Source organism: Malaclemys terrapin, chromosome 1 (assembly GCF_027887155.1).
Source record: "Malaclemys terrapin pileata isolate rMalTer1 chromosome 1, rMalTer1.hap1, whole genome shotgun sequence".
NCBI classification, from domain to species: Eukaryota; Metazoa; Chordata; order Testudines; family Emydidae; genus Malaclemys; species Malaclemys terrapin.
The window spans coordinates 93161985-93303578 of NC_071505.1; the positions used below are offsets into that span (position 1 = coordinate 93161985).

General features: G+C 49.7%; 4 protein-coding genes across 6 annotated transcripts in view; all 4 read left to right on the forward strand.

Annotated features, from left to right (window-relative positions):
- The first annotated feature begins 16513 nt into the window (after positions 1-16513).
- On the forward strand, positions 16514-78720 carry NPTXR (neuronal pentraxin receptor). The gene is made up of 6 exons (XM_054008597.1): positions 16514-16667; positions 49415-50352; positions 70399-70621; positions 71259-71512; positions 72072-72251; positions 73084-78720. Exons 1-6 carry the CDS (start codon positions 16514-16516, stop codon positions 73306-73308), a joined length of 1974 nt encoding a protein of 657 aa, XP_053864572.1. The 3' UTR covers positions 73309-78720.
- A 10236-nt stretch (positions 78721-88956) lies between these two features.
- Positions 88957-95276, forward strand: DNAL4 (dynein axonemal light chain 4). 3 transcript variants are annotated; one of them, XM_054016237.1, is made up of 5 exons: positions 88957-89042; positions 90730-90955; positions 92588-92671; positions 94025-94091; positions 94709-95276. In XM_054016237.1, exons 2-5 carry the CDS (start codon positions 90884-90886, stop codon positions 94711-94713), a joined length of 228 nt encoding a protein of 75 aa, XP_053872212.1. In that variant the 5' UTR covers positions 88957-89042; positions 90730-90883; the 3' UTR covers positions 94714-95276. The 3 variants fall into 3 exon arrangements, with proteins under 3 accessions (XP_053872212.1, XP_053872209.1, XP_053872211.1); XM_054016234.1 differs by having other exon boundaries at positions 94025-95276; XM_054016236.1 differs by having other exon boundaries at positions 88962-89042; positions 90733-90955; positions 94025-95276.
- A 3973-nt stretch (positions 95277-99249) lies between these two features.
- Positions 99250-119216, forward strand: LOC128838917 (extracellular serine/threonine protein kinase FAM20C-like). The gene is made up of 10 exons (XM_054031417.1): positions 99250-100116; positions 103024-103199; positions 103349-103427; positions 105395-105487; positions 107639-107754; positions 108426-108606; positions 110453-110562; positions 117206-117287; positions 117535-117594; positions 117943-119216. Exons 1-10 carry the CDS (start codon positions 99620-99622, stop codon positions 118214-118216), a joined length of 1668 nt encoding a protein of 555 aa, XP_053887392.1. The 5' UTR covers positions 99250-99619; the 3' UTR covers positions 118217-119216.
- Positions 119217-126055: 6839 nt separating this feature from the next.
- Positions 126056-141594, forward strand: part of SUN2 (Sad1 and UNC84 domain containing 2) — a 25158-nt gene continuing 9619 nt past the window's right edge. Inside the window, exons 1-13 of the mRNA XM_054031412.1 lie at positions 126056-126285; positions 128121-128280; positions 129330-129520; positions 130154-130291; positions 130675-130770; positions 131678-131771; positions 132138-132208; positions 134055-134191; positions 134923-135132; positions 135580-135657; positions 136825-136868; positions 137569-137734; positions 138144-138371. Of these exons, the coding sequence (XP_053887387.1) occupies positions 128156-128280; positions 129330-129520; positions 130154-130291; positions 130675-130770; positions 131678-131771; positions 132138-132208; positions 134055-134191; positions 134923-135132; positions 135580-135657; positions 136825-136868; positions 137569-137734; positions 138144-138371 (1578 nt within the window). The 5' untranslated portion in view covers positions 126056-126285; positions 128121-128155. The remainder of the gene's footprint in view (positions 126286-128120; positions 128281-129329; positions 129521-130153; positions 130292-130674; positions 130771-131677; positions 131772-132137; positions 132209-134054; positions 134192-134922; positions 135133-135579; positions 135658-136824; positions 136869-137568; positions 137735-138143; positions 138372-141594) is intronic.

Here is a 141594-nt window from a genome sequence, read left to right on the forward strand (position 1 = left end):
TGTAGCTTTCTAAACAGTCTTGTGTTCTTAAAGATGTGTGCATCATGCACGTTCCCTGACCAGCCTTCAGTGATATCAGGAAAGCATCTCTGGTGATCCACCAGTGCTTGCATTACTATAGAAAAATAGCCCTCTCTGTCAATGTACTCTGTGGTTTGGTGCTAAACTAGGGATATGTGTGCCATCTATTGGCCCACCACAGTTCAGGAAGCCCATTGCTGCAAAACCATTCACTATGTCGTGTACATTTCCCAGAGTCACAGTCCTGTGTAGTAGGAGGCAATTAATTGCCCTGCACACTTGCATGATAACTGCCCCTGTGATGGATTTCCTGAGTGACCTATAGCAGTCCAATCACCACTCGCTTGTCAACTGACGGCACGGCTCTCAGTCTGGTGTCCCTGTGCTGGAAGATTGGGGTGAGCTTGGCACACAGATCTAGGAATGTGGCCTTGCACATCCAAAAGTTCTGCAACCACTGCTCCGTCATCCCAAACTTGCTTGACAATACGATCCCACCTGTCAATGCTTGTTTCTTGGGCCCAGAACCGTCGCTCCACCATCTGTAGCTGCTCTGTGAATGCTGCCAACAACCTTGAATGGTTTCTTTCTATGTCCCACAGCAATCTAGGCTCCAAGTAATGATCATGTTTCCTGCAGATCCTCTGGCAGCTCTGCAAATACTGCAGGATCAAGTGCCCCATGCTCACAACACTCATGACAATAGTGCAGAGCTGTGCAGGCTCCATGCTTCTGTCAGAGATGGCAGCCAGTGAGGAGGGGGACACAGGTGTGTGAGGATTTTGAAAAGAGGTGTGAAATATTACGGGATGGAGAACACTGCCTTATGGAAATTGAACCCATGCTCCCAGTCACCCCTGCATGATTCATTTTGGCCCCATGAGGCACTGCAAAACTTCCCAAAACACCCTGCATTGGATGGCGGTGAGTTGCACAGTAAGATACCTATCCATGGTGCACTGCACTCTGCATCCATACAAGGAGCACTGTGCACATGCACAAGCAATGTAATAGCTGTATGCCAATGTAATTTAGGTAGACATAATTTTGTAGTGCAGACATGGCCTTAGTCTGTGTCTTTTCAAAGATTACCTTGCACAACCAGATGTAAGAGGGTAGGTCCTGGTTTGGCAAATCATCCTGGATGACTAGATGCAAGATTTATGTCACAGAGCTGCTTGCCAGCCATCTAGATTTTGTAGCACCACTCAGGAGTGAGAATGCTGGGAGATGTCAGCTTGCATTGCAGGTGGTGGCTTTGGTGGTACTGATCATAATAGCATTGCCTCTTTCAGTTTCCCAGTTGTGAAGGCAGAGTTTGATCCATGTCCCAGGCTTCACCCTTGCTACTGGACATAGGTATCAATCTTGCTTGAAGTTACAAAACATAAAAACACTAGAGGGACTCAAGAGAGAGTAACACCCTCTGGCTGGTTGTTGCCTGGTGCCCCAGCCCACAGCTCAGCCAATCCTCTTCAAAGTGGACTTGCCCCATCCCCTTGGAGTGGTATTTCAATCAGTATTCCTGACCTGGGGGCTGGGCTCTCTGTGCCTTGGTGGTATTTAAGCAGTGATTGCTACCCCGGAGTAACACTACTTTGGGAATTAAAAGTGTTATGTAATCTAAGGCCATGTCTACACTACACCCTACTTTCAGCAGGCTGTACTGTACAGGCAACACCACAGTAAAAAGCACATTGTTCACACTGCACTATGTAGCCACAAGTGTCAGAAAGGCTTTAGCCGCTCTCTGCTGCCAGAGCCTTTCACTGCAGCAAGGAAAGGCTCTGGCAGGGGAAAACCTGAGCCTTTTCCTTCAGTGCCTCCTCTGCTAGAGCTTTCTCTGCTACTGGAACCTTTCCCTGTTGTCGGAGTCTCTTCTGGAGGAGGTGAAAGGCTCCAGTAGTAGAAGGCAGCAGGATACTATGCTGCTAAAAATAGCAGTGCAGATAGGAGGCACTGCTTGGCCAGTAGAGGAAGTGTAGAGCAGGAGTAGGCAATCTATGGCACACGTGCCGAAGGCAGCACGTGAGCTGATTTTCAGCGGCACTCTCACTGCCCAGGTCCTGGCCACTGGTCCGGGGGGCTCTGCATTTTAATTTTAAATGAAGCTTCTTAAACATTTTAAAAACCTTATTTACTTTACATACAAGAATAGTTTAGTTATATATTATAGACTTATAGGAAGAGACCTTCTAAAACATTAAAATGTATGACTGGCACGCGAAACCTTAAATCAGAGTGAATAAATGAAGACTCAGCACACCACTTCTGAAAGGTTGCCGACCCCTGGTGTAGAGTATGTACGCCGGCTATGTATCTACACCCTTCAGATATGTCTTTACTAGCTTAATCCATGCCTTACTGTCTATGCTGCTCGCGCTATGTATACCTGTGCTGGGGGGCTATGTGTGTATGTACACTATCTGCCACTAAAAGAATCTTGCAGTGTAGACATCCCCATTTGCTATAAGCAGTCAGGACTTTGGCTTTAAGTCTTAGCTGAAAGTTGTTGCTGTTCGACTGGTTTCTCATTCAAGCGCTGACCAGGCACAGCTCCGTTTAATTTGTGATGGCTCCTTCCACACCCCTACCACCATAGAAGATGAACAACTTGAGTTGCTTTAGTTAACCTCTTCCTTGTTAGATGGAAGTTCCATCCCACAATCATCACTGGTTTGTTTGCCCTCTCATCTTGCAAAAACTCCCCCTCCTCTTCCTTTCCAAAGTAGGTAATCTAGTTGGGAAGGTGCTTTCCTGAGTTATGGGGGTAAGAGAACAGAGCTCTACAGCTGGCCTTCCTTCAGCTAGCCAGGAAGCTGTAGAATCTACATTGGCAATATTACTTTAACATACCCTGGTACCAATTTTACAATCGGTGCTCATGAAATAAGTGCATAGGGAATATGTAAAGTATGTGCTATTCCACACAACCCCTAGCCGTATCCATTTATTTCAATGCTGTTCCATTTCAACATGACTGGGATATATGGCTCCCACTGGTCCTGCTTGTGTATCAGAGCAGGGTTCATTCCTCCTTTGGCTTATCTCTTTTTATGGGTGTGGATGGTTGCAGAGCTGCTACCTCCCCACCCCAGTGTTAAAAATCACAAGTCAGGCCCCTCCCTTTCAAAAAATCATGAGATTGGCTTAAAGCTAAAAAAAATTAAAGTGATTCTTTTTAGATGCCTGGTTTCTGAGCATTTAGGTTGCACTCAATTCATAGTTTCAGGCTTTTCTCTGTAACCATCTGTCATGGTGCCTAGAGCGGGTCACAGCTGAGAATGCCAAACTCAGGACAGACTGAGAAAATAGGGCAGATAAACCCACACTGGTGGTAGATTCTACAATTAGATTTAACAAAACCAGCAACAAATGAAATGAGGAGTACTTGTGGCACCTTAGAGACTAACAAATTTATTTGGGCATAAGCTTTCATGGGCTAAAACCCACTTCATCGGATGCATGCAGTGGAAAATCCAGTAGGAAGATATATATACACACAAGTATCAGGGGGTAGCCGTGTTAGTCTGTATCTACAAAAACAACAAAGAGTCTGGTGGCACCTTAAAGACTAACAGATTTATTTGGGCATAAGCTTTCGTGAGTAAAAACCTCACTTCTTCGGATGCATCAGAGAACATGAAAAAATGGGTGTTGCCATACCAACTGTAAGGAGACTAATCAATTAAGGTGGGCTATTATCAGCAGGAGAAAAAAACTTTTGTAATGATAATCAGGATGACCCATTTCAAACAGTTGACAAGAAGGTGTGAGTAACCCAGCCCCTGGTTTACCACCCAGACAAACTGGACTTCTGTGATAAATGATTACTAAAACCAGAAATCACATATAGTAGGTTCTTCCAACTCCCAGGAGCTGGCCACATACCTCAGGTCAAAATATACTCCAGCGTTGTATTTTGTGAGATCTGAAGCCAATTCTTTAATAATCTAAAATAAACATTTATTAATTAAGAAAAGGAATGAGAATTATTAAAAAGTTAAAGCAGGAAAGATTCATTACAGTTGAATCAGGCTATAGGAGTCCAGTTGTTAGCAGCATAGGCGCTGACGCCGTGAGTGCTCTGGAGCACCCATGGGGGAAAAATGGTGGGTGCTGAGCACCCACTGGCAGCCCCCCTATCAGCACTTCCCCCTCCCTCCCTGCTCCTCCTGCCCCCCACAATCAGCTGTTTCATGGCATGCAGGAGGCTGGGAGGGAAGAGGGGAGGAGTGATGATGAGGCACGCTCGGGGAAGGGGGCAGAATGGGGTGGGAAGAGGTGGGGTGGGGGCGAGGTGTGATGTGTCCTTAAGGGAAGAGGTGGAGTGGGGGTGGCGTATGGGGCAGAGCCGGGGGTCGAGCACCTCCCCGGCACAGTGGAAAGTCGGTGTCTGTGGTTAGCAGAGACATAATGTCTGCTAATTCTGCATAAGTCTTGTAGTGTTCTTTCATAAGTTCCTCAGGGTTTTTCCTAAATGGATTTGGGGAGTTCTGTCATGCTTCTGGAATAGCCCTCTGACAGCACCCAGAAAGATCAGAGCTGCAGGCGCATGCCCAAGGTTTCTCTTTTATAGTTGAAACAGGTTGACAAGCTGACAGTCATCCTCACCATATGGGCTTTGATGAAAAACAAATGCCCAGTCTGTGATCCTTATCCAATGAACCATTCAAAGATAATGCACTTAGTAATAGCCATTCCAGCTACCGCGATGGTTTGCAGGTGGTCCACAATGTAGAGTCACAAGTTTCAAAGAGAGATGAGGACAATAAAATTTGTACTTCACTAGTTTACTCTGAATGCCAACACATCCTTTTTGATCTAGAAACAATTGAGTACAGTAATGTAGTGTTACAAGACATGAAAAGGATTTAGCAACTACAAGCTAATTTGGTTACATTGATACACTTCTAACAAGATGTAGGTAAATACAGACAAATACAATTAGCATTTACTCCTGATTATCAACGCAAGTGAAAGGGCCTATGTTTACCAGCCCATTTGACACCCCTTTGTTACTTATACACAATGAGACAATTGGCCTGACTATATTGCAGTGTCTCCTGAGATGCTTTTAAGGTTCATACATAAGTTATTTGGTCTGCTGTTTTCAACCTGGCCTGGTTTGCCAGCGTCACACCCCCAACACAAAATTGATGCAGAAAGGGGTGTCCCAGACACTGCTGGGTGCATCTTCCCCATTCTTGACAATGCAGCTGCACTACATTTTTGTTCCCTTTAATATGAATTATATTCCAGCAAAGCAACCTGGAATTGGTTCCCTTAGCTCTATGCAGCCATATGAGAGGTGCAGGATCTTTTAATATGCTGAACCGTCTGTTGTACAAATATAAGGGTATAAATTGCTTAACAGCCCACACAATTGCATAGCATTCTTTCTCTATTGGTGCATAATTTTGCTCAGCTGATGTTAGCTTTTTGCTTAAGTATGCTGTAACGATGCTGGCTTTGGAGGGACACTTCTGAGAGTGCCAATTCAGGACAAATTGCTTAGAGCAGGGCAGTTACAGCTCAAAGCTGGGGTTCCTTCATTACTAAGGCACATTAAACCAGCCAAACAGAGAGGACTTCAGTTTCACCCCACTGACTAACTAGAAGTCATACAAGCGGATGAATGGTTATGAAAACTAATACCCCAGTAAAAGAAAAAAAGGTTCTCCCAATCCCAAAGGACCACGCCTCAGACCCAGGTCAATATACAAATCGGGTCTTACCTACAAATCACACGGTTGCCAATCCTTTAGAATCTAAAATCTAAAGGTTTATTCATAAAAGGAAAAAGATATAGATGAGAGCTAGAATTGGTTAAATGGAATCAATTACATACAGTAATGGCAAAGTTCTTGGTTCGGGCTTGTAGCAGGTAAGCTGCAGGTTCAAATCAGGACTCTGGAGTACATCCACAGCTGGGATGGGTCATTCAGTTCTTTGTTCAGAGCTTCAGTTTGTAGCAAAGTCCCTCCAGAGGCAAGAAGCGGGATTGAAGACAAGATGGAGATGAGGCAGCCAGAGGTGAAAGTAAGCCTGTACAGGCCGGGCAGGTATGGAGGACCAGTAAGAAAAATGGAGCATTCTCTCCCTCTCTGACTCCTCCTCCTGGCTCCAGCAATATCGAGGGTCCGGGGGCCCAGCTCCACGAATGTTCAGGGCCGGGTCTCCCCCCTGGCCCCACCTGCTGCCCCCCTGCGCCTCCCCTGAGTGTGCCCCAGCCCCCATTTGCTACCCCCATGCATCTGGCTGGAGCAGAGCTTCCCTGTGTCTCTGCCCTGAAGCTCCATGCTGCCTATCTGCATTAACTGCTGCCACAGGGTCCTAGTGCCCCCCCTCTACTGCCAGGGCAGGCTGCCCTTCCCCATCAGACCCTTTCATTTTCTGGTGGGACCCTCCACCAGTACAGCTGCCTGCCCTGCTCGCAGTCACTGCTCTTGCCCCATGCTGGGCAAGGGGCAGCCCCATCTCCCACCTCCAGTGAGGCTGCAATGAGGAGCAGCGGCAGGGGAGGAGGCGCACATGTGATAGCAGCCCCCTCCCCACCCCCAGCATGGCACCCACCAGAGGGCAGGCGAGGGGGATTCCTGGACCTGAGAGGGGCCCTAGGAGCACGTGCAGTGACAGTGGTGGGGGTAAATGTACTGCTGGGGGGGAGAAGGGGGGTCCCTACCCCAGAGCTCGCTGCTGCCAGCAGGGAGAAGGCTGGGGGGAGTACTCCTCTCTGGCTCCAGTCCCAGGGCAGCCTGCCTGCACCCCAAACTCATCCCCAGCCCTGCTCCACCCCAGAGCCCACACCCCCAGCCAGAGCCCTCATCCCCCAACCCTCTGTCCTAGCCCTGAGCCTCTCCAACACCCCTGCACCCCTCATCTCCAGTCCCAACCAGAGCCATCATCCCCATGCACCCTAACCCTCTGCCTCAGCCCTGAGTCCCCTCCCACACCTCAAACCCCTCATCCCCAGCCACACCCCAAATCCACCCCCAACCTCACCCCTGCACCCCCTCCCAGAACCTGCACCCTGCACCCCTCCTGCACCCCTGCCCCAGCCCAGGGCCTGCACCCCAGACCTCCTCTCCCACCCAAACTCCCTCCCAGAGCCTTGGGCAGGTGGGGGGTGGAGTTTTGGGGGGGCAGAGTTTGGCAGGGGCAGGTTCTGGGCACCACCAAAATTTCTACAAACCTGCCACCCCTGCTGGCAAGAGCTGGTGCGCCATAACGGGGTGGACCAGCTTCCTGAGGCAGCAATTTAAAAGGCTGGAGCCCAGGGCCCTTTAAATTGCCACCAGGCTCCTGCTGCCGCTACCGCCCCGGGCCCTTTAAATCGCTGCTGGAGCCCCACTGCTGCTACCCCAGGGCTCCGGGGACAATTTAAAGAGCCTGGGACGGTAGAGGCAGTGGGAGCCCCAGGCCCTTTAAATCGCCCCTGGAGCCATGGGGTAGCGGCGGCACGGCTCTGGTGGCTATTGAAAGAGTTCGGGGCTCCCGCTGCCTCTACCACCCTGGGCCCTTTAAATAGCCACCGGAGCCCTGCCGCTGCTACCCCAGGGCTCCAGCAGCAGGGCTCCGGAGACGATTTAAAGGGCCCTGGAGGGTAGCGGCAGCCAGAGCCCCGGGCCCTGCTGCTGGAGCCCCGGGGCTCCGTCGGCAATTTAAAGTCGCCCCCTTTAAATTGCCCCCGAACCTCAGGGCTCCCAGCCACCTCTGCAACTGGGAGCTCAGGGGGTGATTTAAAGGACTTGGGGCTCCCCGCTGCTGCTACCACAGCCCTAGAGGGCCTGGGGATTTAAAGGCTCCGCCTCTTCTGGTGGAGGCCACGCCTCTTCCGGTGGAGGTCATGCGCCTCCTCAGGACTCCAGAGTACCGGCAAGTCCTTTAAGTTACTTTCACCCCTGAAGGCAGCTGCCTTTTATATTCTCCTCCAGGTTTAAGAACATCTCTTTTTTCTTACTGTGGAAAATTACAGCAAAATGGAGTTTGGAGTCACATGGGCAAGTCACATGTCCATGCATGACTTAGTTCTTTACAGGCAGCAGCCATTGATGACATGCTATCTTGAACGTCCCCAGATAGACTTCTTATGTGGATTGGAGTCTTCCAAGGTCCATTGTCCGTTAACTGTTTCTTGATTGGGCACTTAACTTGCTAATTCCTTTCTCAAGAAGCTGACCAAATGCTTTACTAAGGCTTCTTGGAATCAAAACACATTGAGATACAAGTACATAGCCAATATTCATAACTTTCACTACAAAAATGGTATACACATACAGATAGCATAATCATAACCAGCAAATCATAACCTTTCCACAGACACCTTATATGACAAAATTTGTACAATATTTGCTGCAAATATATAACAGTGGTTGCCACAGCAATCTATACGGTTACAGATTCTGTCAATAACATCACATATGCAATGAGGTGTTTCTTACCATCCTCCCCTTCTTACATGAGCATTGCCCCAAATCCAGTACTGGAAGCATCCAAGCTCAGAAGGAATGGTTTCTCAAAATCAGGGCTGGCTAGGACAGATTCTCTAGATAAAGCTTCATTTATGCTCTGGAAGCCCTGTTCACAGTCCTCTGTCCACATCACCTTGTCTGGTTTTCCCTTCTTTGTAAGGTCTGTTGTGGGAGCCATAATGTCCCTGAACCCCTTTACAAACCTCCTGTAGTAGTTGGCCAGACCAATAAAGGATTGGACCTGCTTCTTTGTTTTAGGGGCAGGCCAGCTTTTAATGGCTTCTACTTTCAAGGGTTTGGGGTGAACCAGCCCACTGCCCACCCTGTGTCCCAGGTCTGATACCGCTGAGGTTCCCATTTTGCATTTAGAAACTTTAACAGTCAGGTTGGCTTCCCTGAGTTTTCGTAACAGTCCCCGCATGATTTATGTGATCTCGCCAAGAGCTGCTGAAGATGGCTAGATCATCTAGGTAAGCCCTTACAAAAGATTCCAGTCCCTGTAGGACTTCACTTATGAGCCAGGCCATCACAGGCCACGGGGCATATTTACCACTAATAGTCAAAGATCAATTAATTGCCAAAATTAGGCTATCCCATCATACCATCCCCTCCATAAACTTATCAACTTATCATGAATGTGCCTCCTGAATTCCGCAATCCAAACAGTAAAAACCTTGAATTCATATAGACCAGATTCCACTATGAAAGCAGATTTTTCTCGAGTATCAGCATCTAAGGCTAGGTCTACACTACCCGCCTGAATCGGCGGGTAGAAATCGACCTCTCGGGGATCTATTTATCGCGTCCCGTTGGGACGCGACAATCAATCCCCGAATCGGCGCTCTTACTCCACCAGCGGAGGTGGGAGTAAGCGCCGCCGACAGAAAGCCGCAGAAGTCGATTTTGCCGCCGTCCTCACAGCGGGGTAAGTCGGCTGCGATACGTCGAATTCAGCTACGCTATTCACGTAGCTGAATTTGCGTATCTTAAATCGACTCCCCCCTGTAGTATAGATGTACCCTAAGAGAATTTGCCAGTATCCTTGAGTTAAATCCAGTGTTCTTATGAATTTTGCTCCTCCAAGTATATCTAGCAGATCCTCTATTCTGGACATGGGGTAAGGATCAGGTTGAGTGATAGCATTCAGCTTCCTATAATCCACACAAAACCTCAAGGTTTTGTCCTTTTGGGGTACCATCACAATAGGAGATGCCCATGGCCTTTTGAACCTAGTAACTATTCTCATTGCTAATATGCTCTCCACCTCTTCCTGAATCTGTTTCTGCATTTCTTCCTTGGCTCTGTAAACCCTGCTAGGAGCTGGGTGGGAACCTGTGGTTTGAATGGAGTGCATCTTCTTGCTAGTTAACCATGGCCGATTTGAGAATGTCTGCTTATGATGTTTCAATACAGCTAATATTTCCTCCTTTTGAACTGTAGTTAAACCCTCCCCCAACTCAATGCTTTCAAGCTGTGTCTCCTCTTTGCTCTCTGTAACTATATCAATTAAAGAGACAGACAACGCAGACAAAAAAGGGCTGGTCTACACTGCAGGGGGGATTGATCTAAGATATGCAACTTCAGCTACAAGAATAGCGTAGCTGAAGTCGACGTATCTTAGTTTGACTTACCTTGCGTCCTCACAGCGCGGGATCGATGGCTGCGGCTCCCCTGTTGACTCCGCTTCCGCCTCTCACTCTGGTGGACTTCCGGAGTCAACGGGGAGCACATTCGGGCATCGATTTATCGCGTCTAGACGAGACGCGATAAATCGATCCCCGATAGATCGATTGCTACCCGCCGATCCAGCAGGTAGTGAAGACGTACCCAGAGTCTCTTCCTCAGCTCAGCAAATCGTATTCACAACTCTATTGACATGCACTGTTTGTGCAATTCCTCTGCCAATGGGGCTTCCTCACATTATAGGTAACCTCATTACCTCTTTCCACTACCTCCTAGGGTCCATTTCAAATATCTTGCATTTTATTCTTTCTCACAGGATCTAGCATAGGCATCATATCTCCAATTTCAAACACCCTTTCCTAAGTATGCCTATCATACCAAGCCTTTTGAACTTCCTGGCTTTTCTTAAGATTCTGCTGAACCAATCCATCCTGGCTTGTAAATTCTGTTTAAATTGAGACACATACTGCACCACTGGCTGCTCTGTCTCCTCAGTATTGCCTTCCCAAGAATCAGGAATCAGATCAAGGCATCCCCTGACCTGCCTTCCATGCAGTAACTCAAAGGGAGCAAACCCTTAGATTCTTGGGATACACTCCTGTACACATACAGGAAATATGGAAGCAAAATGTCCCAGTCATTCTGGAGCCTACTCACATACATTTTCAGCATAGCTTTCAGTGTTCCATTGACTCTTTCCACCAGACTATTGGTCTCTGGGTGATAAGGAGCCATAGGTGCTGACTCCGTGGGTCCTCCGGGGCTGGAGCACCCCTGGTGAAAAATTAGTGGGTGCTCTGCACCGACCAGCAGCCCAGCTCCCTCCTCCCCCGCCTCGCCTCCTCCCCCTTCCGACGGCACTGCGTCCCTGCTCCTCCCCCTTCCTCCCAGCACTTCCCGCCCCACCCCCTGCTGCCTAACAGCTATTTGGCTGCACTTAGGACTTTCCAGGAGGGAGAGGGAGGAGCTGGGATACGGCGTGCTCAGGAGAGGAGGCGGGGAAGAGATGGGGCAGGGGTGGAGACTTTGAGAAAGGGGTGGAATGGGGGTGGGGTGAGGGTGGGGAGGGGTCGAGCACCCACTGGGCAGAGGGGAGTCGACGCCTATGTAAGGAGCAGCTTTTCTGTGTTTAACTTCACACATCTCCCATAACTGCTTAAAAACAACAGACATAAATTTTGTCAGACTGTGGTGCAAATTTTATCTTGGAAAATGCACTCTGCTAAAAATAGTAAGCAGTGCTGTAGCCACTGTCTTTGCCTCAATATTAGACAATGCTGCAGCCTCGGGGATATCTGGTAGCAAAATCTACCAAGATAAGAATATATCTCTTTCCATTACTGGAAGGTTTAGAGAGTGGTTCCACAATGTCCACAGACACTTTTGCAAATGCTTCCCCGACAATGGGTAACGACTGCAGGGGTACCTTACTAGGTTCCTTTGCACTTCTGACACGAATCACAGCTTCTGCAATAATCCCTCACTGTTTCAAAAAGATGAAGCCAGTAGAAATTTTGCTTTAGCCTGTCACACATTCTTTCCACTCCCACGTGCCCTGCAAATGGACCCTCATGAGCTAACTTTTCTATCAGGTTTCAGAGTAGCAGCTGTGTTAGTCTATATCCGCAAAAAGAACAGGAGTACTTGTGGCACCTTAGAGACTAACAAATTTATTTGAGCATAAGCTTTCGTGGACTACAGCCTACTTCATCGGATGCAAGTAGTGGAAAATACAGTAGGAAGATATATATATATATATACACAGAGAACATGAAACAATGGGTGTTACTATACACACTATAAGGAGAGTGATCAGTTAAGGTGAGCTTTTATCAGCAGGAGACAAAAAGAACTGTTTGTAGTGGTAATGAAAATGGCCCATTTCCAGCAATTGACAAGGAGATATAAGGAACTGGGGGGCGGAGAGGGGGAGAATAAGCATGGGGAAATAGTTTTACTTTGTGTAATGGCCCATCCACTCCCAGTCTTTGTTCAAGCCTAATTTAATGGTGTCCAATTTGCAAATTAATTCCAATTCAGCAGTCTCTCATTGGAGTCTGTTTTTGAAGTTTTTGTGTTGTAATAGTGTGACTTTTAGGTCTGTAATCGAGTAGCCAGGGAGATTGAAGTGTTCTCCAACTGGTTTTTGAATGTTATAATTCTTGACGTTAGATTTGTGTCCATTTATTCTTTTGCGTAGAGACTGTCCAGTTTGGCCAATGTACATGGCAGAGGGGCATTGCTGGCACATGATGGCATATATCACATTGGTAGATGTGCAGGTGAACGAGCCTCTGATCATATGGCTGATGTGATTAGATCCTATGATGGTGTCCCCTGAATAGATATGTGGATAGAGTTGGCAACGGGCTTTGTTGCAAGGATAGGTTCCTGGGTTAGTGTTTTTGTTGTGTGGTGTGTGGTTGCTGGTAAGTATTTGCTTCAGGTTTGGGGGCTGTCTGTAAGCAAGGACTGGCCTGTCTCCCAAGATCTGTGAGAGTGATGGATCATCCTTCAGGATAGGTTGTAGATCCTTGATGGTGCGCTGGAGAGGTTTAGGTGGGGGCTGAAGGTGATGGCTAGTGGCGTTTTGTTACTGTCTTTGTTGGCCCTGTCCTGTAGTAGGTGACTTCTGGGTACTCTTCTGGCTCTGTCAATCTGTTTTTTCACCTCAGCAGATGGGTATTGTAGTTGTAAGAATGCTTGATAGAGATCTTGTAAGTGTTTGTCTCTGTCTGAGGGGTTGGAGCAAATGAGATTGTATCATAGAACTTGGCTGTAGACAATGGATCGTGTGGTGTGATCTGGATGAAAGCTGGAGGCATGTAGGTAAGTATAGCGGTCAGTAGGTTTCCGGTATAGGATGGTGTTTATGTGGTCATTGTTTATTAGTACTGTAGTGTCCAGGAAGTGGATCTCTTGTGTGGACTGGTCCAGGCTGAGGTTAATGGTGGGGTGGAAATTGTTGAAATCATGATGGAATTCCTCAAGGGCTTCTTTTCCATGGGTCCAGATGATGAAGATGTCATCAAAGTAGTGCAAGTAGAGTAGGGGCATTAGGGGACGAGAGCTGAGGAAGCATAGTTCTAAGTCAGCCATAAAAATGTTGGCATACTGTGGGGCCATGCGAGTACCCATAGCAATGCCGCTGGTTTGAAGGTACACATTGTCCCCAAATGTGAAATAGTTATGGGTGAGGACAAAGTTACAAAGTTCAGCCACCAGGTTTGTCGTGACATTATTGGGGATACTGTTCCTGACGGCTTGTAGTCCATCTTTGTGTGGAATGTTGGTGTAGAAGGCTGCTACATCCATGGTGGCTGGGATGGTGTTTTCAGGAAGATCACTAATGGATTGTAGTTTCCTCAGGAAGTCTCGAAGATAGCTAGGAGTGCTGGTAGCATAGGGCCTGAGGAGGGAGTCTACATAGCCAGACAATCCTGCTGTCAGGGTGCCAATGCCTGAGATGATGGGGCATCCAGGATTTCCAGGTTTATGGATCTTGGGTAGCAGATAGAACACCCCTGCTCGGGGTTCTAGGGGTGTGTCTGTGCGGATTTGCTCTTGTGCTTTTTCAGGCAGTTTCTTGAGTAGATGGTGTAGTCTCTTTTGGTAACCCTCAGTAGGATCAGAGGGTAATGGCTTGTAGAATGTGGTGTTGGAGAACTGCCTATCAGCCTCTTATTCATATTCCAACCTATTCATGATGACAACAGCACCTCCTTTGTCTGTGTGTATATATATCTTCCTACTGTATTTTCCACTACATGCATCCGATGAAGTGGGCTGTAGCCCACGAAAGGTTATGCTCAAATAAATGTTAGTCTCTAAGGTGCCACAAGTACTCCTGTTTTTAATTTTTCTGTATCTCTCTGGTATCACAAGCTGTTTGCAGATACTACCATGAGGATGCTTTTTCCCTATAGAGATTTGCTATAACAAACCATCTTGCATGAAAAATCTGCCTTTCCCTTTCCCAGCTGGGGCTTGATTCTGAGCATCAATTCTGGCCCTCTCTAATGAAACATCATTTTTCTGTACAATAATAAACTCCTTCTGTGTTCCATTCAAGTTCAGAGCCATCTCTGACACATCAGACAAATTCTCAGTCGGCACAAGCTGAGATACACTCTCTGCCTGTTCACAGTTTCCCTCACTGACATCATGCAGGGTATCTGCATCAGAGCCATACTTTCCCTGTGACCTGGTCACGATGTTAACCTGATTAAACGTAGCTGAAAGATCATTACCAATCAAGATATCAGCAGGTAACAAATCTCTAATACGAAACACCATATCACCTTCAAAACTTTCCCCAGATTCTGCCCAAAGGCACTTTTACAGAAACCTCAGAGAGAGACAATATGTTCACACTCTTATCTGGTAACAAAGCAGTTCCTCTCTGACCAATTCCCCTTTAACTAAAGTAATATCAGATGCAGTGTCTCACTGTCCTGTACACATAATTCCACTGACCTTTGCAGTCCTTATGAATTCCTCATTACCCCTCCACATCTCAGTCCTAATATAAATTGAGGCTATTTTCCTCTTCCACCACCTCATTTGGAATTAAAATGCTAGCATTAACACCTGCAAGGTTGGTGTTTGTACTCAAAGTGGCAGTGTTGGTGCTTATATGGTTAGCCTCTGTATTCAGAGTAACAGCATTGGAATTTATTATGGGTGCAGATAGTGGGGTGTTTTTAAGGTTTGGGCAATTCGGTTTTATATGACCAGGGGTCCCACATTGGTAGCAGATAACCTGTTTCCCCTTAGGGTGAGAGGTTTTATGTTCTGGACTCCCAGTAGTCTTTCTAATAAAGTTGGAGTTCTTCTTCGAGTGATTGCTCATGTGTATTCCACAATAGGTGTGCATGTTTGCCATGTGCACCGGTGCCGGAAGTTTTTCCCCTAGCAGTACCCATAGGGGAGTGCCCCAGCGACCCCTGGAGTGGTGCCTCCATGGCGCAGTAGAAGTGGCACACTCCCCCCCACCCTCAGTTCCTTCTTGCCACCAGTGAAGGTGCTTCGGAACTGCTCTGCTCCAGCTTTGCTGTAGCTTGTCTCCGAAACTGCTTGTTTGTTCAGCGTATGGTACCTGTAGTTAGTTAGTTTAGTTTAGTTTAGTTTAGCTAAAGCGCCTGGGCCGGAGCATGCCCCAAGCCCCGGGTTTTAAGTCGTGCGACACTTGTAGGCGATCTATGCCACTGAGTGATCTGCACGCAGACTGTCTGTGCTGTTTGGGGGAAATCCATCTCAGTGATCGCTGCAAGATTTGCAAGTCGTTTAAGCCTCGAACCAAGAGAGAAAGGGACATTAGGCTCCGGGCCATCCTGATGGAGTCAGCGCTGACCCCGGCTCCGGCGCACCGCTCCGAGTCGGCACTGGGCACCCTGTCGTAGGTGCACGGCGACCCTCCGGCACTATCAACTAGTCAGCACCGCTCCCCATCCATGGAGCATGCCAAGAAGGCTAGGAAGAGGCTTTCTTCACGGTGGCACCAGAGTAAACCTGGGACAGAGGCTAGACCCACGGCCTCTAGACCACCAACTCAAGTCAAGTGGAGTAGCCCGGCCCATTCGGGGCAGGCCTCCCCAGATGTCCAGGCAGCCCTCCCCAGATGTCCAGGCAGCCCAGGATGTTATGTCCATGCTGGTACCAGGAGCACCGCCGATGTTGGCCCTGCGCTCCAGAGGCAAGCCGCCGCTAGGATCTCCGCAGTCACCCCCGGCTTGATACTGGTCTCGGTCGAGGGAATGTTCCTGACGCCATTCGCCGCCTAGCGACTGTTCAGAGCAAAGTCCACATGGATCGCCCTCCACGCCCACCAGGCTGTCTAGTTGGGTTCCGTCTGACTGAGATTCTTGGCACCGCTCCACCTCGAGGAGCGAACACTGACAGGACCAAGGCAGACATTGCCAAAGGTCCTCGTCTTGGAGGGGCTATCGCAGCCGAACACGGCACGAACATCGACGTCGTTCCCATTCGGCATCCCGCTCCAGGACCCCGCCACAGGATCGCCTCTGCAGCCCCAGGCCTCGATCACCAGCGTCTCACCATCGCGGGTCCACCTGCCGGAGCCGATCACGGAACAGCTGTTACTGACGGTACCGGTCCTCCACGTCGGGATTGCAGTCCCGTGGTCGGCATTGCTCCCAGCACTGCCGATCCTCCTGGTCCAGGGACAGCAACAGGTCGTATGTCAGCCCAGCCTCCCTTCGTAGTTGTCCATCAATGGGTCAGGCCAGCCAGGCCAAACAGCCAGCTCCACCGGTGCCACAGCAGGTGCAGTGGCACCGGGCCCCATGGCCGGCCCAATGGTACCAGTGGGCACCATGGCCCCCGACTCAGCCCCCGGTGGGGGCTCGCTCGGTGGCCGGAGCCTCAGCAGGACCATCGGCTTCCCTCTCCAGACCTCCGAGGAAGGAGTCGGCGGGACATACATCCTGAGCACCATGCCCAGAGACCGACCAAGTGGTGGACCCTCCGGTGCCGGTGGACATCCAAAGTACCACGCCGGCCTCCTCACCCTCCCCAGATGAGCCGATTATGGCCCCTCCTCCCTCCGTCCCACAGGAGGACTTTAGGGCCCACCAAGAACTCTTAAAAAGGGTGGCATCAAGCCTCCACCTCCAAGCAGAGGAGATGGAGGAGCCCTCAGACTCCCTGTTTAATGTGCTGTCCTCCTCGGCACCGGGCAGGGTGGCCTTGCCTCTCCACGAAGGGGTGGCAAAAATTTCAAATGCCCTGTGGCAAACCCCAGCCTCACTGGCCCCCATCTCTAAGAGAGCGGAACGCAAGTATTTTGTACCCACCAAGAGGCATGAATACGTACACATCCACCCTGCTCCTAACTCCCTGGTAGTCGAGTCACTCAACCACAGGGAATGGCAGGGCCAGCCAGCCCCTACCCCGAAAAATAAAGATTCAAGGAGGTGGACTCATTGGAAGGAAAATGTATTCGTCCTTGAGCTTCCAGTTTCGGGTAGCAAACCACCAGGCCCTCCTGGGCTGGTATGAGTTCAGTCTGTGGGGCTCCCTGCCCAAGTTCGAAGACTCCCTCCAGGAGCACGATAGGAAGGAGTTCAAAGCGCTGGTGGAGGAGGAGACAGCAGCTGCCAGGGCAACCCCGCAGGCAGCTTCGGATACAACGGACACGGCCGCGCGGTCCATGGCCTCCGTGGTGTCCATGAGAAGGGCGTCATGGCTCCTGCCCTCTGGGCTGTCCAGACTCCCGCACGACTCTCCAGACTCTGGGTCTCTACATTCTGGCTCCAACTAAACCTAAGTTCAAGCCACAGCAGACTCCCGCTCAGGCCACCCACCCAAAATACGAGACCGCTTATAAGAAGTCACAGGACTATAAGAGGCACCCACAGAAGCAGTCTCGGCCTGCCCCCCAGCCTGGGTCCTCCAAGGGCAAGCAAGCGGGGAAAAGGCAGTTTTGACGGGATGCCTGGGGGCACCTTGCCAGTTCTCATTAGGGATCCACCCTGAATAAAGCTTCCCTTCTCCAACCGGTTGTGTGCTTTCCTCCCGGAGTGGTCACAGCTGACCTCAGATCGATCGGTCCTCAACACCATTTCCTGGGGGTACACCCTCCAGTTTACTTCCTCCCTGCCCAGCCATCCTCCACCCCTGTCCCTCCTGGGGGACCCCTCGCACGAGGCTCTGCTCGAGCAGGAGGTGGGACGGCTCCTGGGCCTAGGAGTGGTGGAAGCAGTACCCGGGGAGTTGAAGAGCAAGGGGTACTACTCCTGTTATTTCCTTATCCCGAAGGCCCATCTTGGACCTGCAAGGCCTGAACCAATACATGGTGAAGCTCAAGTTCTTCTTCGAGTGCTTGCTCATATCCATTCCATTAGGTGTGTGCGCGCCGCGTGCACGATCGTCGGAAGATTTTCTACCCTAGCAACACCGGCGGGTCGGCTGTGGAGCCCCCTAGAGTGGCGCCTTCATGGCGCTGAATATATACCCCAGCCGACCCGGCGCCCCCTCAGTTCCTTCTTACCGCCCCTGACGGTCGTTGGAACTGTGGAGCGCTGCTTAGCTGTTCTCCACTCTCCCTAGCTTTGTTGGTTATTAGCAGTTATAGTTATAGTGTTTATAGTTAAATAGTTAAATAGTTTTAAAAAAGTTGTTATAGTTGTTCTAAGTAGCTCAGGGGATTAAGGGGGTCGTCTCCCCCTTTCTTCCCCGGCCGCGGGGCCGGGCTCATGCCCAACGCTCCCGGCTTCAAGCAGTGCGCCTCCTGCGCGAAGCCTATGCCCACGAGCGACCCGCACGACTCCTGTCTGAAGTGCCTGGGAGAGTCCCACCAAACAGATAAGTGCAAGATCTGTAAGGCCTTCAGACCAAGGACCAAGAAGGAGCGGGACTTTCGGCTCAGGCAACTCCTGATGGAGGCGGCACTTAGCCCGGACACTCCCTCTACGGGCCAGACCCCGGCGCCTAGCACCTCGGTGCGCAGTGCACCGGCAGCACCGGCTTTGACGACCACGCGAGTGGCGTCAGACAAGCCTCCCCGGCACCGGACCTCGTCGGCACCGCAAGCAGTGCCTCGGCGCCGATCATTATCCCCGGGGCATAAAAAAGCCCATAAAACGGGGACGTCCGTGCCGAAGACGCCAGCTCCCCCAGTGCCGGGGGTAGAGCCGCGTCCGCCGGTGGAGCAAAGGAAACAGGTGCCTCCAGCACCGTCGACTCCGGCACCGAAGCCGTTGAGTCCGGTGCAGATAGCGTCTCCACCGAGGCCGGCGGTGATACAGTGCCTACCGTCGACTCCAGAGACCTTCGCGGCGGCGAGAGACTTAATAGCTCTCACGGAGCCGGCACCGCCTCAACCACCGGCACCGACTGCACCGCTGACTCGCCCGGTCCAGTCGAGGGGGAAACCGGCCTTGATGCGCCCTCCACAAGGACTGGAACCTCGGCACCGCTCCAGGTCCCGAAGCAGGTCCCCACGCCGCTCGCAGTCCCGGCACCGAATATCATCTCGGCACCGGTCGTACTCGCGGCCAAGATCTTCTTCGCGGCACCGCTCTACGTCTCGGCACCGATATGATCGTCGGCACCGATCAACGTCGAGACGTAGCTCTCGGCACCGCTACGGTCGACGCTCGACGTCGAGAGGCCGCTCCCGGCACCGGGCATACTCCAGGTCCTCGTCGAGGTCCAGATCCGACTCCCGGCACCGACGAGGTCATCGGCACCGGTCGCGGTCCCGGCACCGATCGCCGGCACCGCGTGGAGATAGAACATCCCCGGACCGGTACCGTGCGGCACCGCATCCCACGGGATTCGTCTCGACGCACTCGGCACCGCCATGGCCATCGAGATCGGTGTCCCGCTCCTCTGAGGAAGTATCGAGATCGGCATACCCCCCTCAGGGTCAAGCCGAGGAGCAGGACATAGGCCATTGGCAGGAGGTAGCAGAGGACCCTGCTCATGGCCCATCTCACTGGTCGTTCTGGACCCCGTGGGCGTACCATCAGGCGCAAGGGGCTCCAATTGCGTCGACCTCTCGCTCCGGTCACTCCGTCAGAGGGGCCCCGGAGTCCACCATCTCTCGGCCTCCGCCAGGGGGCATGGAGGCCTCTGGGTCCGCACCACCTGACACCCTGGACCCAGGCACAGGTGATGCTCCAGCCCAGGAACAGGGAGACCAGGACCAGCCCTTGGATCCTGTTCCACCGCAGGCATCTTCCTCTTCTTCTCCCGATGAGGCAGTGGCGGGCACATCGTGCACAGGCCCGCCTCCAATAGATCTTCGGGCTCACCAGGATCTTCTGCGCAGGATGGCCCGTAATATGGACCTGCAGGCGGAGGAGATAGTGGAGGTTCACGACCCGATCGTGAATATCCTTGGAGCGGATGCCCCATCGAGGGTAGCGTTACCCCTGATCCGCACGATTCAAATGAATGCGGATACGATATGGCAGACTCCTGCCTCTATTCCACCCACAGCGAGAGGGGTGGAAAGGAAATACTTTGTCCCGTCTAAGGACTATGGGTACTTGTATACCCACCCCCAACCGTGTTCACTGGTGGTGGAATCAGTGAACGCACGAGAGCGCCACGGCCAGCAGGCTGCAGCGCCTAAATCAAAAGAGGCTAAGCGGCTCGATTTGTTTGGCCGTAAGGTTTACTCAGCCGGAGGGCTACAACTTAGAGCAGCGAACCAGCAGGCGCTGCTGAGCCGCTACAGTTTCAACTCCTGGAACTCTATGGGTAAGTTTAAGGAGCTGATTCCCCAAGAGTCCAGGGAAGAGTTTGGAGCCATGGTAGAGGAGGGCAAGAAGGTGGCTCGGACCTCCTTGCAGGCCTCCTTGGACATAGCAGACTCAGCTGCGAGGACCCTGGCTTCGGGTATCGCTATGCGTAGGATCTCCTGGCTTCAGGTCTCGGGTTTGCCTCCGGAGCTGCAGCAAACCCTACAGGATCTCCCCTTTGAGGGACACGGATTGTTCTCAGACAAAACGGACTCTCGCCTGCAGGGCCTAAAGGACTCGAGAACAATCATGCGCTCCCTGGGGATGCATGTTGTGGGCCCTCAGCGCAGGCCATTTAGGCCGCAGCCTCAGCGATTCTACCCCCCCCCACCTCGTCAGAGACAGGACTCGGCCAGGAGGCGAGGGCGAGGTGGTAGAAGAAGGTGGACCGGCCCTCAACCCGGCCCAAACCAGGGGCCACCTAGACCACCTTCAGGCCCCAGGCAGAACTTTTGAAGGTGCGGTCGAGGACGGCGCCCCAGTCATCCCCCAGGATCCAACCCCCTCCTTTCGGGATCGCCTCTCCCACTTCCACCGTGCTTAGTCCCTTATAACTTCGGACTGTTGGGTCCTCCGCACGGTGGAGAGGGGATACGCTATCCAATTTTCTTCTATCCCCCCCTCCCACCCCCCTTCCCCGTCCCTCTTCAGGGACCCTTCTCACGAGCAACTTCTTATTCAGGAGGTTTCTACGCTCCTGGCCATGGGGGCCATAGAGGAGGTTCCAGTAGAGTTAAGGGGCAGGGGATTTTATTCCCGTTACTTCCTGATCCCCAAGTCCAAAGGAGGTCTGCGGCCCATCTTGGACTTGCGCGGACTCAACAAATTCGTAGTAAAGTTGAAGTTCCGCATGGTCTCTTTGGGGGCCATTATCCCTTCCCTCGATCCTGGAGACTGGTTCGCCGCCCTCGACATGAAAGACGCATACTTTCACATCTCAATTTACCCACCTCACAGACGCTTCCTGCGATTCGTGGTAAACATGGTGCACTACCAATTTGCAGTCCTTCCCTTCGGCCTATCCTCGGCCCCAAGAGTGTTCACGAAATGTATGGCTGTCGTGGCAGCGTACCTTCGTCGGCAAGGGATACAGGTGTTCCCGTACCTAGACGACTGGCTGGTACGCGGTCGCACCAAGGAGCAAGTTCAAGCTCACGTCCACATAATAGTGCACACATTCAACGAGTTGGGCATCCTACTCAACAAGGACAAATCCACTCTAGAACCTACCCAGAGAATAGAATTCATAGGCGCAGTTCTAGACTCCAGACGTGCACAAGCCATCCTGCCAGACAACCGATTTGGCACCATCATGAGCCTCATTCAAGGGCTCCAGGCGTTCCCAACTACCACGGTGAGGTCGTGCCTTACCCTGCTGGGCCACATGGCTTCCTGCACGTACGTAACCAGGTATGCCAGACTTCGGCTTCGCCCACTTCAAACCTGGGTGTCTTCAATATACCGTCCACATCGGGACAGCCTGAACATGGTGGTCACGGTCCCGATCTCGGTCCTGACCTCCCTCACCTGGTGGCTAGATCACAATGTGGTCTGCGAGGGGATGCCATTTCACGCCCCACAACCCTCTCTGCACCTGGTCACAGACGCTTCATCTCTGGGTTGGGGCGCCCATCTCAACGAACACCATACCCAGGGCCTGTGGACTGCATCCCAGCTAGCCCTGCACATCAATGTTCGGGAACTGATGGCGGTGCGCCTGGCGTGCCAGGCATTTCTCAACCTCCTACGTGGCCGATGTGTGTTAGTTCTCATCGACAACACCACGGCCATGTTTTACATCAACAAGCAAGGAGGAGCACGTTCGTCAATCCTATGCCAAGAGGCCATTCGCCTGTGGGACTTCTGCATCGCCCACTCAATCCACCTCACGGCATCGTTCCTCCCTGGAGTCCAGAACACTCTAGCGGACCGACTCAGCAGGTCCTTCCAGACGCACGAGTGGTCTATCCGTCCGGACATCATACATTCCATCTTCCAGAGGTGGGGGTTTCCCCAGGTAGACCTGTTTGCATCCCGAGACAACAGGAAGTGCCACGTGTTCTGCTCCCTACAAGGTCGAGCTCCGGGCTCCCTCTCGGATGCGTTTCTCCTTCCCTGGAAAGACCACCTGTTTTACGCCTTCCCTCCGTTTCCTCTGGTCCACAAGGTACTGCTCAAATTGCGCAGAGACCAGGCACAGGTAATTCTGGTCGCTCCAGCGTGGCCGAGACAACATTGGTACACCACACTGTTGGAACTCTCGGTTCAGACACCGATCCCGCTTCCGTTGTATCCGGATCTCATCACGCAGGACCACGGCCGGCTGCGTCACCCCGACCTGCAATCACTCCACCTCACGGCGTGGCTGCTCCATGGTTCACCCAGGCAGAGCAGCAATGCTCGCACTCTGTCCAACAGATTCTGCTGAGCAGTAGGAAGCCCTCAACACGCACCACGTACCTGGCCAAGTGGAAGCGGTTCTCCTGTTGGTGCGAACAACGAGCCACGTCCCCGTTGCAGGCACCCATTCCTCTCATTTTGGAGTATCTCCTCTCCCTAAAACATCAGGGGTTGGCGATATCTTCAATTAGGGTTCACCTGGCCGCTATATCGGCCTTTCACCCAGGGGAACTCGCGTCCTCGGTATTCTCTAACCCGATGGTCGTTAGATTCCTCAAGGGCTTAGACCGGATGTACCCACAACAACGTCAGCCCGTCCCGACGTGGGACCTCAACCTGGTTCTCTCCAAGCTCACAGGTCCTCCATTTGAGCCACTGGCCACCTGTTCACTTCTGTACCTATCCTGGAAGACAGCCTTCCTCGTAGCCATCACCTCAGCAAGGCGCGTTTCTGAACTCAGGGCGCTGACATCCGAGCCCCCTTATACAGTTTTCCATAAGGATAAAGTGCAGCTTCGTCCACATCCTGCCTTTCTCCCTAAGGTGGTTTCTCCTTTTCACATCAACCAGGACATCTTTCTCCCGGTCTTTCATCCCAAACCACATGCCACTCGCCAGGATCAACGCTTGCATTCCCTGGACGTACGAAGGGCCCTGGCCTTCTATATTGACCGCACAAAGCACTTTAGAAAGACGACGCAGCTCTTCGTTGCAGTGGCCGACCGAATGAAAGGCTCACCGGTCTCCTCACAGCGCCTATCCTCCTGGATTACGTCTTGCATCCGGACTTGCTATGACCTGGCAGGTGTCTCAGCACCGCACCTCACCGCTCACTCCACGAGGGCCCAAGCCTCCTCGACTGCTTTCCTGGCACATGTTCCGATACAGGACATTTGTAGAGCGGCGGTTTGGTCATCAGTCCACACGTTTACAGCTCACTATGCACTAGTGCAGCAGTCCAGGGACGATGCTGCCTTCGGATCAGCGGTTTTGCACACGGCAATGTCTCACTCCGACCCCACCACCTAAGTTGGGCTTGGGAGTCACCTAATGGAATGGATATGAGCAAGCACTCGAAGAAGAAAAGACGGTTACTCACCGTTGTAACTGTTGTTCTTCGAGATGTGTTGCTCATATCCATTCCAAACCCGCCCCCCGTCCCCACTGTCGGAGTAGCCGGCAAGAAGGAACTGAGGGGGCGCCGGGTCGGCTGGGGTATATATTCAGCGCCATGAAGGCGCCACTCTAGGGGGCTCCACAGCCGACCCGCCGGTGTTGCTAGGGTAGAAAATCTTCCGACGATCGTGCACGCGGCGCGCACACACCTAATGGAATGGATATGAGCAACACATCTCGAAGAACAACAGTTACAACGGTGAGTAACCGTCTTTTCCGCATGGTCTCCCTGGCCTCCATCATCCCCTCCCTGGATCCCGGGGACTGGTACACCGCCCTCAATCTGCTGGACACATACTTCCACATTCATATATTCGAGGGGCACAGACGCTTCCTCCGTTTCAGAGTGGGGCAGGAACACTACCAATTTACGGTCCTCCTGTTTGGCCTGTCCACTGCCCCCAGGATAGTCACGAAATGTATGTCAGTGGTGGTGGCCTACCGAGGGGTCGAGATCTTCCCCTATCTAGATGACTAGTTGGTCAAGGGCAGCTCCTGGTCGTAGGTGTGGGATCACGTGGAGCTCCTTCTGTCCACATGCACTACTTTGGGCCTGTTGGTAAACAATACCAAGTCCACGTTAGTCCCGGTTCAATGCCTAGAGTTTATCGGGTTGGTCCTGGATGCCTCGTCGGCCAGAGCCTCCCTCCCACCGGACAGGTTCAAGACCCTAAAGGGGCTCATCAACACGGCCACAAGGTTTCTGGTGACAACAGCCAGAGCATGCCTCCAGCTCTTGGGTAACATGTCGGCGTGCACATATGTGGTCCATCACGCCAGACTCAGGATGAGGCCCCTCCAGCTCTGGTTGGCCTCAGAGTTCTCCCAGGCCAGGGATAGGATGGACAAAGTCCTCACAGTACCTGAGTCAGTGATCACCTCCCTACGGTGGTGGTCCTCCCCGAGAAACATGTTCCAAGGGGTCCCATTCAGGGGCAGGCCCCTGTCACTGGAGCTGGTGTCTGACGCGTTGGACCTGGGATGGGGGACCCATGTGGGGAACATTCAGATCCAAGGTCTGTGGTCGGCTCAGGATCTGCCACTCCACATAAACATCAAGGAGCTCGGGGCAGTCCGGCTGGTGTGCATGGCCTTCCGCTCACACTTGGAGGACCGGGTGGTCAGGGTCCTCATGGACAACACGGTCTTGATCCTCTGCCCTCTGCTGCAAAGCCCTCAGGCTGTGGGATTTTTGTATAGCCCACAAAATCTGCCTACAGGCCTTCCATCTGCCAGGTGCACGGAACACGCGGGTGGATCACTTGAGCAGGGACTTCTCCTCTCAGCATGAGTGGTCTCTCCACCCAGATGTGGTGCACAGACTTTTCCAAGTGTGGGGAACTCCCTAGGAGTTCGCGACTCGGCAGAACAGTCGCTGCCCCTGGTTCTGTTCCAGGGGAGGGGGTGGGAGGGCTGGGACGGGGCTCTATCTCCGATGCCTTCCTCCTGTCCTGGTCAAGCTAGTTTCTATATGCCTTTCCCCCGTTCCTACTGATCGGCAAGGTCCTGGGAAAGATAAAGACAGACAAGGTCCGGGTCCTTCTGATTGCCCCGGCATGGCTCAGGAAGCATTGTTACGGGACCCACAACTTGTCATCCTGCCTGGACCTGCTCTCCAAGGACCAGGGCCGCCTCCTCCACCCCAACCTAGCGGCACTCCACCTCACGGCATGGCTGCTCAATGGTTAGGTCAGGAGGAATGGACGTGCTCGGAAGGGGTTCAGCACATCCTCCTAGAAAGCAGGCAGCCCTCCACGCACTGAGCCTACTTGGCAAAGTGGTCTCGGTTTTCCTGATGGATGGACGAGCGGGGCGTTTCCCCGGTGGCTGCCCCAATCCAGTTTATTCTGGACTACCTCCTTCATCTTAGAGCCCAAGGCCTGGCGCCCTCGTCAGTCAAGGTGCACCTGGCGGCCATATTGGCCTTCCATCCGCTAGTGCAGGGCCACACGGTATTCTCCCATGATATGACTGGCCGATTCCTTAAGGAGTTAGATCTCCCCTTCCTGTATGTTAGGCCCCCTGTCCCACAGTGGGATCTAAAGCTGGTGTTGGTCTGTCTCATGGGGTCCCCATTTGCACCGCTAGCCACGTGCTCCTGGTCACACCTCTTGTGGAAGGTGGCCTTCCTGGTTGCGATCACGTCAGCTAGGCGGGTCTCAGAGCCCAGGGCCCTGACCTCTGAGCCCTTGTACACAGTGTTTCATAAAGATAAGGTCCAGCTCTGCCCACACCCTTCGTTCCTCCCGAATGTGGTCTCCACCTACCACATGGTCAGGACATTTTTCTGCCAGTCCTCTGCCCCAAGCCCCATGCATCCAGTGAGGAGCGCTGCCTCCACACGCTAGATGTGAGACGGGTTCTTACTTTCTACCTGGAGTGGACTAAGCCGTTTAGAAAGTCCTCACAACTGTTCATTGCCTCGGCCAAGCTCATGGAAGGTCAGCCGATCTCCACTCAGCGCCTCTCCAACTGGATCACCTCATGCATCCATACCTCTAATGACCTGGTGGGAATCCCTCCGCCACCAATTGTCGGCTGCCTTTTTGGCCCATGTCCCCATTCAGGACATTTGTAGGGCTGCCACGTGGTCTTCAGTTCACACATTCACCTCGCACTATGGAATAGTCTCCCAGACCAGGGATGACACTAAGTTCAGCAGGGCTGTGTTCTGTCCTGAGAATTTGTGAACTCCTACCCACCTCCAACAGATATAGCTTGGAATCACCTATTGTGGAATACACATGAGCAATCACTCCAAGAAGAAAAGACAGTTACCTTTTCCGTGTTCTTCGAGATGTGTTGCTCATGTCTATTCCACATCCCGCCCTCCTTCCCCTCTGTCGGAGTTGTCTGGCAAGAAGGAACTGAGGGTGGAGGGAGCACGCAGCGCCCCTTCTACCGCGCCATGGAGGCGCCACTCCAGGGGTACTGCTAGGGGAAAAACTTCCGGCACCGGTGCACATGGCCAGCACGCACACCTGTTGTGGAATAGACATGAGCAACACATCTCGAAGAACACCAGTTACGGAAAAGGTAACTGTCTTTTTGATTCACTCTAAAACCCTTCATCCCTTTTAAATTGGGGTGCATAGAGATTACCTTTCCCAGGGTTTATGCCCATCATGAACCCTGTTTTCAATATATTTATCAGTAATTATTTCTGCCTGTAAGACTGAATCAGGTTTCTTATCACAGACTGCTACTCTGATTTCTTCAGGAGCCATCTTTAGCAACTTCTCTAGTGTAATTAACAGTTTATCAAAGTCACCATAAGATCCTGCTCCTGTATTCCACTTTTTAACAAAACCAAGCAATTTATAAATACATTCCACATAAGTAGCATTATCAGACATTCTGAGCTTTATAAATTTCAATCTATAAAACTCAGGAGTAATCTTAAACCATTTCAACACAGTTTCTTTTAACTTTCTGTAATCCAAAGCCTCCTCTGCCCCCATTTCATTGAACACTTGCCTTGTTTTACCAGTCAGTTTGGTCAGGAGAAACGCCATTATTTTTTCATCTGGAATTTTCTAGACATCACATAGAGGCTCAAAGGTGGATAAAAATTCTTCAGAATCTTTATAAATTGGACAGACTTTATCCCAGTCTCTGCTATTGAGAGGGGATGGAATTCCCGGTGGTGGCAGCCTCTCTTCCACTCCCAGGACTTGAATTTGGAGTGTGGCAGCTTCCATCTGGTTTTGATATGCTTCTTTCTCAACTTGCAGCTGTTCCATTTGCCTCTTGTGAGCTTTCTTCCTCCATCTCCTCACTTGCTAGCTTCTCCCTCAATCAAAGGTCTGCCATTTTTACTTCATGCTCTAGATGCTGCTTGTCTGCTATCACCTGCATTCAGATTGCTTCTTCTGCTGCTTTTTGATCACATTCCATGAGCAAATCTCTCATCTCCTGATCTGAGATGTTCCCTGTAAGGGCTATTTTCTTATCTTTACATACTTTTTAAAGTTATTTTGTGTTTATAGCCTCATAGGATCGTGACTAACTCATGGTCACTAATTTTTAACCCTTAAAACTTCCTCAATATCAAATTAAAATTTTGGATATACCCATCTAGAACCTAATATCCAGTGGGTGAAATAGGATATTGAAGGTCCATCTTTCACAGGCTCAGGAAAAGCAAAATGTGTTTTATGACCAATGCTAATCTAACAAATGCAATAGAAGGGATTATATCTCATAGAGTCATAGGACTGGAAGGGACCTTAAGAGGTCATCTAGTCCAGTCCCCTGCACTCATATGATTGAATCAGTCCGAACAATCAAAGCTCCAGGCTTGTTGCATGGGTCTCTAGTGTGTGGAAGCATGTAGAAATGATGACTATCAGCTTTTGCTCTAAGGAGGGGAAAGAAGCAAAGTGGCTTCACTGGTCCACTGTCCAAAGAAGTATCACCATTTTGTCCATGAAGGTGGAAAGAGGGGCACAGAATTGATGGGAGGGGGTAAAGAGGAGAGGGATTTTTGGTGGGGAACAGTTTTGAACGTTAGAATACTTCACCAGACTGTGAGATTGGAGAAGTCATGGGATCACAGGGTACAGAACATAGGTGCAGCCACGGAAAAAAATTAGTGGGTACTTATCACCCACCGGCAGCCAGCTCCCTCACTACCCCCTCCCCCCAGCACCTCCCGTCCGCCGGCAGCCACACCAATCAACTCCTCCCCTTCACTCCCAGCGCCTCCTGCCTGTTATGATCAGCTGTTCTGCGGCGTGCAGGAGGGGCTGGAAGGGCAAGGGAGGAGCAGGGATGGGGCACACTCGGAGGGAAAAAGTGGGAAAGAGGTGGAGCGGGGCAGAGTGGGGGTGGGAAGAGGCAGGTTGGGGATTTGAGGGAAGAGAGCAGGACCAGGGTTGGAGCAGGGGGTTAAGCACCCCCGGGGCACAGAGGAAGCTGGCATCTGTGGTCCAGAAACAAAACACGTTGGCCACTAGCGAAAGTGAACTGCTTAGGAATGAGTCACCCACAGAAATAGCAAATGGCTGGAGAATTCAATCCAATAGCACAATTAGATCGACTATATTGCAGACACTCAACAAGCCCAAAACTACACCACCACCACGATGTGCTGGAAAATATCCACATAATTAACTTTAGACGCTTGTTTACTTCCCACCCACTCCCCTTTCCTTTGCTGTTTTCCACTCAGAGCCAATGAGGTACTCAAGTGAGCAGGAGCCGGGAGTTAGATTCTCTCAGGTCACTATGTTCTGGATTCAGAGGAGCTCTGGGGAGCCAAAGGGAGGCCTGTGCTGTGACAGGAGGCCTGTGCTGTGGTGGGGTCTCTTGTTCTTGGTGCCTTCGGTAACGTTCTAATTCTGAAGATGGCTGTAGCTGGTAGTTCAGTGACATATTCTACAGCCAGACTGCAGGCCTGGCAGCACAAGTCTAACCTCAGTCCAGCGCTGGAGAGCCTGCTGCCTCTGCTTTGTACGGTTAAGTAGGGTTGAGGCTTTGGAGAGATGTACTGAAGACTCCGCTCTTCCTTTCTCTCATTCTTTGTCTTCTTTTGCCTGGTTCTGGCAGTGCCCCTTCCTTGTGTAATATAGTCACTGGTAAATTCCTTCCCATAGAGGGCACCAAAGCTCTCATTAACTTCCCCTCTGATACAGAATTTGCTATGTGACATGCCATGACTTGAGCTGCAGATGTGACTGGTACCCCTGTGCCCCCCTTTTCCTTGTCTCCTGTCAGCGTGCCACAGAGAGGGGAAGCAAAAATTGCTTTCTTGCCTTCAGGCAGCTCAAAGACTAGCTTTGCCCTCCTCTTCATAGAATTCATTATCATCAGCCGGCAGAGAGTGATCCAGCAGTGACATGCTCCGTTTCTCATCCCCCAAGTCCCTGAGCTAATCAGGTTCCCTGACTGTGGGCTGGATTGTAACCAGTGGCTAAACTGAAGGGCTTTGGATATGATCCCTAGTTTTTTGAATCATCCAGGCCGCATGATGCAGGGCTGTACTGGAATTAGTGATGTAGAGTGGAAAGGCTCTGACTCCTGTTACCAGTTCCAGGCAAGCAGGCCCATTGCTGGGGGAGGAAGTGGACAATAGCCACTTTTCCAGCTGTCTCTTGTCACTGCACCTGGACCACATCTCTGCCCCTACAAACACCAGTCTCTTCTCATCCCTATGCCTGGAACTCAACTGTTCCCTTCCCCAGTCCTCCATCTCTCCTGCCTTTTCTCAATGTTAGCCATCAACTAGACAACACACCTGATTTCCTCACACCTTCTCCCACTTTTCCTTTCCTCCCCCTATGGCCTCCCAGAGAGGGTGGAAAGCAGAGACACCCCTATGTGCAGAGGTGCTGGAACAATTAGCATAGTGGGGGTGCTGAGAGCCATTGAACCAAACTGTAAATCCTGGATATGATGGAAACCACCCCCAGCATTCCTAGTTCCAGCACCTATACCTGTGAGTCTAGGAAAGGGCAGCAGCTTCCCTGTTGCTATGGTGCATAACCTAATAGGGCAACACAGACTCTGAAGACAAGCCAGCTGGCCAGGAGGGGCTGCAGTTGTAGCCAGCAGTGGTGAGTGGGAGGAGGAGACAGGTCAGAGGTAAGGAGAGGCCACCCACAGCTGAATTATTTTGAGGGGTTTGAATTAAGTACTATAGAAGAAGGGATGTGTGTGTGTGGGTGTCTACTGAATAGATTGGGGAGGGGCCCGGAATTGGTGGAAGGGGTGAAGAGGAGAGGGGATTTTTGGTGGGAAACAGTTTGGTGTGTGAGGAGGGGGAAATGAGGACAAAAGACCAGATTGGGTAGGAAAATAGGGGAAGACCGGAAGAGTGCAATTGGGGGAAATGGTGAGTGGATTGCAGGAGGATGGAGAGGGAGAGAGATCAGGTGTGTGGGGGCAGGGCCTGTTCAAGCCAGTCTGGGGAGCCTCTGTGAAATCACATGGTTGGGTGTCCAGCTGCAAGGCCCAGGATTGAGCGTGCAGCCCTGCACTGAGCATGCAGCAATCTCGTCTGCCCTGCCAGCTGGCAGAGGGATCCAACCCTACCGGGGCAGGGAGAATAAGAAACATGTCCGGACCTGGTGGGGGAGGCGGGGGGGGGAGCTGTTTGTAGAGGGTGTTACTGGAAAAGCAGATGGAGGCTTCCTGTCAAACAGGGGGAGGTGGGAAGACTGCTTTGTGCCCCAGTCAGGGCTGCAATAATGGGAAGACATTCCTCTTCCCCAGGGGCTCCTGCTGGAGTGCTTTCAGTTAGCGCATAGCAATTCTATCTCCTTACCCACCGCACACAGCGCTGGAACATGAGCGCATCACACTAGTACTGTAGCCCGGCCTTGGTGGGAAGGAGGCCCCCATGAGCTCTTTGTGGCTGCAGGTTTGGCAGCATTTGTCTGAACGGCCTCTCAGGAGGAGCAGGAGGGATGAGAGGGCGAGTGGAATCTCACAAAGGAAATGGGAACAGTGGGGATGGAAGAGGAGAGGGAATATTTGTTAGAGTGCTGCCCAGAGGCAAGGGCACTTGGGCCCCCATGGTTCAGGTGTGAACTGTTTGCTGACAAGTTCAGAGCATGATGTGGCCCTGGCAAGTTACTGTAGTAAAACATTCTTTATAAGCACCGGGTGGATGTGCTTAGATGCATGCATGTTTGTTTTGAAAAGCTCCAGATTGTGGGAAATCACACACGACCCGGCGTCTCACAATTTAAATATTTGGGGGTGGGGTGGGGCAGAAGCCTCCAGGCTATGAACCCTCATGCTTCAGGGCATCACAAACATCTCATCAACTACCCCTCCTCCCCTAATTTAATTTTTCCTCCCCTCCCCATACCTCCCCCAAGTCTCCCTCCCTTCTGTTTGGCCAGCTCACAAGCTGTCTGGTCCTCTGTGGGGATCATTTCATCGCACACGGTCAGTGGGTCTGTCTGGCAGGAGGGGCAGCTTTGCTGGTTTCTTTCCCCTTGTGCCAATGGTCCTGAGCCCAGTTTCCCTCATCTGCATCTCCTAATACAAAGGCCCCAGTGGAGCTGGCACGCTTGAAAGCTTTGCCCTGTCGGATTCAGCTCCTCCAGAAGAGCTGCCAGTTGGAGACACTGATTGGCCATTAATTACAGATGGGCTTCAGAAAGAAATCCCTTAATCTCCCCCTCTAGATTGAACCTAAAAGCTGGTGTTAAAACAGGCTTCTGTCACCAATCCCGCTTGTCACTGCTCCTTCCCTTCTAAACGGGCTGTCTCCTGCTGTTTTCACCCCACTCCACCCCAACAGAAAGGCCAGAAGGGCTGAGACTAAACCCAAGGGCCTACCCATGGAGCTTATTGCTAATAAAGATTTTATGGCATTATTCACAAGGCTAGGAGGCAGGCCCTGACAGCCTGGCTAAATTCCAACCTGTATTATCTGCCAACCTCCATTTTTGCCTTGCAGTTTCAATGGAAAAGTTGTTATATGTATTATAGTAGCACCTAGAGGCTCCAGCCGAGATCAGGACCCCATATCAACTGTGCTATACACCCAGAGAAGGACTGTCTCGGCCTTATAGAATCACTGAAGCGTAGGGCTGGAAGGGACATCAAGAGATCATCAAGTCCAACCCCCTGCACTGAGGCAGGACCAAGGAAACCTAGACCATCCCTGACAGGTGTTTAACTAACCTGTTCTTAAAAACCTCCAAGGCTGGGGATTCCACAACCTCCCTTGGTAACCTGTTCTAGTACTTAACTATCCTGATAGCTAGAAAATTGTTCTGAATCTCTCACCTAAGTCTCCCTGGTTGCAGATTGAGCCCATTACTTCTTGTCTGTCCTTCAGTGGGTGTTGAGAACAATTGATCCCTGTCCTCTTTATAAAAGCCCTCAGCATAGTTGCAGACTGTCCTATCCCCCCTCAATCTTCTTTTCTCAAGATAGAACATGCCCGATTTTTTTAACCTTTCCTAATAGGTCAGGTTTTCTAAACATTTCATCATATTTGTTGCTCTCCTCTGGACTCTCTTTAATTTGTCCACATCTCTCCTAACACGTGGCACCCAGAACTGGACCCAGTATTCCAGCTGAAGCCTCACCAGTGCAGTTACCTCCCATGTCTCCCTGTTCATATATCCCAGAATGACATTAGCCCTTTTTGCAACAGCATCACATTGTTGGCTCACATTTAGGGCTGTCAAGTGATTAAAAAAATTAATCTTGTGATTAATTGCGCTATTAAACAATAATAGAATACCATTTATATAAATATTTTTGGATGTTTTCCACATTTTCAAATATATTGATTTCAATTATAACACAGAATACGGTGTACAGTGCTCACTTTATATTTATTTTTATTATAAATATTTGCACTGTAAAAATAAGAAATCGTTTTTTCAATTCACTTAATACAAGTACTGTAATGCAATCTCTTTATCATGAAATTTGAACTTACAAATGTAGAATTATGTACAAAAAATAACTGCATTCAAAAATAAAGCAATGTAAAACTTTAGAGCCTCCAAGTCCACTTAGATTTACTTCTTGTTCAGCCAATTGCTCAAACAAGTTTGTTTACATTTACAATTCATCCTGTTGATTTCCGAGCAATTCTCCAATTCTGCCCACTTCTTGTTTACAATGGCACCTGAAAGTGAGAACAGGTGTTCACATGGCACTGTTGTAGCCAGCGTTGCAAGATATTTATGTACCAGTTGCGCAAAAGATTCAAATGTCCCTTCATGCTTCAACCACCATTCCAGAGGACATGCGTCCATGCTAATGACGGATTCTGCTCGATAATGATCCAAAGCAATGCAGACCGACACATGTTTATTTTCATCATTGTAGTCAGATGTCAGATCATCTGAGTCAGAAGGTTGATTTTCTTTTTTGGTGGTTTGGGTTCTGTAGTTTCCGCATCGGAGTGTTGCTCTTTTAAGACTTCTGAAAGCATTCTCCACACCTCGTCCCTCTCAGATTTGGGAAGGCACTTCAGATTCTTAAACCTTGGGCCGAGTGCTGTAGCTATCTTTAGAAATCTCACATTAGTACCTTCTTTGCGTTTTGTCAAATCTGCAATGAAAGTATTCTTAAAACGAACAACATGCTGGGCCATCATACGAGATTGCTATAACATGAAATATATGGCAGAATGCGGGTAAAACACAGAGCAGGAGACATACAATTCTCCCCCAAGGAGTTCAGTCACAAGTTTAATTAATGCCTTCCTTTTTTGAACGAGTGTCATCAGCATGGACGCATGTCCTCTGGAATGGTGGCCGAAGCATGAAGGAGCATACGAATGTTTAGCATATCTGGCACATAAATACCTTGCAATGCTGGCTACAAAAGTGCCATGTGAATGTCTGTTCTCACTTTCAGGTGACATTGTAAACAAGAAGCAGGCAGTATTATCTCCTGTAAATGTAAACAAACTTGTTTCTCTTAGCAATTGGCTGAACAAGAAGTAGACTGAGTGGACTTGTAGGCTCTAAAGTTTTACATTGTTTTGTTTTTGAGGTGCAGTTATGTAACAACAACAAAAATCTACATTTGTAAGTTGCGCTTTCATGATAAAGAGATTGCACTATGGTACTTCTATGAGGTGAATTGCAAAATACTATTTCTTGTGTTTATCATTTGTACAGTCCAAATATTTGTAATAAAAAATAATATGAAGTGAGTACTGTACATTTTGAATTCTGTGTTGTAATTGACTAACAGACTAATAAGGCTACCCCCTGGTTCTTGTGTTGTAATTGAAATCAATATATTTGAAAATGTAGAAAAACATCCAAAATATTTAATAAATTTCAATTGGTATTCTATTATTTAACAGTGCAATTAAAACTGCGATTAATCATGATTAATTTTTTTGAGTTAATCGTGTGAGTTAACTGCGATTAATCGGCAGCCCTACTCATATTCAATTCGTCATCCACTATAACCACCAAATCCTTTTCAGCAGTCCTATCAGCTAGACAGTTATTCCTTGTTTTGTAGTTGTACATTTGATTTTTCTTTCCTAAGCGTAGTGCTTTGCACTTGTCTTCATTGGCTTTCATTCTGTTGAATTCTGAGCAATTCTCCAATTTTTCAAGGTTGTTTTGAATTCTAATCCTGTCTTCCAAAGTGCTTGCACTCCTCCCAGTTGGTGTCATCTGCAAATTTTATAAGCATATTCTCCACTTTTTTATCCAAGTCATTAATGCCAATTTTGAACAGTACCAGACCCAGGACTGACCTCTGCAGCACCCTTCTAGATACATCCTCCCACTTTGATAGCAAACCATTGATAACTACTCTGAGTACAGTCTTTCAACCAATTGTGCATGCACCGTATATAATTTCATCTAGACCACATGTCCCTAGTTTGCTGATTAGAATGTCATGTGGCACTGTTTAAAAAGCCTTACTAAAATCAAGATATATCACATCTACTGCTTCTCCCATTCACTAGGCCAGTGACCCTGTCAAAGGAGGAAATTAGGTTGGTTTGGGATGATTTGTTCTTGACAAATGCTGGGTATTTCTTACAACCCTATTGTCTTTTAGGTGCTTGCAAACTGTTTTATCATTTGTTCCAGTATCTTGCCAGATATCTAATTCCCCATGTCCTCTTTGTTCCCCCTTTTAAAAAGAGGTCTTATATTTGCCCTTCACCACTCCTCTGGGACCTCACCCATACTCCAGAAGTTCTCAAAGATCATTGCTAATGGATCTGAGATTGCTTCAGCTAGTTCCTTAAGTAACCTAGGATGAATTTCATCAGGCCCTGCCAACTTGAATACATTTAATGTATGTAAATAGTCTATAACCTGTTCTTTCCCTATTCTGGTTTGTGTTCCTTCCCCCTTGTTGCTAATATTACTTGTATTGTGTCTCTGGTCACCATTAACCTTTTTAGTGAAGACTGAAGCAAAATAATCATGTCTATCTCTTGCTTCTAATGTATTTAAGAACCTCTTCTTATTACCTGTTATGTCCCTTGCTAAGTGTTACTCATTTTGTGTCTTAGGCTATGTCTATACTACAGCTTCTGTCAGCAGAACTTATGTCGCTGTGAATCGATGTGCATAAACCACCCCCGAGTGACATAAGTTACACTGACATAAGTGCCGGTGTGGACAGCGCTATGGCGGCAGGAGAACTTCTCCCATCGACATAGCTACCACCGCTTACAGAGGTGGTTTTATTATGCCGACGGGAGAGCTCTCTCCTGTCAGCACAGAGTGTCTTCACCAGAAATGCTGCAGCGGCGCAGCTGCATCAGTGCAGCGCTGTACGTGTAGACATGCCCTTAGCCTTTCTGATTTTGTCCCCACACACTTGTGCTGTTCTTTTATACTCCTCCTTAGCAATTTGTCCATAAAAAGAAGAACAGGAGTACTTGTGGCACCTTAGAGACTAACAAATTTATTAGAGCATAAGCTTTCGTGGACTACAGCCCACTTCTTCGGATGCATATAGAATGGAACATATATTGAGGAGATATATATACACACATACAGAGAGCATAAACAGGTGGGAGTTGTCTTACCAACTCTGAGAGGCCAATTAATTAAGAGAAAAAAAACTTTTGAAGTGATAATCAAGCTAGCCCAGTACAGACAGTTTGATAAGAAGTGTGAGCATACTTACAAGGGGAGATAGATTCAATGTTTGTAATGGCTCAGCCATTCCCAGTCCTTATTCAAACCGGAGTTGATTCAATTTGTCCATGTTTCCACTTGTTGTAGGATTCCTTTTTGATTTTCAGGTCATTAAAGAGTTAGTTCCTGATGGAGCCATAGTGACCTCTTACTATTCTTCCTATCTTTCCTTTGCATGGTGATAATATTAAAGGCACAACTACAAACTATCTCCTTGAGAAACTGCCAGCTCTCCTGAACTCCTTTTCCCCTTAGATTTTCTTCCCATAAGACCTTACCTGACAATTTTCTGAATTTGTTAAAGTCTGCTTTTTTGAACTCTGTTGTCCTCATTCTGCTGCCTTGGGGAGCCTTATAATCTGAATAGACAAAATGGATGACAAGGGAAGTATCTCCATTTTGAGTGTGTGTATAACAGAAGCTCAGAGAGATGAAGGCCCAGGTAAAGATATTTAAGCTCCTAACTCCCACTGATTTCAATGGAAGTTAAGAGCCTGAATACCTTTGAGGATCTAGGACAAGGTGACACAGAAATTGAACCTAAATCTCAGTGTCCCATCCATAGGCTCCAACTTTCCAATCTGCGAAGGGGTGCTCAACCCCTGGCTCTGCCCCAGGCCCCGCCCCCACTCCACCCCTTCCTCCAAGTCCCCACCCTGCCTCTTCCCACCCCACCCCATTCCACCCCTCCCCCCGAGCCCGCCACATCCTCGCTCCCCCACCCCCAGAGCCTCTTGCACGCCGCGAAACAGCTGATCACGGCATTCAGGAGGCACGGGGAGGGAGGGGGAGGTGCTGATCAGTGAGGCCGCCAGTGGGCGGGAGGCACTGGGGAAGGAAGGAGAGAGAGAGGGCTGATAAGGGGCTGCTGGTGGGTGCTCAGCACCCACCATTTTTTACCCAGGGGTGCTCCAGCTCTGGAGCACCCATGGAGTTGGCGCCTATGGTTCCATCCACTGCCTCAATCATAAGACCATCCTTTCTCTCTATCGAGCTATTCCTCATTTTCCTCCTACTTGATACTTGCATAGCATCACTGGGAGGGAGAAGGAGATGCACCTATCTACAGATTTATATAACACACACATTTATATAGATATATGTAAAACACTTGTGGTTCCTTCAGAAGGAAAGGCATTCAGATGCTGGCACCCAGCCTTTAGTGGTTTGAGATGCACTTCATCATTCAATAGCCTTGCAAAAAGACAGGAAACATACTCATCCTAATAGCCTGATGTTGCAGTGTCTTTTATTATTTTATAATTATTATAAATTACTGTAGTGCCTTGGAGCACCAGCCATGGACCAGAATCCCATTGGTGTTGGGTTCTGTACAAAAACAGAGAGAGGTATGTAACGATGCGGCTTCTGGCGGGACACTAGTGAAGGCAGGGGGCTGGACTCGATGACCTTTCAAGGTCCCTTCCAGTTCTAGGAGATGGGATATCTCCATTAACTAACTAACTAACTAACATCAGTTCAGAACAAGTATCAGAGGGGTAGCCGTGTTAGTCTGAATCTGTAAAAAGCAACAGAGGGTCCTGTGGCACCTTTGAGACTAACAGAAGTATTGGGAGCATAAGCTTTCGTGGGTAAGAACCTCACTTCTTCAGATGCAAGTAATGGAAATCTCCAGAGGCAGGTATAAATCAGTATGGAGATAACGAGGTTAGTTCAATCAGGGAGGGTGAGGTGCTCTGCTAGCAGTTGAGGTGTGAACACCAAGGGAGGAGAAACTGCTTCTGTAGTTGGATAGCCATTCACAGTGTTTAATCCTGATCTGATGGTGTCAAATTTGCAAATAAACTGGAGCTCAACAGTTTCTCTTTGGAGTCTGGTCCTGAAGTTTTTTTGCTGTAAGATGGCTACCTTTACATCTGCTATTGTGTGGCCAGGGAGGTTGAAGTGTTCTCCTACAAGTTTTTGTATATTGCCATTCCTGATATCTGACTTGTGTCCATTTATCCTCTTGCGTAGTGACTGTCCAGTTTGGCCAATGTACATAGCAGAGGGGCATTGCTGGCATATGATGGCATATATAACATTGGTGGACGTGCAGGTGAATGAGCCGGTGATGTTGTAGCTGATCTGGTTAGGTCCTGTGATGGTGTTGCTGGTGTAGATATGTGGGCAGAGTTGGCATCGAGGTTTGTTGCATGGGTTGGTTCCTGAGTTAGAGTTGTTATGGTGTGGTGCGTGGTTGCTGGTGAGAATATGCTTAAGGTTGGCAGGTTGTCTGTGGGCGAGGACTGGCCTGCCTCCCAAGGTCTATGAAAGTGAGGGATCATTGTCCAGGATGGGTTGTAGATCACTGATGATGCGTTGGAGAGGTTTAAGCTGAGGACTGTAGGTGATGGCCAGTGGAGTTCTGTTGGTTTCTCTTCTGGGCCTGTCTTGTAGCAGGAGGCTTCTGGGTACACGTCTGGCTCTGTTGATTTGTTTCTTTATTTCCTTGTGTGGGCATCGTAGTTTTGAGAATGCTTGGTGAAGATCTTGTAGGTGTTGGTCTCTGTCTGAGGGGTTGAAGCAGATGCCAGACGTGGACCCAGAAGCCTCCTGCTACAAGTGAGGTTCTTACCCACGAAAGCTTATGCTCCCAATACTTCTGTTAGTCTCAAAGGTGCCACAGGACCCTCTGTTGCTTAGTTCAGAACAAATTGCTTAGAGCGGGGTAGTCACAGCCCAAGGCTGGAGTTCCTTCACTATTAAGGCACACCAAACCAGCCAAACAGAGAGGACTTCAGTTTTACCCCACTGGCTAACCAGAAGTCATATAAGCAATTCCCTCAGACACTCCAGTTGCCCAGTATCACCAACAGCGCCATTCCTTATGGGGATGAATGGTTATGAAAACCAATACCCCAGTAAAAGAAAAAAGATTCTCCCAATCCCAAAGGACCAAGCCCCAGACCCAGGTCAATATACCAGTTAGATCTTATCCACAAATTATGCTGCTGCAAATCCTTTAGAATCTAAAATCTAAAGGTTTATTCATAAAAGAAAGAAATATAGATGAGAGTTAAAATTAATTAAATGGAATTAATTACATACAGTAATGGCAAAGTTCTTGGTTCAGGCTCGTAGCAGTGATGGAATAAACTCCTGGCTTAAGTTAAGTCTCTGGAGTACATCCACAGCTTGGATGGGTCATTTAGTCCTTTGTTTCAGAGCTTCAGTGTGGCAAAGTTCCTCCAGAGGTAAGAAGCAGGATTGAAGACAAAATGGAGAAGATGCAGCTGCCTTTTATAGCCTCTTGCCATGCGGCCTGTGCTTCCTTTGTTTCAAACACAAGCTGCCCAGCACATGGCTTGAAAGCCTCAGAGTTCTGTCCATAGGCAGGTCCCTGCATGCCTTGCTGAGTCATAGGGTGTATCTGCCTTCTCTCAATGGATCAGTTGTATAGCTGATGGTCCTTAATGGGCCATCAAGCAGGCTAGGCAGTGCTGATGCCAAACTGTCTGGAGTGTCACCCAGAAGCATAGGACAAGTTTGAAATACAGACAGTATAGAGCCAATGCTTATAACTTTAAATACAAAATGATACATGCATACAGATAGCATAATCATAACCAGCAAATCATAATCTTTTCATAGACACCTTACTTGACCTCCTTTGTACAAGATTTGGTGCCACTATAGGACCTTGGTGGCAACAATGATCAATACGGTCATAGTTCATGTCAATAACGTAAAAAGATGCCCCCCAAGTGATGTTGCATTAATCTGCAATGATGTTCTGGTGAAACAACTCAGTGTTATTCAGCATTGAAACAACAATACAGTCCTGTTACAGCACCTTTCATCAAAGGACCTCCCACGGCTTTCCAAAGGTAGGTGAGATGTTTCATCCCCATTTTACTGATAGGAAAACTGAGGCACCAAGACATGAAGTAACTTGCCCTGGGTGAGTGAGAGTTAGTGGCAGATCCCAAGTCACCTGACTCACAGGTCCTGTTTTGAGCAGGGGGTTGGACTAGATGACCTCCTGAGGTCCCTTCCAATCCTGATATTCTACAAAATATGTTTTTTCCCTTCCAAAACAAGCATGTCCTTTCTTGTTTATACAAAAATAGTAGAGACACTTGGTTAAATTAAAAGGTGACTGCTTTAAAACAAAGATTTTTTTTTTAACATGTGCCTTAGAATTAGCATGTGGCACTCACTGCTACAGGAAACTAAGGTAAATAGCTTAATTAAAATTTCAAAAAGATCAGGCATCTCTAAGATGAAAAGCAGCATTTGTAGGGTGATCATATTCCCAGAGGGAAAACAGGATACTGCACAGGGCTGCCTGAGCCCTTCCATCCCCATCCCCAACCCCACCCCGTGTGGGGCTTGCCTAAGACCACTGGCCCAAGCCCTGCCTGCCTCCCCCCCAAGGCTGTTGCTGCACACTAGAGCCCTGCCTCCCCCCTGCACAGGGCTGCCATTGCCCCTTCCCTACATGGTCCCCTGCACTACGTCACACTGATCAAATTGGCCAGAGCAAATGGGACAAATGCCCACTTTTGCCAAAAAAAAAAAGTCAGGACAACCTGAACAGAGCTTAAAAAAGGGACTGTACTGGCCAAAACAGGACGTATGGTCCCCCTGAGGATCTGCAGTAACATTAGTTAGGATCCAGTGACAAGGACTATTAACCCTCATGCTTCAGGGCATCACACTCTGATCATCAGCTGAAGTCAGGATAAAATTACCTATCAGCATTTGAAAATGAAAAATGTTAAGATGCTGGCATCCTTCCTGTCACAGGGTGCTCTCTCAGCTACCCAGTGTGCTCTACAGTATAGCCCAGTTCTGTCAGCTCACAGTCAAAAACACCTAGGCTGTTTTCCTTGCACCTTTTATGTGCATCTTTTATTCCTCTGTTCCTCTTTTTTTTTTTTTTTTTTAAACAAACACCTCGACCATGTAACTGACACTTTCTACATAGCCAGCCTCCCTCCCCAGCACAGCTCAGCTTCTGATGCTACCCCTTGCTTCCTGTTCCTTCTACTTAGATCCTCCCAATGACATCATTAGCCCAGTAGTTACCACTCAGGTGCTGGTAATCTCTCAACAGAGTGTTTAATTGCTCACAGCTGAGATTGAAGCCAACCTCATGCTGTAGCAATTTCAGCGATCCAAATGCGGCTGCTAGCACTCTGTTACATTTCCCCTACTACATCCCAGGGCTGTAGATAGATGTTCCACCCGCATCTAGCAGCTGCAACCAGTGCACCTCTTGCTTCTCAGCTTCCCTTTTCTGCTAAGGATACACCTTTCATTGCAATGAGTTTTAACACTCAATGAGTGTATACAACCTTTCATTTGGGTGCATCTTCACTCTGTCTTTCTCCTCCCATTTCTATAGTCCAAGCTCCTTTTATCCTTTCTCTTTATTTCCATGTCTCTGTCCCCTTTCTGGCTTTTAACCCTTCCCCCCCAACATCTTTTCCCCTCTTCTCTTTTACACTCCAGACTTTCCCTTTTCCGTCCTGCTTCCCTGCTCCTCCACTCTGTGGTGCTGCCTATTGCTCTCCCCCTTGTTTTGTCTACTTCTCCATGGTCCCATTCTCCCAATCCTTTCTCCTACCAGTCTCTTCACTTGACAACTTCATTTCTCTACCCTTCCCCTCAGGATCATAACAACCTCATATCTTCTATGATAATGGAGGACTGCAGTTTTTGCTTGTTCCATCCCATGAGTCCATCTCCCAGGAGGCTTTCTTCTAGGGAGGATGGATTTCCAGAAGCAGAGAGAGTGCCAAAAACCTTGGATAACTATGACTAACTCTCTGCAAATATATCTGAAGGGTGTGAATCCTAAGGTATGATTCAGAGATTCGGTATAGTAGGGCCAAAGGAGATCTGGTAGTAATGGAACAGAACAAATGGGATTATAAAGAATAGCAGGAAATAGCTCTAGATAGTGAGAGTTCATCCTGCATTTTGGTAAACTAGGGCCTAGGCTAGGATCTGTGAATCCATCCTTGATTCACCACTGGCAAACAGAATCCCTGCCTGGTGGCTCTCATGGGCATAAACCTTCATGCATCAGAGCATAACCCCGTTGCTGACTGGTAAGGTTAGAAAGGAACTTTTCATATGGACTGCCATATTTGGGTTCAGGAAGGAATTTTCCCCCAGGTCAGATTGGCAGAGTCCCTGGGCGGAGAGGGGTTTTTGCCTTCCTCTGCAGCATGGGGCACGGGTCACTTGCAGGTTTAAATTAGAGTAAATGGTGGATTCTCTGTAACTTGAAATCTTTAAACCATGATTTGAGGACTTCAGTAACTTAGCCAGAGGTTAGATGTCTGTTATAGGAGTGGGTGGGTGAGGTTCTGTGGCCTGCATTATGCAGGAGGTCAGACTAGATGATCACAATGGCCCTTCTGGCCTTAAAGTCTATGATTCCATAATTGTTCACTATAGGATTTCTTGCCTCTGGAGCATATGGTCCTGGCTGCTGTCTGAGAAGTGGTATTGGCCTAGATAGACATCTGGTTTGAACTGGTCCGGCAGTTCCTCTGGGTATAGTACAGGGATCTCAAACTCAAATCACCACGAGGGCCACATGAGGACTAGTACATTGGCCCAAGGGCCGCATCACTGAAACCTTTTCATACAACGATACAAATGTATAGTCAAAAATGAAGAGTAATATAGTATGCTATTAAAAGTCAATGTATTCACTTTTTAAAAACAGTAATGCGAAAAGTCAATGCTAATTTTGACAGTCATTTCATTTTTGGCCACTTAACTGGCAGCATTTTGCATCAACCAGAGCATCAATATTAGGTTTGATATCCTGAGATGAAACCAATCTGTATTGCTTGCAAATGGTACCACATTCCATACAAAAAACGACACTAAGAGAATGTTAAGACTGCACAGTTAAGCACACGTGCCAAAATCAGGGTTGTACACACAACTTTTTCTCTGACCCTTTGAGACTATGTGTTATCATGTAATCTTTTAATTACAGGGTCACGTCCTCTTTCTAGGATATATGTAATATATACCTTTTTTCTACACCCTTAAATTGCATAGCATCTTAAAGTGATCTTTCTACTGATTTTTATTGCGTTGTCACAGTAGCCCAATATATGCTTAATGGCAAAGGACTTGCCACTTAGCCACTCAAGTTTATGGTAAGTAAAAATGATGGTGGGAAAATGTGTCTTGTGATGGGAAGCTGTGTTGATTTTTGTTGGCTGCAAATAAGGGGTGTGTGCTGAGGTGAGGGGCTATCTGTATTTGGACTTGCTGGTTGTGTTGTTGTGTAGGTGGTTGTGCTGATATGTGAGGTGCAGCTAGGCACAAGGGTGTGGCAGTCAGGCCAAGTAATCCACCATCTGTGAAGTCTCCCTCATACAACCAATGAAACTGTAGCATGCAAATTAGCTATTGAGTAAGGGTGGTGATTGGTTAAGCTATCTCTGATATCACAATGGTCCAGTACTCTTGACACAGCACAGATACACACCCTTCTGTAGTTGTACACCAATTGGCAAGTCAAAATAGCTGAGAACTTCAAAATTGGTTGGTAACAGACTGCAAAAACCCCACTCCACCCCTTCCATGAGGCCCCACCTCTTCCCACCCCTTCCCTGCCCCCTTTCCAATCCCTTCCCCAAAGTTCCCACCCCAACTCTGCCCCCTCCCTGCCCCTATTCCAACCCCTTCCCCAAATCCTCGCCCCGGTCCTGCCTCTTCTCCACCTCCTCCCCTGAGCGTGCCGCGTCCCTACTCCTCCCCCCTCCCTCCTGGAAAGTCCTAAGCAGGCTGGAAGTACTGGGATGTAGGCGGAGGAGTGGGGATGCAGGACGCTGGGATGGGGGGGAAGGGGACCTTGGCTGCCGGTGGGTGCAGAGCACCCACAAATTTTTCCCTGTGGGTGCTCCAGCCCCAGAGCACCCATGGAGTTGGTGCCTACGGCGGGCTGCAGGAAATAACTCCGCGGTTCGCATGTTTGAGACCCCTGGTATAGTACAATGCAAGAAGCAATCACAGTGATGGGGTGGTTTGCTTACAGTAGCTGGAAAGAATTTACTTGTTCTGTAGGGAACAATTCTGCACTAGCCAGAGTTCAATACTCTGTTTCCATCTCTTTTGATTCTATGAACACTGACTCTGTGTCATGCTGGCCCTGGGGAGGATTTGTGCCTCCTCATTCTGCTTATATCCAGTAATACAAGTCTGGGCACTCACTGCTTGTGGTACTAGAAGATGTAGACTTTGATATTTCATGTCCACTATTCGAGCTGTTTTCATCCCCTCTGCCAACTGGAAGAATATTTCTGGCTGTTATTGAGCGGCACTTAAAATCAATTTCATTTGGTTTCCATCCATCTTTTCTCTCTGCTTTAGTTCTTCATTTGTATACTGGAATATTGGTGATATCAGCCTGTCGAGAAGGGGAAGTGTGTGTGTTCATGGCCCATAACAGGCTTGGTTATTAACAGCTTCTCTTGTAGCAGTTACTATCAAGGAGAAAGAAACCATGGGTACTGAGCATGTTGTTTAGATCCACTGTAAAGTGATGGTAGTTGTTTTTTTTATTTCTCAGATACAGAAAAAACATCTCACTCCTTCTCTGGGTGGCATAAGTCTTGAGCAGAATGGTAGCCATCAAACTGGCAGAAGGAGGCAATCTCTGAATAGGGTCTTTTGATTAAAAAAATCACTTGGATAAATTGCCTGAAAGCTTTGTACCTACTGCTTCTATTGTACTTGCAGAGAGGGGAGAATGGAAATAGGCAGTACAGGGACAGGAAAAGTGTGTGTAGCTTTACATAAGTCAAACACTACAGTGCAAAGGACTTTAAAGTCATACTTAATATAAAGGACACTTATAAGGGGAACATTAACACAGGGTTATTACTCTCAAGATAGCAGCAGATTTCCTTGTACTTCCGAATAAAGACTTGTCAGTCTGATATTCTCTGTTAAGTTGCCCTGACATCTTTCCTCCAAAGAAGAGAGCTCTGCTCACTATGCTCTCTCTTTCACAGGGGTTAGAGAAAATACTTATTAATGTAGGTCTTGTCTGAACTCCCCCACCTCTGGCTAATACAGGTCTATTCCCTATAGTATATGCTCCAGTGCTCCATTCAATCCATTTTTTAAATGAGTCAAGTCACCGGGGGTAGGATCCACAAAGTTACTTAAGTGCCTAAGTCTGGGATATTGATGCCTAAGTCACAGTTTTAGGCTCTGCTACATCCACAAAATCCTGCCAAACACTATAGGCACCTAAATTCACTCGGTGCCTTAATTTGCAGGGTAAAAGTTCCTTAGGTGCTTAAGTTTCTGCCTCTGGATATGCGCACTGCTGCCTCACACTAGCTGTCTGGGTGCCTATGTCCTCCCTAGGCCCCAGAGTGATTCACATACTGGGGGAAGACAGGCATTCAGCCACCTAAATTGCACAGGGCTCAATCCAGTAGGTGTGCTGCTTACCAGATCCGGTCCCATTCAAGATGAGGAGTAGGAGGAGGTGGTGCTGCCCACTTAATAACTTTTAGTCCAGTGGTTAGCCCACCCACCTGGGAGGTAGGAGACCCAGGGGCAGCCAGTCCTCCTGCTCCAGTCATTATTAATTGTTCCACTGTGAATAAGCTTCAGCAGGAGAGGCTGAGGGAGCCTCATATCTGGCCTACCCATAGCTTAGTGGTTAGAGTTAGGATTTGAATGGGGGGCTCCCTTCTCCCCCACTGTCAGAGAGGGGGGAATTGAACCTGGGTCTCCCACATCCCAAGCAAGTGGACTAACCACTGGGCTAAAGTTATAGGGTGTGTAGGGCTACCTCCTCCTCCAGACATACTGTGTGGCGCAAGGCAGGCACCTAACTCATTGCCACAAGAAATGCTTTAGATGCCTGAGCTGCCTGACTCCAGGCAGTGTCCCCCCATTTGTGAATAACTAAGCAGAGATAGGCACCTTCTTAGCACACACCCTTCTCCTTAGCATCCCCCATTGGCTAGCTTAGGTGGCTCCCTACCTAGCATGTTGGCTTTTATGGGTCATGAACTAAGGTGCCTCTTTCTCCCTATTCATTGTATAGGAGTTTAGACCTCTAACTCAGGCTTTCTGTGTCAGCTGAAATCAGGAAGAACAAGCACTCTTGCAGGCAGGGGAAAACATGCATCTCACAAGATCTCCAGCCCCTTTCATTCTTGGACCAAAGAACAACACTCTGAACAATTCCTTCCCCTCCTTGGTGTTTACACCTTTCATATACTTGAAGAGAATTATCATATCTTCATTAGGATCCTCCCTCAGGAAAGCACTAAACTTTGGCAAATCTAGACATATTTAGGTAGTTTAAGTCTTTTCTCATAAGTCAAATTCCTCCAAAACCAAACACACAAATAAAATCTGCTTTGTTACCTTTGCAAAACCTTTTACCCCTCTTCTAATTAAGCTCAAAGCTGAAGCAACATCTGATGGTTTGTTTTACTACTGCCCAGACCATGTGCTAAGGGAAGAGACTGAGAGCGTATTTACTTTTACATTAAGGATAATTGGTGTCACAAGTTTTCACTGAGAATTCCGATATCCAAATTTTAGAACCTCGGGGAAGATAAGTTATTTCATTTATATTTGAACTACTTAAGAATTTAATTCCTTGGTAACTAGTGACCAATTTGGGAAGAATATAGAGAAATGCATGTTTAGAACATCCTATTGGAGGCTGCTTCTCCAGGGGAATTGTGGCTTCTTGCTCTCCTTTTGTCTCTGTTAATGTTGACTGTGACTTTTATACCTGAAAACCCTCATCATCCTAATGGGCCAAATTCAAAGGTGACAAATGGTGTAGCAGGTTACATGTTGGTAAGTCAGTGTAAACTGGTTGAAGTGGATGAACTTACACTCCAACAGGGCAGAAAGAGAGGGTGTAGCAAGGAACAGGAGAGTGTAGGGGTAACAAGATGGTCTGCCCCTTTAAGAGTCAGGGGGCCTGGGACCAGCCAGCCTTGTTCTATTATCACACCCAGCTGGGAAGGGGGCAGGAGATCCCTATAAAGGGCTGAGAGAGCTCAGGGAGAGCTGTGGGATGGGGGTTAGCTCCTTTGAGTGGCCCTGGAGCAGAGAGAGGCAGGCAGAATGAAAGGCCTGTATGGATAATTGTTGGTTAGCAAAATAACTTTGTCTTGTGTTTCTTTGTGATTTTTTGCTTGAATTAATAAACCATGCCCTGAGGGAAGCGCCTGAAAGAGATCTGGACATGGTGCTGATTCCTTCCTGGGCTGGGGAGACAGGCCAACAGTTTACAGTAAAATAAAATAAGGAGAGCCATCCAGCTACTGGCATCCAAAAGCTAGACCTCATCACACTCCTGTACAAGTTCCAACACCCAAGCATGCCAACACACACAGTGATACCCCCCTCCTGCATCCATGTGATGACAAGATGCCACATGGATGGCTCCTCACATGGCACATCTACACTCATGCTGGCACCCACCCACCAAGAGGACACGCAGACCCTCAGGCACCCACCAAATGGGGCTGGATCCACAGCCCATTGCAGCCAATGGGAGTCTTTCCACTGACATCACTGGGCTCTGGGTCAGGCACATAAACAACCTTGGCAGAGTTTGATTTTTGACCATATAATTTTGACTGAAAAGATCAAGGTTTATTTTAAAGCGTTTTTAATTTTTATCAATGTAAATGTTCACAAATGCAGGAATTTGGGAGTGGGATCAGATCATTATTTAATGACAGTCGATGCTGCAATTCAAAAAGTTAAAGTTTTATAAACTGTGAAAACACAATTTGTCAACATCATGTGTCACCAAATACACAAAGTAAATATCCTTAAATCAACAGATCAGACCTGTTTTTACTGTCAATTTGCTAGTCCCTTTATAGAAAACCCAATTCAAAAGTCTAAATAATTTAATAAGGTCTCAAGCACCATTTTCTTACTTTGCCTGTCTATACATTTTAATTATTATTTGATGGAAACATGTTCTCATTGATTTGTGCAGGTACAGTAAAATCAATATTTACCAATAAAAACCTAATCCTTCCAATCCTACCCATAGACATCTCCCAGACTCCTGAATACATGTTATCCTGAGAAGGCTGCCTGGGGGCTGCTATGATTTTATTTAATTGTTTTTAGGTTACCGGTGTGCATGGCACTTCAGTGATGTTGGAGAGAGTAGGAACATGTGTACTTCTGCTTTATATTTCTGGGTCTAGTTATTTACCTTTAATACATTTTTAAAGGAAGAAAGCAATTAGTTTTAGCCTCAGAGACCCACAACAACCCCACTAATGTGTCTAATATTTTGAAACGCTCAACACCTCCCAGAAGACAAAACCTTTTCCTATTTGATAGGGCAATAAAGAAACGAAGAGGGAATAGAACAAACCTCTTCTGGGTTCTTGTTGGCAGCTCTTAGCTGTTGCTTTAAAATTATTCTTATTGTACGATTCCCCACTTCCACCCCCTTGTAGGGTGGCCAACCCTCCAGGACTGTCCCGGAATCTCCAGGAATTCAAGATTAATCTTCAATTAAAGATTATGCCATGTGATGAAACCAACCAAAATTGGCAACCCTACTCCTTGCTTAAAGAAATGTGTTTAACAGCCCAGGCTAGGGGGGGGCTGCAGGGTGTCACGTGGTGGATTCTGGGCGTGGGGCCCCAATCCATGAAGTGGCAGTCCCTGTTTGCCCAGGGAGGGGGCTATGCCAGCTCCCAGCTGGAGGGCGGGTTCTGAGGGTTGTTTTGCTCTCCAGCAGCAGCTCTAGGGCTGGTTCTCTTCTCTTTCCCCTCTCAAGCCTCGGAGCGCGCAAGTCAGGCAGCCCCGGCAGCAGGCTGCGCTCCCCGCCCGGCGCCGCAAGGGTGCGGGGAAGGGCGAGGAGGGGCCCGGAGGGGCAGAGTCAGTGACGTGCCCACCAGCCCCCCGCCCCCCAGCCGGAGACACTCGGCGCCGCGCTGGTTCAGGCGGCACAAGGCAGCCGGGGGCTCCTCAGGCAGCGCCCGCTCCGCCTCGCGCTCTCCCGCTCCCCCGCCCGCCATCCCGCCTTGTTTTCTCCTGGCCGGGGCCCCCCTCGCAGCTGCCACCCTGAAGTTTCTGGCCGTGCTCCTGGCCGCAGGGATGCTCGCTTTCCTTGGTGCAATCATTTGCATCATCGCGAGCGTCCACCCTGCGGCCAGCCCCGCCGGAGCTCTCCGGGGTGCTGACAATGACTCCAGCGCCGCCGCCGCCCTGCTGCCGGCCTCCGCCGCCGACAAGGGGCCGGGCGCTCTCCACGGAGCCGGGCAGAGCTTCTCGGGCGGCCCCCAGGACTCCCTGCTGGAGCTGCTCTCCAGCAGCGCCCGGCCCCGCCAGCAGCAGCAGCACCACCAGCAGCTCTTCAGCCGCTTCCTCTGCACGCCGCTGCCCGCCGAGTGCCCCTCCGACAGCCCCCCGCCGGGGGACGGCCCCGCGCCCGCCGAGGACCTCTTCTTCCTGCACGCCGCGGCCGAGCAGCTGAGGCAGACGGCGCTGCAGCAGAAGGACCAGATCCTGAGCGACCAGGAGACCATCCGCGAGCTGACGGGCAAGCTGAGCCAGTGCGAGAGCGGGCTGGAGCTGAGCTTCCAGGACAGCGCCTCTCTCTGGGGCGGGCCCCGGAAAGACACCATGGGCGACCTGCCCTGGGACTCGCCAGCCATGGTCCAGGAGCTGGAGGATGCTGTCCGGTCGCTGAAAGACAGGATCGACAAGATAGAGGCAAGGCGTGAACCCCCTCCCCCCCATCCTCCCGCAGCCCCCCCGCCGATCTCCCCTCTTCTCCCCTTCCTCCCCACTCTGTGCCCCTCAGCCTTTCAGCTCCTACGGCTGAGCCTTCTCCTTCCCCCTTTGCACGGCCCTCGCCAGGGTTTTCCTAGATTGCCAGTGGCGGGACGGGGGGGGCGGTTAGTGTATTTGAATACTTCATATAATTAAATCAGAAATGTAATGTACTCTGGTAAATCAGACCCAGCCTGGCAAGCCCTGACTGTTGGCTCTGGGAAGTAAGTAGTGTGTGTCTGTGTGTCGGTGGTGGTGGTGAAATGGGGACACAGTATAATGGATTGAATATATATGTGTGTGTGTTTGATTCCTTGCCACCTTTTCTCTGGTTTCTCGCTACTCTTTGATGTGAGCTTTCCTATGATAAATAGCTTTTATTTAAATAAAATAAGGAGCTCTCATAGAATCCACAGATGGAAATTATAGGGATATTGTGTGTGTGTGTATATAGATAGATTTATAATATATATACATAATATATATAATACATAGAAATGGATATTTCATGCCCTCCTTTCACACTTCCAGATGCCCCACCAATGTCGGATTGTTCCCCACAGAATATTCGCAGCCTAGTTTTAATTGGCTCTCAGGAGATGGGGCTTTCATCACTTCCCTTCAAAGACTATTACTTATGTAAAAGATCTTAGGACATTTTATAGGTATCCATTGAAACATTTTGTAGACCTCTCTTCTCTATAAATGGGAACATGTATCCCTTTCAACTCCACCGTCAAGTTTATTTTGAACCCATGTCTCCATTCCCCACATATCAATACTATTAATTACTCAGGGCTAGAGCAGGCCACCAGTGCTCCCACAGAGTAGTATCTCACTTTGCCCATAGTCCTATTGGTGTGGGTGAGGGTAGCAGCATGGGGTTAGTAGGGCTAGATTCTGCTGCCTTCGCACATAATGAGTATTCCTTACTTATCAAGTTATGTCACTGATTGTAATGGGACTGCTTGCAGAGGAAGGCTCTGTACTACTCAATGGGAGCAAGGTGGCAGAATATGCCCCTAATTATTACATTAATAACAATAATGAATATTCCTTACATAAGAAATAATGAATTATGAAAGTGAGGCCCTGGACATTTTTGTTTACACTCAAGAAATGGCCCTGTGTCATTTTCTGCTTGCCTGCAGTGCTATTACTCTTCCTGTCCCTCCTTTGGGGTCACTGCCCGTGTTTCAGTCTCCAGTCTGGTTACAAGTGGATGAAAGCGAGCCTTACCTAAAGACATACAACAGCTGTTCCCCTGGGTGGGTAGGTGTGAGAGGGTCTGTGTGTGGAAACTGAATTCTCATGTTTTAGTGGCTGGTGGCAATCTCAGAGATAATATACACCTTTGCAAAGTGAGTTAAATGTCTCTTCTTTCTGGGATGCCCTCTGGCTAGATCTTGAGCTGGGAGATACTGATGGATTTGTGTACCTTCAAGGGGTGAAATCCTGGCCCTACTGAAGTCCATGACTTTGGTGAGGTCAGGATTTTACCCAAGGTGTGTAGCATGTCATCTGGGTACACTGTGAGGAGACATGTTTCTTATAGCAAATAAAGTGTTGCCCCTTCCCTGTGGAATGAGCATGGGTTTGCCACTCAGAACCCAAGGATCTCCCAAGATCTGTATGGATCTCAGGTGATCTGCCAGAGGCCAGGGCCATCTGTATAGAAAGCTGGATGTCGTGACTGACTCCATGGCCCACTGATCCCCCTATCTGGATCCCTGGCAAGGGATTTCCCCACCCATTTCTATCTATGAATGAAATGGGGGCTCTCAGCATGGGAGAGTGAGGTGGGGAGAATGAAAAGTTAACCCAGGCTGATGTCAGAGCCTGTCCGGACTCACCTCTCCACACCAAAGTCTCTCAACCCCTGGAGAGCTCTTAGTGGATTGAGGGGAGGGAAGAAGAGTGTGCCATGACAGTTCATCGTCTTCCACATGGGAAGGGGGAGAGCTATATGTTGGGGGAATCCTATAAGCATAGAATCTAGAGATGGGTGGATGGGGATGATCCCTCTCCCAGAGACACTGTCATCAGGGATAACTTTCTACATGCAAGAAAGAGAGAAAAGGAGAGAAACACACTTAGGCACATACAGTTAAAGAGAGAGGCTGATACACACACACAGAGAAAGAACTAACATAACACATGTAGCCACTCAGATTATCCATGCAACAGATGGGCAGAAAAACACAAGAAGAGATAGAGACAAACAAAGATACGGGGAGAGACAGATATGCAGGAAGATGGATGGCGAGACAAAGAGAGAGGCAAGTGCACACACATAGGAAAAGACTGTGAAACACGCATGGAATTACAGATCCACACGGACATGCAGAGTGAGAAGAACTAGTGAGCTCCCAGAGAACAATATGCACACAGAGGAGAGAAAGAGGCACACATAGGAACAGAGGGAAAGACTGTCACACACATGGTGCGAGACAGACACACCAAGGGACAGAGACACACATGCAAGGAGACAAAGACCCATCTAGAGAGAGAGCCAGACACACCATACCCATAGAAACCTCCCAGAATGGAGAGACACATGGGCAGAGGGTCAGAAAGATGCAAAGACTGAGTGAGAGAAACACAAACACAACTGGACACAAACATAGAGGCGTAGAGAGGAAAAGTCTCTCTCTCTCTCTCACACACACACACACAGAAGGACAGTACAACACACAGAAACCCAGAAAGAGTGAGTATACATGATGATGGGTGTACATTACATTTCATCTCATTGATCATCATGAGATGACAAAGTGGGTAATGTGATGCCTTTTAGCTGTACCATTATGTGCCAAAACATAAGTCACAATTCTTTGCTTCCAAAAAGCAGCTCTCCATTTCAGGAGATGGTGGGGTGTTGTATAATATATGAGCTATTTTGACCTGTTTCCTGTGATTTCAAATGACAGTTTCAAGGGATGGTCTAGACAGTATTTGGTCCTGCCATGAGGGCAGGGGACTGGACTCGATGGCCTCTCGAGGTCCCTTCCAATCCTAGAATCTATGAATCTATGAGGGGCAAGGTGAGGGAAGGTACTGTCATTGGGGGACCTTCCTTCTTCTGTTTCTTTATTTCTATTTGCACTGACATAGTAAAGAGAGGGAGACAGATATGTACAGAGAGGGCCAAATTCTGCTCTCAGTTGCACCAGTGAAACTTGAATAGCTTCAGTGAGTATACAAATGAAAGCAGCATTTTGCAGAGACACACAAACATGTAAAAGTATCCACTTGATGATATGAGGCTAATATCAATGCATCAAAGGATGGTGGCAAGTGGACCAAGAGTGTGCTCTGTATTGTATCTTCTGGGAGTCAAGAGTGTTTATACTTTGCAATAAATTCTCAGCACCTCACAGACCCCGGCCAAGGGATCAAGCAATTGAGTAAATAGGGTAGTATGTCACAGACAGGTTGGGATAAGGCTTCCCTCGCTCTAGCCTGAAAACCATGTCAGTTAGAACTTACTGTATGTGATGGCTAATATAATATTAAACTCTAGAAGTCAGAGGTGGAGACAGTCTATTAGATTACATCTAATCTCCGTGCTGCAAGGCTGTCACCTGTAGCATACTATCCAGTTGTTTGTCTGATGCAGTACGAAATGTCGGAAACTATTGAGCTTCTCCACTTCCCCCGGGGGAGGCTATTCCACATTCTGAGATTTCACTGTTACTAGAGAGCCCACACAATGGGCTTGCACTTGGTCACACATAATAATGGGGGGAGGGATAGCTCAGTGGTTTGAGCATTGGCCTCCTAAACCCAGGGTTGTGAGTTCAATCCTTGAGGGGGCCACTTAGGGATCTGGGGCAGAAAATTGGTCCTGCTAGTGAAGACAGGGAACTGGACTCAATGACCTTTCAAGGTCCCTTCCAGCTCTATTAGATAGGTATATCTCCATAATTAGGGTGAGCAGATGTCCTGTTTTTAAAGGGACAGTCCTGTATTTAAGCCCTCCTGCAGGTGTCCCAACTTTTTCTTAAAAATGGGCAAATTGTCTTGTATTTTCTGTCTCCCCCCTCCCCCGTCAGTATTGGCGGGTCCTGCTGCTGGCCGGATCCCTGCTTGCCAGCCGCCCGCCTACCAGCAGTGAGTGGGGGCGGTCCAGTGGCCAACGATGGAGGTTGGTGTGCAAAACTGGTGGTGGGGCAAAGATGCAGCGCGTGGGGCCGGCTGCTCCCCCTGCTGGTCCATCAGCGCAGCCCCTGCTGCATGCCAGTTCTGGGCCAGCAGGGCCCTGCCCCCCAGCCTGTTTCTGGCAGGCGCTGGCTGCAAGCTGTGAGTTGCAGTGGCTGGTAAGTGAGGGCAGGCGCCATGCGGTGACTGGTTACATGTCACCTCTTCTGCCAACCCATCGGCCCTTTATGTGCTTCCCTTCTCGCTGTCCTCTCCCTGCTTTGCCCCTTCACCTTCCCAACCCCGCTGCTCTTCCATTTCCTCCACGGCAGGACGCGTCCCACTCCCAGCGCTGTGCTGAGAACCAGCCCCTGATCAGAGCACTCAGCTCACCAACAGCCTGGCCAGCAGGCTCCTTCCTTCCCCCACTGCCTCTTGCTGGACCAGTGCCCCAGGAAAGCCCAAGACCCTCTGGCCCGGGGCACTGGCCAGAAGGAGCTAAGCCCTGCATGTGCCAAAGCTCTGCACAGCTCTGGCATGGGGAAGACTCTCCGCCCCTCAGCTAAGCTCTGGATTGGTGGCAGGGGGAGGGGTAAAGCAATTTCTGGCCCGCTCACGCCCCGACCCTGCAGGCTCCAGAGCAGCCCCCAGGGCAGGGGCTTAGCATCTTCTTCATCCCCTCCCCATGCCCCCACGCCCCAGGGAGCGCGGGATTGCTCTGTCCCCCCAGGCACCCTCCTCTGCTGAGCCATCTCTCTCTGGCCGGGTTCACTGAAGCCCCTGCAGTCAGGTTCCCTGGGTCCTGGTGCACAGTGCATCCTTAGGGCTTAACCCCTTCCGGCCCGCACTGTAGCCGGGGGACAGGAGGCAGCTGGGTTATGTCGGTGGCCAGCAGCAGCCTGGAGGTGTTAGCTGCCTTTATACTGTGCGTGCAGGAAGGGACAAGCTGCTTCCAGCCACATGGGAGGAGGTGAGGGGAGAGAAGAGCCCTGCAAAGACACAGGCCAGATCACCCCTTCCCCCCTCCCTGCCACCCCTGCGGCTGAAAGCAGCTCCCATCCCTGCCCTCCTGCACAGTGTGGAAAGGCTGCTGCTGGCCACATTCTGGTGTGAACCCTGGCAGAAATCTGGGGAGGGAGGCAGGTGACCCTGCATGCCCCCACCCCATCTGTTGCCTCGGGAAGATGCGACGCCAGATACCAGGACAGGCAGATCCGTCCCGGGGGCCCAGCCAGGCATGGAGGGCGGAGAGCACTGGGCAGGGAGGGGTGGGTCAGTTGGTCACCCCCCCCCCGTGTACGGGAGTGAGTGTATGTCACCCCGCCCCATGTGCGTGGGGGAGGTAAGGGTATGCATGTCTCCTCTCCCCGTGTGAACCCTAAAGCCTTAAAGATAAGGTAAATAAAAAGAATCCAACTAAGCAGTATTTCTTTTTAACAGGGGCTCAGTCAACTTGATGTTAATATGAACATTTGTACAATTGATTGCCATTGAACTCGCTTGAATACGAGTAATTTTACCAGGTGTCCTGTATTCAGCATAGGGAAATATGGTCACCCTACACCTAATACAAGACAAAACATCCCATTATGAAGCAGAAAAATGATAGTCCCTCTTGACACAGCTTTATTAGTCAGCCTCTAAAATACTGCATTCAATTTTTGGCACCTGATGCCAAGAAGAGGGCAGAGGAAGAGGAAGATGTCAGCAACTTGGAGGAAGCAACCAGAATTATTGGGAATGGGAATGATTGACCAAAGAAGGAAGATTAAAAGAGCTGAGCACATAACAGACCACAAGCATTTGAAAGGTGTTGCTTTTAAGGAGGGGGAGGAATTGTTCAGTGTGGGTGTCACTAGGAGCAATAGGATAGAATTGAGCAAAGGGTAAACTTCACCTGAATCTTACGAAACATTCCCTAAGGGCAAGATTTCCTAGCCTGTGGAACAGTCTCCCAAGGGAAGTAGTGGAAGCCCCAGAAAGTTGGCACTTTTAGATAGGATTGGACAAAGCACTAGAGGATAAACTGTATGGGGAATATTCTGTACTAGTTGGAGATGAGGGGGGTTGGCCTAATATGTCTCTTCTAATTGTAATTTCTATACGTTTCCATCCAGATTGTGGTGCCGGGTTGTGTCTCTGCACCTCAGCTTCCAGTTTTATTTGCTTTCTGCTAAGGATTTTTTTAAAGATAAAAATTCTGTGTGTGTGTGGGAGGGGGATATAGTGGGGGGAAAGGGTCAATTGGTGGAGATATGTCATGGCAGAAGTCTTTCTTTGGGACTGACAGTGCTCTTGGAACTGAATAAGGCATAGAAAAAGAGCTGTTCCCTGCCGTCAGGAGCTTAGGGTATGTCCAGACTACTCGCGGGATCGGCAGGTAGCGATCTATCTATCGGGAATCGATATATTGCGTCTCATCTAGACGCGATATATCGATCCCCGAATGCGCTTCCGTCGACTCTGGAACTCCACCAGGGCGAGCAGCGGTAGCAGAGTCGACAGGGGAGCCGCGGCCGTCAATCCCGCGCTGTGAGGACGGGAGGTAAGTCGAAATAAGATACGTCGACTTCAGCTATGCTATTCCCGTAGCTGAAGTTGCGTATCTTACATTGACCTCCCCCCCACCCCCCCAGTGTAGACCAGGCCATAGTCTCAATAGACAGACAAAACCAAATGCGCTGAGAGACTCATAGGAAGGTTCTGTCTTAGAGCATCTATCTGGTAACAAGCACATTCAGTGACAGTCTTTTTATTGACATGGGTTAACATTTGCAGGTTTTGCAGGAGAAGTGAGTTTTGGGAGGGATTTGAAAGAAGATTATTAATATAATCTGAATGCTGTTAGTGTGGCTGTCAGACATAACAGGATTTATTGGCGCTTTAAAAACCCCTATTAAGTAGTTTAATTCTTAATTTTTTTTAAAGTGATTTAGCTGTGGTTAGACAGGCTGGCTTGATAATCCTGGAGGCTGGAATCCCCTATCCCCAAAGAACAGGGGCGCAACTGACAGAAGCAGTAACACTTCCCAGGCACACCACCCTCAGCAACTGTGCACCCCGGTCGCTCTGGAGAGACCCCTACCACCTGAGGGTATCCTTGGGCCTTTCAGTCCCCAGCCTTCCTGCTGAGAGTGCAGATGGAGAAGAGGAGAACAGCGTCAGTTGTGTTGGATTTGTGTGTGGAATGTGGACACCTGTCCACTAGCGAATGGAATGAGTTACTTCACTCATTTCACCTAGGCCATTAGACAGCCGTTGTCAGATGGGAACAGCTCTTCCGGCACTACCAACCTCAGACTAAATTCAAACTGATGCCTAGAGATAAAATCTTCTATAACCAATTCTTTAATCCCTCTAGCCATTCAGTCTGCCAAGCGAGTCTTCCTTTCTTCTTCCTGTGCAGTATGTTTTTCTCATTTTCTCACGTTCTCTCCATGTCTCTGTAGACACGCACACATACCTATGCGTGGGCATATATTCTTGGCTTGCAAAGCCAGTGATGCCAGAGGCACCAGTTACATTATTTTAATTTCAGCCCCAAATTTAAGAGAGAACAATTGACCTTAACCCAATTTGCTGCTTTCAGTCTGTGGAGCCTTCTCCACTGCTACACCCATCTGAGATGGGTAAAGGAGGAAGGGAAATGGACAGGCCAATCCAGAGTTTTATAAGGGAACTAATCCTTATTAAACCACAATACTATTCTATACTAAACACCCAGTAACTGCCATATCATTGTTTTTAAACTGTAATGTTTTGGCCCATTACATAAATTACTAGCGTACCTTTGGCTAAGGGAATCTGCTATGGAGAGAAACAGGCACATCCATCCCATTTCAGTTCATGGCAAACCAGAGACATTGGGCCTCTAATCAGGAAAAAAAGATCCTAAGTGGACAAAGCCTATTATGTCACATCTGGTCCACTCTCCACCCCCACCTCCACTGTAAGGTGGTTCTCTACATCTACGGTACATCCCTTGTGGCTTTGTCTTGGTGAGTTTTTAGTGACTTCAGCAGCAGGGCTTTCTACCTCTTCCCTGAGAGACTGGTCCACAGTCTAACAAGCCTCTCTGATAGGAATGGTTTCTTGTCATTCATATGGAGCAAGTGTACTGAGGCAGTGCCCAGCCCCAGGCTGCAGAGTGGCTGTGGAAAGGCTGTGCTCAGGCTAATGCAGTCCTAAAGCTGCAGTAGCACCTGTGGCCATCTCCAGGCGGGAGAGGAGGAGGGCGGGGGGGAATCCACGTAGGAGCAGAATCTCTTTTGCTATGTGTACGTACAGTGCCTAGTAAAATGGAGCCCTAATCTCAGCTGGAGCCTCTAGGTCCTACTGTAATAACAAGAATTCTCCAGCCCCATTTTTTCCACAAACCATTTCAATCCCACCTGCCCCCTGCATGCCAGTGTGCATGGGTCCCCACAAAGCTGAGCTCCCTTTATGGACCTCTGCCACACCCCCTTGCACAGTGGAACCACAATGGTGTTGCTTCCAGAGGAGTCTCTGCAAAGACAGGAGGAGGACTGGTGCCATGGCTCCCAAGCTGATGCAATCTAGATTGAGAGGTTTCACATGAGTATATGGGGCATTCGTCCTTGGTCCTGTCCTCTTTATCTTAGCAGTTAAGGTGAACATATTGGAGGGAGGGGATGGGAGGGGGGAAATTGTAACAAAATCAGAGGGAACAGATTTTGTAATGCATTAGCTAAATGAGGGGCTTTGATCTCCTTATATAAATGAAAGTGCATTTGCTTAACAATGAATAAAAACCAATCAAGTCCCAGATTCACAGACTCACAGATTGCCAAGGTGTTGGCTTCTCCCCCATCCCCGCTCCAGACGTTGACATTTAACGTGACTAATATTAACTGGCAAATTTCAATCTTTTTGTTGGTTTGGCAGCACAAAAGCATAACGAAGCCCCCGCTGCCCACCCCCTTGCTGCCCTCGCTTTGGCAGATGGGAAGCGCTGAGCTCAATGAACAGCTTTTCAGAATTCGTTCCGTATATTCCCTCCTCCCAAAAGGTCAGTGGTAAATAACATCAGTGCAGCAGTTATGGCTTTGAAGTAATTTGGTTTGAGGGGAAAGGTGCTAGATTGGCAGCCCTGGAAACTGAAATCTCCATCACAGGCACAGCTCAGCCGGCGGCAGTGAACATTTCCAGCACACCAATGTATCTCAATGCTGACAATAGGGGAAGCCTTTAGGTTTGATGTGGGGAGTTCAGTCTCTGTGGCCCTGTCAATCCTGGGCCTCTCTGGTGAGCTGGGATGATGGCTTTGTACTGTGAAAATCTGTCCCACTAGGAATGGGATTGAAACACCCTTCAGCTAATTCTGCACAAGCCACTGAACACATGTCAAGAGGTTTTTATTTCCTGGTCCACTGGCCTGGGACCAGACTGGAACTGCTGACCTGGAGGCGAAAGGCTGCGTGAACCATTCACCATCCAATCGTTTGGCAAATACATTTTTGTCTCTTCCCCCAAAGAGTGAGGCTAACATGATAGTTCCAGGGAGAGCTGTAAATGATGTCCTCATACTCCAGAAACCTCCTGACTTGCTTCCCACCTGGGCCAAGCAGATTCCTTATAGGAATAGCCAGACAGATCCCACTAGTCAATCCCGGCTGCTCCTTACCCTCTCCTAGGAGATTCATAGATTCATAGATTCATAGATTATAGGACTGGAAGGGACCTCGAGAGGTCATCGAGTCCAGTCCCCTGCCCGCATGGCAGGACCAAATACTGTCTAGACCATCCCTGATAGACATTTATCTAACCTACTCTTAAATATCTCCAGAGACGGAGATTCCACAACCTCCCTAGGCAATTTGTTCCAGTGTTTAACCACCCTGACAGTTAGGAACTTTTTCCTAATGTCCAACCTAGACCTCCCTTGCTGCAGTTTAAACCCATTGTTTCTGGTTCTATCCTTAGAGGCTAAGGTGAACAAGTTCTCTCCCTCCTCCTTATGACACCCTATTAGATACCTGAAAACTGCTATCATGTCCCCTCTCAGTCTTCTCTTTTCCAAACTAAACAAACCCAGTTCTTTCAGCCTTCCTTCATAGGTCATGTTCTCAAGACCTTTAATCATTCTTGTTGCTCTTCTTTGGACCCTTTCCAATTTCTCCACATCTTTTTTAAAATGCGGCGCCCAGAACTGGACACAATACTCCAGCTGAGGCCTAACCAGAGCAGAGTAGAGCGGAAGAATGACTTCTCGTGTCTTGCTCACAACACACCTGTTAATGCATCCCAGAATCATGTTTGCTTTTTTTGCAACAGCATCACACTGTTGACTCATATTTAGCTTGTGGTCCACTATAACCCCTAGATCCCTTTCTGCCGTACTCCTTCCTAGACAGTCTTTTCCCATTCTGTATGTGTGAAATTGATTTTTCCTTCCTAAGTGGAGCACTTTGCATTTGTCTTTGTTAAACTTCATCCTGTTTACCTCAGCCCATTTCTCCAATTTGTCCAGATCATTTTGAATTATGACCCTGTCCTCCAAAGTAGTTGCAATCCCTCCCAGTTTGGTATCATCCGCAAACTTAATAAGCGTACTTTCTATGCCAATATCTAAGTCGTTGATGAAGATATTGAACAGAGCCGGTCCCAAAACAGACCCCTGCGGAACCCCACTCGTTACGCCTTTCCAGCAGGATTGGGAACCATTAATAACAACTCTCTGAGTACGGTTATCCAGCCAGTTATGCACCCACCTTATAGTAGCCCCATCTAATTTGTATTTGCCTAGTTTATCGATAAGAATATCATGCGAGACCGTATCAAATGCCTTACTAAAGTCTAGGTATACCACATCCACCGCTTCACCCTTATCCACAAGGCTCGTTATCCTATCAAAGAAAGCTATCAGATTGGTTTGACATGATTTGTTCTTCACAAATCCATGCTGGCTGTTCCCTATCACCTTACCACCTTCCAAGTGTTTGCAGATGATTTCCTTAATTACTTGCTCCATTATCTTCCCTGGCACAGAAGTTAAACTAACTGGTCTGTAGTTACCTGGGTTGTTTTTATTTCCCTTTTTATAGATGGGCACTATATTTGCCCTTTTCCAGTCTTCTGGAATCTCTCCTGTCTCCCATGACTTTCCAAAGATAATAGCTAGAGGCTCAGATACCTCCTCTATTAGCTCTATTAGATGAGCTAACCCTGAGGAGCCTGTCCAAAAATCATGCTCCTTGCTGACAACCCCAGGCATGAGCCAAATTTTGAGGTGCAGGAGCCCTTGCTGGCACCTCCCAACCTAGCACAAACCTTCCCATCTGCCTGACCCCCCCACCTCTACGTGAAAGGTAATCTAGAGCGGAATCCTCTCTAACACTCCCAGGGACAAACACCTTCATCCAAAACCCCGACCAGCCTCTGAAGCCCTCTCTCCTTGCAGTGCCAAACTGACCCTCTCACGGCTTCTGAAATCTTCCCTCCCCGCCCTCCAGAGACAAACCCTCTCCCAGCTGCCAAAACCTTACTTTCTGCTCCACAGTGACAGTTTCCATTGTCTCCTGCCCAGTTGCCAAGCCCTTCCCACCCACCCCTGATTTCTGTTGCTTTCTGAAGTTGTCTGGGGCTCCGCAGGTCTGATTTTGCACTGGCCTCTGCTAGGTTGGTTGATGTTCTCTGCTAGGGAAATGGATTGACATTCCTACTGTCCCTTTCAGTCAGCACACAGGGAAAGTGGTGACAAGTGAATGTTCTGTGTGCGGGCAGGTTACGCTGGCTCGTCATCCCATATGCTGACAGTGCCAGAGCCAATACTGCAGTCTTGTTCTCCTCAGATCGGATACAAGAGCATCTTTGTGGCCCTTCCAGGAATCAGTGGAGTCAGGGGAGGGAGGGGGAGGAACAGATAAACCGAGATAGAAAGATCAATACAGAAAGAGAGAGAAAAGGTAGGGGAGAGAGACAAAAATAATTAGCGAGAGAATGTGGAATGAAGGGAGCTAGAGAAAGAGAGAAAAGTTTCAGAGAGAAATGGAGGAAGCTGCCAGAAGAAAGAAAAGACATTACAGAGAAAGAAAGAAAAGAAGGAAAAGAAAGAAAAGGCAGTCAGTCAGAGGGAACAAGGAAAAGAAACAAACCTTTATTGATCAATGTAGGGCAGATTGTCATGATGCTAACAATGGTGACAAGAGCTAGTCCTCTTTTCTATTAACAGATGGAGCTGAACATGAAAACAGGGACTTGGCATTTAAATCCAGAGCTAGAACAATCGAAGGGTGTAGCAGACAGTATCTCTGCAGCCTTTGTAATATCCAAGCAGCCTAAATGGATTAGAAAAGCCCTCCAAATCCGCAGCAACAGTAATAGTAAATAAATAAATAAAAGCTAAAACCAACAGGGAGCACAAGTAAATAACCCCACCAAAACAAAGCAGGGCACCCCACACACAAACCTGATCATAAATTATTCCTCTCATGGGCACGTAAATGACTCCTTCAGCTTTCCCTCCTCTCCATCCATCCCACTTCCCTGCTGTTCCTTTCCTCAGCTTTCTCTTCTCCTTTCTGTGTCTTTATCAATGTGTCATTTTGCCCCCACAAAAAGCACCATGTGCCCAATGGGGAGTAACTAGAAGTAATGGCACAAAATTGAGCAAAGGGAAAATGTGACTGGAGATCAGGAAATGTGTTCCTAACAGTGAGAACTTCAAAGCCCGTAGAATAATCTCCCAAGGAAAGTGGTGGGAGCCCTGTTGTTTGGGACAATTAAAGCTAGAATGGAAATACCACCAGGGAATAGATTTTAGAAGACAATTCTGCATTGGCTGGTGGCAGGGGGTGAACCTAGATAGCATAATAGATCTCTTTTATCTTTAATGCTTACAATTCTATGACTGTAATTGCAATTAAAGCATCTTTTGCCCTAAAGGAGGCCAGGATAGAGAAGTACTCAGCAGGCAGTTGACTAAAGAGAGAATTCACCCCCCTCTAACCATCACCTCTTTACTGATGGAACATTTTCTTGTTAATTCATCTGTATTCTAAAAGTATGTTCTATGCCTCATTTTACCCACAGTGGGGATGTTTTTTCCCTTGATAGAATAACCAGAGAAGTGATGTAGTTTGTGATGGGTTTTTTTTTAAATGATTATTATTCAAAAAGAGGTTCCGTTATCACTGGCTTAGCTTAAAAAGCCCAGCAGAGGCAGCCGATCTTCTCTCACCTACCAGGTTGCTAGGAAGTCCATCTCTCTGCATGAGTCTTTGCCTGAAAGTCTTGGAATTGTTGCTCTATTATTAATTCTATTATTATTAATGCAAAGAAGATGAGAAAGACAGATGTTCACCAGTAGCCCTCGCTGCTTTTTCTCAGGAAATAGATTGTGTGGAATATGCCTTCCTGATCCTAGACCATTCCAGTTCACCATTCCAGAGAAAGGAGACACACCCAACACACCGAAGGGCAGGATTCCATGCTGATTTCTGATCTGAGAGGAGACAGATCTTTGACCTAGCAGAACAAGGCATAGCAAGATCCAGTGGTTGGAGAATGAAGTCAGACAAATTTAGACTAGAAATAAGGTCGACATTTTTAACAGTGAGGGTAATTAACCAGTGAATAAATTACCAAGGAATGCGGTGGATTCGCCATCACTTGAAGTCTTTAAATCAAGACTGGTTATCTTTCTCTCAAATGGAAGTTGTGAGCTTGATTCAGGAATTACTGGGTGAGGTTCTCTGGCTTGTGTTTTGCAGGCGGTCATACTATTTGACCATGAAGGTTCCTCCTGGCCTTAAACTCAATGAATCTAATGATCGACTAAGGTGACCTGCAAAACTTAATATTAAAAAGAGCTTGTGCCCTTTCTTTGCTTCTTTTGGATCAGAGCTGGTTGGCAAATTTCTGACCAAACATTTTTTCATCAGAATTTGCTGATTCGCCGAGTCACAATATTTTGCCAGGTAGGTTTCAAAACTGCCGGACTGCCCAGGGCTGGAGACCCCAGTACTTCCTGGGTCTGCAGCTTCAGGGTAGCTCGCCAGACTGCCTTGGGGCTGGGAAGCCCAGGGCTTCCAGAGCCCATGGCTCCATGGCTTTACACAAGTCAGACTGCCCCAGCGTAGAGGCTTCATTTGCAAAGAATTTCAAAATGTTGGGTTTTCATTCCTAATTGGAATGAAACCAGATTTCAAAGTATCAAAATCCTGTGTGAAAGGGGATTCCCTTTTTCCCCCCCAGCTCTATTGATGAGGAATAAAGAAGGCCTGAAAGGGTGTGTGAGAGAGGTTTCTGCTTGTTTGTTTACGTTAAAAGTTCAGGCCTTGTCTGCCCTGGAAAACTCTTGAACTAGTGACTTCACACAGCCAGTAGAGAGGAGAAGGAGATTTTAGTCAGACTGTTTAAAAACCCTTTGGACCAGACCATCAACTGAAGAGCTGGCTCTATCATTTTAGTTTGTTTATCTGGACACCTACATCACTTCTATGACTAATGAAGATTTTGATGAAGGAACATCCTTGTTAAAGTTTCAACACCACCCAACACTTCAGTCAAGGTCTGAGAGCTCACAACATACATGATCTGAGACCTGCAAGAGCTCCTGCACCAAAGCCTGGAAGGGGGGCAAAGAATGCCGAACACTGATCTCCCTTTGAGGGGAAAAAGCCCATGTGTGGATTAACTACATGAAGAAGCTGTTCTAGCCACCACTAACTGAAGAGAGCAGGAGTGAGGAAATGCAATATGTACCTGAGGACACTAGCGAGAGCTTAGGGAAGAGCTGGTAGGAGGAGAAGGAGGTGGAGGCGCTGTTCCATTTGTATAGGTTTGCTTGAATGGAGTCCACTTTAACCCTGCAGCCTGTTTGCTTATTTCAATCAAATTACACGGAGCTGCTTTGTTTTAAATTTCCGGGCGTGCTAATGAGTTCTTTTGTTGCTGCTTTGCTTGAATAGCTCCTATTCCAAGTCTGTGCTTCCCTTGGTAGTTAGTTTTGTTGCCAGCAGTGGGAAGGCTGCATGCAAGACATTCCCAGATAGGGTCTCCTACCAGTTTAAACCTTCCAGTTAGACTCCCAGACAGGGGGCCTCTCAGGGTTCCCTCCCCACTCTGAACTCTGGGGTACAGATGTGGGGACCCACAAGAAAGACCCACTAAGCATATATTCCACCAGCTTAGGTTAAAACTTCCCTAATACACAAATTCCTTTCCTTGTCCTTGGACGGTATTGCTGCCACTACCAAGTGATTTAAACAAACATTCAGGGAGGGGCCAGTTGGAGCCCTACCCCCCCCCCCCCAAATATCCCCCCAAGCCCCTTCACTCCCTTTCCTGGGGAGGCTTGAGAATAATATACCAACCATTAGGTTAACAAAGTGAGCACAGACCAAATCCCTGGTTTTTAGGACACTGAAAATTAATCAGGTTCTTAAAAGAAGAATTTTATTTTAAAAAAGGTAAAAGAATCACACCTGCAAAATCAGGATGGAAGATAACTTTACAGGGTAAATAAAAAGATTTAAAACCAAGAGGATTCCCCTCTGATTCTGCTTCCCAGTTACAAAACAGACAATGCCAGTTATTCTCCGCTAGGGAACCAGAAGTGCTGCTGGCAGTGATAATAGGAATCAGTCAGAAATCTACTTTTGCTGGCCTTTGCAGAAGCTTCTAGTCTGTGAAAATACAGGAAGCCACCACCCTGTGACAGTTTCCAATGAAGCAAAGCAGGAAATGGAGAATTTTCTCTGGATCCCTTTCTTAGCCCACATAGTAGTGGGGTGCCTGTTGGCAGTGCAGTCTGGGCTCAGACCAAGCCAGTTTGCAGTAGAACAGCCTGAAGGCCCATCAGTTTCCTTAACATCTAAGCAGGGTGGAAGGAAAATAGCTTGTTTAAAAGTTTTTTTCTGTTGATGACAAATGGATTTTTGAACAGTGTGAAAAATGTGTTTGAAATGGTTCCAGGAAGGAAAAAAATCATTCTGAGTCATTTGGTTGATGAAGTTGAAAATTCCACACACACAAAAATTAAAACAAATTCATTTCATTCAAAATATGTATAGAAAGTAGATCCCTGCTTTTTCAACCAGCTCTACATTGAAACTCTCATTGAACATTAACATTCAGTTTCTAGGCTTTAGGGCTGTGGAAGAGACCTTCAGAACACAGACCCAGTGCAGTCTGGAGTGAAATAATAATAATGCTATCTATAGGGAGGTGGTGTGGACTAGTGGTTAGAGCACTGGACAGGGACTCAGGAGACCTGAGTTCTATTCCCAGCTCTGCTGGGTGACTTGGGTAAGTCACTTCACCTCTCTGTGCCTCCATTTCCCCATCTGTAAAATGGAGACAGTTACATAAAGTGCTTTGAGATCTATTGATGAAGAGCATTAGACATTGCGGCTGCTGCTATGTTGCAAATGCTGCCCCAATCCTGTCACCACTGATGGTCTTAAGTACAGTGGAACTAATTCCTGTGGGTTCCACTGTCATGCTGTGTGTCAGGTGGGTGGAAGGCAGACATGTATGGTGACCCTATGTCAAGGTAGAAGTGCAGTGAAGTGGCCTGGGGATGCATAGGAATTGCCAGACCATCTACCCCAGTATCTTGTCTCTGACCACCAGCAGCAGCAGATGCTTCAGAGGAAGGTGCAGGAACCCCGTAGATTCACACTGCATGCCCAGGGGTCTCATCCTCTATCACAGCCCTGCAGAGGAGCAGCTTTGGCCCAACCCACCACGTGGTGTGTACAGAAATTCCTTTTCCATTCCTTTCTGCTCATTGATCCTATACACAAAGCAGACTTTTGGTCTTGAGAGTGGCATTAAGAGCTCCTGTTCCGGTCACTGCAGGGTTGATTCTAACCCTAAAGATGTCAGTTTCAGTTATGAACTCTTTCATGTCTCGTCCTTTTATCAGACCTCTAGCTACTCTGAGATTGTGGGTGCAGTTGGGGATTTTTGGTGGGGCGTGGATAGGGCTTCACCACTCCCCCTGCCGTAACCTATCCCCAGTCAGACCTCAGAGCACAGCAACTGAAAGAGCTAGCACATGGCCTGGTATAATGGAGCCTGTTTTATTGTGAGGAAAAGATTTGCTTGGGCATCAGAATTATACCCCAAATTTTTCCAAAAGGGCCAAAGGATCCTTAACTGGACAAGCCACTGGAGAGGGGCAGAAGCGACATTGCTGTAACGTCTCACTAGAGACGGGTGGAAGGGACTTTCATGTAATGCTTCATTGGAGGTGGGTGGAAGGTGCTCAGGTTAATATCCCAGCTGGTCAGTTAATGGTATTTTGTGTCCTTCCTCTCTCTAGCCTAGGTCTGTAACAGGAATTATCAATTGAGGGATGTCTCAGTAACGAAGGTTTTTCCAACCATCAATACTTCTTGCAAATCCAACTCTAAAAGAGGCAGGAGGCTTCAATGGAAAAGCAGGACAGATGTACATGTGTATAAAAACAGACCAATACGCCATAGGCAGGGGTGGAGCAGGCAGGCAGAGATGGATTGGTTACATGTAAACAGACAAACTAGGTGGGTGAGGAAACTGTGCTCCAGACACCTGGAAAGAGAGCAAGAGACAGAGTCAGGGTTTGATCTTTCAGGTCAGTTCTCCTGCCCCGGCACATTTTCCTTCCTCGCCTGCCACTTTGAGCCGATATCAGCGCTCACCTGAGCTGGTTGTACTCCCAAATGCCCTCTCCCCAAGTCATTAACTAAGCAGTGATTATCCAGAAGCCTTGAGTGCCATGACCTCATCTCAGGCCAGCTCTGGGGGGCAAAGGCTGAGCATCACAGCTGTTCAACTTCTTTCCCACCCGACCCCGCGTCTTAGGAGAGCCTAAGCTTAACATAGCAGGAGGGGTACACGGGGGAAATAAAGGAAGGTTGTTTCGCTGGGGGAAGAGAATGGGAGATAGCATGAAGCAGCTCCTCAATTCCACATGGTCAGGAGGAGGGCTGGAACGGGAAGAGGGTGGAAGGTGACCACAGTTAGCCACACACACATACAGACACCCCGGCCCTGACATAAGTAGCCTTGAGAGGATTTGTGAAGCCCAGCACAAAGGGAGGCCGAGAGTGTAAGCTAGTCCAGGGAAGAGCTGATATTTGAGGGGGAATGCATCCCGGCAGCAGCCACCTCACCTTCCCCACGCTGGCGTTAAGAGCAGGAGGCATGTGGGATGGTGTCGAGGACTGACTCCCACAGCACCATCTGCCATCACCAAACTGATTACATAGAGGAGGCAGTACATTTTAGGCTAAGACAATACCCTGCCCTCGCAAACAACATCACCTGGGGATGGGTTTGAATCGGACGGTTTCTCTGGCTGAGCTGACCCCTTCTGCCAGAATGGGCAGGGTCATAGACAAACGCTGTGCAGCAGGGCCCCCAAAGGGCAACACCTTTTCATTCAGCTCTCCCCTCTCACCCCAGCTTCCACCACCACGGGGTAATACCATCCCCTTCTCCCACTGACCTGGTGTCCACAAGGAGCCTGCAGGATGATGGTTGGGTCTTTTGAAAGTGCTGTAACATCTTGGGACATCCCCTCAATGTTCCTGACCAGGATTTTGCAATAGCCAAACCAGAGCCTGCCTCAAAGAATCCTATGCAGGTTATATTCTCCGCCTGGTCCGTGGGAAGGTAGGACTTCGGGAGTTTGGGGTGTGGACACCTGTGCAGCACAGGCATGATCTGTAAATCTCAGTGCTGGGATTTAAACTCCCAGTAACCGGAGACACTGTAAGTGTGGCCACTACACCCCAAGTTTCTGTTATACAAGTTAATACACACCCTGGTGGGGAGCTTTACCAGCTGGGGCCTTATCTCCTGTCACAGGTCCTCCCCCCACTTTGCCATGTACTACCTGCTGTGACCTCACACACAACCACACAGAGAGAGCAGCGACTGAGCTGAGCTAAGAGGATTACAGCTCCACTTTGTGATGTTACAATGACAGTCGCCTGAAAGTCGGAGATGAGAGTGGCAGGGAGGGGACCTCTGATCTTTCGTTGCTCAGCCCCAGCCACCGTTATAGACTCAGAGCCTTTTAAGGTCAGAAAGGACCATTGTGATCATCTAGTCAGACCCCCTGCACATCGCAGACCACAGAACATTGCCCACCCACTCCTGTGATAGACCCTCTAACCTCTGGCTGAGTTACTGGAGTCCTCAAATCATGATTTAAAGACTTCAAGTTACAGCAGATTCACCATTTATACCAGTTTAAACCAGCAAGTGACCCATGCCCTGCGCTGAAGAGGAAGGCAAAAACCCCCCAGAGTCTCTGCCAATCTGACCCTGGAGAAAATTCCTTATGGCGATTTGTTGGACCCTGAGCATGTGGGCAAGACCCACCAGCCAGACACCTGGGAAAGAATTCTCTGAAGTAACTCAGAGCCCTTCCTATCTAGTGTCCAATCCCTGGCCATTGGGAAAATCCTCACAAAATTTCCAGTCACAGCCCCATGGTGATGGTCTCCTGAGAAAGTTTGTCCAGGGAGAGAACGGACGTCCGTGGAAGTCCCTTTCTCTATTCAACCCCAAGGTAACAGGGAAGGATCATGAAGGGTAACCAGTTGACATGCTTAATGTCAGAGATGTTTGTAATGAAACTAATGGAGTCTCTTAAAGGTGAGGTTCAAATTTAGATGGAGGCTCCTAAAGGTGAGGGTCACATGAAGACTGAGGGCCTTAAAGACCAACCACTTTGACTTGGAAGTCCAATGCTTTATCCCCAGGTGTCTCTGAAGTGATGGTGCTAGATAATTTGTTTTCATCTTTGTGATTATGTTTATCCCTGATTTTTGTCTTTCTTCCTTTCCCTCTCCCCTCCCTGTTCTCCACCTCTCTTCCTGAGTGCAGCAGGAGCTCCCAGCACGAGCCAACATCTCCACCTCCTCCTCCCCTGTGCTGACCCGAGATGTGCTCCACACCAAGATGGAGGAGATAGAGGAGCAGCTCCTCTCCAAGATACTGTCTCTGGAGAAAGAACGCTCCTCCGTTACCAGCAACAATGACCAGCAGCAACAAGAGGTGGAGAAGGAGCTGAGCGTTCTCCAGAGCCGAGTTTCTGAGTTGGAACAGGGTCAGTACTGGTAGGGGAGAGTCTGATTAAACCATGATATGCTCCTGGCTGATTCAAAAAATCCTACCCTCCATCTGCCAGCTATGCACATGTGGGTGCCTCACTGTTCTTAATCAGAAGGAAGGGTAGATACTTTGGGCTAGAAATGAAATACCGTGTCACTCTAATGATTATTTATCAGTGTACAAATAAGTGGAAACACAGCCTGTGGCTAAGGAGATTACAATCTAACCTGGACTCGGGCCAGGTTCAGATATAGGGCACAGTGTCTGAAGGGCCAGATATGGAGCAGTGAGGGTGTTCTTTCAAATCTCTCCTATGCACTGTGCTCACTGCACTATTGCTGCTGGGCCTGTCTGATTTCACCAGGCCCTTTCAATGCGGCCTTGTCTAGCCCACGAAACAGAACTGCCGCTGACAGTGGCTGTTAACAGTTGCAGCTGAGTTGGTGCTGTACATGGGGGCAGGATGGTGCTGAGCTGCAAGTGCTGTCAGTGGCCCTTGTCAGCGAGGGTTCTATTCTGTAGGGTTGATTTTAGTGTTGGGTTGGTTTAATTCTCAGTGTTTCTATGGGACAGTCCCACTGTTACTCACCTGTAGCTCTGTTTCTTTCCCCCCTCTTCTTTCTTCACTCAAGAGCACCCAGGAGCACCAGACTTTAACCCTCCAGATGCCTACAAGGTGACCATCCCCGTACGGACCAACTACATGTACGCACGGATGAAGAAGAGCCTGCCGGAGCTTTTCTCCTTCACAGTCTGCATGTGGCTGAAGTCCAAAGCCTCCTCAGGGCTGGGCACTCCTTTCTCCTATTCTGCTCCCGGGCAAGCCAACGAGATTGTGCTGATGGAGTGGGGACACAATCCCATGGAGCTGCTCATCAACGACAAGGTCAGGAGGGGTTAGAGCCTCTGAGGTGGGAGCATAGGCGTGTATGCCACCCTTTCCTGTGGGTGGGGGGGGAAGGAGCCTCCCACCCTACTCCCAGTGATGGGGATTACCTCCATGTTTCCCCTTGTCCTGGAGAGGGGAGAGGCGTGTCTACCAGACCATGTTGTTTCTAACTCAGACACCTTATCTACCCACCCCTCCTCTTCCCTTCTCCCTGCTCCCTCCCCCTCCCTTTTCCTATCTTTCCCTTCCTCTCTTATTTGCCTCCTTTCTTTTTCCCCTCTCTCCACCTCCTTCCTCCTGAGGGGATCCTCATCTTTCCAGGCACAGTCCTGAGGATCTATCCCCCCCAACCTAACATCTCCCTTTCCCCTCTGCACTATCCCTGAACATCAGGCTGCTGTGTGTCAGAGCCAGTGGGAGAAGGTCTGTGCAGGACTCCTGACCTGCTGCTGCAAGTGACTGCTGGGAGAGATTGTCTCACAACATCCCAAGCCCGCACTGTGGGTTGTAAGGCAGCCCCATGACATTCCTGGTTTGTTTGTTTTTTTTTTTTAAGGTTGCCCAGCTGCCCCTGAATCTGAAGGATGGGACATGGCACCACATCTGCATCGCTTGGACCACCCGGGATGGCGTATGGTGGGCATATGAGGATGGTGAGCAGCGTGGGTCCAGTGAGAACCTGGCCGCCTGGCATCCCATCAAACCCCACGGGGTGATAATCCTGGGCCAGGAGCAGGTGGGTTGCAGTTGCTGCGTCATCTTGGGAACAATTAACCTGGTGTCTGGGGAATATGCACAGCCTTTGGGGTATTTGTAAGCCTCAAAAGCAGAAAACTCGTGTCCCCTCTAGCACTCTCCCCGGACTGCAGCTACCACCCTATCTGGAGTTGGTCAGAATAGTTCCTCAGCTGATCAGAGGGACCATTGTTGACTGATGCAGTGTCCACCTCCCACAGCCTCTCCTCAGGGGTGGTGGTGGGGTGGGGACTGAGCATACGGCCTGTGTCAGCCCTACACAGCAAGAGCCTGGGTTCTCTTTGGAATTCCCTCCCTGATTGCTTCCAGGCCAAAGCTCAGTTATAGTCCCCAGATGGTTGTAGAGCACCTGGGAGTTTGGGTGGGAGTTCGCTTGGCAATGCTGTATTCAGCCTTCAGCCATTGTGTGTGTTTACTGTAACAGCCCCTACGGATCACACACACAGCCTGGAAAAGGGGATCCTCCAGAAGAGAAATCTGAGATAGTCAGGAATAGTGCAGTGGCCATATTCATTCATTGTATTCGCTTTACCCTTGTCTGTCTCTCTCTCACTTTCTCTCCATGTTTCTCTCTCTTTCATTTGTTCACTCTTGCCATTTAATCTCCTTTGTTTTTTCTCCATTTCTGTCTGTTTCTTCTTTTCCCCTCTCTATTTCACCTCTTCTCTCCTCTCACTTTTCCTTTCTCTCCCTCTCTCTTTCCCTCCCCCTCGTTTCATTTGTATGTCTCTCATTCACTGTCTCTCCCTCTCACTTTCTACCTTTTCCCTGTTAATGGGCTGATACCCCCCACCCTCAATGTGCTGGTGCAGGATACGTTGGGCGGGCGATTTGACGCGACCCAGGCCTTTGTCGGCGAGATAGCTCAGTTCAACATATGGGACCATATCCTGACACCCACCGAGATCCTGGGCTTGGCCAACTGCACCTCCCACCTGCAAGGCAACGTGATCCAGTGGGACGACGAACTAGTGGAGGTCCTTGGGGGCGCCACCAAGTGGAGCTTCGAGATGTGTGAGGAGAGGATGAAGGCCTGAGAAGCCCCCCCACCCCCACCCATGGAAAGGAGCATGACAGCGACGTCCCCTGCCTCCACACCACCTAAGGAACGAGGCGTCAGGGATCCCCTTTTTCCCAAATAGAAACATCTTGAGTTCTGAATCCACGCGGGGAGGAAGGTGGGAGGGGCAAGAAAACCATCTGAACTCAAAGAAATTTGACGCTGTTTGTTTTATTGTGCCAGTTAAGGCCTATTTGACTCGTAACAAGTAAGTGGCAAGGTCCTCCACCAACCATCCATACAATGGCACCACCAGGGGGCTGCTCTGGTGTGGGGATGGGGGAGCCATAGGTACACTGGGAACTCCCGAGCCAACATTTCTCCTCTCTGCACATCCTGTTGCTAGCATCGCCAGTCTGGCGTGGGTACTGGGTGGAACTGCAAAGGCTGTAGAGCCTAGCTGGGGGTCACTGGTCCTGGGGAAGCCATTGGCTGACTGGGAACACCCAAACTAATATTTCTCTGATCACTCCATATTCCACTGGGAGTGTCACAGTGATAAACCCTCCTCCAGATATTAGCTCCATGGTCTTGCCAGCTGGGATTCCCCTTGGATTCCCCCCGTCTCCTATAGCTACTAACACCTGAGTTCCACAGAGGACTTAACAGGTTTTGTTCATTTCCTCTTGCCACAAATGGGCCAAACTCATCCTGGGTAGAACTTAATGCTTTAAGGCTGAGTTTGTCACAGCTGCCTAGAGGCATTTGGATGTTCAAATCCAGTGGTTCTCAAACTTTTGTACTGGTGACCCCTTTCACACAGCAAGCCTCTGAGTGCGACCCCCCCCCTTATAAATTAAAAACACTTTTTTATATATTTAACACCATTATAAATGCTGGAGGCAAAGCGGGGTTTAGGGTGGAGGTTGACAGCTCGCAACCCCACAAGTAATAACCTCGCGACCCCGTGAGGGGTCCCAACCCCCAGTTTGAGAACCCCTGCTCAAACCCCATTTAGTTTGAGCTTTGACATCCTGTAGGCAGATTTGAGAAACTCAGACTTAATATTTACTACATGAAAAAGTCTTGTAGCCTCTGAACGATGGGGGACAAGAACAAGCCCCTGATCGATTCTCAAAAGCTGTCCCATTTCTGTTTCCTTTCTTAAAATAGGATTGTTCATTCCTTCCACTGCTCCTGCATCCCCTTTAATTCCCCTGAAAAGGAGACTGTCAACGTAAAACTCACAGGGCCAGATTCATTCCACTGTCCCAGGCCCTGGTGGAGAGCTCACAGTGGGAGGAAGTCAGCCTGAAATAGGGGGGAGGGTGATGCAAGGAACTCCCTGCCTGGGATCAGTCCAGTCTCAGAAGTGAATGGTGCTGGGTTGGGGAAGGGTGAAAGCAGAACTGGGTAACAGCTGGTGCAGCCTCAGTGTGCTGGAGCTGCGGGCAGACTGTGTGGACCCCACCCCCTCCCCGCTGTGGAGCATGCAGTGGGGGCACTAATTGCCTTCTCCTGGAGGTGCGCTCTCCCCTCAACCTGGTACAATTTGCAACTGCCTGCAGAAGCAGGGGGCAAATCTGTCCCACAGACTTAAAACAAAAGCCCTGACTGTGTTACGCCTGCTAGCCCCTCCTAGTACTGAAGCCAACAGAGTTAGAACATGCGAAGGGCTTGAGTACCCCAGAAAGTTTTGCTAGTTTAACTGTACCAGTATAGTTAAAGTAGCAAACAGAACAAACTTACCCCAGCTATAGTGTGGATGCAGTTATACTGGTATCAAAATACTTATACTGGTATGGCTTATTCTGGTTCAGGAAGCAGAATAAGCTTTGCTTGTATAATGCGCTTTATACTGGTACAAGTGTAACTACTTTAATTAAAAAAATCACACACATCCTCATCCAACATTGTTATCCTGTAAAACTTTTAAATGTGGACGAGGCCTTTGACTGGGATTTGCAAAGGAGCCTAAGGGAGCAGACACTCAGCTCTCATTGAAATTCAGTGGGATTTGGGCACATAACTCCTTTAGGCTCGTCTGCAAATCCCAGCCTGATTGCCTTATTCTCACTGATGCAATTTGTTTGCTTTTTGCATGTCACTGAGTTGGGACCATGAAACAAGCCTAGTTAGTTTCACTTTCTGCTTTAGTTAGTTTCACTTCCTAATTCCCATACCCTAGCCTGATGCTCTTGTGTTGGGTTTCCAATAGGCTGATCCTCCTTGAAAAGCATTGTTTTCCCCCCCCAATGCCCTGACATTTGTAATAGCATATTTTGTTAGGCCATGCTTTTACCACACTTAAATGCTGGGCCTAAAGCTACTTGACAGCATTGCCTTCAACCTATTACTGTCCCTACCCATCAACCCCTCCAATCCCAGTCAATCAAATATATCTTCCATCCTCTTGGAAAGCAGGTAGTTACAGCCAATAGGATGGGTGGCAAAGCTAATGCCAACTTTACTGATACTTTTTTTATGTATAGCTATATTTATATAATATGACTCAAACTCCATCTCATCAGCAAACCCTTTTTATTGCTAAGAATACAGTAAATGCAAACACACACACACACACACACATATTTATACTATATAGGGAGTGGTGATAGCCACATGAAAGATGCATTTATCAGGCACTGTTAGCTTCCTTCCCTGCACTCTGCCCAAGAAGCCATCTCCATTAGAAATACTTCTAACATTCCAAACCTCTGAAGTGATTTAAACAGCTGCCTTTAAAAACCAGCCAACCTGCCAAGAAATGTTCCCTAATTCTTCCTGCTCTAGAGGTGGGATGTTCCCCTCACCAAAATTACAAAGCTGGAGGCTCGGGATGCCCACCCACGGACAAGGTCCAATATCTTGGGCCACACCAAAGTTAAAATCAGATACTTTTACCACTGACAAGGAGTTTTTGTTTCCAGCTCTAATAGATCAGGAGGTAGCTTGACCTCAGAATCATGATGTGACGGTGTATTAGAAAGGCCTTTTAGAGATTTTTAAAAAGCACAAGTTGACCTTTTCCTCTGGGCGGTAAAAAAGTAGATGGAAACAGCACAAGGAACTTCCTTTGCACTGGGGGAGAGGGACAGGGGAGCTGGCCAGCTGGGAGGCCGCACTGTTTGCTCAAGGCAGGGAGAGAAAGGGGAGTGCTCCCTCTGCTTTTAGCAGGGGGGATGGAACTGTGCTCTGTCCTTTAATTTCACCCCGCCTTTGAGACTTGTACAGTTAGACTCCTGGTATGCAGGGAACCTGACTACAGGCAGAGGGATACAAGATAGTTCCAATAATGTTGTTAAAACCTCTCCACTATTTCTTAAAGCATTTTTCTGTGGCCTAAACAGACTCTCTGATGAGGCGGGGTGATCTGAGTGTTCTGTTGGTACTGAATTAGGATGACCTGAATAACTCGCTCAGAGCCGTGCCACCGAGGAATAATGTGGTCATCCCATGCTGATCAAGCCTCTCTACCACACCAGCATGCGTTCTCTTTCTGTGCTATATATGTCACATCTACTGTGTGTATGGAGAGATTGAGCCAGATTCAACTCTGGCTTATGTTAAAGCAGCTCCATTGTAGTCAACTCAGTTTCATTTGCACCCGGTCCAAATCTGATTGGCTGTAGCATAGAAACTGGTGTGTTCTCTCTGAGCCAATCAGAATGCAGCTTTTCAAAACTGGGATTGCTGCTGGGTGGTGTGTTCCTTTGCTCAGCCTTCTTTCCCCACCCCCCAGCCATGCAGGTATTTGGGGTGGGCATGTCCCACTTGCAGCCAGGACTGGGAAGCAGGCAGACAAAAAGCAAAGAGTGATCCCAAATCTTTCCCCCTAAAACAAGTTCAGGGCCTGATTCTTCTCTCTCTGGCACCAGCCTGATGTAACTCCACTGACTTGACTGAAGTTGCTTTAGATTGTCACTGGTATAGTGAGAGATGAATCAGACCCTTTGGGGTCTGAAGGCTTCATCTTGTATTTTATCTGACTCTGAACACTCAGATGCTGAGTCAGTAACCAGCTGTTCCCCCCTCTGCTGCTGGAAAGGCCTCAGTTACAGCCCTCGGTGGGAAAAAGTGAAGCAAGCCATTACACCCTGGTCTCAGGGTTGCAACTGGAGTCTCTTCTGAAATAGAGCCAATATGTTTCCTCTTTCCATTTGGCCGACAACCTGCATTTCCCCTCATCACTGACTCCCCTTGGCAGGCTGGGGGCAGAGGGTATTTTCCTTGGTGGGAGTGCTCATGGTTGGCTGTTGCACCTGCTTTGCTAGACTCTGTGCTGCCCTCTGGTGGAGGATCTTTGGGGCAGAAAAGGTTCTGCATATCAAGTTCAAGGCAGTTGGGAGTAGGGCAAGGGCTAGCATGGCTTTGTTAGCTAGGGCACTGCTTTCCCGTGCTGCCCACCAAGTGGTGGGTGCCACCTCTGTGGTGAGCAAACCAAAGGAAAGGGGGAAGAGGTGCTCCCTTGGGCATGTTTCCCAGATCATGGTCAACAGCTTGTGGGGAGACGACGTTAGAGAGCAAGAAGGAGAGTAGGTGGAATCCAAGATGAATTCCCTGGGGCCAGAGTACAGAAATGAAGGGAAAACAATAGCCCAAGGGATAGATAGTCCAGTCCTGAGTAGTCATACCTGCTCCATAGCCCCTTTACCTGCTAATCGCATGTGGAGGTAGCCTGCCTGTGCTTCTTAGCTGCTCAGCATACCACAGCAGGTGTGGGGGGAAAGGGGACTTGAAGATGGACTTTCACCAGAGCACAGGGAAAGAGCCAGCACCCTTAGAGGGGAAGAGGCTTGGGGGCAGGGGAGTGGAAAGCTGCTGGACTTGAAGCTGCAGGTGGGGGAGTTCATTTTCCTTTGGAGTGCCTGATCACTCAGTGTTTCCAAGCTGCGTGAAGCCACTGATGTCTGCATACACGATTGTGGGGGGGAGGTGGTATTTTGGGGTTTTGTGATTGCTCGTGTCGTGTTTTGCTTCCCCCCTCCTCAAAACCTTCCACTTTCCGTGTCTGGTGGTTCCACCTGCTGGATCTTTTCCCTGTTCTCTCTCAACTACCCAGGGTGGAGAAATGGGGGTGCAGGGGAGATAGACAAACGCATTGTTGTTTCCTGGATTATTCTAGTATCTGTTCTTACTGGATCCCCTGCCTCTCCTCCAGTTGCCCTATGCTCATACCGAGATGTAGCTAACCCCTGCTGGAGGGAGGGACGTATTTGGGGGGGGGGGAGAGGCTCAAACACAATCATATTCAAATTGTAAAACACTGTGATCTTAGTGCACCATGACTGAGGGGGAAAAACCAACTACGCCAAGTCGCTCTCGCTCTCTCTCTCTCTTTTGTACATCCGTGGCATGAGATTCCACGTGCGCACGTGTGTATATGTATCATATATATTTTTCTTTTGTAAAGCTGATTGTGAACAATAAACGTGATGTTTACGTTTGATTCCCTCTGGGGGCTTAAGAACCATACAGTGACTTGCCAACTTGGGGCAAAGGTGATGGAGCCGCCGAGATATCTAGACAACGGCTAGTGAGTGCCGCGTTCCTGGTATGAGAGAGAGGTCCTGGAAGCTAAACTTAGATTATTGGGATGAAGGCTTAAATCTAGGACTTTTATGGTTGCTTTCTCTATAATGCTTCCAGTTCCTCACAAAGGGCAAGCTAGACAGAAGGACCATCTGGAACTCAGCACATGGATGAGAAAACATTATAAAGAAGAAGGGGCTAATGTACATTGTTTATAGTATTTATCTATTATTTGTATTGGGGTAGCACCTAGGAGCCCTAGGCCTAGACCAGGACCCTGTTGTGCTAGGTGCTGCACAAACACAGCACAAAGAGAGGATCCCTGCCCAAAGAGCTCACAGTCTAAATGCAAGGCACCGGGGCACTTTTGAGAAAGAAGAGAGCCACTATAGAAGTAACGGGCCCCACCTTAACTAAAGTGGAACCAGGCACCTGGTGCAGCAAAATGCCAAGATTTATTTAGCCTACAAGCAGAGAGAAAGCTGATAGTTGTCAAGGCGCATTCAGGTTGGAGCAAAGTGTCTGCTGGGGATGTCAAGCCTACAAAGTTGACTCTCTATTTGATAATAGGAGAGAAATTTCAGCTGCCATGGAGAAGAAGCAGAGCTGGATCAAAGAGGGACTTTCTAGAAAAGTAACAGTGATGTCAGATAAAGGGGCTAATTAAATAGGTTCCCTGTCACAAATAACAGCTATAAATATCCATAGACCAATGTGGGATGCATAAAGACAAAACAGACGTGAACTAGAATGCCTGGCCATGGGAGAGGCGCTTGTTATAACAAACATTTTTGAAACAAACAAAATCAAATGGGAAACTGTCGTGCTTTGGTATAAACTATACAGGAAGAACCGACTAGGGGCCCAAGTGGAAGAGTACAAGATTCTATAGGATCTAAAGAGAATATTTCTGCACAGAGAGGACTATCCAATGAACACGGTAGAAATACAAATGCTAGAACACAAATCTACAAGGAGGATGGTGCTACAGCCAAGGAGAGGCTATTCTCAGCTTAGGCCCTGAGTCAGCGAAGCACTTAGGCCCAGATGCTCAAAGGGATTTAGGCACCTAATTCCCATTGAAATCAATGAGCGTTAGGTGCCTAGATGCCTTTGAGGATCTGGCCTGTAAGCATGTGCTTAGGTGCTTTACAGAATTGGAGTCTTACTCCTCAGCAATCCACAGGAGCTGGTTCAAGATGTAGTCATAACAGAGCCACTAAGTAATAGGGATCTCCATATAGCTAGAGCAACATCTTCTGAGGAGACATCATCCAAAAGTGACCACTGTGGTGCTAAACGTTAGAAAAGGGGATTTAAAGAAATAAAGAGGAAACCAGTCAAAAAGACACTAAAGTCAAAACCCAGGATACTACAATCCTTAGACTCATCCTGGAGGCTTCTGGGGTGATATCCTGGCTCCACTGAAGTCAATGGCAAGCAACCCATCAAAGTCACAGAAGGCATCATGCCCCTGTGCTGGGGTATCTGCCTCCACACAAGCCCTGAGCAGGTTAATGTGGACAAGGAGAGGCCAATTAACCTTAGATGCTGCAACTGGAGGGGAACCAGAGACTGACAGGGCCTAATGGCTGAAGAAGCCCAGCTGGGGGAGGAGCTGGGCTAGCATTATAAGCCTGGAAGTGAGCACAGGAAGAGGCTGCAGGGAGGAGAACTGCAATCACTCCCTGGAGGGGAAAAGGTATTAGTCAGGGACAAGAAGGAGATCCAGCAGGAGAGTAAGACCCAGAGTCCTGCCCTGGACTGGGAAGTCTGGCAAGAGGCTGAGAAGGGCGGAGTAGCCATGGAGAGCAAAGGAATCTCTGGTGATAAACCAGGGATAGGCTAGGAGATAGAGAGGTGGGGTAGGAAGATGCCCAGCAAACAGCAACAGGGTTTGAGTCTGCTAGACATAGGGTCTCTGGGTTGAAACCTGGAATAGCAGGCAGCCCCAGGTTCCCCTACCAGACACTGGCAAAGGGGTCTAGGGCCAGGAGATGTGAACTGGAAGACTGTCTGAGGCAGCATCTGAACAGTTTGGTGGGACTACAACATGACCTAGTCCGAGGGCTGGGTCACAAAGAGGGAGCACCCCAAGTCATGGAGAGGGGCCACAGCATGAGCAACTGACAAATGGGGGCACCAGACAGGGAGAGAGCTAATTCCTAGACCCAGTCACAAGGAGTTGCCCCTGTAATGAGTGGACCCCTTCACAGCTCCTAGACAAAAAAAGGATGGCGGAAAGCAAGGAGCAAAGCAATCTAGTTAACTGGCAAGGTTTTAGGGGTTATTGGAGCCAAATAGTTATCCCTTCAGACCTGGAAATCCAACCTAAGGGACAACAATAGAAAGGAACACAGACTGCCACAAGTAAAATGTGAGGTGGAAATTAGAAGGGTTAGAACCAAGTGGAACAGCAAATAGCCAAAGACCTAGAAATCAATAAGAAATTCCTTAAGAATATTAGGAACAAGAAGCCTGCAAAAGATCAAGAGCATCTGTTGTATTACCAGAGAGTAAGGGAAGCAATTAAGGAGGATAAGGCAGAGCAGCCTTGATTTCTTTGCCATCATCCTTCACTGCATACAGTGCTGGAGAGAGATTTCACCCAGACCTACTTTATTAAGGTAACCAAGATGAGGCGCAATCAGACTGAGTTGTCAAAAGAGGAGGTGCTGGGCAAACTGATCCACCAAAGAAGAGTAAGTCACCAACACCCAATGATATTTCATCAAGGAATTCTGAAGGAATGGAGGAGTGAAGTTGAGCTGCTAACAAAAATATGTCATCTCATTAAAATCAGCTATTGTATAAGAGGACTGGAGGTTTGCACATGTACTTCTCTTGAAAAAGTGCTATGAGTGATCCTGGGAAAATTACACTCATATCACTACCAAGCAGAATTATAATATAACTTGATGAGCATGCTATGCTAGGGACAAACCAGCACAGGTTGTGTAAAGGAAAACCGCATCGCTCTAATTTTTTAGAATTCTTTGGGGATGTCAACAAAATGGTGTAGAAAGACAACCTGGATGATATAATTTATCTAGCTATTCAAAAAGCCTTTGTCAAAGTCCTCTATATGCAGCTATTAAAGAAAATAAATAGTCATGGCATGAGAGATAAAATACTGCAATGGATTAGAAACTGGTTGAGAGACAGAAAATAAACAGTAGGGACAAATGGTCAGTTTTCAACATGGCAAAATGTTAATATGAGGTGTCCCAAAGTGCTGTGCTAGAATCAGTGGTGTTAGTTTATTTATGAATGATCAAGAAAGGAGGTGAAGGGTGAAGTGGCAAAATGTGCAGATGACACATTTTGTTGGTTATTGAAAACAGAAATTCCAGAGGGACCAAAAAAGTTAGTTGATTGGGCAGCATGGCGACAGATAACAAGTGCAAGGTAACTCGTACTGGAAGGCATAATTGGAGCTACTTATACACATTGCTGTGTTCTAAATTAAATATGGCCACTCAGGAAAAAGATCTCAGCACCATTGTGGGTCAGTCAGTGAAAACCTCTGCTCTTTGTGCAGCAGCAGCTAAATATATATATATATATATATATAAATTAAAAGCAAACAAAATGTCAGGATGCATTAAGGAGGGAATAAAAATGTTATACTGAAAATGTAATAATGCTATTATAGAAACTGATAGCACACTCTCACCTTCAATACTGGGTTCAGGTCTGGTCATCCCAAGTCAAAAGCCATAGCAGAAATAAAAGAATACAGAGCTAGGACAATGCTCAGAGAGCTGGTGGAAAGACTTGTATATGAAGAGAGTTGAAAAGATTGGTGCTGTTTAACTACGAGAAGAGGTGATTAAAAGAGGACATGACAGAGAAAGAGAGAACAAGGAACGGTGTAGAGAAGATAAAGTGAGCTCTCTTCTTTACCCTCTCTCAGCAAGAGTCATTCAATGAACATGAGAGGCAACACTATTAAAAGTGATCAAAAGAAATATTTGTGTACACTGGCACATAGCTAACTCATCATCACAAATATCACATAGGCCAAGAGCTTAGAAGGATTAGATCAAAGGATTAGACTTGATCACAGTCCATATGGGGACCTACAGGGGGAACAAAAATTTGATAATGGGCTCTTCAGTCTAGCAGGCAAAGGTACAACAAAAGCCAATGGCTGGAAGTTGAAGCTAGACGATTTCAGACTAACACACGTTTAAGTGAGGAAAATGAACCACTGGGACAATTTACCGAGGGTTGTGGTGGATTCTCTATCATCAGCAATTTTTCAATCTAGACTGCATGTTTTTCTAAAAGATCTGCTCTAGTTCAAAGAGGATTTAATTTTGGGAAATCCTATGGCCATGTGTTATACAGGAGGACAAATTAGATGATGACAATCATCCTTGTTGACTTTATAAGCTCTGATAAAGAGACTACATCAGAGGTGGGCAAACTATGGCCTGTGGGACCATCCTGCCCGGCCCCTAAGCTCCCGGCCAGGGAGGCTAATCCCAGCCCCTCCCCGGCTGTCTCCCTGCTGCCCCAGCTCGCTGCGCCGCCAGCGCTCTAGGCGGTGGAGGTGCGTGCTCCTGTCGGGCAGCACGGCGGCATGCCTGGCTCCAGCCAGTAAGGGGGTGGGGAGCGGGGGGGTTGGATAAGGGGCAGGAGGTCCCGGGGGGCCTGTCAGGGGGCGGGGGTGTGAATAGGGGTCAGGGCAATCAGGGGACAGGGAGAAGTGGGGGTTGGATGGGGCGGAGGTTCGAGGGGGGCGGTCAGGAGATGGGGAACGGGGGGGTTGGATAGGCGTGGGAGTCCCGGGGGGCCTGTCAGGGGCCGGGGGTGTGGATAGGGGTCGGGGCAGTCAGGGAACAGGGAGCAGGGCGGGTTGGATAAAGGGTAGGGTCCCAGGGGGGCAGTTAGGGGCAGTCAGAGAACAAGGAGTGGGGGGCTTGGATGGGTCGGGGGTTCTGAGGGGGACAGTCAGGGGTCAGATAGGGTGCGGGGGCCAGGGTGTTTGGGGAGGCACAGCCTTTCCTACCCGGCCCTCCATACAGTTTTGCAACCCCAATGTGGCCCTCGGGCCAAAACGTTTGCCCACCGCTGCTCTACATTTACAAATACAAGGGATATAAACCCTCATGCTGCAAGGCATAAGCCAACCACTAACTGGCAGGGGGGTAGAAGAAACATCCCCTATTTATTATCAGTATTGCTGCAGCCCATTGAGGCCCCGGCTGTGCCTAGGGTCCCATTGTGCTAGGCTCTGCACATGCACATAGTAGGCTGCCCATGCCCTGAAGAGCTGATGGGCTGGCTATTCATTATAGACTTTCTTGGACTTTCCTCGGGAGCATCTGCTACTTACCGCTGCTGTTGACAGGATACAGGACTAGATAACAGGTGGTCTGATATGAATTGAGGTTACAGTAGCCTCTCTGCTCTGGCGTGGTGTCAGTTTTATCTCTGTGGCGCTTGTTAGAGGCAGAGCGGGAACGCTCAGCACAGGGAGCAGACAACTTTCCATTTGGGTGCAGGGTAGGGCAAGCATTACGCTGTGTTCCAAGATCCCACCAGCCAATTTATCTAGGCAGGGAGCTCCTGGTGTCCTGAACTGGAGGACACACACAGTACTTCCCTATCCACCCGCTTCAGAGCTGCCTCTGCTCCAAGTGAAACTCGACTATGGCATTCCTGTCGGGTAGCCAAAGAACTCCTCCTGCCCCAAGTGAACCGAGATGACAGCTCCCGCTATGAACTGGCTGGAGAGATCTTGCTGCCCTATGCATGAGTCAATCACAACACCTCCCACTGGCCAAGCAGAGAGTGTGTGGTGTGGGAAACACTAGATCACAGTGCCCTATCCTGACTGGCTCGAGAGCTCCCACAGCTCCGTGCAAAATGTGTTTCTAGCCCAGAGAGCACACCTCTGAGAGCTGATGCTCCCTACGTGAGAAGAGAGGCCAGGGCCTTTTTGAGCCAGCCAGGGTTTCCATTGCCCCCAACTAAACATAGTTAGAGAAGCTCCTGTGGAGTTTATAGAGTCAAAGATTATAAGGTCAGAAGGGACCTCTGCGATCATCTAATCTGGCCTCCTGCACAGCATAGGCTATAGGAGAGGCCAAGTTCAGGAAGAGGAGAAAACTTTAGGATTTCCCTCCACACTGGAGCAGAGACACCCACAGAAGTCTATCCTTTGCTTACGGCCATTGATCAGGAGGATATCATGAATGTCTAAAGAAAACTCCCATTAGCTGGAGGATCCAGAATTCACCCTCTGTGGGCTTAATAATTTAGGAGCTGACAAGCAGGCAGTGCCAAAAGGCAGTGACAATTTTTCAACAGGGGCCATTAATTTTTTTTTTAAATCAACATTTACTGCAATTAATGGTTAAATTTCCCATTAAAAAAAAAAACAATGCCACAAACACCATGGTACAGTCACCTCCCATGCTGCAGAATATATTGATTTTTTTTCTTTATTGAACATCACTATATAGCCAAAAAAAAAAAAAGAGAGAGAGAGAGAGAGAGAGAGAGAGAGAGACTTTGGTCTGAACGAAGACTGGGTGGAATGAATCAGCTGATCTAGGCCCTGAGCTCCAGAGAGACCCCAACTTCCCCTCCCCCCCAAAAAAAACAACATTTCAGAAAAGGAATCTCCCTCCATATGTGGCCACTCCACCCACCCCACTAGGAAACATGCACATCCGAGTACACATGTTCCCAAAGAAGCACCTACATTTTGTGGCTGCCAATGACTAACCCTTGCAAGTAGGCCCCAGGATACCCTGAAAAGCATCCTCTCTGGCCATTTTCTTTGAATGCCTGAAAGAGCCTAGTCCCATCTGTCATATCCTGAACCTTCATACAGTGGGATCTAGTCACTCAGCAGCATCAAAGATTGAGAAAAAAAAAGAAGAAATCCTCTCTAACTTGCTGCTTAATGACAGGGGTGGGTGACCTACACAGGGATTAGAGCATTTAAAAAACAACAATTGACTCTAGAGTTCGTTGCATCCCTGGAGAGATTACAGCAGCTGCCTGGAAACAAAATCGCAATAGAAAAATCTTCTTCCTCCCAGAGATCCTGTTCCTAATTATCTATCCATTGCAAAAGAGAAGATCTCCAGCTTTTACCCATCTCTGGACGGCCTGGGTGCTGCTACTGCCTCATTCCAAGAGAACAGTGACTTTAAAAAAGGGGAAGAGATGAGTAAAACATCAAGTGGTGAAAGCAATTGAAGTGATTGTAAACGAGTGAAGGACTAGAGGCAGCATTAAGTTTCTATCCTTTATGGTGGCAGAAAAAGTTTCCTAATGTGAATCAAATGAGACCAATGCAGTTTCATCTTCCTGAATCTGCAGTCGGACAGCTCCAGTGCCTCTGCCGCTTTGTCAGGAAAGAGGAAAATGATATTAACAAAGGTCTGATCAGTTTCATTGCTGCTATTTAGAAACCTGTGGCCAGCAGTTAAATTGTCAAGAGTCAGGGCACTCTACTATTGCTTGGGAAAGGCATAAGCAGCAGCCTAGATGAGCTCTGAAGTTATTCAGAGGGGAAGAAGACCCATGTGGAGGCTGGGGATAAGGGCATCTGACTACACCTTTCATGTTCTTCTCCCATGCTCACCTCTGTGCCTTCTTTTGGGTGGCCCCTTACCTCTAGAAACCACTCCTGGATAGAAGAGCAGAAAGAACTCCTCCCCACTTATCTCTGGGGAGAGAGAGAGCTCCTTCTTCAAGCTGCTAGACAGGGGTGGGAGAAGCTTCAAACACATGCTAGCCAAAAGCTGATATGAAAGATGGAGCCTGCAAGTACAGTGCAAGGAGAGCATCCCGGTAGAAAGGCCTGTACCCTGCCAAGCAGTTGGGCCTGGAGAGCTAAATTTCTCCCCAGGGTGTTGCTGTTGGAGCTTGTTGGGTGGGAGCACCATTCATGTATTTACTTTAGGCTAATCTAGCCCAAAGGCCCTATTAAAATTGTTCAACCTCTAGTTTAGAAGGGAGTCAATGCTTGGCTAGCTGGACAGAAGAGATGATCAACATTTTCTGAAGGAATAGTTTTCCATCTGAAAATGCTGATTCCACATAATCAAAATGTTTCACAGGAACATATTGATTTTGTCCAACTTTTCAGTGGGAAATCATTAAAACTGTTTGACTATATTATATTTTAGTCAAAATGAAATGTTTCAACCTTATTGAAATGAAACATTTTCATAAGGTGGCAACAAAATATTTTCAGAATATTTCATTTTGCAAAAAATGCTGAGCTTTCAACTATTCATCCCAATTCAGGACTAAATGAAATTTCAAAATCTCGGAATTTCTGACAGGACAGAAATTCTGTGTGTTTTTTTTACCAGACCTACCCTATAGTGAGAGATGCATCACTTTGGTGACGCAGAGGATTTCATTGACAGCTACAGGTATAGAAAACCCTCAAAGCAAGCAAAAATTAATGGTATAAAGGTCTTTGCTGGGGCGAGGGGGAGGTCATTAGTGTCACATCATCTCCTTGCTAAAGCATAACACCCTTCCCATGCTCCTCCTCACCCCCCAGATTCATATAGGCATTTTTCTCTTCCCCTCCCAAGGCATCAACATGAAAGACTTAAGCTTCTCCCAAATGAGTTTACAATGAGAAACTCAAAAGCTTGAGATTTTCCAGACCCTTCCCAACCTCACTCTCTGCTATTTAAAAGTGGTGGGGGCCTAATATCAAAAATGTCATGACATCACAGCATGGCAGGTCTGCACATTGTGACAGCATGAAGGCATTGTGGAGTGGGTAGTGCTGTGGCATAGTGGTCCCCTGGCGTGATGGTCTCACAGTGTTGTGGCGGGTATGGCAGTTTTATGAATTGCCAGTCTCAGTGGCGCCATGGCATGGATAGCGTTGTGGCATAGAGGTGTCATAGTGTCACAGCATGGATTATGCCATGGCATGGCAATGTGATGGTGTGCAGGTCTCAAAGTGCCATGCAGAGGCTGCTCTAGCTATATACCAGCTAGGCATCTGCCTAGGGTAGCAGATTCCTGGATAGCTGCCAAGGGTGGCAGATTTGATCCAGCTGGCCCCTCCATCATGACAGAGGGGCAGCTGGGACAATTTGAGTGATATTGCAACACTGCACTCCAGGTTGCGATGCCACTTGCAACTGCCTGGCACATCACATTTGACCTGGCCGCCCCCTTGTCTTGACAGATCAGCAGCCGGGCCAATTTGAGTGGTATGGGGCGGTGGCACATGGAAGTGTTGCCTAAGGCTGTAGATTTTTTTGAGCGGCCTCTGGTGCCATACTGTCATGGCATGCGTGGTGCCACAGCGTGGAACTGCATGGTGCGGCGGTCTCACCACACCCCGGTGCCGTGGTGTGGAAGTGCATGGTGTGGCGGTCTCGCAGCACCCTGGTGCCGTGGCATGGAAGTGCATGGTGCGGCGGTCTCGCAGTACCCTGGTGCCATGGCATGGAAGTGCATGGTGCTGGTGCCGTGGCATGGAAATGCATGGTGTGGCAGTCTCGCTGCACCCTGGTGCCGTGGCGTGGAAGTGCATGGTGCGGCGGTCTCACAGCACCCTGCTGCCGTGGCGTAAAGGTGCATGGTGCGGCGGTCTCACCGCACCCTGGTACCGTGGCATGGAAGTGCGTGGTGTGGCGGTCTCACCGCACCCTGGTGCCGTGGCGTGGAAGTGCATGGTGCGGCGGTCTCGCAGCACCCTGGTGCCGTGGCATGGAAGTGCATGGTGCTGGTGCCGTGGTGTGGAAGTGCATGGTGTGGCGGTCTCACCACCCCCTGGTATCGCAGTGTGGGTGGTGCTGTGCACACCACTGGCATGGCATAGCAGCCTTAGTGTCATGCTCTCGAGGGCAGCGTTATGCTATGTGGGTGGCACTGTGTTGTCAGGGTGCTGTGAGAGCTATATCCCGTGATGCCGAGGGGCTAGTGCCTGCTGTAAGCTCTGAGCATAACCTCTCATGAACCTGAACCACTGACACAAGGTCTCCCTCCCAATACTTTGGGCTCACATGTGATCAGGCAGGTATGGGACACCTAACACCCCAGCCCCGAGGAGGAGGAAGGACCCTTTCACGACATCGACCAACCTTGGAACCAATAAGATGTTTCGAACTTTCCAAACCAACCAATGAGAAAGGGGAGGCGGGACTTCCGGCGCTGGTTGCTAAGACAAGCACGTTCCTCTCCTTAACAACCAAGCGAAGCTGATATTTTGGGCTCAGAGCCGAGGAGGCGCAGGTGAGACCGAGTCCCTCCCCCGCCTCCTCCCGCCCGGGCCCGACCCCCCCCCTCCAGCCAGCGGGCAAGCCCCCGCCCCCCCCAGCCGGGGCTCCCGCCGCAGCCAGGGTCCAGCCCCCGCTCGGGATAGCGCCGTCCCCTCCCCCCCGTCCCTTCTAGGTTCTGGCTATCGCCCCTCCCCCGGCCTGTGCGATCTGCAGGGCCCCTCCATGATGGGGGCTCCTGTCCTTATGTGGCTTGATGGGCCCAGCCACCCCAGTGGGGTCTCCACTGTGCTCTACGCGGGGGGGCTCTGAAACCCAGCCCGTGCCCATCACCCAGTGAGGATCCCTGCATAAGACACTGAGGCCCAAAACATGTTGTGTGTATGTGATTATTTTTCCTCCATCCAGGCCATATTCCCCCCCCCCCCCCATCTCCCCCATATCCGGTGGCTCTGATGCCTGGAGCAGGGGGTGTGTGAAGGAGGTGCAGTGCTCAGAAGTGGGTCTGATGCCGCAAAACAGGAACGGGTTTCCAAGGAAGCTTCCGTGGGGTTGTTATAAACCAGCTCTATTTAAAATTAAAAGACTTTTATGGGTGAAATGTCTCTCAACAGCATTTTTTCCCAACCTGGTTGGGTGTTTAAACTGTCTGCTGTATATGGAGGACTCTGAGATGGATTGTGTGTGTCATGGGGCCTGGGCTCATGGGTGAGATGTTCGGGAGATAAACCTGAAACACCACAACAACTCAAAGGAATTGCTTCATCCCAGCCATCTAGTTTGCTATCCTGTCTTCCATCATCTGTGATTACTGCTGACTGAGTACTTCAGAGGGATGTGTAAAACTCCCACCATCCCTTCTGGGAGAACCCGTAGCCCATGTTACTTTAATTAGTGTGTCTGCAGACTGGACTTATTATGGCCTCAGAGAGTTGCTGGGTGTGTCATTGCCCAGTGATGGATCATTAGCTTGTCAGGACCTCTTTTCAAAATACATTTATGATGCCCCTGCTTTCTCTGAGGGCATAGGGGAGGGTCTTATGCCAGACAGGAGAACCAGAGAAGAGACCAAGGTGCAATGTTCTGAATTTGCCCATCAGAGAGTGCTGTAGGACTGCGTCACCTTCTGAGCAACTGGCCAGGCATAGGCCCAGAGAAGTGGTGCAGCAGAGTCTGATGTGGCACTCCCCTGATTGGCAAACCCTGGAGTTGAAAAAAAGTTGAAAAACAAACCAAAACAGCCCATTAACTATTTCCATCCTGAAATGCACACAAAATCTGTTCCTGTTGCATGCACACTTTGGCCCCATTGTGAACAGTATTGTATCCTGAAAAGAACAGGACAACAGCCTAAGGCAGAGGATGGTTGCTGCCATGCTCTCTGTTTGGCTATTGGAAAGCACTGCTGTAATTTCACTGTGTCCTGCCCCCTCACTAGCAACCAAGCTGCCATCAAGTCAGAGCCCTGTGTCTCTTTATGGAGTTGTGCCCCTGAGAGGTGCAGCACATTTGAAGTCTTGACTATGGAAAGTGACAACTTTTTGTAAGCTCTTTGTCGTAACAGAGTTCTCCAGGTTAATTATATACCGTGGAAAAGGTATAGAGAAGCAGTGGAGGGGATGGCAGGATTCACATCTTGCTTCTCATAGTGAACAAACTGGACCTTTTTAAAATTAAACTTTCTTTTCCCCCCCTCTTTTTAGCAGTGTTCTTTGGGCAGAGAACCTCCTGTTTCTGCTGAAACTGTGTTCTGCCTGATTCTCAAGAGTTCCATCCCTCTCGCCCACCTGCCCTGCAGCATCTGGCTGGTCCTAAGTAGGCACCTCTGCCCCCTTTCAGGGTCACAGTGGAAGGACCATGGCAGACACCGGGGAGGGGAAAAAGGAGGAGGCAGATTATAAAAGACTTCACAGCTTCCCACTGATCAGGGTAAGAACAAGGGTGGGTATGTATGATCATGAGAATGTCAAGGTACAAGGATGGGAGATGAATGTATTTAATTCGTACCTACCCTCCAAACCAGTTTGTCCTCAACTTCTGAGTAGCTACAAGAATATGATCACATTATACCAATTCTATCTGAGGGCTGCACCCGCCTACCATTTCCCCATGTTCCACTCTACTGTGAGGCAACTTAGAGACAGCCTTCTCCAAAGTTTATTAATGTTGCCACTCAGTCAGCCACAGTGAGCTAGGGCAATAGAAAGTAATCCCTTTCTGACCCCACTCCTTCAGCGCTGAGCATGCTGCCTTTACAGCACTCCCACCACATTCAGGGTACTCTGTGCAGCTTGGGGTTTTTTTAGAGGAGCTTGGATAAGAGACATCTCTAGTCAATGAGATAATAGAACAGGGGGGAACAATGTATAACTTAGATTTCCCTGTAGGGCTTATTGCAATAATATCTAAGGGCTGCCTAGCTACTCTTACCACAATATAAGCACAAAATACTATGATCTATGAGGAAAAGTTAAGATAAATAAATCTTAAATTCAGCTTGGAATAAACAGTTGCAGTTCCATGGGAGCGTCAGGGCTATAATCAGCAGTGTTGTAAATAGTGGTATAAATTGTTCAGAAACTAGTTGTAAGTAGTAACGGAGCATAACTTTTACCTATTTGGCATTGAGTGATTGTGCAGAAATGAGTGTAGCTGGCATGTTGAGGCTGTACAGGAGAGGGTGGGATGTATAGGAAAAAGAAATTAGGAAAGCAACTAACACACCTTCCCTTTATCTTAACTCCCCCATTAGTTATTTTTTTCTCTTGTACCTCCCTCTTCTCACCCCTTTATTCTGCCCTCACTTACTCTGGTCTCCCATTGACTACACTGATGCAATTGAGAGCAGACCTTGACTCACTGCATGTGTCATGCTTGTCTTGGAAACACAAGGAATGCCAAATTGGTACAAGTCTTGTTGCTTTGTCACTTACACCCATTTTCTTCTCCAACTCTCCCCACTGCTCACAACACTCCTGAATTTGGCCCTAAATATGTCTGACTTGGCTATGTGGCAATGAAGCACACCAAGAAGGGAAAGGGGAATGGTTTAGGGGGATCCCAGAGGTACAGCTAGGAGTGAAAGGATGAAACTGAGCAAAGGGAAAGCCTCAGATGGCTATCACTGCAAGGTCTGTTAGGCTGTGGAATACTCTTCTAACGGAAAAATTGGAAACTTCATCACTTGTAACTTAAGTCACTGAATCGTTGGAATATAAGAAGGGAACAATTCTGCATTGACTGGGAGGGAGGGATGAACAAGAGGTGACCTAATAAGCCTCTTCCATCTTGGACATTTACATTTCTCCAAAGGCAGAGCTATTTCTGATCTCAAGCCCTTGGCATTTGAGCTTTCCTATGGGTGATGCTCTTGCGTCCTCTGTGGTACAGATCAGAGGAGCTAGCATGTATGATTTTTTTTTTTTTCTGGTTGTATCCAAGAATGTAGGGCACAGCCGTGCCATGATAGCGGGAACAGGTAACACCAGCTTCTCTGCTCTTCTGTCTTGTGCCCAGCTCTTTGGGTTGCTGAGCTCCCTCTTGTTTGCTTGTTTTTCCCAGCACACAGACATGCCAGAGGAGATGCGAGTGGAAGCCATGGAGCTGTGTGTCACCGCCTGTGAGAAATACGCCACCAACAATGAGGTAACAGCCAGTGCTAAGAAGGTTATTTTGTCTGGATATGCTGGTTGCAGTCACTCTGTCACCATACTTGGGGAATCTTCTGGAGCAAGAGTAAAGGGGGAGGCAGAAAGGAGGTCAGACACTCTGGTCCCGATTTCTGTTGCTTTGTTCCTGCATTGAGCACAAGGAGAAAAGGGATGGGGGAGGAAAGGTGACTGGAGTCCCAGACTAGGCTCCCAGCATTGATCAGAGAAGCTTCAGGCCTGTTCTAACTTAGGGTACATCTACACTACAGGGGGGAGTCGATTTAAGATACGCAAATTCAGCTACGTGAATAGCGTAGCTGAATTCGACGTATCGCAGCCGACTTACCCCGCTGTGAGGACCGCGGCAAAATCGACCTCCACGGCTTCCTGTCGGCGGTGCTTACTCCCACCTCCACTGGTGGAGTAAGAGCGTCGATTAGGGGATCGATTGTCGCGTCCCAACGGGACGCGATAAATCGATCCCCGAGAGGTCGATTTCTACCCGCCGATTCAGGCGGGTAGTGTAGACCTAGCCTTAGTCTGCTTCCCATGGCCTCTTGTAAGCGAGCTTTCTGTATTCTGAGTGAAGTGGGAGAGAGGTCTCTGATCCAAGTATCACTTGGGGGCACTACACAGGTAGAGAGGTTATGCTCCCTCCTGAATTAACATACTTGGCCTAGTATATCCCTTTATCCCTGGTTCTCAGATGATTTCTGGCTGAGCAACAGGGAACTGTCTGCTTGTTACAATGGATGTTCAGTGCTAGGAATGAGTAAGAATTAGAAGGGAGAGTGGGGGAGTTTTTCATACCTTCCATTTGCTCCCCAGGCTGGGGGAAATGCCTTGTGCCACTCTCCAGCATCTCCCCACATCTCCCACCCCTGCTCTAGCTGGTGCATGATATGGTGTGGTGTGCGGGGAAGGAGGTATCCACAGCCTGGCCCAGTCCCAAAAGTTATGTCTTGCTGATTCGCTGCAAGGAAAAAGGGATTCCCTCAAAAAACAATAAAGAATAGTGATCTGATTCTCCTGTCAAACTCATTCTTGTGTGACTTTAGTGGGCCAAGTCCTGATTCAAACCAGTGTGAGTGAGAGGAGAATCAGGCTCTAGATACAGACCTCTAATATCTCCTACTGGGTTTTCAGAAGTCTGCAGCAAAGGAGTCTGGGTGCTCCTCATTGGAGCTCTGCTCTACTATAATCTCACCCTAGCTCTCAGCCTCCTCCTGAGAGTCATGTTAAAGGGAGGGCAACAGCGGGGAATTTGTATGTACAAACACACCCCTCCTATCTCTCTGACCTGCTGCTCCCTCTGCATACTCCTGGACTCTTTCTCTTTATTCCTCAGAGTGCCGCTAAGATGATCAAAGAGACAATGGACAAGAAGTTTGGCTCCTCATGGCATGTAGTGATTGGTGAGGGCTTTGGCTTTGAGATCACCCATGAGGTGAAGAACCTGCTGTACATGTTCTTTGGCGGCAGCCTGGCTGTTTGTGTCTGGAAGTGCTCCTGACACATCTCCTCATGTCCAAGGCTCACCACATTCAAGGGATTTCTTCATTCCTTTCACAGGTTTTTGTACAATCTTGAGGCAGGGCTTTATTTTTAATAGGAAAATTTGGGGATTTTTTTTCATACCTATGTACTAGTTCCCGGGGATACGCTGTGTGTGTGTGTGCGCGTGTGTAAATCTGCTGAGCTATCTAATCCAAGTTCAAGGGGTATCTCACTTTGATCTTGTGTGTCTCTTTGCTTAAACGATAAGATTAGGCAGGAAGGGATCTGGTGGGTAGGTAATCCTGTGGGATGCTGTTTATGAAGTCATACATCAGATCTAGGAGTGTGTGTGAAAGGGGAAAGGGTGCTAATCCAGCCATGCCATCTTCTTCTCCTATCTTTCCACACTATTTTCTCTCTTCTCTGAAGTCCCTCCTACACCATGGAAAGGTTCTGGTGACCAATGTCTGCCCCGCCCCAATGATCAATGTTGACAGTATTTCTCCCCTCTCATTTTCTTTCTGTCCCCATCTAGGATGACCTTTTGGAACAGGTCATGTGAAGGATCCTCCCCCACTGTCCCAAACAGTGATGGGGGCTAAGTCTGCTTTCCTGCACCTCTCTCCCACTCTCTGGGACAAGAACATGACAGCTGAGCTGCCTAGGTGTGAGAAGAAAGTGACAATTTAGAAATCCAAACCCAGTGGGTGGTTGCTATGCAAACTGACCCCTCCTTTTCACACCCACTGAGCAGTGGCATAGCTCTAAAATGTTTGCCGTTTCTGGCACATGGGGGAGTGGGTGAAAACTCAATACAGCATTTTAATGCGTTATTAGGGGAGGCAAAAGCTCTCTGCACACCGTGGGTGCCAGTATTGTGCACACTCCGTATCTTGTTTAGAGACTGGTAGTAAGGCGGGGTCCATGTGAGCTGCCAGTTTGTCAGTCATCAGAGATTTAATGTACATTTGTTCTTTAGTCTGTTTTATCTTTTTAAAGCTGTGGAAAGGTGTTAAGAGAGAGAATGAACCTACTTGTATTTTACATATATGGCTTATTTATATGAATATGGGGATTTTTTTAACAATAAAAAGTTTATTATAATGGTGGCTTTTGTGTTTGAGATTTTTCTCTTTAGAACCCGTCGAGGTGGGGGCACAAAGGGAAGGCAGCCAACTGTGACTTAGTTCAGGCATCGTGCTTGGGACATGTCTTCACTCACTCTGCTGTTGGCTGGATGACTTGTAGCAGTGGGAGGAAGGAGGTCTGTCCTCTTTAATTTTGGTTTTGTGCTGGTGGAAGGATTCAGTGCTGAGGGAAGGTTGCCAGATCAACAATGCTGGAGAGCAAAGTCTTCTCTTTATCTCTGGAGCAGGTTCAATATGAGCAGCAGCAGGGCAAGCTACTCACACTCCCCACCTTCTGCCAGTCTGCCTCGGTCCTGATCTAAAGGGGCAACCTCTAAAGAGGATTTGAGTCTCCGTGGCTCATTGAATTGTTGGCATTCTCAGAAGAGAGCTCAAGAAGTGCTACAGTCCATGCCAGTTCTTGTCTAATGAACAGTTAATAGTTAATATTCTTTCATGCTAATGAATAGTTAATAGCTGTGCACGCGCACACACACACACGCCTCCTGGTCATGGGTGCCCATGCTAGGGTCAGGCTGACCTGCAGAGATCAGACAGAGGGAGGGGGGTTATCTCAGCAAACAATCTCTTGGCCCCACCAGCCACCTGTTATCTGGCCGGTGGTCATGTGGCTGCAGCCATGTCTCTGTGACCTGCACAAAACAAGCACATTCTGCTGAAGTTGGCTGGTCCCCAGCAATTAGACCTCACGGCTGGAAGATAAAACTCCTCAGTTTCCTAAAGCAAGTGCAACTGGGGCATCTGGGAGATTCCCATGTTCTCCTATGCCTTTCCCGACAAGCACTTCCCTCTGCAGCCAGCAATCTTGGGCCTTTCTTGGCCCTATCCCATTCTGGAATGGGAGTAGCCACAGTCATTTTCCCTATTGGCTGGAGTGCACACCTTACAAACTTGTTCTATGAGTGCGTCAGCAATGGAGTTTCAAGGAGAAGCCTACTGGGCTGGCAGCAAGTGTGTTTCTCCTGTGCTAAGGGGTGCGGAGAGGAGAGGTTTGTCCTAGTGTGACTTTTCTTGCACCCAGTCCATGTGCTGTTACCATCATCCTACCATCGAACAGTGCTTGAGTCACAGGTGGGGAGGGAGGTGGAAAACTGCAGGGTGGCATGTGTCGGCACCAACCAGCATGACCCTTCCTATCTACCAGTTGGGAAAGGCCACGATCCTCCAAAATCCAATTTTAAGCAGTGCATCATTTGTGACTTACTTTACTGGGGAGGGGAGCAGGGCTCCATAACGTTCTGCTATTGGATTGCGTGGTGGGGAGCCCTGAGTCCATGAAAGCACTGGAAAGATCACAGAGGGAGTGGCCATCATGGACTCTCTGCCCCAAGGGAGACTCAACTCCAGCAGGCAGGAGATGGGAGGCAGGAATCTGATCACTTCCCTGCAATGATGTCATGGCAACAAGATGCACTGCTACACAGCCAGATGAGAAGTGTTGGCTTTGAAGCTCTCCAGCTCTTGTTTCGCTGCAGGCTCAGACCTGACTCCATGAAAAATCTTTCAGTTAATATTTAATGCTGGCATTGAAGTGATGCAGAGCCTGAGGGTTGCAAGCGTCGCGCCCAGCCTACTTTCTGCTTCCCACTGTGACACTAACTCACTTCTGCCACAAGAGATGAGGATTTTGAACACTTGTAATGGGATCTCTGTTAATGGGCAGGCTCCCACCCATACAGTGATGATGATGATGAGCCCATAAGCTGGGTATAGGATCCCCACACACAGACTGACCTCAAACCCAGCTCTGTGACCTGGGGAGGTGTGGGGTCCCCACACACTGACCCAGCTCAGACCTGGCCCTATGACATAGGAGATGATAACCCCACTGCTCAATTGTGGGGGTCCCCACGCACAGAGCAGAGACCAATTCATTTGACATAAGCCACTGAATAGCTACCAGGTGGTAAAAACTTTTGGGAAGCAGGAACCTAATGGTCTGTATTCCATACACAATCCCTTTGAGCCTCTTTGTTCCCCCAGGCCAGGGCCAGCTTGGAACCAGTGATCGCCCTGTGAAAGGCTCTGTAGCCCTTCCCCAGTCCCTCAGCATTATCTGCTCCCTGCTGCCTGGCTAGGTCAGCAGGACTTTGAAGTCAGACCTTTTGCTGGAAAGCTCTGCTCATGTGAGCCCAGAACACAGATGCACTTAAGACTTAATGTCTTTAGCACAGACTAAAGGGGGAAATAAGACCTGTGCATTTACTATCGGCCATGTTATTACTGCAGCTCAAGGAATGAAATATAGCATTGTCAGAATCTGGGGCGGCCGAAAGTGTCAGCTGGAGACCGTTACTAGGCAACCATTGCACCATGGGACATGAGCAAGCAGAGAACTCATCGTTCTCTCCACAGCAGCTCTGTGTGGATGTGTTCAAGAAAGTGCGTATGTCCTAGAGAATGTATGACTGTGTGTCAGAAAGAAAAGTGTGAAAGGGAGGAAAGTGATACTGAGTCAGAGGAATGTGTGTAAAGAATGTGGGGCTCTGTGTGTGCCCACAGGTGCCATCCAACCCCCTAGAGCTGGGCCCAGGTTGGATCTGCTGACATGGCCACCAAGGGCTTCACATCTTAGCCCCAGCTCCCTGAGTTACCTATTCTCCTTTCCCCAGATCTCTTAGGTGAAAGGAAAATTTAAAAGGGAAAACTGGCATCTCTTTCACTCCTGTACCCCAGTGCTGGCTTCTCACCCTCAAGATGGTCTGGGTCCCACTGCCTGTTGCATTGTTTGTGATGGCCAGCTTTGCAGGGTTGGTTAAAAACAGGAAGCTCTCCTGTCTCTTTCCCTTCGTGGCCTTCCTGACGGACCCAGCTTTGTGTGACTATACGTCACTGGAAAGGTGAATTTCCTGCAGGAAGGTTTCCCAGGGTTAAGGAGCTCTTCAAAAGGATTGAAATCCTCCAAATCCATTTGGCTTAGAAAGTCGCTAGCAAGCTCATTTGAAACTGATTGAAGATGCAGCTTTCTCTCCCACTTCTGATTCCTGCTTGTCCCATTCTTGTAAAGCATATAGTGCGGTATCAGCAGAAACAAGGTAGTGCAAGGGGCAGGTATCATATAGTGCAGGTACTTGAATAACTCTTCCATGGCACCTTGAGCGTGACATCAGCACCCTTTGCTATTCCAATGCTGGAATCCCACCCCAGATTTGATGATGCACCTAAATTCTGACCCAAAACATCCTCTATTATTCCAGTTCTAGGATCTCCAAAGCAGTTGTACATCCACCTTGCTCCTAACCTACAGCACCAAGTCTGGAACCCCTAAAGCAGCTTTGCCAGCACACCTCACTCCTGATCTGCACCCTTGATGTGCCAATCCCATCCCTCTCCCCTAGCTCTGCCAATACTTAAATTGTTGATATATCCAGTATGAGTGTCTCTGTATGTACGTGTCAGTGAAGAGGTTGGTATGTTTGAGGGGCCTTGTAGGTATGAGGGGGGATGTTAATGTATATGTGGTTGAGTAAGTATATATATACATGTGAGTGGGGATATCTGTCAGTGTCCCATTGTGAGCAGGAGGTGGGAGCAAGTTCTTTATAGGTGGATGAATATGTAGATGTAGGTGCATGCACGTAGATATAAATGCAGATGTAGATGGGGGCATATTAATGCATATGTCAAGATGACTGGGGGGTATGTGAGTAGGAAGGAGTAGGTGAGTGGGTCCTAATGTAGGGGTTAGTGGGCATGTCAGGGTGAGTGTGTGGGACTATGTACGATGGTATGTCAGTGTGAACGGATGGGGGTACTTGGGTGAGTATGTGGGGAGCAGTCTGGGAGAGAGGCTGCAGGGTGGATTAGGTGAGGGGATTGTCTGCAGTCACTTCTGTCATTGAACAATCTGCTGCAACTGATCTGGAACTTGCCCCGTTCACTCTAACCTTGGCACTGCCTGCTCTTCCCTTATCAACACTGATAAACCAAGCCGCAACCTCCCTTCCTCTCGCTGTCCTACTGATAGCTGCCACATCCAGGGGATCCTCTCCACAAGGGACCTGGGAGCTGCTCCGGACTCACTGCCATGGACAGACACGATCACCTTTTGTCCTGAAACGGCAACAGCAGCAGAAGAGAAGGTGACGGGTGTTGCTAGCTTAGTTTTCACCTGCAAACCCCAACTTCTGCATTGCCCTTACTTTTTAACACCGAAACTCCAAATCCAGGGTGCTACACTGCTCGGGACTTCTCCATCCTTCTTGTTTTTGGCAAGGGGATCACACTGCATAAGTATTAACTCTTTCCTACCCACCCGTGGACGTTTGCACCTTGCCACGTGTATCAGCCTGGAGAGGATGTTACGCCGATTGCAGACTCTGCTCCAGAGGAAGTTTAAAATTTTGCTCTTCTCTCTCCTCCTCTTGGCTCTCCTGATGCACATGGCATTGGACTTGGCTCTCCCAGTTGCTCCCAGCTCCTGCAGCTGTATCCCAAAAGCAGCGAACCCCTTGGGCCTCCCGCCATCCGGCCCGTTAGTTTCAGTCCAAAAAAAGTTGAGCCTGCGGATCCTTCAGGATTTCAGTGGCAGCAATGGGTCCTTGGAGAAAGGCTCCCGCTCACTGGAAGGGAGGCCACCAGCAGGTGGCGGAAGCAAGATGGTTCTCAGAGATCGTGACTTTAAGCACCAGTGGGCAGGGGTGAAGTCGGCATGGACAGGGCGGTCAAAGATGGCAGCACTCTTTGAGCATCCCCTCTATAAGATCCCAATCCCGGAACTGGTGAAGAAAGACAAGCTCTTCAGTGTCAACCCCAAAGAGAAGTTCACGCTGAAAAGCAGTGGGAGTGATGAATGGTGAGAGACCACCTGACACAGTATATTCTTTAGGAACACAGTAACCAGACCAGCCTATGGTCCATTTAGCATGGTATCATGTCCAGGGCTGGCCCGAAATGTATTTGGATCCTGGGTAAATAATTATTTTGATGTCCCCACTTTTCCTCCCCCCTTGGTTTAGAAGAGCCAGGTCCCAATCCCAGAAGGCCAGGATGCAATGCCGGCTGGCCAGCCAGCCTTGTGTTCTAGCACAGGGCTATGACCATAAATGTGGCATCCTAAGCTGCTACCCACGTATAGATAAAGCCAGCCATGGGCCTTCCTCCATGAGTGGCCACTCTCCGATCCTTTGCAGGAAGGCACAAAATCCCCATAATGCACCTAACTAACTGTGTGACATCATACCATATTTTTGGGAGGGTGGGGATGTTTTGAATTCAGCGAGTGATCAGCTTTTGCCCTGGAGCATGGGGCATTGTAACTTTATCCTAGTCAGAGTCACTGTTATTCCACACCTCATAAATGGCCTCCTTTTGAACTGTACTAAGCTATTTGCCTCAGCTGTCCTGCGGCAGTAGATTCCACAGATTAGTTATTGGCTATGGCCTGTGTTTTCAGAAGTCACTAGTGATTTTGCGAGCCCCACTGGAGGCTCCTCAGAGGGCAGGTGCTCAACACTTTCTGACAATCAGGCCTCTTTAAAGTGTCTCAAACTGGGCTGCCAAAATCAGACGATATGAGCAAGTATTTCCTTTAGTCCATTTTAAATGTACTTCCTTGTAATGGGAGGGCCCCCTTGTCCTTGTCTCCTGAAAGGAAGTCAAATGGGAACTTTTGGGCTGGCCAGCTCTATACAATTCATTATATTATATAATTTTTATTCTAATAAATATTTATTCTATCTCCTCATCTCCTTTCCAAACTCAATAGTCTTGAAGCTCTCAGTGCATAAGACTTCCCCCTCTCCATAGCACTAACCATTTGCATTCCCGTTCTCCAGACTGCCCCCCCTTTGAAATGTGATGACCAACAGTTAAGTTACCTACAATCTCAGCATTACTTCCTGCCTTGCATTTCATGAGATGCTCTCTGATCTGCACAGGACTTGGTGGTGCAACAATCACACTGTTGGCATGTGGTTATTTGCGTCCCCACGTGCCTGTGTCACCACTATTGCCTAGATGAAGAATTAAAAGCCAGTTGGTAATTAATATTGTAAATACATAGTAGCTACTTTAAAGGAACCACATTGTAGTTATTAAAAATAAAAGTTAGAAAGAATGGAAATTCGGAGCTATATTCCACAAACAACCTTAACCCTATCTATCTCAGAGGATTAGTCTGTCATATGGCTATAATTTAACCTGGAAGATGGGTATGTGTTGTTTAAAGTAGAACTATTAAATGATGTAGTTTCAGTATATTTCCAGGGCAGAGGAGTAGATGTAGAGTATAAACTCTTTGGGGGTGGGACTGTCTCTTTGTTCTATGCTTGTATAGTACCTGGCACAATGGGGTCCTATTCTCAAGTGCCCAGATCCTCAAAGATATTTAAGCTTCTAAGTACATTTAAGGATCTGGGCCTAGGTGCTACTGTAATGTAACATCATAATGCAAGTATGCAGAAACTACACTGATTGATAGTTTTAATAGAGATAACGTGAACTCCTCTCCCCAGGTAAATCAGAGGTATATGACAAACTAATCAAAGGGAAATAGTGGGTCAGGATAAAGGATCAGTGTTAAGGTTGTTTCTGGAAAATAACTATGAATCTCCTTTGTTCTGACATTTTAAAATATATAAATACAGGTGTCTCCTTTAAAGTAATTGATATCATACAACTAACTGTACACACAGGTGGTAATTCTTATGCTGGGAAGAATTCAGTTAGATTTGGGCTCTAAGTAAAAATACAGGCAAAACAGGGCTAAGAAGTTTAAATCTATTGCCTTTCTTAAAGTGATACTGTGGAATTTTTCTCGGATCATCAAATAACGCATCCTCCCTCTTCTGTGCCCAGCAGGCACTGTGGGCCAAAGGTTTGGTCTGCCCTAAAATACTTGTCATGTGGTAAGACCAGATGCAAGGGGACACTTTGGAGAGGCCCAGTCCAGGCAGAGCCAGGGATGCTGTAGGTCAGGACTAGGGTGACCAGACAGCAAGTGTGAAAAATCGGGACGGAGGTGGGGGGGTAATAGGAGCCTATATAAGAAAAAGACACAAAAATCAGGACTGTCCCTGTAAAATCGGGACATCTGGTCACCCTAGTCAGGACTGAGATGTGTGTAGGAGCCTAGGCCTGGAATAGCAGGGAGTGCTCTCCCACCTCTCTTTGTATTGCCATTCCTCCTAGCTCCTTTCTATCGGCCACGTGTGACTCTTGCGTTTGGGGAGGCTGGATCTGAGCACTGGAAGCTCCCTAGAAGTGGGGCAGGGCCATTGGTGCCCGAAATGTAGCCCTGCTCCTGCTTGCCTTCCTCCCCCTGAGGCCCCACCCACCTGATGCTCACTTCTCTCTGCCATCTCCTGCATTAAGGGCAAGTGACGGGGAGGGGGCGGAGAGGAGTGAGCGGGGAGGGACCTTGGGGCGGAGCGTGGGCGCGGCCACGGTCTGGACGCTGGTGGCGTCCCCACCTCTCAGGAGCTTCTGCCGGCGGCGCTCCAAAGGCGGCGGGTCAGCGGTGCGCCACATCCAGCATTGCTTGCTCCATATGGTGAGGTTTAGCCTCCCCAAGCCTCTTATACCCGCTACCCATGTTCCTCTCCAACCAGTCCCCTCTCAGCTTCTTGTTTGCTGATAGATGTGTGAGAAGGGGCTGATCTTGTCTTGGTGTGACCATAAGGGAGCACTTTGGAGATGGAGAGTACATTGTGCATGTCCTAAACCCTGTTGTTGTTATGCGGGGGTGGCTTTTGGGCTGCAGGGTCAGCAGCAGTAAAGCAGAGATGGTCCTTCCGACTGGGAAGACTCCATATGATACCTACCCCACATGGCTCAGGTTCCACATTGGCATCAATCGCTATGAGCTGTACTCCCGGCAGGACCCCATCACTCCTATGCTGCTGGAGGAACTGGCTACACAGAAAATCATTGGCTCAGGTATCAGTCTCACTTGCCTCCCCACGCGTGCCCTCCGTGTCTGCGTTGCTTTTTGTCCCCCTTTCTGTGTCTGTCTGTCTGTCCCTCTCCTCATTCTCTTTTCCCCTTTTCTCCTGCCCTGGCCCTGATTCTTATCTGTATCATTTCAGTCCAGAAACCAGGAGGGACCCAGCTGAAGTTGATCATGACGTTCCCAAATTATGGAGAGGCACTCTTCAAACCCATGAAGTGAGTAAGGCCAGCAGGAGAGGGGCCAGGGCCCGGTCAGTTCCAGAGATGGGCCTGTACCAACATCCTGGATCCCATCCGGGCTTGGGCTCATCTTAAATCATTTCATTACGTGGTGAGGAAATCCAGCTAGGAAACTGAGGGAGGCAGGAACTCTAGCCTTATTCCATGAGCTTACTTACCAGAGCCCCTATAAGGGAAGCTGGTGAGGACATGAGGTGACCTCCCCCACTGACACCTCCTTCCTGGGAACAAGTGAGACATGCTGGTCAGCTGTTTGTTTCTGATGGGGTGGTGCGACCTCTTGTGGTAGAGGGGAGCAAATTCTCAGAGTGGATCATTTTGTACATTGTTTGCACAACTTGTAGGACTTATGAGAGGTGGGGGGCAGGGAGGACGGTTGTACCAGGGGTTCCCGAGCAGGGTGCCCCCCAAAACATCTGTAATGTCTGTGTAAATAAGGAAATGGGAGGAGGTGGGCCCCAGCCAACATGATGTACTGGAGCTGCTCATTTCTCTCTACGGGCCTGACAGCATGTATATGTAAAGAATAACAGCAGGAATGTCAGGATGGGGGACTCTATCCTGGGAAGCAGTGACTGAAAAAGGGTTGGGGGTCATGGTGGATAATAAGCTGAACATGAGCTCTCCGGGAGATGCTGTGGCCAAAAGACCTAATGCAATTCTGAGATGTATAAACAGGGGAATCTCAAGTAGGAGTAGAGAAGTTATTTTATCTGTGTATTTGGGATTGGTGCAAGCGCTGCTGGAGTACTGTGTCCAGTTCTGGTGCCCACAGTTCAAGAAGGATGTTGATAAATTGGAGAGAGTTCAGAGAAAAGCCACGAGAATGATGAAAAAATTAGGAAACACACCTGACACAATGATAGACTCAAGGAGCTCAATCTATTTAGTTTAACAAAGAGACAGTTAAGGGGTGACTTGTTTATAGGCTATAAGTATCTGTATGGGGAACAAATATTTGATAATGGGCTCTTCAGCCTAGCAGAGAAAGGTGTAGCATGACCCAATGGCTGGAAGTGGAAGCTAGACAAATTCAGACTGGAAATAAGATGTAAATTTTTAATGGTGAGAGTAATCAATCATTGGGACAATTTTCCGAGGGCCGTGGTGGATTTTCCATCACTGGCAATTTTTAAATCAAGACTGGATGTTTTTCTAAAGATCTGCTTGAGGAATGAGTTGGGGGAAGTTCTATGGCCTGGGTTATACAGGAGGTCAGGCTAGATAAGTGGTTCTCAACCTATTTACCATTGTGGGTCACATATTCAGCTCTCTATGTATTATGTGGGCTGCAGCTGTGTGCTGTATGGCCCTGAGGGCGTCACATGGGCTGCAGCTGTGTGCTGATTGGGCCACAAGCAGCCCAAGGGGTTGAGAACCACTGAGCTAGATGATCATAATGGTCCCTTCTGGCCTTGGAGTCTATGATTCTGTGAAACATATAGCAAACGATGGGGTGACACTGAGGCAGTTAATGAATGGGGATGGGAAGTGGTTTCCACAGCTCTGGTGTCCACAGTGAGTTTGGAGACGGAAGTGACATAAAACATGCACCTAGATCAGAAAGTGAATGACTCTAAGGCTACATCTTCACTACCCGCCTGAATCGGCGGGTAGAAATCGATCTCTCGGGGATCGAATTATCGCGTCTCGACAATCGATCCCCGAATCAACGCTTGTACTCCACCAGCGCAGGTAGGAGTAAGCGCCGTCGACGGGGAGCCGTGGCAGTCGATTTGCCGCCATCCTCACAGCAGGATAAATCGGCTCCGATACGTCGAATTCAGCTACGCTATTCGCGTATCTTAAATAGATCTTCCCCTCCCCCCCAGTGAAGACATAGCCTAAGTTTCCCCCATAGTGGTGAGCAGGCTTAGACTCAGCACTGGAGGCTTTAACCTCCTCTGTCCCATCTCCCCTCCCCCCCTTCCCTTTCATTTCAGGCAGACCCGGGACCAAGAGACCCCAGCAGATTTCTTTTACTTCTCGGACTTTGAACGACACAATGCAGAAATAGCAGCCTTTCACCTGGACAGGTGAGCCCCTCAAAGCCCTTCCAGCTCCCAGCTCTGTTCTTCAGGGGACAGAGAGTACATCTATTAAAGGAGGCTGGCAGCAGCCCTGAGATCTTAGCCACAGGATCTGCCATTTGCAGGGAGCCCCCTTTCTCCATCTGGTGGGGAAAGAGGGGAATCCTAATTCAGACTGTATGTCACCAAAACATCATGCACATCTACGATGCTATGTAGATTCAGCTCCATGTTCATTCATTCATAAGATCCCGCACACACATTGCTTATTCAGTGGGCCCAAACCTGGCTCTGGAAGGCATATGCCTTTGGCAATGCCCCTCAGTCTTGACCTGCAGCATTTCCTACTCTAGCAGTCCTGGGACCCCCTGATAAAAGCAGCTGTCAATAACCTTCAATCCTGACAGAGCACCCCTCGCCTTCCCCCCAATCCAGCTCTGTCCATGTACTCTTGTCCGGACCCATAGGATCCCCACTGGCCTGCCCCTGGCCAGTTCTGACCTGCCACACAGCTCTGCTGATGTACCCTAATACTGACCCCATGCACTTCCAATCAGGGCCGGCTTCAGGGTTTTGGCCGCCCCAAGCAGCCAAAAAAAAAGAAAAAAAAGCCGCGACTGTGATCGCGATCTGCGGCGGCAATTCGGCGGGAGGTCCTTCGCTCCGAGGCGGAGTGAGGGACCGTCCGCCGAATTGTCGCCGAATACCTGGACGTGCCGCCCCTCTCCCGAGCGGCCGCCCCAAGCACCTGCTTGACAAGCTGGTGCCTGGAGCCGGCCCTGCTTCCAATACAGGCCTCTCCTAAACACAGATTGTCCTGCCAGATTGTAAAGTAATTTTTTGATGTGAACCAATATCTACTTAGGGACAGACCCGACTGAAATCTACCACCATTGCACGTCGGGTGCAGGACACAGCCCCAATGCAACCTATTCTTTATTTCCCCAATGACAAAGTCAGGGAGTTTCTGGTGAATTCCTAGCCTTCATTAGACAAATTTATTTGGTGGCCTGAGAGTGCAGCCACCAACTCTTGCTGGTGGCCGCTCTCACACTTTTCCCTAAAATGCTTAATTAGCTTTAGGAAAAACAAATAAATATGCCCATATACACATCCAAATCATTGTAATTTATTTATTGCAAGCTAGGAAGTCTGTTGTGAAAAGTGATATTAAACATATATCACTTTTCACAGTAGATTAACTCAGCCCCGGCAAGCCTAGGGACAAATTAAGCCCTGGATGGGGGTTGTGGGAGGCAGCGGGGGCCAGGGGTGATGGGGGGGGGGTGGATGACCGGAGAAGGCAGCGGGGGACCAGAGCCTGAAGCCCCGCGACTGTGGGATGGAGTGTGAAGCCATGTGGCTGGAACCTGGGGCCCTGCTATTGCGAGGCCAGAGCGTGGGATTGGAAACCAAAGCCCTGTGGCAAGAGCCTGCTGCCCCACCACCCCAGGGCTGAAGCCCAAAGCCTGAGCTCCACTGCCCATGGGAAGCTGGGGAACTCACTGGCTGCCTGCTCCTCCAGTGTTGTGCCCCAGGTGTCTCCAGAGGGGGGCATGACCCAACCCCTGCTGGCAGCCCTAGCGACCAATACCAAGGTCATGCATCTAGGAGCACCAGGGAGGGGGAGGGGCTGCTGCTTTGCTCCCCCGCATATCCCCCCTAGTCTCAGCCCAGGAAGCTGTGGCCGCAAGAAAAGCCCTTGGTGGCCCCATGTGTCTATGCTGGCTGCATTTGAGAAAAGCTGCATTAGAGAATCTTCTCCAGGAACTTAGGAGTTGTTGTATTGGATCAGATCATCTGTACTCAATCTCCACCTAAGAGAGAGCAGGGCAATGACCCATGGGCCATCTAGGCTGAAAACCTGTATCCAGCACCTGCCAGTATCTGAAGCTTCAGAGGAAGGTGCAAAATCCCCGTGATTTGCACCTAATTGTGCAATACTACGACAGTGGGGTAGTGGAGATATTCCTGACCCCACATCTTACACACCAAAGCATGGTGATCAATAGCCCTTGTCATTTTTACTCTAGCTAAAGTCACTGCAGATGTTGTTCTTACCATCTTCCATTTGGTTGTGAAACAAGCACTCAGGGAAGAAACTGCTTTGGTCCTGTGTTTTGTTTAGTTCCTTGTGTGCTCTCCTTGTCCCCGAAGGATCCTGGATTTCCGGAGAATCCCCCCAGTGTCTGGTCGTTTGGTGAATATAACTAAAGAGATTCGTGACATCACAACTGACAAGAAACTGGCTAGAACCTTCTTCATTTCCCCAGGTGAGTGTTCTCTGCCTGTGTGCCCATCACAAGCTCCCTGGCTGGGCTCCTGTGGGGGGAACTGCAACTCCAGTGACATGCATCTTCACACCCCACTTGCCACTGCCCAACCCACATGTAATTAAGGAATGATCTGCAGTGCATCTGGATGGAGATCACCTGCCTGAGTGCGCTGGAGCCACTCAGGTTCTGCCTGGGTTCTATGTTTTCCTCCAATCCAGATTATCGGCCTGGTTGCTCCATCTCACTAGGGATTACCTGCCCAGGAATCCCATCTTCCCTTGGAGTTATCTGCCTGAATGCCTCTTTCCCAAGATACAGGACTTCCCAACTACTTTACCCAGTGGGCAGGTCCTCTCCCCAAGCGCATCAATCTCCTGCTAGCCGTGTATTTCAGCCTATGGGTGTGATAGTGGGATCCCAGCTATGTCCTTGCTGCTTTCCAGCCACACTGGAGCCCTTTTAGGTTAACTGAACAACGAGAGCAGACCTGCTCTCTTCTAATCTAGATGGATTGCTGTACAGAATTACTGTCCACGTCCTACAGGTGAGCTCTCCTCAGCCAGCATGCCATCGCACTCACCAGATAGGCTCTGTTACTCTTTGGGTGGGTTGGGACTGCTGTTTTTTGCTGACCTTTGCTCTGTCCTGATTTGACCGGCTCCCCCCAGCCAGCAATGTCTGCTTCTTCGGCGAGTGCTCCTACTACTGCTCCACGGAGCACGCCCTGTGTGGCAAACCGGACCAGCTCGAGGGCTCCATGGCGGCCCTTCTGCCCGACAAGGAACTGGCCAAACGCCACTCCTGGCGCAGCCCCTGGAGACGCTCGTACCACAAGAGCAAGAAGGCGGAGTGAGTGTGTTGGGAGGGAAGGTTTGGGTTGCAGGTGGCGAGTGTGGCAATGGGATGGGGGCTGCAGGAGAGATGTGGCGGGGGGACAGCAAGACCTACAGCTGTGTGGGGAAGAGGAGGGGGTGGGGAAGGTGGTACAGAGTCCAGACAGTGTCAAGGCGCTGGGTCAGGGATGCAAACTGAAGGTGGTGGTGTTTCCCACAGCACGGCACACATGATGGGGGACATGAGGGTTGCCAGGTGTCCAGTTTTTGACCGGAATGCCCGGTCGAAAAAGGTCCCTGGAGGCCCCATTAAAAGTCTGGTCAATGGTGCAGTGGGGCTAAGGTAGGCTCCCTGCCTGCCGTGGCTCCATGCGGCTCCTGGAAGCAGCAGCATGTCCTCCCTCTGGCTCCTACGCATAGGGGCAGCCAAGGGACTCCGTGTGCTGCACCTGCCCCAAGTGCCAGCTCCTCAGCTCCAATTGGCCGTGAACTGCAGCCAATGGGAGCTGTGGGGCGGCGCCTGCGGATGGAGCAGTGCACAGAGCCGCCTGACTGCGTAGGAGCCGGAGAGGGAACATGCCACTGCTTCCAGAAGCTGCTTGAGGTAAGCGCCACCCGGAGCTGGCACCCCCCTATGTCCCAACCCCCTGCCCCAGCCATGATCCGTGTTCTGCCCTCCAAACCCCTCAGTCCCAGCCTGGAGAACCCTCCTTCACCCCAAACCCCTCATCCCCGGCCCCACCCAAAGTCTGCACCCCCAGCCAGAGCCCTCACATAAACGCCGTACCCCAACCCTCTGCCCCAGCCCAGAGTCTCCTCCCGCACCTGAACCCCTCATTTCTGGCCACACCCCAGAATCTGAACCCACAGTCCAGAGCCCTCACCCCTTCCCACACCCCAACCCCCTGCCTCAGCCCAGAGCCCCCTCCCATACTCCACACCTCTTGGCTCCACCCCCCAGCCCAGAGCCCCTTCCTGCAGCCCAAACCCCTCATCCCTGGCTCCACCCCAAAACCCATACCCCCAGCCGGAGCCCTCAACCCCTCCCGTATCCCAACCCACTGTCTCAGCCCGGAGACCCCTCCCACACCCGAAACCCCTCATCCCTGCCCCCACCCCAGATCCCACAGAAAAAAATTGGTGAGTGCTCAGCACCCACTGGCAGCTCCCTGCCCTGCCCCCCTCGTTCCAGCTCACCTCTGCTCCATCTCCTCTGCGAGCACGCTGCCGCGTCCTGCTTCTCCCCCCTCCAGCGCTTGTGCCACAAAACAGCTGTTTCGCGGGGCAGGGAGGGAGTGGGGAGGAGGGGGAACATGGCACGCTGGGGGAAGAGGTGGGGCCAGGGCGGGGATTTGGGGAAGGGATCCAATAGGGGCAGGAGGGGGCAGAGTTGGGGTGGGGACTTTGGGGAAGGGGTTGGAATGGGGCAGGGCCAGGGGCGGGGAAAGGGTGGAGTCGGGGCGGGGCCATGGGCGGGGGGGGGGGCGTGAGCACCCACCAGTGCTGGAGAAAGTTGGCGCCTATGTTACGGCCCAGTGAAAATGAGCAAGTGAGAGAGGGTGGGGAGAGCAAGTGACAGAGGATGGGGGGATGGAGTGAGCGGGGGGTGGAGCCTTGGAGAAGGGGCGGAGCTTCAACAGAGGGACAGGGCAAGGGTGTTTGGTTTTGTGCAAGTAGAAAGTTGGCAACCGTAGACATCTACCATGGACTGTCCCTTGAAATCCGTTCCTGGGGGTGGGGATTGAGAAGGCCCAGGGAAGCCCAAACGGTTAAAAGAAGTCATCCGAAGTTTCTGTGATGCTCTCCCCCAGTCCCAGAGCCCAGGACACCTTGTGATTTCCCCCTTCGGCCTCTCTTCTAAGGTGGGAGCTGAATCAGAATTACTGTGCTCAGGTGAGAAAGACACCGCCCTATGACAGCGGCTCCCGCCTGCTCGACCTCATAGACATGACTGTGCTTGACTTCCTGATGGGTGAGTGGGTGCCCCTCTAACAACCTGCCCAAGCCTTCCCAGGCCTGGGCCTACAGATCTGCCCACGTGTGACGCACTCGTGCCTGCAAGGAGGCTCTGAGGCTTTTGCATAGATATTTTTATTCACAGACGACTAGGGTTGCCAGTTTTGGTTGGATGTATTCTTGGAAATTTCATCACATGACAATCTTTAATTAAAGATTAATCTTTAATTCCTGGAGACTCCAGGCCAATCCTGGAGGGTTGGCAACCCTACAGATGACCCCTGCCTGCAGATAGTAGGGGGGCAGAGTCAGGGCACCTGGCTTCAGTAGTGTTACTGAGCATGCTCAGTCTATGTGAGCATGCTCAGTACAAGCCAAGCAGCAAATCCTTGGGGGCACGTGATTCTGCATGCCACTTCTGCTTTTATTTATAGATCAGACAGATCTCACAGGACAATGACAGGGCCCCTTCTGGGGAACTTGCCTGTCTCCACTTCCTGCTTTCCCAGGCTACCCCTTCCCAGCTGTTACTCAGTGTTACTGCATGAGTCCCATGCTCTGCCCCCTATTGGCTGCACTGTGGTACTGCACTTCACACCACATTAGCTATTTCCATCATTACACTTAATTTTAACTTTTAATTTCCAGAATTTTGTTTTAATTCTGATTTAAACCAAATGAACCCTGGGCTCATCCACTTTCCCCCGTTCTTAAATGTCGTTCTTAGCACTCCGGTTATATATTACACTTTCTCCATTACCAGCAGAAAGCTGTTTCCTTCTTGACTGTTATTAATGCCACTGGTACCATAATAACCTGCCCTAGATCACTGAGGTTCAGGTTGTTGTTTGGGAGGATGAAATCCAGCTTATCAAGTGTTCCAGGGTAACAATCACAACAGTGGGTATAATATTGTCCTTTCACATGCTTCCTTGTTGACCAAACTACAGCATTGTTGGTCTACACTACACTGGGAGAGCTACTTTCCTCTTAGTAAAGGGGTCTTTTTATCTTATCTGTGCCAAGGTTTGCGCCCCCCCACATCTAACTTCAGCATCCTGCTTTGCTTAGCTGGCCATCATTGCCTATATCTGTTTTTGCATCCTCTGGGCTGGAGTGTACAGCCAATGGCTCACCCCTTCGAGCACTGCCAACAAATCACAATTTCCTGTACAAAGGCCCTAGAAATAGTACCAACTAGTGAAAATAGCTGTGCTGAAATTATTCCATTCTTGAGTTGTTGTGGCCCTAGGAACTCTTTAAATCAAGGCAATAAGGCTCGATAGCATCTATGAGCTTTGTGATTCATCTGTCTTCTCCCTTCCCACTATCGGCATTCAGAGCAGCTAGCGTTATGGTGCCATCTATTTTGAAGCAAGAGGGCAAAAAAAATGGTTAAATCCTGCTGTTACAGTAGCCACAGAGAGTATGTCCACACAGCAAAGAGAAACGTGGGCTTGCGGGACTTGGGCTGCAAGGCTGTTTCATTGCTGTGTAGACTTCATGGCTCTGGCTGGAGCCCAAGCTCTCGGACTCTGCAGGTTGGCAGGATCCCAGAGTTTGGGCTGTGGCCCAAGCCCGGATGTCCGCACAGCAATGAAACAGCCCTGTGAGCCCAAGTTGGCTAGCGCAGGCAGCCACGGGTTTTGATTTGCTGGGTAGACATCCGGAGTCAGTGCATCCTGACTCCTGCCATGTGACAGGGACCTGATCTTTTGTAACCCCACATCTGATGACTGAAGCCAGGAATAAAGACCAGTCGGTTATGTTCTGAATGTCTGTCATAGGATGGGAGAAGAACTTACATTTACTTCAGTGGGGCCATATGGGATGTAAATCTATGTGGCCTATATGTCTTGTGCTCTTACACTGGGTGGCTGGTGTTTTTAACGTATCTCCAAGCTGTTGAACAGTAGGATCTACATTCCCTTTCCTACAGACAATATTCAGTTTTACAGCATTTGCTGCACAGGTGCATTCAGCCGAAGGACGATGATGGGTATTGCCCAGTCACTGGCTAATGCCGTTAGTGTTTTTTTTCCCTACCACTTTCATTCCTGCCCCTCCTGTTTCATACCCTTCTTCTTTGCTATGGACGTATTCCAGTGCCATGCCTCGGTGCTGTTCACAATGTTCTGTTCACTTAGGGATCTGAAGCACGTGTCTAGATCACTGCTTGTTTGTTGTCTCTGCTGAGTCCCAATTTCTTTAACTGGTTACATAACTTGGATAGTTTCCCTTTTCCACTATCTTTTGTCACTGCTGCAAGCAGTTAGGCTGATTTTGCTGCTGGTGCCATTGGACTTACTTCTGCTCCATTTATGGCTATTGTTCATTAATAGCTTTCAGGGTGCCCCAGATTGTTGCAGTGAGAATAGTTGGAGGCCTTCAGTCTCAGCTCCATGCTGGGGATAGATGGATCCTCCAAGTCCCACACACAACTTAGACTTTGAAATTAATGTCTTAGATTTGTCCTCAGTGATCTCTTCTCTTTCATCCCTTTCTCGATTTTTATTCTGCTACTTATCTGCCTCTTCCTTTTCCTGGATTCAGTTCAGTTTACATCCTGTCAAATACCACCAGATGGATTAACTGGGCATGCTGTTGTGGAGCAATAAGACTCATGTATGTATTGCTGAGCATTGCAACTTCACTCCTTCTTTGGGAGTTCCCAGTTTCTCTGCAGGCCATTTTCCTCCCTTGACCCTTCTGTTAGCATTATCCATGTTTTCAAACACTTCTGTCCTTTGACCCCAGAGTTGAAGGTTGTTCCCTGAAGCAGATGTCTGAATGTTGGTGCCCCAAACTTTAAGGAGTCTGTAACAGATGATGCCTCTAGGGTTACCATACGTCCGGATTTTCCCAGACATATCCGGCTTTTGGGGGCTCAAATCCCCGTCCGGGGGGAAATCCCCAAAAGCCGGGCATGTCCGGGAAAATCAGGAGGGAGGGAGGGCTCGGCCAGGGCCTCTTTGGCCGGGCCGGTGCGGGGCCGGGCCGGGGTCGCGGGGCCGGGCGGGGAGCAGGGGGCGCGGTGCCGGGGGCCGGGCCGCCGGGGGGTGCGCCGGGCCGCGGAGCTGGTCCAGGGTCGCGCCGGGCCGCGGAGCCGGGCCGCTGGGGGGTGCGCCGGGCCGGGCCGCGGGGGTGCGCCGGGCCGCGGAGCCGGTCCAGGGTCGCGCCGGGCCGCGGAGCCGGGCCGCTGGGGGGTGCGCCGGGCCGGGCCGCTGGGGGGTGCGCCGGGCCGGGGGGGTGCGCCGAGCCGGGAGCCGCGGGGTGCGCTGAGCCGGGGGGCCGGTCCGGGAGCCGGTCCGGGGTCGCGGGGCCTGGGGGTGCGCCGGGCCGCAGAGCCGCGGGGTGCGCTGAGCCGGGGGGCCGGTCTGGGGTCGCGGGGGTGCGCCGAGCCGCGGGGTGCGCTGAGCCTGGGGGCCGGTTCGGGAGCCGGTCCGGGGTTGCGGGGCCGGGGGGTGCGCCGGGCTGCGGGGGTGCGCCGAGCCGCGGAGCCGCGGGGGTGCGCCGAGCCGGGGGGCCGGTTCGGGAGCCGGTCCGGGGTTGCGGGGCCGGGGGGTGCGCCGGGCTGCGGGGGTGCGCCGAGCCGCGGAGCCGCGGGGGTGCACCGAGCCGGGGGGCCGGTTCGGGAGCCGGTCCGGGGTCGCAGGGCCGGGGGGTGCGCCGGGCCGCCAGGGGCCGGCCGGCAGTGCTGGGCGGGCCGGGTGTGGTCGGCCGGGGCCGGCCGGCACCCCAGGGCCCGAGCCGACCCAGGCTGGAGCCGCGGGGGGGCCAGCCTAGGCCGCACCTCCTCCCCCCCCCCTTTACCTGCTTCAGGCTTCCCGCGAATTAAATGTTCGCGGGAAGCAGGGGAGGGGGCGGAGACTTTGGGGAGGGGGCGGAGTTGGGGCGGGGGCATGGGCGGGGCTGGGGGCGGGGCCGGGGTCCCCTGGAGTGTCCTCCATTTGGAGGCACAAAATATGGTAACCCTAGATGCCTCCCTCTCTCTAATTTTCTTCCTCTGGAATAAATGTGGAACTATGGCCAAGACTTTCAAAAGTGTTGAGTGATTTTAGATGCCCAACTTGAGACATCTTAAAGTGGCCTGATTGTCAGAAGGTGCTGAGTACTGGCCCTCTGCAAATCAGGCCTTTTAAGCTGTCCAGATCAGGGACCCCAAATCACTAATCATCACCTTTTAAAATCTTGGCCTGTGTCATTGTGCTAGCCAGTATTCACTCTCTGGTGCAGGCCTTTTCCTGCACCCGGATGCCTTACGCCTGACGACATACTGGAATAGTGGTCACCATTTTTCTTCTCAACTCTTCTTTCTGCAGCTTGGACAACAGCTACATCCCTGGTATCTCCTTGGCTGGTACCTCAACACTGTCCTGCAAGGGACTTCGGAGATCTTCCCCATTAGCTTATTTCACTTGTTTCCCCATATAGGCATATTATCGGATAAATTGTCCATTAAGCAAGTGTTAAACTTTCCTCTGAAGTGTATTGCACTGGCCATTGCTAAAGAGAGGGGGCTGGGCTTGATTGACCATCAGTCCTGACTTGTCTGCTTATCTCTGTTGTCATGATTAGCTGCTTAACTCTACTGGAGTTTATTTTCCCTGGCCATTTACAGTACCTTACCGTTCTCAGGGTCCTGCCATAGTAAGTGTTCCATGAGACTGAATTTTGGTGTCTGGAGACAAGCAGATCCAATCAGTTTCTGCTGCCTTTTTGCTTCCAGTACTACCGCTGAATCCATGTGTTCAAGCAGAAATTCATCAGACCTTGCTTCTCTTGAGATCACTGCAGGTGAGGTCACAGTTCAGTCTGAATGCTGCTGTCAATAAATCTGTCAGCAGGGTGTGAAAAAACAGTTTGTGGACATGAGCTGCTTCATATTTTGTCCCTGAGCAGGGTGTCCAGGCGCAGACAAAATCAGATTGCCGGGATCCCTAGCACATCCAGCGAAGTCTGATGTGCTCTCTTTAGAGCTCTGTGTCAATCCCACCTGCCGCTGGTACAATTCTGTCAAAAGCCTTGCTCAGCATAATATCTTCACCTATAGCTTTTGCTTTAATTAGAGTGAAGTTGGAATGCATCTCATGGCAATTCCTCACGGGGGAACCAGGAACCATGGCTGATTTAGCTGTAGCAGTATAGTTAAAGCAGTACAATTGCTGTGTGTAGACAAGCCCTTAAATCCCTTTTGTTATTTCTCTCTCCTCACTGGGGTTTGCGGCTCCTTCCAGTTTAGTACCATCTGTGAAAGCCATTAACATGCTATTCACTCCCTCTTCCAGATGTTAAATGAGATGGCTCCACCACTTATCTCTGCAGTACCCCTCTCTAGGCTGCTCCTCCAACTCACTACTGTGCCATTGCTTGCTAGTCTTTCTTAGAGTTTCCATCCAGGTTCCAGTCCACAGGACAGTGACATATCCAAGATGATATCGACATCAATTTTAAGAGTAAGGATTCTGTGAGCCACAGTATCCAATGTTTTACTAAGATCCATTGACTTTGTAATTTTATCTAAAAAGCAGGAGAGTTTGACTGACAAGATCTATTATTGATAAATCTTGTGCTGTTTGTTACTCATGGCTCCATTATCCTGAATGGTGATTGCTAGGATCATTCTTCTTTCCTTTTTTAAAGATCAGCATCTCAACTGCTTTGTTCTAGTCTCTGATGATCTCTATGGATGTTCAAAAATAATCAGGGGTCCAAAAATATGTTAGCTTCTTCCTTCACTACCTGAGGATATATAGAAACCAGGCCATCTTCTTTACTCCCTTCACAGTTCCAACCTGCTCCACTCTACTCCCAGCTATTCCAGTCCTGCCCAATCCCACCGTACCTACAGCTCTACCTTTGCACTTCAGTCCTGGCATGCAGCTCTCTCCTGCAGTTCCATTTCCCCACACTACAAGCACACAGACCGGAGCTGTAGCATCCCCCACTGTCCTAGTCTGGGACCTCCCCTGAAGAGAAATAGCCACTCCTGTCAAACAAGGCAGTGATTTTGAGGCCTACCAAACTCATTTCACTGATGACCCACTAGAAGTTCAACCCACGTCTCTAAAGGAGAAAGGTTACATACAGCCCTAATTCAGCCTCTCCCCGCCATGAGACACTTTCTTTGCCCTGGCCTACACTGCAGAGTTTGGTCGACATAAGGCAGCTTACGTCAACCTAACTCGGTAAGTGTTTATGCTACAATGTTGCTCCTGCTGATGTAACTTAAACTCACCCACTATGCCGACTTAATAACTCCACCTTCACAAGAGGTATAGTGCTTAGGTCGACGTGGTTAGGTCGATGCAGTGTCTGTGTAGACACTGCATTGCTTACATCAACCATTGCTGCCTTTCAGATGCCGTCACACAATGCCCCACACTGACAGTGAAATCAGTGCCCCTGGCTCCTGGTGAGGACATGCACTGCTGACACAAGGAGCATAGTGTGAACAGGCAAAAGTGATTTAATTACTGTGGTGGCTGTGTCGACGTAACTTAGGTCAACGTAATTTTGTAGGGTAGACACGCTCTTTGTCTACTCTATCCCTGGAGCTCAGGATGTGCTTGAAGCAGAATGTCCAATTTATCTTCTCTGCTGCTTTCCCCCTTCCCCTTTGCCCTTCCCCTGTCCCCATTCTCCTCTCCCTTCTGCAGGTAACATGGACCGACACCACTATGAGACTTTTGAGAAGTTTGGTAATGACACCTTCCTGCTTCACCTGGACAATGGCCGAGGGTAAGAGTGGGAGATGGACTCCTGCTGACAAGGAGTATGGAGAACAGCAGACACAGGGAGGCCATGGGAAGGATCTGGCAGGGGGTGTCTCTGCACATGCTGGGAATGATGTGGCAGCCCAGACATGACTTGTGATGTCATTGCCATATTGCTATTGAGGTCTCTGGCCCAGGTGGGATGGACAATATTGCACAGTCCATAAGGGGCACATTACGCTCATAATCGACACTCTCTTTGCTCTCCTTAGATTTGGGAGACATTCTCATGATGAAATGTCCATCCTGGCCCCTCTCCAGCAGTGCTGCAGGTAATGGCTCTCTTTACCCCTTCCCTCCTGCCCAATTCCACCCCAGAGGGGGTAACTTTCTAAGGAATCAGTGGAAGTCTGATTGTTCTGGTTCAGGAAGTGCCCTGTCTGGGCTTGGGCGACTGGATTTTCAAAGTGAAAAAGCAGGATCTCTGTCACATGGTGTAGACACCATGACACCCCAGAGGTGTCGGTTTCAGCAGTGGGCGAGCGATCCCTGCATATACTGTCTGCAAAGCACTTTGGGATCAGTCAGGCTGCACGGCACTGCATGAATAGCAGGTGTTGTCGGGGCTGGGTTGATTTTTCTTTTCTCCTTTCTTCCCTTCCACCCACCCCCACTCTTAGTATCAAGAAGTCGACATTCTTGCGCTTGCAGCTGCTTGCCACGGAGCCGTACCGCCTCAGTGACGTCATGCGGGAGGCGCTGGCCTCAGACCGCCTCTCGCCAGTCCTCTCAGAGCCTCACCTGGAAGCTCTGGACCGGCGGCTCCAGCGAGTACTGGACATGGTGCGGGTGTGCATGGCAAAGGGAGGCCAGAAGGAGGTGCTGGTGGATGACATGGGAAAGCTGAAACAGGCAATATGGCAGCGCCAAGAGACAAGGAGCAAAAAAGCGTGATGGGCTGAGCAGACACTCCTTCCCACCATGACCCCAAGGCTGCCTCTGCAATCTGGACGCTTGCTGAATGAGAATCAGCACTGGTGCAGCCACAGCTAGGTGCCCATACTGGGGGCATAGTCCCTGGATCTACTGATGGTGGGGAGAGGGAGACAGTTTAGATGGGGAAGTGAGTGGGGCAAAGAGACAAGAGGGAGGTCTGGCTGTAATCAAAAGGGGAACCCTACAAAGTGAACCCAGGGGAAGGAAGTAGATTTCAAACTCCGGTAAGAGTTCAGCTCCTGCAGAGTCCTGGAGCCAACAGGGCCGGTCTACACTAGAAACGTGCATCGGCACAGCTGCACCGATGCAGCTGCGCCGCTGTAGCACTTCTGGAGAAGATGCTGTAAGCCAATGGGAGAGAGCTCTCCTATCGGCATAATAGCTCCGCCTCCCTGAGAGGCGGTAGATGTGTCAGCGGGAGAAACTCTCCTGACGCCATAACGCTGTCTACACGGTGGGTTAGGTCAGTATAACTACATTGCTCAGGGGGTGGATTTTTCACACCCCTGAGCGACGCAGTTATACTGAAGTAAGTGTGCAGGGTAGGCCTGGGTTTAGGTAAGGCTGCGGAGCCCGGGCTACTTAGGGAGAAAGGTTGCTCTTGTGGATAAGACACTTCTGGAGACTAAGGAGATCTGGGTTCATTTTTTGGCTCTGCCATCACCTCTGTGACTTTGGGTAAGTCACTCATCTCTCTGTGCCTCTGCTCCCCTTCTGTAAAAGGGGGATAATAATCATGTCTTTCTCTCACCTGTGTCTGTTTGTTTGTAAGCTCTTTGGGCCAGGGACTGTCTCTCACTATGTGTTTGCACAGCACCTAGCACAATGGGGCGCTGATTTTGGTTAGCGTCTCGAAGCACTGCTGGAATACAAGTAAATAACAGATAAATATTTTGCAGGGGGAAAGCCCCCAGTGGGGACTCCCTGTCTGTACAGTGACCATTATATTAAAAATCATAGCTCCTTAGCCCACATTTAAGGTGTGTCAGTGTTTTTGTTACTCAGCCTGTGATATGTGAGTTAATAAATAACCCCCGCCTAACTGGGAGCGCACTGCCATGGCTGGAAATTCACGGACACAGTAACTGGGGGGCTTTGGGGGTGCTTCAGATCACCAAGGAATCATAGTCTAGTGATTAGTGTGTGGCTTGGGGAGTGAGAGGACCTGGGTTCTGTTCATGACTCCTCCACTAGTTTGCTGTGCGCAGCTTGGAGAATTCAGAGAAGTGCTGCGTAAAGCAAAAGCATTCGTTACTGTGATAGTGGTGGATCTCGTGTTGCCACTGCAGACTTTCACTGGCATCTCAGTCTGTGCCACTGCCATTACAATGCTCTCTTCTTTTGCTCGGTGTGTATCATTGCCCTCATCCTAGCATGAAAACAAGGTGCTAGTGACTGCTGGCACATTAAATCTCTAGAGCTGTTCTGAGTAGGGTTGGATGATACAGTGGTTAAAAACATTGGCAGATAGCCTGCAGGAGAGCTCCTGCCATTGCTATCACCAGTGGAACTGCCCCAGTGACAGCAATGGTGAAAAATTGGTCCAGTGTAGTAGAAAAGCCCCAGTAGAGCTGGAATTATCAAATCCCTGGTACACAGAGCAATGGAGTTGCCCCTGCCCCAACCTCCAATAGGGAGGCAAACCTTTGCAGATTCTCATATAATTGCCTTTCACTACTTCTTAATTCTCCCTGAAAAAGGGTAATAGCAATATACAGGACCGTTCACATTCACAACACTTTACCTGCTAGATCCTCACAACCAAAAAAGAGAGAAAAGATGGTCCAGTGCTCCAGGCGTTAGCCTGGGGCTGGAGAGAGCTGGATTCAAATCCTTCCTCCGCTGCAGACTTTCTGTGTGACATTGGCCAAGTCACTTAGCCTCCCTGTGCCTCAGTTCCCCCTCTGTAAGATGGAACTAATAGCGCTTCCTTACCTCAGGAGAGGATTGTGAGGAGAACTCAGGGCCGGCTCCAGGTACCAGCGTAGGAAGCTGGTGCTTGGGGTGGCCAATTCAAAGGGGTGGCACTCTGTCCAGTATCGGGGCGGTACGTCCGGGTCTTCGGCGGGAATTCGGTGGCGGGTCCCTCATTCCCTCTCTTCCCCTTTGAGCTGAAGAGGAAGAGAGGGAGGACCCGCCGTCATCTTTTTTTTTTTTTTTTGCCGCTTGGGGTGGCAGAAAAGCTGGGGCTGGCCCTGGGAGAACTACATTTAAAACTGGGGTGCTCAGGTGCGTGCTGTATTAATGGGGGTGGGGAACCCAAATCTCCCCTGCAAGGTGGGTAATTCCCATTGCCAGATGGGGAACTGAGAGGTGAAGTGACAGGTCAGAGAAGGAGCCATTGGCAGAGCCAGGACTAGTACTCAAGATTTCCCACCCTGTGTCTAAACTATTGGATCACGTGTCTCTCCAGATTGTTTCCCTCCTCCCTCTTTCTTGAGAAATCCTTCACAAACTCTGCAGTGGTGACATCACTGCATCTCCCATGGGAACAAAAGGCATCAGTCTTTTAATTACTGATGGGATTACATGATTTTGCACTTGGAAGAACCTGGATTGTGGTCTGGTGAGGGGGGGTGGGGAGGAGAGCAAGTGAGCCGCAGTTTCAGCACAGTTATCTAAAGTCATAGCAAAGAGAAACAGAAACTAGCCAGCCAAGGCTTTGGAAGAACAGCATCAATTATCTGCCTTTCCTCTTCAAACACCCCCTGCTTGAATTTTCTCTCACCCCCGCACGTGAGAGTTGTTCTTTTAAATGGCACAGATCTATTCAGGGACTAGCACCATATTTAGTCCTGGTGGCTCAGCACCTAGATTATCCCCCTAATCCCTCTAGGGGGAGTTGGAAACTAATCTGCAGTAGTTTTCCGTCAACAAAAGCTGCGATGGGGGCAGGGGGAAGGCAGGTGCTGCTAGCACTGTTGGTGGTGCTACTGTTAGTCTGTGATAGCGTCCAGGATGTGCTAGGTACTAGTGTTCCTGCTTTAAGGAATGGAGAACTTGTGTTACAGGGAGAAGTTAAAAGAGTTTTAAATGCATCTAGTTTGGTCAATGATGATAAACGGGACGGGCTGTAAAATTGCAATGTAAAGGTTGGGGCTTGGGCTGGTGCCTGGGGGCTCAGATCCGGGGGGAGGGGGTCTCAGAGTCTGGGCTCCGGCCCCAGTCTGAATGTCTACACTGCAATTCTGCAGCCCTAGCCCAGTGAACCCAAGTCAGCTGACCCAAGCGCTGAGACTCAGTGCCTCAGGTGTTTTATTGCAGTGTAGACATACTCTGAGTTACCAGCAGTCCAGCCCACCAGTGGTAGCAGTGGGGAGCCCTCTAATGTAGGCTGGCTGCTAGGGCGTCAACCCCCATGTTGTCTAGGCCTGCTCTCAGCTGGGTTAGATGACCTGGCAGTATAAACACCAGAGCCTTGCTTACACTAGAGCTCTGCTCAGTGCCACTACTGGTGGAGCTGCACAAGCAGCTGTACAATGGTGGTGCTGGGTGGGGGGTGTTAAGGAAGAGCTTGGTCGAGACACAGACGTAATGGGATGAAATTGAGCAAAGAGAACATTTTAGCTGGATGTCAGGAAACCATTCCTACCTGGCAGCCTGTGGCGGGTCTATTGCATTGTGACCTATCCTCCCAAAGGAAAGGATGGGATAAAGCCCTGGGAAAGTACTATAGGGAACAGCCCTGCTCTGGGCAAGGGACAGGCAGGGACGTGTGAGAAGTATCCAAATAGGTCTTTGCCATCTCCAGCACCTGTGATTCTACATCCTTTACAGCTTTTGGGAAAAAGAAAAAAACATTGACTGGGGATAGGCTGTGACCCACCAATCTCGTGTCATTTGTGGCTCCAGGACTGGATTTGAACCCATGTCTCTAGAGATGAAAGGGCAGCATATTTTCCCCCTGGGTTTTATGCTTCTGAAATGGCAGAAACTACCAGTCATTGTCCTGGCTCCAGGAGACAGGAATTTCATATTTCCTGCCCAGGGCTCTGTCCTTAACGGTTACCAGGGGCTTTGTTGTTCTGTGTTTGGGTTTGAGAGATTTTTTTTGTTTGTTTGTTTCTTTGTTTGGGGGGCGGGGGTGGGCTTGGTTAAAAGGCTGGCAGCCCCTGTTCTCTGCCAAAATGGGGGGAACTTGCCCCTAGTTATATAATGATGGCGTGTGTGTGTGTGTGTGTGCGTGTGAGAGAGAGAGCCGGATAGAGGAGGGCAGGTCAAGTGCCTGCTGAGTGAGCTAGGATGAGTGCTGGTCATTTTTTCCAGAGAGGATGGGAACAGGGGAAAAGGACTTGAGCGGAGCACTGTTTGGGCATGACTGATTCCTACAGCTGCAGGAGGTGCTGTAACCAACACTGGCTGTAAAGGCACCTGGCTAGTGCGAAGGATTTGGAGTCAGTGAGAATGTGCCCATTTACACTGGGGCTAAATTTGGGTCTCTCTGACATTCCATATAAACAGTTCCCAGCACAATCGACTCCTGAAAGCAGAAGCAGCACCACAACCCTAAGATATGGGAACCCCTGAAGTGGCCAGGCCCAGGCCATCAGAGGTGCTCAGTAGGGGTGGAATTAACCCATGCCCCTCTCCCCACCACCACCTATTAAAGAGAGAGAGAGCGCAATATCAGAGAGATAAACTGTCCAGACATGCTTGTGGTGAGCTAGAGATCACCAACTGCTCCCCCGCCCCTGCCCCAACAGGGACTTTGAGTCATAATGCAGGAATTCCTGAAGAGAAGGATTCCAGTCTGGGGACTACAAAGGAATCCAAGTGGCAGAGTCCTCAGGGGTGAATTGTGACCAGACTGAGTGGATTGGTCAATCCAGAGACTACATCCTGATCCAGCAAAACACCTAAGTATGCAAGAAATCCCATTGAAATCCTGTGCTTAAATGTTTTGCAGGATTGGGGCCTACGTGCAGGGCCGGCTACAGGCACCAGCTTGCCAAGCAGGTGTTTGGGGCAGCCATTCTGGAGAGGGGCGGCACATCCAGCTATTCGGCGGCAATTCGGCAGACGGTCCCTCACTCCCACTTGGAGCAAAGGACCTTCCTCCGAATTGCCGCCACAGATCGCGATTGCGGCTTTTTTTTTTTTTTTTTTGCGCCGCTTGGGGCGGCAAAAACCCTGGAGCCGGCCCTGCCTACGTGACAGAAGAAAGACAAATCATAAAACAAAATGATTGTTAAGAAAGATAAATGATGTGGAGGGGGAGGGAAATCAATGGAAACATTAGAAAAAGGTGAAAAACTATAGACAAATCAGTTGGGAGAAAACAGATTCTGCAAGCCTGTAGAAAAGGGACTGAATTAGAAGAAAAAGAATAGACCAGGGAGAGAAAAAGGAAAGAAAGAAAAACACATAACAGGCCTAGTCTATTATTTTTACTGTAGAGAAAGTTTGCTTCATGCAACATTTTGAAGCTGTGGTTTAATGGTGAATTGGCTGCTTCTAGCAACAGCAAAAAATCCATTTCCCTTGGCTATGAATGAGGGACGGTGATCTTCCTTTCCCAGGCTGCTTTGGATGCTGCAGAGCCACCTTAATTTTCTTCCTGAAAGTTGACAGCTGGGTCTAAGAGATTGCTATCATAGCTGACATCACTTCCGGTCACCTTATTTACATACTTCAGCCTATCTTGAGACTGAAAGGTGAGACCTAAGGTGAAAAAATGGGCTTGTGCCCTATTTTGTGATAAACACAGGAGGCCCAAAAGGTGTTTTCCACACACACCCCATCCCTGCTTGTTTATTTTTATCTGTCTGTCTATCCTGACTGTCAAGACTCTTTCTTCCTGTCCTGCTAAAGGACTCATCGGTCTCAGATATACCTTGTGATTCTTATCTTCCCTCTCAAAGCTTTATAGCGCTCGACAGATTTTTTTTGTCATGCTTGGAAATAATCAGGTTTTTTAATTAAAATGTCCTACTTTGTCAATGTTTTTCAAGTCCCCTGTCTGTCTTGCATGGACATGGAAGGTCCCGTAACACTTTTCTTAAGAGCATGTTGTTGCCCCCATGTCTTTGGCCAAAATTTCCGTGCACCACATGTGTACAGCACACTGCACCATTCCCCACCTCAGGGGGGCTGCAATTCCAAGCAGGTTTTTTGTCTACATTGTGAAAAAAAAGTCTTAAGCAATCTGCAAAGAGAGCAGCAAAACTCGTCTGCCTGGTAGAGTTGGTTCATTAACAAGAAGTTGAACCAAACTATATTGGAAAACTTGGGGATGTCATAAAATAGTTGCTTAACCCAGGGTGTTGCCTTTTGGCAATGGACTGTTTAGTACAGGTTTCACTGTATTTTGTAAAGAGCTGTGGTTCTTTTAGTGCTATAGGATGCAGTAGAATCTTGCTCTGGTAAAGTCTTTGTGTCCCCAAACCCTAATAAAACTGAGGGTTGGCAAAGTCGGACGTGTATTGTAATAAGGGCGTAACACACAAGTGCTGGGACCTTAGGAGCTTGATCTTTATTTCCTGTCTCCATCACCTGACATAGGTCAGAATTATAATTACAAAAGGTTAATACCCCGTCACAGTTGTATCCACTGACTACAGCTATGTTGCACGGACGCAGGGCTGAAGTTGTGCTTTATTTGGTGGGAATTTATGTGAGGGGTGGAAGCTTCTGCTCTGTAATATGTATACATTCAACCCTGCACGTTCAAAAATCATGAGTCAAGCCCCAAAAATCATTAGATAACTTACAAATCATGGGGTTTAAAAATAATAAATTGTGAGTCTTTTTATTTCATTATATGCATTGCTATAACACCTCCAGTCTTTGCCACAGACTCCCCATGTGACCATGGATATGTCACTTAGCCTCTATGTGCCTGTTTCCCATCTGTACAAGGTGGATAATAGTATTTCCCTATCTCGCAGGGTTATTGTGACGATACAGAAATTAAAAATGACTGTGAAACCTCAGATACTATGGCAATGACGCCATTTAAGTACCTTAGACAGACTGACTGTAGCGCTTAGACTTAGACCTGGACCCCAATGCACTAAGCGCTGTACAAACAGAATGAAAACACTGTCCTTGCCCCCAAAGAACTTGCAATCTAAGTATTTGCTTGCTTGCTTTTGAGCATTCACATTTTCAAGCTTATAAGCTCTAACAAGGTCCAGAAATGTACTTAAAAAAAAAAAAGAAAAGAAAGCAGAGAGTCTCACATCATCACAGGACTCCAGGAGCTAGGGCTTTAAGAAAACATACATAATAGTGCAAGACTCACAATGAAATGACAAGAGCTGACAACAATGCTGGGTATTGTTACCTTGGGGGAGGAGTGCGTTGCTGCTTTGGCTTTGTAATTATTTATAATAGAGGGAGAGCTGGGGTTACATTCCCCTGCGTTCCAATCCAGACTGAACAGGAAAGCCAAGAAGCCACTATTAGGCTGAGGATGGGGGGCAAGATGGTCCATTGTTACTGCAAGGCGGATACTTTATAGTGGGGATGTGGATCAAAGCTAGAGCGCCATTGTCTACCCGGGTCTGTGGGGCTGATTAGCGATCGCCTAGTTTGCCCGCTCCTTGGGGCAGGGGCTGTCCTGTTCGTACAGCGCCGGGCACCCTGCACCCCCGGGCTCTGCCGGGGAGCTCACGGGTTAATGGCCGCCCCTGGGCCGAGCTGGCTCCCCGCCGCCCGGGCCAATGATGGAGCCAAGCGGCGGGAAGGCGGGGCCCAGCCGGGGCCTTTGTGTTCGAACCGCCCAATGGAGGCGGCCGGCGGCGGGTGAGTGGCAGCCCCGGCCCGGCGGCTCCGGCAGCGTGTGGCAGTGACAGGCGCCCGCCCCAGGCCGTGCTGCGCGCCGCGCCCGGAGCCAGCCGCTCTCCGCGGGGAGCCGCGTGCCCGGAGCTGCGCGGGGCCGAGCCGGGGCGCTGCCAGCGGCGCTCAGCGCCGCCCCGCGTGGGACACAAAAGGCGCCGACATCGCGGCGGCTGGAGAGAGCAGCGGGGCGGGGAGCGGAGCCTCCCTCCCGAGCCAGCCCGCGGCCTGGAGAGCGCCGCAGCCAGGTGACAGCGCACCCCTCGCCCCCGGCCGGGCTCGCCCACCCCTCGCGGCGGGCAGCGCCTGGCTGGTTGCCGCGGAACGCACCGCTGCAGGAGGGGATGTCCCGGGGCGGGGAGACTCAGTGGAAGCAGCAGCCCGGGGGGTTCCCAGTTTACTCCCCTTCCGAGTTTGCAAGTGACCGGATCCGGCTCCTCTTCCCCCGCCCAGACTCGTTCTCCCCCCTGCCCTCCCTCCCGCCGGCCCGAGGGGGGCTGCCGCTGGCACCCAGCTGGGGAAGTTGCAGCTCCTGCCTGAGCCGGGTTAGGATCCGGCTCCCTGTCCCCCTAGCTGGTCATGGCCCCGCAAGCCTGGCCCGCCCGTGGGGCGTGGGGGCACCCAGGAAGTAGGAGTGGAGAGGGGCCATTTCTGCAGAGTGTTTGCTTTGACAAGGGGCCAAGCTTATCCCATGCGGGTAACTCTGTTGATCTCAGTGGCGTTAGCCCAGGGCTGAACGTGGCTCCCTGGCTGCATTTGAAGGATGCCTTGTGCTACTGTTGTTGGGATGTAATTAGTTTCCCCCCCCCTTTACCCCAGTTTCTCAAAAGGGAGGAGTTTGGAGGCAGGATGTAAGGGGGGGGGGAGGCACGCACAGAAATGTCCGTGCTCTAGCACGGTGTGGAAAGAATCTGGGCAGGATGCGTCCACAGAGCGGGAGTTGCCAGGGTGGGGGTGGGAAGGCGCCAGATATGGAAGCATCTTGTGGAATTGTGCCAGGTCACAAGGTGGGATTGAAAGTTGTTACTTTGTTCGATTTCCCCCAGGCTTTGGCGCAGTCCCTGTCCAGCAAGACAGCAGTTAATGTGAGGAGTTTGTGCCCATGTGGGTGGGCTCTTAGAGGGGGGAATGAAGGGAGGAGGAATTTACAACCCTATAAACGGTGGAACATAGTGGTGGATTTGGGCCAAGTATCTGCCTCCACGGCTGTTTCACGTTTTGGTTGGTGTGCTTCAGGGAGGCTGCTTTATAGAAACAGGTGCCAGGCAGGCACTTACATGGACGAAGCTTTGCTCTTTCTGCAGGACATGTGTTCTTTTTCTGTCCACGAGACCTCTAGTCCCAGTCCGAGCCAAGCTGTTTGGCTTGTGACATGCTGGAAGAAATAGGCTAGTGTCTGCCTGCTGGCTTGTGTAGAAGCTGAGCTAACTTGTTGTTGTTGGAGCAGCCTGGGGCACTGGAAATGGAGGTCATGGGGAAAGCTGCAGGTGCCGCGTCAGGCCATTTACTGGACTAGTGCTGATGCCCACCTGGCCCCCTAACGCTGCCAGTGCATCTCGGTCCTGACCCATGGCGTCCCTTGCTAAGTTAGCTTGGCTTTGGCTGAGCAGAGATTGCTCGGTCATGCTGAGCTGTTGGGTGGTGGTGAGAAGAGACTGGCTGAGATCCACTGAACTCGCCTCACTTTTGGTACAAGACAGGATTTGAAACCATGTTTGCAGGGGTGAGAGGCCAATGCAATAACCCTCGCCCCATCCCACCTCCAGGATAGGAGACTGCCAACCCAGTCTGTTCTGAGCTGCTGCCTTTCAGGCTTTCCTGTCCCCACGACTCTCAGGTGATGCAACCCCTGAGACCCCAAATTCCAGTGACATCTCAGGGAGTGAGGCTGGGTGAGTGAGGATTGCATCTGTGCATTCAGAGCATCTCCAAGGCCCTTTCTCCTGTCTGCCCCACTGCAGGACATCCCTTCCTCTCCCCCACAACTGAGTGCACATTCGTGGGCCTACCCCCTGTTCAACCCAGCGCCAGGCAGTACCTTCGAGTTCTTATGCTCCCCCATCTCTTTCTGTTGCTCTCCCAGGTACCTTGTTGGCTAGTGATCGAGTCTCCTCTGTCATGTCCAGACGCAGCCAGCGCCTCGGGGCCACCCGCTATTACCAGGGTGATGATGATGGCAGCAGCAGTGGTGGCAGTTTGCTACTGGGTGGCCAGGAGCCCCCCTTTAGGGACAGTCCTAACAGGTAAGAGGGTGCAGGGTGGGGGGCCAGTCTACCTCACCCCCACCTGCAGCAGGGTTGCGAGGTTTGTCCGTAGCCCAACTTGAAAAAGGTGAGGAGTCAGTTTGCCATAGTGTGAATTTCCACTCCTGAGCCGCAGGTCAGGGGTCACTGAGAGTCTGTCCAGAGCTCCTTACACCATTCTGTGGGAGGTGAGGGCCTGTCCCTGAGCGCTCCGTGCTTATCCTTAGAGGGTCAGGGTAGTTAGGGTCTGCCCAGGGCACTGCATCCACTGGTGGTGAAAGGAGCATAAGAGAAAAGCTACTGCTACTTTCCTGGCTTTATCAGCCAGATTTCCTTGCCGCACCAGCCCACGGCTGGCTCTGGGTAACCCCTGTGTGCCTCACAATCATCCTGCACCTTATTCCTCCCCAGCAGGAGCACAGCGCTCTCGCTTGTCATGCATACTTTGGCATTTCCTGGCCTTGCCCTCGCTCTTGTACCACCGAGGGGGATACAATGATCAAAACGGGGGCGTGGGGTCCAGCTGTGCACAGTTACACAGAGCTGAGTCGTCAAGCTTGTGCTGGGAGGCCCCCGGTAGCCTGGGTTATGGGTTGTTGTCAAACCGTCTTCCCCAACCCAGCAACCTCTCCTGATCAGATACCTTCCAGGAAAACCACAGCAACTACAGAGAAGCAGACAGGAAGCAGAGGGCAGGGTGTTCGCTTGAGGGTGGCAGGATGGTCCCTGTGATAGGCCAGAGGGGTGTGTGGAGGGAGGTGGCAGGGGACTGCCCCCAGCTGAGCTCTTATTTTGCAAGGATGGATGACCGCAGTTTACGCTGTTTAAAATGTGCTGCCGTGCTCTGGTTCTCTCCTAGCTCAGGCTGGTTTCACTCCAATGACTTCAGCAGCGGTGTGAGTGAGAGGAGGGGAGGCAGGGCCCCGGGCAATGTAAAGCCTGACCGGAAGCAAGGCTGGCTCTGGCTCGCCACTCTCCACTTCCCCCTTGTCACCCTGCACATGTGCACGCAGCGTAGGAACTCTCTCTCTTTTCCTTGCTCCGGGCAGGACCCTACGGAGGAAATCGAGCAGCATGAAGCGCCTCTCTCCAGCCCCCCACCTGGGACCTACCCCTGCCACCCAGACCTCCTACTACAGCGAATCTGTGATCAGTGAGTCCTACCTGGGCAGCAGCAGGGGACTTGCTGGTGGGGGCAGCGCTGCCTTTGATGACCCACAGGACAGTGACTCCTACTGGGGTGAGTGCTGTCTCCCCTCGGTGCCAGCTGTACCCTGTCCTGTCACCCAGTGGGACCCCAGCCCCTCTCCCTGCAGCAACCCTGCCCCCCCTCCCCTTTGATGTGAAAGAAGAACATATTAACTGAGACCAGGGCTTTGTCTCCAAACTGCTTCACCAATGGGACCCCAGACCTGCCTTGGAAGGTGCCCCCTTAGCTGGGAGCAGGGGACACATGAGGGAATTGAGTCTTCTCAGCTCCTGTCCACTGGACTGCGCAGGTTGCTAATGACTTGAGTCAGTGGTCAGAAAGCCATGCACACACACATCCCCCTCGCAATAGAGCAGCCCTGAGTGAAGGAATGCAGCCCCACAGGGGAAGACTGTTGCCCTTCTTAGCCAGTACTGATGGGGCACCAAGATCAGTCCAGGGGAATTATCAGGGTAGCAGGTATTGGGATTGCTGAAGACCACGGTAAGTGCGTAGGGGTGGGCCTCCCTAGTACTGCGAGGGTAAGTGCGTAGGGGTGGGCACACCCTGAGTCACCAGCAGCGAGCCTGCTACCCTACAGAATTCTGTCCCCTCCCCTGCCTGGGGAGGAAGAGGAAAGAGGGTGTTGGCTAGTTTCTCAAGGGGACTCTGTTTCCTGGACAGGTGGGGAGCTCTCCGCGAGGAGGAGGAGAAGAGGCACAGGAGGTACGGAGTCCAGTAAAATCAATGGGCTGGCAGAGAGCAAGACTTATGACACCTATGCCTCTTCATCTGGCTACTCCTCTGAGGATGACTATGCAGGTAGGGGTGGCTCTGACACCCTGAAGGTGGCAGCAGCATGGGTAGCAAGGTTGCCGGGGGAAGAGGCCTCCCAATAGAGACCCACTTAGGTCCTGGCTCCATTGCATGGGGAGAGAATAACCTCACAACCAGGGCAGGCGATCATCATTTCAGGCTCACCTCAAGCCCGGCTCTGTGACCGCAGAGAGGTTGGAGTGGGGTTCCCCCCTCACCTCAGGTCTGTCTCTGCGGCTGGGGGGAGAATAGTTAACATTCACTCACTAAGGCATCAGGGCCCCCCCACTGGATGCTGGAAATCCCACCCACTATTCCAAAGCCAGTGAGTGAAGACATGAGACCTCACTTTTGTGATATACGGCCTTTTCTTCCTTCCTTTGTGCCAGGTCGCTCTTCCTTGGATCAGAACAGCACTGGTTCTGGGTTCAGAAATGCCATCTCACGAGCAGGCTCTTTTCTCTGGTTGGTGGTCACTTCTCCAGGTAAGTGTGGGGCCGTCAGCGTTCTCTGTAGGCAGCATTCTTCCACGCACACTGATGCCTGCCACCCTCTATGCACACACATGCAGTAGTCACGGGTCAGAAGGGTATTTTCTCATGTGCTGTTTTAAAAACAAAACAAAACCCATGGAAGTAAAAACCATGCCCGCTAAAGGACTGTGAAAGTTAGGAAAGAGAGATGCGTGGAATAGCCGGAATACTGAAGGCAAGTCTGCAGTGTGTCTGTCTTCGAGATGGATTATTCTTACTTATCATTTGTTTAGCACCATTGGTGTGCTTGGTCTTTGCAAACCCGAGAGAGAAAAAGCCTTTACATACCTCAAAGGACATTATAATGACATTTATTTCTATTGTGGTACAGTCCAGGGGGCCCATTAATACTATTTATTTATATTGTGCCTAGAGGACCAAGTCAGGGATCAGAGCCCATTGTGCTAGGCGCTGTACAAACACACAACTAACAGATGATCCCTGCTCCAAAGAATCATTGCCCAACACACTAGGTGCTGTACAGTCTAAATTAGATGGTGGTGCTGGGCTAGATCATGCAGTAGGTGAGCAGGGATGGTCAGCACTCCTAGCAGAACAGATCTCATTCAGTATAATGGATTTCTTTCTTCAGGGAATTAACGCCTCAGGGAAGAAGTGCTTTTAAGGAGGGATGGGCGCTTCTGTTTGTGCAGCACCTAGCACAAAGGGGTCCTGGTGCATGACCTTGGGCTCCTAGGTGCTATGGTGGCCTTAATAACAACAAAGGGTGAATAGCCTTTCTAAAGAGCAGGGAGAGGGCAAGAACTCCGGAGAAAGGAAGCAGGCACGCTGGCCAGAGTGCGAGGAAGATACGAAAGGGGCATCTGACTGTTCTGATGCCATGTGTGGGTCTTTGCAGGCCGGATCTTTGGACTGTTGTACTGGTGGATTGGAACCACGTGGTACCGCCTCACCACCGCAGCCTCTTTGCTGGACGTCTTTGTCTTAACAAGGTCAGTGCGGATTGGAACCAGAAACAGAGGGAAGCAGGTTGGTGTGGATCTGGACAGGGCAATGGACAGGTGGAAGGTGTGGGGTGAGGAATACAAAGTCCCCACAGGGAAGGAACTCAGTGAGATATTCGTGTGAAGGACCCCAGTAAAGCTGTGAGGACAGGGGTCAGTTTTTTTTGTTGTTGTGGCCAAAACTGACTATGGACCCAAGCTGGGCTGTGTGGGTTGAGATTCAGGGTGTAACTTGCTTCCAGAACTCCCCCTTCTCCGCTGCCTAGTACTGTCCAAGTGGATGCAGAAACTCCCTGGGCAAGAGGGCATGGGTAGCTGCACTGACATCTGTTCCTCGTCCCCTCTGCTCTCCAGGCGCTATTCAGCTCTGAAGAAACTCCTTCTGCTCCTCCTGCTGCTGCTGCTCCTGGCTTCCATTGCTTATGGTGAGTCATCCCAGGCTCCCAAGCTGTTCTCCCTGCCCCCCTCTCTTATGCCCTGGACAGAGTGGCTCTAAGCTCAGGAAGACCTCCTGAGCTCTCTGCGGCAATGCGATGGTCCTGTGAGGTCACAGGAGAGCCCGCATCCCTCTGTGCTGTACATGTGTCTGTATCCAAAGGCCCGCTCCCTAAGGCAGGTTCCAGTGAGCAGGAAATACTTTCACAAAGGGCCAGGATGTTGTGAGTTTGGCCCTGGCCCATGTAAATCTAGCATTAGCGCTATGCTTGGTAACCACTGTTTAATATTCTGAACCCATCCCCTGGGTCCAATCCCCTGGACTGTGAGGGGATCCAGCTCCAGTTCCGAATGCTACAGCTGACCCTTATCTCCAGAATGAGTGAAACCAAACCCTCCCATCCACCCTCCCCTTGTAGCCCTTGGCTTTGTGTTCCCAATTTGTAGTTTAATGATCAGAAATAAAACCAAACTGAATTCTTTAAGGTTCGAGCCTCCAGGGTGGTTCAGGTAACTTAATTTTGTGGAGGACTGTGAATGACATGAGTGATAAAATTAAAGACTTTATTTAATATCAAATACACCTCTACCCTGGTATAAAGCTGTCCTCGGGAGCCAAAAAATCATACCACGTTATAGGTGAAACCGCGTTATATCGAACTTGCTTTGATCTGCCAGAGTGCATAGCCCTGCCCCCCCAGAGCAGTGCTTTACTGCGTTCTATTCAAATTTGTGTTCTATCGGGTCGCGTTATATCAGGATAGAGGTGTAGTTAAAGAAAACAGGCATGCTCTGCATTTATGCTTACGTTCTAAGATGAAATGATGTATCCCGTGGAGATCAGTCCTGGATGAGAAGAATGGGTGTAATCCTTTCTCTGTACCTGGTTGGTAGATGGGCGTGCCAATCTAAAATTAGCGTGCTGTCCTTCTTATAATCACTTATAACAACACTCCATAATTAATTAGCATTAGGCCTACCTTTTACCATATCTGTATTTCCACCCCATAATTAAAATACCTTCTACTGCCTCACTGGCAATTTAATATTAGATTTGCCTTTAATTAATAGCTGCATAAATGCCATACCAATGACTATCCATATAGATAACATTTTCCAAAAGAACAACGTTTTATCTAAAACTGTTTTGAAAAACAGCTAGGACCAAAACATGTTTTGCAACATGACGGGGAAGCTATTTTTAGGAGATAGATTTATTTTTTTTTGAGCCTACTTATGTTTCAGCACATTCCTGTATAACATAAGCAAACAATCTCTGTAGGCTACACCCTATAGCAGCAGTCCCCAAACTTTTTATGTCTTCCCCCTCCGCCCCCCCTTACCTGTAATGGACTGCCCCCGCCCCTGCCCCCCCAGGAGCCGGGGCTGGGAACCGAGCTGGGGGCAGAGCAGGGCTGAGTGGTGCTCCATTCCTGCCCCCTGTAGGGGCTGGCCTGGGCCCTGCTGCACCTCCAGGCACACCCCATAGTTTGGGGACCACTGCCCTAGACCATCTGGGTCAGGAGCCGAATTCTATTGCTTTGTCCTAGCTTCAGCATATACAACACTGCAGGGGGCTCTCTGCTGCCTCCTGTTGTGGTGATGGTCATTGCTGTGAACTGCATCAAAAATAATGTGTACCTGAATGAGAGGAGCCCACCTTATGGTCACTGTGGTGAAGTCACAAGGCCTGTTTGCTTTCTGTTCCCATCTGTGAGCAAACAGTCTCTGAAGCCTGTCTGGGCATTTCTGATGCACCTCCATTTGTGGTCTATTGTACAAACCTCCCCCGCCCCCACACACTTGAACCAACCAGTCCCCTTTTTGTGATGCCAGGTGCTTGGTATTTCTACCCCTTTGGATTCCCGATGCTCTACCCTGCCATGTTTTCTTGGGGAGCAGCAAAGCTTTCGCCCCCTGTTGCTGGGGAAGAGGAGGTGCTTAGAGCCGGGGATTCGTCTGCGTTATTTCGGGTGAGTGCCAGAGGGATCTGGGGTGATGGGAGCTCCAGCATTTCTGCTCACCCCTCCTGCTAACGCACCTACCCCTTAAAATCTCCAGCAGCAGGGTTAGGCAGACTGAATGTGGCTGAGGGACTCCGTCTCTAATCTTGAGAGCAGCTCCCTCCTCCTGCCCTGAAAATGAAAGATGCGGGGACAAGGGAGACGTCTGTAGCCTCTGGGCCTGGATTATTTCCCACCTGTATGCATACAGCCCGCCTCTGCTAGCAGAGGTAGAGTGACCAGACAGCAAATGTGAAAAATCGGGACGGGGTGGGGGGTAATAGGAGCCTATATAAGAAAAAGACCCAAAAATTGGGACTGTCCCTATAAAATCAGGACATCTGGTCACCCTAAGCAGAGGTGCCCCTTTAGTCTGAGATTGATGCGTGTGCCTGCGTGCGCATCACTGCCCTCTGCTGGGGTGTGACTTATGTAAGTGCTCACTTATATAAGTTCCTTCCACTGGCTGAGTGGGGGGCTGCCCTTCAAACACCTCTGCAGTCCAGTCCTGCCTGTATTTGTTCACACACCACTGCCCCCTGGTGGAGAATGGAGGACATGCTTGTATATATCCGCTCCCTCTGCAGCCTGCGCTGGCGGGTCACGGTTGAGTACAGAGCTGTCAGGACAGCTGGGTAAGGCTGCCACTGTGTGTATTCTTTGTTTTGTTTTCTTTCTTTTTGCCACCCTGGGGGTAAAAGGCAGAGCAGCAAATCCTGTCTCGGTTTCAAAGTCTGGAGAAACGCTTCCAGACCCTAGAGGCGGAGGCATCCAGGCTGGAGAAGCTGGAGCTCCAGAGAGGGGTGGCGGCTGGGGGAGGCCTGACACACGAGGCCACGCTGACACTCCTGGAGGGGCTGGTGAGCCGTCGAGAGGCTGCGCTGAAGGAGGACTTGGCCCTACATGTCCAGGTAGGGGAGGTGGGGGCCTCTCCTGGGGAAACCTGGCCTGCTCCACCTACTTCTCCTTTAAAGTCACAGCCACCTCTTTCCTTCCCGTCCCCCTGGCCTGTTGCTGTGGAGGTGGGAGAGGGAGATGGGGAATCATAAGGCTGTTGTGGAGCTGGGGGTCAAGGTGGGTGGGTGGTGGGAAGGGCTGATGGTGGTTAAGTGGTAGGATTGGGGTCAAAGTGGGTGGATGAGGGTGGCATGAGTGGGGTTGGGTGTGTGTAGGTGAGGGTGGTGGATACAGGGAGTATGATCTGGGGTGTGTGTTGTGTAGTGGGATAGGGTTGGGGCAGCTGGAGTATGGCAGGTATGCCATAAAGGTGGGTGGACAGCAGGTGTGGGGGAGAGGATAAATTGTGGGTGAGGTGGTGTATGTGCTGATCTCGCATCTGCTCACCTATCTCCCTGCAGAGCGAGCTAGATACCATCCAAGGCCAGCTGCAGAAGGATTTAAACGGGCGCCTGGAGAAGATTACTCAGGCATCTCAGGTAAACTGACCTCCCTCTTTAAAGCATGCAAGTAACAAAAACAGGGGATGCTACAGTCCAGGAACTTTGCTCCTGTTCAAAAAGAGGTGTCACTATAGGGGCCAAGCGCGCTTAGGGAAGGAGGTGCATTTCACTTCAGTGCCTGCAGCTGTGGGACTGCAAGCGCATAGGATCCCATAAGCTAAATGCAGTTGGACTAGATCAATTCTCGAATAAGGAGACCACCAAGGAAAACCCAGGTGCTGCAGCAGGATTTGCTCTTCCCTTGAATTAGTAGGTGTGCTGTGCTGCTGATGGAAACCTAAAACCCAGGCCCTGACCGCTTGTGTGAGTCAGGATCTCATACCACTTTTCACAAGCGATGAGGCGTTGGCTCTGAAGAGCTTGCGTGTTCTAGGCACAGTCCTACATTAACACACAACAACGCCCTTCCTAAAAGGTGGCAGATTCAAAACATACAAGCAATACTTTTTCACACAGTGTCTAACTAGACTGTGGAACGCACCACCACAGGAAGTTGTTGAAGCCAAGAACTTAAGACTCAGAAAGAGGTTGGACACTTACATATTTCTAACAAGAACATCCAGAGTTAGCATAATTAGGAACACAAATGTTGTAGAGGATACTAACCTCATGTTTCAGGGTTTCAGCCAGTCTGAGTATTAGAGACCAGGATGAGACCTAATGAGGGGGGCAGATTATCCCATGCATGCCAACTAAGGGGTTCTTACACCTTCCTCTCAAGCATCTGGTGCTGACCACGGTCACAGACAGGATACTGGGCTAGATGGACCTGGAACAGGTCCAGATTAACTGTTTGTGGGCCCAGTGTCTGGACTGTGGTCCGGCCACCTACTCTGCCCGCACTCCAACCTGAGGCCCCGCCCTTGCTTGGACTCTTTCCCCAGAGCCACGTGCATGGGGGGGGCAGAGGGGGTGGAGAGAAGTGAGCGGGGCCAAGGCTCGGAGGGGGGGGGGGGCGCTTCTGAGTGTGAGCACAGTGCAATTGGCACCATTTGTAAACCCGGTACTGACCTGGGCTCTAATCCAGTCTGGCAATTTCTGTGTTCCTATGCGAAGTTGTTAGACACTCTCCCCTCCCTTCCCCACCCATGTGAAAGATCTCATCCTGTCATGTTTGTTTCCTTTATACTGCTGCTTTCACAGGAGGTGGAGGCCCGGATGCTCCAGCTGAATTCAGAATGGCAAAGGTAATCCTGCCCGTCTCTCGGGAAGTATTCAAGTGTAGCCGTGTAGTCGTAACCTGTCCTCAGCCTGCTTGGGCTGATGAGATTTCTAAAGGAGCCGGTAGCGGGAGGCATCGGTTGGGATCCCGCAGGGATCGCTCTGAAGCCTGATCTGGAACCCGGGGCTCCATGGCACATCTACGATACCAAACTGGGAGGGGTGTCGGATTCTGATGCAGCCTGGAAAATGGCAACAAACGTGGGCAGGAACCAAGATCAGATTTGACTTGGAGATCAGCAAGGCAATATGTGGAGGGTAAAGGCTCCAGCACACAGCTAGTGGGCGGGAGAGAGCGAAACCTGGAAAGCAGGGATGCCGAAAGGGAGGTGGCAGCAAGGCTCGGCAGCCTGGTGGATGTGCTCTTGCAGTTTTGAGATGGTGGCAGAGAAAGCCAGTGTGCTCTTTAGCTGCCTGTGCAAAGGCGGTGTGTCCGGGAGCAGGTAGACGGCCGTCCCTCTCTCTGTGACTCTGCCAAGATGGCACCTAGATCACTGTGCTCAGGTCAGGCACAGCAACCCCAGGAAGACATCAATACATTGCTGCTCTTCTCTAAACTGGAGGCGCCATGGCGTAGCTCGCTGCCTCCATTGCACCTAGGCTGTGTTCTGCTCATTTTGCTTTATTCCCCCCCCATTTTTTTTTTTTTTTTCTTTTTTTCTGTAGCTCGACACAAGAGGGCCTGCAGGGGAGCTTCCAGCAGGAGATGGGCAGGCTGGAGGCGCAGCTAGCAGGCCTGAGGAAGGAGCTTGCACTCCTGGCGTCTGACCAACAGGCGGTGGTGAAGCACGTGGCGTCACTCCCGGGACAAATCAAGGGAGTGCGGGAGGACGTGAGTCTCAGACCCCGTCCCGTCCCCTTAACGGAAGTCCCATTTTACCATTCTCTGCTAAACTGTGACGTGGGAATGTCTGGGTGATGTAGGACTGTGTGATCCCACCATATGCTAGGCACTTCTGGGTTGATGATTTCCCCCACCCCTCCCCCATCTCTCCTCATGAGCTGGACACTTCCAGGAGCGGTGACCTTTTCTTCTGCCACAACCTGGGCACCGTTAGGGGTGGTCCTCACGTATCCAGTATCCTCCAGGGATGGAGGCTTCCCTGCACGTAAGGGTCTGTAGGCCAGACTCCCAGGGCCCTTGTGTGGTGTTGCTCTGTCCACATGCTCTCCATCGTTTGTCATGCTCTGCGGTGCAGATTCCCTCTCCTGGGCTGAGCTCTTTCCCTTGGTGGTTTCAGGTAGAAGCGCAGTTCCCCCGGTGGATCAGCCAGTTCCTGTCGCAGCCCAGGGAGGATGGAGTGGGCAGCCTGGTTCTCCAGCGTGAGGAGCTAGAGGATCAGCTCCGGAAGCTGGAGCGCAAAATCCTCGCCAGAGTCTCTGAGGACCAAAGGGTGTCTGCGCGGGATGCCACGGCTAGCATTGGGGTAGCGCTGCAGCAGGAGGGAGTCACAGGTGTGACCGAAGAGGTGAGGCCCTGCCTGCTCAGCAGCTTCCCCTGAGTAACTTACTTGGCTTGGGGATTGTGGCATGGCACACTTGAGTGTCAAAGCAGCGTCGGGCTGTTTGAGTGTGTCGGGCTGTCCGTGCATGTGTGCCGATGTGGGGCAGGCCAGCCCTGAAACCCTTACATACTTGCATACACGGGGTGTACCAGGGCATGTGTGTGACAGGCCGGGGCTCCATGTGTGTGTGCTCATGGTTACGTGTGATGGGTGCAGTGTGTGTGGCTGAGCTGCTGTCCCTAGCATGCACACAGGTGTGTGTGTATATGCCAAGCCTGCATGTGTGGCTGTGCCAGAGCAGATGGGGCTGTGAGGATCAGGGGTTTAGGGCTTCATACATTTTCTATGACCTATTTATTGTTTTTTTTTTTTTTTTTTTTCCCCTCACTCCCAGAACCCTCACAGTAAATTGGATTGGGGTTGCCAGGGACTTGCTTTGGTGGTTTGTACATCACAAAACTGGTTTCTTTTAAATACTGTATTAAACCTTCGTGGAGAAAAGGAGGAGGCAGGGTGGGGAGTCAAGTCACTTACAGCCTGACTTTTTTCAGAAGTACTGAGAGTTTGCAAACCCCACACTGAAGTCACTGAGTAGTGGGGGCTTGCCACCTTTGATAATCCGACAATTAAAACGCAAAACGCTCATATATCTTTATATAAGAGGAAGGATGAGCTTGTGGCTCAGGCAGTGGATTGGGACTCGGGAGATCTAGACTCAGTTCCTAGCTCTGCTACCGACTCCCCCTGTAACCTTTTAATTGTATCATCTCTCTGTGCCTCAGTTGCCCCCTCTGTAACATGCAGGTGATATTCCCTTTCCCACACCCTTTTTCTGTCTTGTCCATTTATGCTGTAAAGTCTTTGGGGCAGGCATTGCCTTGCTATCAGGGCTGGATTAATGCTCCTGTGGGCCCACGCCTATTAGATTTTTGTGGGGCCCCTGTATACAAGTCTTTCCTAATTTAAAACAAAATTATCACAATTATGGCATCGAGGCTATTAACGCCATACTAAACTTGCCTTTTAATTAACACAAAGCCTTTCTGTGGTTACATTTCAATCTTAAAACATGTAGAATATAGTTAATTCAAAATAGCCTACTTACCTTAGAACAGCTCTTATATTAGTTGCTTTCTGGGAGGGAGTTTGGGTGCAGGAGGAGATTCTGACTTGGGGCAGAGGGTTGGGGTGCAGGAGAGGGGGTGAGGTGTAGGTTCCAGCCGGGAGGCGATTATCACAGGTGGCACAGCAGGGGTCAGGCAGGCAGGCTGCCTGCCTACCGTGGCCCTACGCTGCTTCCGGAAGTGGCTTGCTGCTGACACGTTTCTGCCTGCCCCTCAGAGTGGGATAGTGTCTCCGTGTGCTGCCCGTGCCTGCAAGTGCTGCCCCCGCAGCTCCCATTGGCTGGTTCCCAACCAATGGGAGCTGCAGGGACAGTGCGGGGGGGTGGGGGCAGCGCGTGGAGCCACTTCCTCCGCCAGGGGCCGCATAGACCTGCCAGCAGCTGACCACTTCAAGGAGCGGTGTGGGGCCACGGCAGGCAGGTAGCCTGCCTGAGCGCCCTATTGCACCGCAGAACTTTTAGCGGTTGACTGGCAGAGGCTCCAGGATCGACCAGTTAATCGTGATCGATGGGTTAGTGACCACTGAATTGTATATAATTTATTTTTGCGGGACCCCCCTTAGCCCAAGGCCCTGTGTTAATCTGGCCCTGCTTGCTATGTGTGTGTGTATAGCATCTAGCATACTTGGGGGCAGGGCGCAGGCTCAGCTGGTGTCTGTAGTACAAATACTGTATATATTTGTTCATAAGCCAAATTTTTTTAGTAAAAATGGGAAGCACCAGAGAAGGGGGTCGGCTTATGAACAGATATAAAGAGGGAGAGGTGGGACACAGCCCCTCCCCCCCAACAGAGGGAGCAAGGAGAGGCAGCAGGGACAGAAGAGAAGAGGCGGGGCCAGAGTCTCTCCGCTTCTGGCCACCTGTTCTCCCCCCAGCCTCCCAAGCAGCTGCAGCTCCTGGGCTGGGGCTGCGGCCGCACCGCCCGGCCCCGCCCCCCGGAGCGGGCTGCGGCCAGGCCAGAGACATCCTCCCCAGATAAGGTGGGAAGGGATGGGGAGAGTGTGGGGGTCCTGGGCTAGGGGTGGGGTCATATGGGGAGTGATCACAGGTGTTACTCCCTGACCCCCAGCTTTTCCCCAAAAATCATTTCCCCACCAGTTGCTGTCCCGGCCATCAGGGTGAGCAGCTGGTGTTCCGGGACACTTTGTTTACTTAGGTTTACCTCCGTGCCTGCGGACGCTTGAGGTAAACAAACCATCTCAGCCCACCAGCAGCTTATCCTGATGGCCTGGGAGCCAAAGTTTGCCGACCCCCGAATTATAGGGTTGGCTTATGAATGGGTCATAAAAATTTTCCATGTTTACTTATCCATCTTGGGGGAGTCGGCTTATAAACGAACCGGCTTATGATCGGGTATATACGGTAATTAATAACAAATAGAGAAGGAATAAGAGTTTAAAAACTTTTTACAAATCAAGGGAAAAGCCCTGGTTTGAAAGTCTTTTAAATAGTATCATGTCTTTGGGGGGAGAAAAAGTGAGTCCATTTTAGGTGGTAGCTCTCAGGTTGTGGTGTTTAAAGTTCCATGCTGTTTCTTAAGACAAATGCCTACAAAAAGAGGAGATAGGAGAATGCAGCCGCTGCCTGCTCTTTTGCTTGCAGATCAGTTGGTGGAAAGAGAACCTGCGGGAACTTAAGAGCTAGTCTACACTGGCAACGCTAACGTGCTGCCATGGCAGCTCTTTAATGTGGCTTGTGTAGTCGCAGCAGAGCACTGGGGGAGAGCTCTCCCAGCACTCTTAAAATACCACCTTCACGAGGGGCGTAGCTCCCAGCGCTGGTGAACTGTCTACACTGGCGTCTTACAGTGCTGAAACTTGCAGCGCTCAGGAGGGTGTTTTTTCACACCCCTGAGCGAGAAAGTTGCCAGTAAAGCACCACTGTGGACAACCCCTTAGGGTCACATCTCTGGAGGGGCTCAAGACCCAGCCATGGTTGATGGGAGGGGTCTCGCTTAGATCCTGTTTTTTTGCCTGGTCTGGCCAGCACATCTTTCAGGATCAGGAGAAAGGAAGCCCAGCAGTGTGATGGTAATTTCCTGGCATGCCATGGTGATAACAATAA

Coding starts and splice junctions, on each gene's coding strand:
- LOC128838917 (XM_054031417.1), top strand. CDS start 99,620: ATGTTACGCCGATTGCAGACTCTGCTCCAGAGGAAGTTTAAAATTTTG. Junction 103,428..105,394: donor GCACTCTTCAAACCCATGAA/GTGAGTAAGGCC, acceptor CTTTCATTTCAG/GCAGACCCGGGACCAAGAGA. Junction 105,488..107,638: donor GCAGCCTTTCACCTGGACAG/GTGAGCCCCTCA, acceptor TTGTCCCCGAAG/GATCCTGGATTTCCGGAGAA.
- DNAL4 (XM_054016234.1), top strand. CDS start 90,884: ATGGCAGACACCGGGGAGGGGAAAAAGGAGGAGGCAGATTATAAAAGA. Junction 90,956..92,587: donor ACAGCTTCCCACTGATCAGG/GTAAGAACAAGG, acceptor TGTTTTTCCCAG/CACACAGACATGCCAGAGGA. Junction 92,672..94,024: donor AATACGCCACCAACAATGAG/GTAACAGCCAGT, acceptor TTTATTCCTCAG/AGTGCCGCTAAGATGATCAA.
- NPTXR (XM_054008597.1), top strand. CDS start 16,514: ATGGCCCCCGACTCAGCCCCCGGTGGGGGCTCGCTCGGTGGCCGGAGC. Junction 70,622..71,258: donor AGTTTCTGAGTTGGAACAGG/GTCAGTACTGGT, acceptor TCTTCACTCAAG/AGCACCCAGGAGCACCAGAC. Junction 72,252..73,083: donor TAATCCTGGGCCAGGAGCAG/GTGGGTTGCAGT, acceptor GTGCTGGTGCAG/GATACGTTGGGCGGGCGATT.